This window comes from Squalius cephalus (genome assembly GCF_949319135.1).
Source record: "Squalius cephalus genome assembly, chromosome: 4".
Taxonomy (NCBI): domain Eukaryota; kingdom Metazoa; phylum Chordata; class Actinopteri; order Cypriniformes; family Leuciscidae; genus Squalius; species Squalius cephalus.
The window spans coordinates 49,747,959-49,880,710 of record NC_137125.1 but is presented as its reverse complement, the minus strand read 5'-3'; the positions used below and the strand labels follow the sequence as shown (position 1 = coordinate 49,880,710).

General features: G+C 38.3%; 3 protein-coding genes and 1 long non-coding RNA gene across 6 annotated transcripts in view; 2 read left to right on the top strand and 2 right to left on the bottom strand.

Annotated features, from left to right (window-relative positions):
- Positions 1-22,875: 22,875 nt before the first annotated feature.
- On the bottom strand, positions 22,876-58,069 carry mpped1 (metallophosphoesterase domain containing 1). Its single transcript, XM_079868645.1, has 7 exons — positions 57,750-58,069; positions 56,316-56,672; positions 55,402-55,583; positions 44,405-44,630; positions 26,653-26,768; positions 25,118-25,231; positions 22,876-24,518 (listed from the first exon to the last, which is right to left on the bottom strand). The coding sequence occupies exons 2-7, from the start codon at positions 56,480-56,482 to the stop codon at positions 24,400-24,402; spliced, it is 924 nt and encodes a 307-aa protein (XP_079724771.1). The 5' UTR covers positions 56,483-56,672; positions 57,750-58,069; the 3' UTR covers positions 22,876-24,399.
- Positions 37,504-48,976, top strand: LOC307156928. 2 transcript variants are annotated; one of them, XR_013820837.1, is made up of 3 exons: positions 37,504-37,687; positions 37,844-37,966; positions 48,500-48,976. It is a non-coding gene; the product is annotated as an uncharacterized lncRNA (long non-coding RNA). The 2 variants fall into 2 exon arrangements; XR_013820838.1 differs by having other exon boundaries at positions 37,504-37,725.
- Positions 58,070-58,890: 821 nt separating the features above from the next.
- scube1 (signal peptide, CUB domain, EGF-like 1) lies at positions 58,891-126,675 on the bottom strand. Of its 2 annotated transcripts, XM_079868624.1 has the most exons (23): positions 126,435-126,675; positions 124,556-124,678; positions 116,641-116,766; positions 107,066-107,200; positions 95,131-95,256; positions 93,655-93,771; positions 86,802-86,891; positions 82,241-82,357; positions 75,298-75,420; positions 72,093-72,209; positions 71,882-72,004; positions 71,678-71,797; positions 69,963-70,073; positions 65,491-65,607; positions 64,517-64,678; positions 64,193-64,396; positions 63,920-64,081; positions 62,653-62,820; positions 62,413-62,574; positions 62,132-62,329; positions 61,895-62,047; positions 61,321-61,400; positions 58,891-61,243 (listed from the first exon to the last, which is right to left on the bottom strand). In XM_079868624.1, exons 1-23 carry the CDS (start codon positions 126,640-126,642, stop codon positions 61,091-61,093), a joined length of 3,195 nt encoding a protein of 1,064 aa, XP_079724750.1. In that variant the 5' UTR covers positions 126,643-126,675; the 3' UTR covers positions 58,891-61,090. The 2 variants fall into 2 exon arrangements, with proteins under 2 accessions (XP_079724750.1, XP_079724751.1); XM_079868625.1 differs by lacking the exon at positions 86,802-86,891 and having other exon boundaries at positions 126,435-126,674.
- Positions 126,676-127,975: 1,300 nt separating this feature from the next.
- The window catches only part of samm50l (sorting and assembly machinery component 50 homolog, like), a 6,582-nt gene continuing 1,805 nt past the window's right edge, over positions 127,976-132,752 (top strand). Inside the window, exons 1-11 of the mRNA XM_079868623.1 lie at positions 127,976-128,145; positions 128,343-128,453; positions 128,784-128,885; positions 129,227-129,314; positions 129,694-129,800; positions 130,608-130,738; positions 130,870-130,957; positions 131,044-131,172; positions 131,252-131,323; positions 131,451-131,537; positions 131,683-131,753. Coding sequence (XP_079724749.1) covers positions 128,125-128,145; positions 128,343-128,453; positions 128,784-128,885; positions 129,227-129,314; positions 129,694-129,800; positions 130,608-130,738; positions 130,870-130,957; positions 131,044-131,172; positions 131,252-131,323; positions 131,451-131,537; positions 131,683-131,753 — 1,007 coding nt within the window. The 5' untranslated portion in view covers positions 127,976-128,124. The remainder of the gene's footprint in view (positions 128,146-128,342; positions 128,454-128,783; positions 128,886-129,226; positions 129,315-129,693; positions 129,801-130,607; positions 130,739-130,869; positions 130,958-131,043; positions 131,173-131,251; positions 131,324-131,450; positions 131,538-131,682; positions 131,754-132,752) is intronic.

Sequence of the window (132,752 nt, the reverse complement as noted above, 5' to 3'; positions counted from 1 at the left end):
TCTATAAAGATTGAGAGCTGGGCGCACTTCTCCACTGATCAATTATTTAACATGCAAGTCATTGCTATAGATGAGAAAAGAACACATATGTGCATAATCGGTGGAAGAAAAAGAGAGGGAGCAAGAGAGTTTATAGCAGACAGAGAGAAAAAGGGTGAATAAGTGTCCGAGGTAAAGGCACTTTGACTGTGGATCCAAAATCTGTTCTGGGCTGTGGACAGAAGGGGAAAGCAATGAACATACAATAATAAAATGCATTTAACAATACAGACGTGCATAGTTCAGACAGAAAATAAATAAGAGGAGAAAATGCTTCTCATTAGCCTGCTTTAAACGGCAAGGTCATGGGTTCGGTTCCCAGGGAACGTATGAACTGTACAATGTACAAATGTATAAAAGTAAATCTTTTCTTGTTGAGGTCAAATGTCCTTCAAGTAGTTTTTGCACAAATTATTTCAGTAGCTCAAACAGTAGAGCTAACAACGACAGAGTCATAGGTTCGATTCCCTGGGAATGCATGAATGGATAAAAACGTATGCCAAATGCATAAATGTAAATCTTTTGTTGTTGAGGTCATAGGTCGCACAAGTAGTTTGGCACAAATTATTCCTGTAGTTCCAACAGTAAGAGCTAACAACGTCAAAGTCAAGGGCTCGATTCCCAGGAAATGCATGAACTGATAAAGCTAATAAAAACATTTATGGCAAATGCATAAATGTAAATATTTTGTTGTTTAGGTTGTGCAAGTAGTTTGGCACAAATTTTTCCTGTAAACAGTGGAGTTAAACAGTCGAGTAGTACATGGGTTCGATTCCCAGGGAATGCATGAATTGCAAAAAATGTAAACCTTAAATGCAAGCTGACAGATGCCAATATAGACAGGATGCATGATGTCTGCATCCTTGAAGACTTCACATGGGAAAGAAAACATGACCCAAAATACAATACAGGTTCACTTGCACCAAGAACAAGGTTTGCGCAGTTTGTGCAATATTAAAACATTCAAATGTGTTATTTAAGCATAATTTTGTTTACTTTTGTACGCATTTTAGACCTATTTTGGCTTGTCACTTGATGTCCAATCTGGGTCCCGAAGCAAACCCAGTAGAGAAGCATCATACTAGAGTAAAATGAGTGTTAATGCATTGTCTTGTCAGTCCTGGTGCATCACTGAATGGAAGAGAGGCTTCAGTCAGTGCCAGAACTGCCATCTGCCGAAGTCCTCTGTGAATGCGCTAGTGTTAAGAGCCCAGCCCGGGCTCCATTAGCCACACACACACACACACACGCAGTAGATACGTGTTAATGAAAAACTATGCGCTCTATTATAGGACCCACTCTGACTGACTCTTCAGGGACTTTGTGCGGTGGATTAGAGCATTTTCAGGATGTAGAGCGCTTCATAGGAGACTGTGCTTTGATTATGCGTGACTGAAATAGGTGTCTGCTTGCGTGTGGCATGCTTTGCTTAATGTGCAGCGTGTGTGTTTTGAGGTTGAAAGTCCTGTCCCTGGAGCAACCCTGCAAAAACAAGAATTCCCATGTGAGGCCACTTTTAGTGTTAGCCAAACTTCCTACTTTTTACTTCCGCTCTAGGATCGCACAATATACACAGCTTTAAATCAAGACATGCTTTTAAAAAAGAAGTCAGTTAGGAAGTTAAATGTGCACTCAGTCATCTTAGGCATCTAGTGACGTGGATGAAGCATCAGGCAAAGACAAACAACATTGCAGAAAAGCGCTATTTGCAGTCAGCAGTGACTAATTTATTCTGTGAGCGAAAGTGTCCAATAATAAAGGGGTTATTGAGATAAAATATATTTAGATGGTCACATGATCATGTCAGCCCCCATGAGGAGACCTTTTTTAGGCTAGTGTCATGGCTGGAGTCTTCATCTCATGTCTTATTACTGATCAAAAGTACTATTCAAAACATTTAATGAGAAAAAACTGCAGCTTCCACCGTTTTATGATCAATATCAAATTCAAAAGAGACATAAAAAAATAATAATAATCTATACTTCATACTGACTGCTACTAGTCAAATAGGTTGACCTCTGATCTGTTTCTGGCCCCCAAAAAAACAGTTTATAAACATATAATTATGATTTTATGTGTCAATACAACCTCACTTTGAACCACACCGTTTAATCTCCATGGAACAAGTTCAATTGTTCAGTCGGTAAAATCATTTCCTGCAAATTACGAATTAATTTGGAATAAAAAAAGAGCGTGACTCGATTATCAAATAACATTTTTGTGTCTCGGTTATTTTTATTCAAGGGCTAAATGCATTAATCTGCATCAGGCAGAGTGAGCCAGGAAGCGTAGGTGGTTTAAAATAATGCATTCCTACTTTGTTTTTCTTTGTTCATGTTCCCGATATTAAGTAGGTTGTTTGTTCGCCGCATAATGAAATTGAGAAATTTACTAAATTAAATCAAAGTAGGCAAATTAGACCTACAGAGACACTCTTTCATTCTCCCTTTTACCACCTTCCACTCGTTCTGTCTCTGTTTATCCATTTTGCATTCTTTTTTCCCAATCCCTCTTTGAACCCCTTGTTCATTCTCTTTCTTTGTTCTTTTTCGTTTCTTTCCAAACAGCCTCCTCCCTCTTTTCAGAGTTTGTGTATCTGTAACACCACCTTCCTCTCCACCACCATCACATTTGCAGAATGAGCAATAAAACAGACATTTGCATTTATACACGTTTAGAAAGACATTCAGTAGATTTCCATTGTATTTATATAAAGCTATAGTTATATAAAAATCTAAATAAATACATTTTTATATATCAAAATCATACTATACAATACAATTTTATTTGATTAACTTTTATTACAAATTAAATTATGTTATATTATATTATATTACAGTAATTTTTAGTAAGCTTTGCGATCTTCCAAAAATCCCAAAGAATTCAAACCACAACAGATCTTTTCAGCATTTTCACTGGCCACAATTTTGACATTGATACCATGTGGAAAAACTGCAATATAGATATTTTAATATCATATCATAATTTGGCAGCAGGTCTATTAAGGCTGCTGTCACTTTAAGACCTGATGCACGGATTCATTACACTGTTTCACATGCATTTTCTTTCTCAACTGTTTACGTTCACTTAAAATAAAACTGACTGTGTTCAAGTGAATACTTGCCAAGACTGGCCTTTTGACGCATTATTTTGACTGTTTAAACACAATAAGCAGCGAAAAAGAACTCAATTTAATACAGAGAGGCGGCTTTATGTGCACGCACTTTGGGTGTGAGCACAAAATCTGTGGGAATGACTAAAATTCTGCGCAATACGTGAAATCCCACGCCGAAATTCATGCCCTCTAACACCAATAATATTCATCCAGACCAAATGAAACAAGTGAGTTTCATTTGGAAGAGGTTTGTTTGTATATGTCAACTTGCTGTCGGAGAGATGAGAGAGAGAGAAAGCGCAGCTGAAATCATGTATCTATTCTGCAGAAAATTAGTATTGGAAGCGTATCATATTTCTGACAACAGTTCATTGCACTTAGTTTATTGCCATCCGATGACTTTTTAAAAGACTACAATTGAAAAATGTATATATTAGGCCTATATATAAAATTCAACACGCCAAAGTGGCTAGTAGGAGTGACTGTGTGACACGCACTGCTGAAATCACCCGCATTTGGTGGGCTGACGGGTGTTAATATCAAGCCCTGCTTTCCAGTATATGTGGTGATTATTGTTAGAAGCAGTGGTGTGATGCTTAGAACAGCTGTTCAGGCTAATGACTGATGTGCTTAAACACATACACATACTCAAGTGATAAAGCACTTTGTCACAGATGCTTCCTCCTGCACGCTGGCGTCAGTTATCAATATTCTATTAGGACTGCAGTCCTCCACCTCAGAGACAGAGTAATGTCAGCACAGCACATTATAGTTGCTTGATACCAATATTGTGTCAAACACTCACTTTAGTCCCCTCTTTTTCATTTTCTGATTTCCCACCTCATATGGGCTTTAACACAAGTTAAAAGTCGAAATAAAATTGACCGTATTTACTTTCTGAACAAACTCTTGGTTTTATGGTGAAGAACTTTTTGTTTAAAATGTTTTCTTTTCATCTGATGTCTCAAAGTCCTTTTTTTAAACATCTTTTAACAACTTATTTTTTCACATCTCCCTTTCATATCAAGACTTTTCACTATCCAATCAAATTAAGAGTCATCATCAAGCCCCGCCCCTTTTCCCGCTCTCTCACTAAATATCCTGTTTCACTCAGGAAATTTTGAAGTAAAATTGGTTGTGAACGCAGTTTCATGGTCATGGTCATTCTTAACCCTGACTTAAATCTATGTTTAGGTTTCAAACTTTTCATATTTTCCCATGAGCAAGTGTGAAATATTGCTTCATATTGTTTAAAAAAGACACAAGGTTAGGGTTATGCATAGTGTAAAAAGCCAACAAAAAGAGTACAAGTGGCAATATGCTTAAAAGAACGCTGACTTCAATTCATCTGCTGTAACATAACATAAAACATATAAGATAAAACATAACAACATCTTAAGACAACATATATATAATAACATCATAAGACAAAAAATAACAAGATAACATAAGTTAATAACATAACATATATCATAGCAACATAACATAAAACATAACACAACATAACGTAAACACTTTAACTAACTGACCGATCAACCGTAATAAAACAACATAACAAATAACAAAACACAACATAATACATAACATAACACATAACATAACACAAAACATAACCTAAAACATACTATACTATAACATAAAAAATAACATAGTGACATAACACATAACAACATATAACAAACACTTCAACAAGCAGACCGATTAGCCGACATGAAACGTAACAAAACATAACACATAACACAAAACATAACACAACAAACAGACTGATCAGCCGAGCATCATTGCCTGTATAATTTATTGTGACAGTAGAGGTTATGTAGTTTCTCTTCAGCTCTCTGTTGCATTGTGGGACTCGGTGTTAACAGACAACACAACAAGTCTTTTCTTTTGTGTCTTTGATGCTCGTAGACAAAAAAAATAATTAAATCCATGGTGGATTTTAGAAGAGAAAAGACAAGGAAAAATAAAGTGAAGATCTATTAGAGGTTGCGTAAGCTGCAAATACACACATTTTGTCACAGATGCCCTGTACCCTTGTTCCTGTTTAATTATGGACGTCTAATTGGCACATGGTGACACTGGCGATAAAACTCATGAAAATGTTTTGAGGTCTGGTGGTCCTCTAGCCATTCACACACACACACACGCACACACACATGCTGTAAGTATGGCAGGACGCCAAGCTCAAAATAAAGCCAGTCAGCGGACGAACGCTTAATGGAAAGCTGGCTCTGCCGAGAGAGAACAAGAGAGAGGGAGAAAGCTAAAGGGAACACATGCAACGGGAACGACAAGGGGATAAAATAAGATAGATGAATAGAAATGAGATGAGGTCTCTATCTTTCAGCTCATTAATTGTTCAAGATATCCGTTCCTTTCTCCTTTGTGATTTTAACACACTTCTAATTAGCTCCTAATTCAGGAAGTTTAAGCCTCGTGAACTATATATATATATATATATATATATATATATATATATATATATAAATAAATTCCCCTTCATTTGATCTTTTTTTCTAAACCAACTGCCAATGTTTCCTCACCACAGACTGAATTGTAAAGATAAGTTAATGCAGCTGTAATTGTCCTGCTTGTAGGATATGCAAAAGTTTTCACCCCTTTCCATGTTGCTATGCTAAGAAATTTGTATTTGTATTTGTAAAAGACATAGTGAAAACAAAAGACAGACAAGACGATAAAAGAGATGATCTTCCTCGGGCAATGTCTGCGCAGAGGTGAAACCGAGTGATGACGCTGTCACTCGAGCGCACGATCTGAGAACGAGCGAGCCCTCATTTAGTCTCCTCTGAGCTGCTAACCAGAAGTTTGGGTGGCTAGTGGCAGCTGAAAGCACATCTGGGAGGAGACTCTCGTTTTCAGAGCTTGATTTGGCAGCGGACCTAATAAGAGTTCAATTAAAGCAGAAGTTCTTTGGGCGACAGCAGGATGTGATTACCCAGGAGTCAGTGGGGTATATATAGTAGCTGTTCCTCTTTCCGTTCTCGTGCCAGGACCTGAGGGATGATGAGGGAGGTCCATTTGCACGAGGCATTATGACTGACTCCTTTCCCTCTGTTATAAATCTGCCAGGAGGTTTCGCAGTCCAACTGCAGCTGCCTAGCTAATGCACATCCCTGCAGCAGAAAAGTATATCGCACAGTCATTATCTGAGGGAATTCACTAAGAATGAATGGTTAGCGTCACATTATTTACTTGTTTTAGAACCGTTCACTAGAGTTGGTGTTTTCAAACTGGTGACCTCTGGAGGGCTACAGAAAAACTATCTAGATACAAATCTAGATAGATTTTTTCATTTCAAAACGGTCTCTGTCCACACTAGCATTTTTGAGCGCATCTCAAAAGTTTCTGAAACATCGGAAGATGCTTAAATGATCTTACTGCACATGTGTAAAACATAAAAGCTCACTGAGATGATACAGAGAGACCAGACTAGAGACCAGGGGCCTCATTTATAAAACTTTGCGTAGGATTTGCGTCAGAAGTGGCGTACGGATGAAACATAGGACGTGCGTACGCACAGAAATATTTGGATTTATAAAACCGTGCGCACGCACATCCTACGCAGTTTTCCCTTAATAAATCACAATCAATTCCAAATGTAGCGCAGCTTTTGCGGCTTCATGTCACGCCCATAGTTGCCCATAAATAGTCCGTGAAACGCCCACAAGTTAATATTCATCGATGCGAAATCATGGCAAACACAGAGAGGAAAACCAAGAAACGTAACTTCACTCACGTCATTACGCATTGTGACGGCATCATGGCATTTTATTACCATCCATTTGATTACATCTGACAAGCTACTGATGTGTTATGAGGATGAATTGCATAACATGCCAATATTATTGCAGAACATATTTCAATTTGTTGTTAAATTGTTAATTTGCATTTCTGTTGTAATCTTCGTTTGATTTTGTTTGTTTTACACGGCAGATCGATCAAACGGGTGTTCGTGTAGGCTGTTAATTGTAAGACTTGCTTTGTGAATCTTCATGTTATTTATGAGAGGCAGTATTGCCATTTCTTTTACACAACGGTCTATAGTTTCACACACTTTCACGTGTTTCTTCCATCTGCCGACGGTGTCGCCATTTCTCATTTCACCCGTTTTTGTGCGTACGCCTGGGTCAGAGTTTGCGTGAAGGACCGCACATTTTCCCGTCAAGTTTGCTTTTTATAAATGCCAATTATTGCGTAGAGGGCGGCGTACGCCTTCTTTTGTGCGTACGCAACGTTTATAAATGAGGCCCCAGATGCTATTCTTCTAGCACAATCTCTTTTTTAGCAAAATATCTGGTCAATCGGCACTCCGTGTCTGGTTTAAAACAAAATTGCACTCATGTTTTGCCGCAGGACAGCAACTGAGAGTACATTTTCTGTCATCTTTGTGGGAATGTAATATGAAGATTGTACAAAGAAACATGTATGTTAAGAAACATGTACAATATGTCACATCACATGACTACAAACATGTGTCATAGTTTTCAAATACCTGTTTTCATTTTCCACACTACAATGCAAAAACTGCATTTTCAAATGTATTCGCTTGGAGAGCGTCTACAATTTGCAGGACAAAAACACCATCTCAGTGTGGACGAAAGGTAAAAATTACAGAAAAAGATGTGTTCAAATGTTTCTGGATTAATGCAGACGTAGCCTGAGAAAAAAAACTACAAATGTTTAATATAATCCTTTTTAACACATATTAAAAACATATAAAATACATAATTTAAGCAGCAAAATATATATTTTGGTCACAGAGGATCATGATATTTGGGAGTCCTTGGCATCATAATGTTTGAAAGCCTCTGTACTACAGGTATCATGTAAAAAGGTAATGGTGTCTTTTAAAATAACAAAAATCTGTGCGTCTGTATATATATATAGTCACTTATAATGCTCTTCTCCTTTAGATGATCTTTTAGATTAATTACTGCTGGCACAATCACTAGAAAACACATCTAAACAACTCTTTCAAAAACATTCAGTTTACCACCTGCGTATCTTCCCTGTATGCTCTCCACCCTAGCAAGTATTTCTCTGATAGAGTTGTACTGATGACTGTGATTATCCCTGCTCGTCCACGCTTTAGGGAGCAGACTCCACGCAGTAAGATCAAGGCGTACACATCAATTCCAGCATATATTTGTGAGATGAAAGGGATGGTAAGGGTGCAGAAGTTCAGCAGGCCCGAGGCAGTTTCACGAGCTCCCACCCATTTGGCTTTTTAACTTTGCAGATTGAAGCTAACCTAAAGGCAGTGACCGGGGCTCTCTTCCTGCTCACCTAGAACAAATATGGACACGTCCTTCAGCTCGAGTTGCTGAGGAGAATCAGGAATCGCTGTTTAACGAGAACAGCGGCAGAAAGAGAAAGAGATGGAGTGGGAAATGTGAGGATTTAGGCTAATGAATCCAACAGCTCTTACATTTCGGTTCTGCGGGTCCAGGCATTAGGACTCGATCTCATCTGGATTGTAACCAATCAGAGATCAGGCACCAGGGTGATTATGACAGAAAATGGGAAGTGACAGAAAAACCCTCCTTTCCATCAAGGACTTTTCCCCATAAACTTTGTGCCTGGCAGTCAAATTTCCTCATCAGGATTTTGATGAGACTCATGGGCATACGCAGTGACAGGTTCATTTCTACAGCGTCTAATTGCTTTCAGCTTTCACTCAGCCAGGTCCCTTATTAGTCTGCATTTAGCACACATACAGTAAACCCGGGCAGCCAGCTTCACACCCTATCCGACTCGTAAAAATGGTACTGTGCCAATCACATTTTGAAATCTTTTAGCTCAAATACTGAGATTTACTGCAAAACAACATATTGTGTAAGAGCTGCAGAAAAGTATGTTAAAGCTATACCAGTGCTTGCGATTGCATTATAGTCTATGATTAGTTGCTTAAGGGATGGTTTACACAAAAACGGCAATTCTGTCATCATTTACTCACACTCATGTCATTCCAAACCCTCATGACTTTTGTTCTTCTGTGGAAGACGAAAGGAGACATTTTGAACGATGTACTGGTCATTCTTCCCTGTGCAATTACTATGAATGTATCTCAGACTTCAGACTGAAGTAAATTTGAGACAGTGGGAGGTTATGCAGCAGTGAAATAAAAAGATATGTCAGCGATAAGAGCAGAAAGAAGGCAGAGCTTTTGCTTGAGTGACGGTTGATATAATGCAGCGAGATGAACCTGAACATGACTATCAGAGAGGAAAGAGTCCAAGATGGGAAGTCAGATAATGTCTTCACCCAGACACAGACTAAAACGCACACACACACACACACACACACACACACACACACACACACACACACACTGTTTTCATGTTTTATGGGGACTTTCCATAGACATAATGATTTTTATACTGTACAAACTTTATATCTTATCCCCTTACACTAAACCTACCCCTAAAACTACCCATCCCACAATTTAAAAATGTTCAAAAAACATCACTTAGTATGATTTATAAGCCGTTTTCCTCATGGGGACCAACAAATGTTCCCACAAGGAAAAGGATTTCGGATATTGGCGAGTAAAAGGGACATTTTACCCAAAATTGATCCTATTTAAACACTTCTGGTCTCATTATGAGCAATTATTTTTGTCTAACATCCCAAATAGTTCTTATTTTTCATCCCTTCCCCCCTACAACCACCTGTCATACAGAGACCAATATTCACAATCCAATCAATTCCTAACGAATAAAACACTGAATATTCTGTTTTCACCAGAAATGTCAGTTTATGTAATAAAACAGGTTGCGAATGAAGTTTAAACCATCATAATTGTCTGTTTGTGCATGTGCACTCTTAAACAGGCTTGTTTTTTATTTCAAGTATTTATCCCCTTAAATGTCATCAAATTCTTTTTCTTTCTTCTGTCTTTCTTTTTCCTCAACAACAACAAGTTGTTTTAAAATCCTAGCACAATGCCTTCAGGTGCTCACTCCAACTCCAACTCCGCATACATTATCCAGGGAGGGGGGCAGACCGCTTTGGGGAACTTGCTGTTGTCCGAGGGCAATTGAGTTGATTGTTTGGGCCAGGAGAGAATCTCATTAGAACAAACACACTGTTTATTCATTTCTCTTTTTTTACCCCACTCGATCACCCTGTCCCCGCTGTTAGCCACCATCTGGGGGCCCCCCTCGCCGCGGTCCCTGCTTTTAGAGGACAGAGGGGTGGAAATTGGCACTAAGTGAAGAGATGGCATGCGCGCAACAGAGGGAACAATTTTAATTAAAATGTTTGCCCAGAAAATAATCTCTCGAGTAGCCTTGTTAATTATGACTAATGCCTGCAAAGGTAGCACACGCAAAACGCACGGCGTGTGGGGGTGTTCACCATGGAAACGCGCACGGACGGTGTTTTATCCCCCCTCAAACGGAAGTGGGACGGCTCTCCTCCTCCTTTTGTTCCTCACTGAAGCAGCTTGTTTGGCCACCCGGTGATGTGACTTTGTTGTTAATTGGGTCATTGCCTTTACTGCAGCGTGCTGACTCTTCAACCCTGATGTGAAATCCCAGGTGGGCTGTAGCGCAACACAAACATGCACTCATATGCACACAGTCCATATGTACACATCGGCGCATTATCGGAGGAGACACTAACTGAGGAGAATTAGAGGAGTTAAATGCTGATTAGAAGCTGAAATATGAATTCACGCTTGCTGAACTGAGACGTCTGCGGGTGAATTTGTTATGTGGTTTATGGAGTCTTGTGTCGCATCCCGCAGTGATGTGTGGAGAACACCTTGGACCTTTGATGGCTGGAGTTTATGCGGAAGGCACACAATCTAGTTAAACAAACTTCATTTTTCCTCATGAACCTCTAGAGGACAGTTGAACTCGTACTCTAATGCACCTTTTGAGTGTGTGTGTCACAAGGTGAATGTTTGTGAAGTAACGGGCCAACGATTTATAAGAAAGAAACTGAAAGTCATCATTATCAATCTGGCTGAATAGAGCTGGCATCGCCTGATATATAACCGGATACAGATATAGTTTAGTATAACATCCACCATCATTCAAAAGAACAATGACTTTCAATTTAATTGCATTCTGTGTGAACGCTCATTAAGTTTGAGGCCAAATTCAGTGTGTCTTAGTCAAGTTAGTGTCATAATAAAACCTGAATTTTAATAAGTCATGCAGAATAATCATAATTTACCTCATAATTTGACTCTCCTTTACATTTCTTTGGATGGGAGCGATAGGTAATTGTGAAATAAAAATTTCAATAAATAAAATCACATTTTATTAGATATAAAGTTACTAGATAAAGAGCTTCAACTAAAACATTCTGTAAAGTTGCAATAATGAAAGGTATTGAAAAAGTCACAGTGTAAAAAATAAAAATTGCAATTGTGAGAAATAAAGTCACAGTTACAAGAAAGTTGAATGACTTTAGATAAGAAATCTAAGGGGTAAGATAAAAGTCAAATTTGTTAGAATAAAGTGCAATTGTAAAATGCAAAACAAGTTACAAGACAAAGTCAGAATGACCTTCATTTTTTCACTCTCAGGTGTATACACGAGTATCTGATGAGAGAGATGATGAGTGTAGATGACAGATCTTATTAAATTTCTGTGCCACACAAACAAGAAAAAAACAACCAAAAATGTGAGACTTTCCATCTTCTTCTACATGAGTGACATTTAGAGGTCAAATTTCTCGCAAAACATGACTAGAAGCCATTTCACTGAAAATTAAAGCATCTAAAAAGTCTAAAGTGATAAATCTACGACATCTGTTTGTCTGTAATCTTTAATCTCACTGTCTCAAAAGCACAAATCCTAATGGAAATCCACAACCCCTTTCTCCAAAGCACCTCAAATATTTATTCAACGGATTGATGTTCCTTCGCTTTTATGAAATAATCAAAAATGTTTAAAAAGCATGCGCTGCCTTTCTCAGAGACGGCGCTCAATAGTGGGCAGGTGCTCCTTCTGTCTTTATGGTCTGTAAAGAGGGGGGGGGGGGGGGGGGGTCTGGTATCTTGTCTTAATAATAAAGCCAGTGAGCCGCAGATCAAACAGCGGTTTGGTGTTACAGAAGATCATAATGAACCTCGGCAGCAGGTCTGGAGTCAGACAGAGCCGCATGCAAACACCGGGGAGGAGAGCGCAGGGCGCTGGGACGTGCTTCGATTCCTGATATTCCTGCCTCTGTCTGTGTGTGTGTGTGAACGGTGGTGCATGAGAGATCTGCATAGTTATGAGTTAAAGACAGAGCGCTTTACCTTATTCATCATATAGATACAAAGGGGTCATCAGAGCAACACAGGAGATCTCAGGGATATTTAGGTGTCAGCCTCTTTCTGGCATCATTTTTCTCCTTAAAATATTGCATATACGGCTTGTTTGATGTCACTTCCTTCTCTACTGAAAAGACCAGCATATACACTATACAAATACTTCAAACAACTGCAAATTTCCTGTTTGATTTAATGTGTTACTTGCTGTTTCTTTGTAATTGTTTGTGAAATGTACTAGCAATTTAGTTTTTTCAAAATTGTTTTTACACCAAATTGCTTTTGTGTCCCAGCACAAATTCACATGAAACGTTCAAAATAAAGTAACACTGCCACAAGGACACATTGTTTGATTTAAAATCATTTTGTGAGATACAAAGACGTGTTTCTGAAAAATAAAGTGGCAAATATGAGATCGATTGTCACTGTTGTCGATATAAATCATATGGTCACATGCCGGTTTGGTAAAGTTGGTAAATCAGCAAAGCCATAAAGCAGGAGCTTGAAAGCTGGTCAAACAACATGTTTTTTTTTCTGATTAAGCTGGTTGACCGAGTTGGTCTTGTTGGGCTGGTTAAGTTTTATATCATATGTCAAACATCTCTCCTTATGTACTCACATCAACTACATGCTCACCAATAAGTTTTCTTCACTTGGCAAGATGGAAAAGGTCAGTGACAAAAATGAAGGGTGGAGTGAATGGAGTCCTCTGGAGAGGTTTGTCCTCAATCACCATCTGAAAGGAGCTTTAAACAGGTGAAGCAAAGTGTGTGTTAGGATTTATTGGCAGAATTATTTTCTTTTTAAGTGCTAATACCGCACAGAAAATGTCAGGATTTTGACATGCCTGTTATTAGCTTTTATAGGCTGTGTCTCTGGGAAATCATAAACGCAAGGGAATGTGTGGCTAATGGATACTTTTGATTTCTAAAGTTTACATTTTTGGCCTATAAGCATTTTGCCATTTGCGAAACTTCTAGACTACACTGGGGAGAAAAACTTTCCTTTTATCAGGAATATCTAAACATCCTTAAATCTAGATAAATATACATAAAAAGCAAAACTTCGAAAAGATATTTCAACTAAAACTTTCATTTTGCCATCATTTATCAATGCCATCTATCCAAACCTGTATGGTTTCCGCCAAAAACAAAACCAGATATTTTGAAAAATGTTCATGCTTCTCTTTTCCATAAAAGCATTGGATATCAAGCTTGAGAGGAACTGATTAGGATATTGGGTGAATTCCTTTGAGACAGAAAATGCATCTTAAATATATTGTTCAAACCATGTACAAAAGTGTATTTTGAGAGTACACCAAGTGTTCAACGGTTAGGGTTTGGGGAAGGTGTAGTGGAAGGCTTTATAGAGATATAGAATAAAGCAGCACTCATTTATGATTTTAACAAATATAATCATATGCACCGAATATGTTATCATTGCATGTTTTATAATATACTACAATACACTGAGGTGCAAATAGTATCTGCCACTATTTGCACTAAATATAAATAGCATTTAACGCTATTTGCACTTATTTGAATGTGAAGCATAAACTGCTGCAAATGTATTATTTCATTTCCAGCTATCTTTTCTACTTTGCACATTTGCCAAAAATTGGAAAGAGATGCTGCTAAAAATCCAACAACAATGATACCATCAATGCTACTTCCACAGAAAAAGCTAAGTGCAAAGTTAAAGCTGCATAATACGCACAACACCCAGTCAGATGCAGTTTAGATGAACGTACAAGTCCACATTTACATACGGTCAATTGCAGGATCAGTAACTATCAGACTAACTTGTGCACTGGAATTCAGAGGTGGCTAAGCCTCCCGCAGATCTGCAGGTGTGAATAGCCTGATATCAACATTCAGGGCACTCATTTTGCCTCTATAATGTGCAAGGCTCTCTGGAGAGCGCACACACACTTCCTGAAAAGCATCCCATTTCTTGCTTCATGAGTCATTGGAGAAATTATTCGCTGCACAAATATAGCTTACATGTTCTTCGTATCTCATTAGAGCAAACAAAAGAACAGAAACACTGAATAATTTTGATTTCTCGATGTTCCAGCTAATTATATTCTTTGGAGGCTGCCTGCAAGCAGCAGGACATCGTTTTAATTTGTATCCTCTAAAAACCCTATTAAAAGGAAGCCAGCCAAAAAGTTCACTATGTTCACAGCACTTGTTTTTTTGTTTTCCAGATTGGAAAAGTGAAGCAAGGTAATTAAATGTAAAGTGGGCAGCAGTAAACAGTAAATCAAAAGGCAAACACAAACAGAACTCCCCTTTACAAGTACATCCTTAAATTTGCCGCTCTTGCTTTGTAAACAAACAAATTGCAGCAATACGCAAAGTAAATATTGGTTATATTTTAAATGTAATATGCGATATATTCAGAGATAATATATTCATAAGAATCACTGTAGGCATTACTGTGCGTGGGCTACAGTACTGACTTACAAACATGAATTCTTGGAGCAATTCATTAAAGGCTTTTTAAGCTTTCGATTAACAAAAATATTCGAACGGTATAGGCCATGACCCAAACATGAAACTTGGGTCTGTTCTGACATGCCCTCGTCACTGAAAACCAAAACAAAACATGGATGGATGGATGGACGGACGGACTGACAATAAGATTCTTAACTTTTGTACAATAGCAAATGCCAATTTTGGTATTTGATGTTCAAAGTAACATCTGGGTCCTGAAGCAATATCAGTTAACCAATTATCTAAATGCTAAAAATTATTCCAAGTTCATATATTTAAAATGAATATTTCTTTCATCTTTTAAAACAGGGCTTATCAGCCTTTTAAAATCACCATGGAATTCAGTGTAACATTTTTGACAGAGCTGGAGATATCTTTGATATGCAGAGATATAAAAATATGCAAAGAAATGCATCTTCCATGCAAATATTCATATTAATGTTCATCTGTGCAACTGGAAGCTGTGTTTCTGGTGATGCTGGGAGATCAGTTCTCTCATTCAAAGTGAAGAGTCAAATTAAAGACAAAGACCGAGCACTCACACACTCACAGAGACACACACACACACACACACACACACACACACACACACACACACACACACAAACAGGTTTAGAGTCATGCATTTTGTCAATCTCTCTGCATGCTAATCTGATGATGGATTACATGTTGGAGGATGTGATGAGTTTTGGCAGACCGTCTTCACTGCTTTCCACTTCACGGACAGAGAATCCGAACAAGACTTGTAAGACAGTTTGAAGTTTGTCGCCAAGGAAACCAATGCGCAGCACCTGCTGGAATTCAAACCTGGCACCAGCCCCAACAACTCAACAAATCAATAGCATCGGCCAATCCTATGGCATGGAAGGAATATATATTGCATCTAAAATATACATGCGTGAACGTGTTTAGAAGAGCAACAGAGAATAAGTGTGAGAATAAAGTGTAAATGTCAAATACTCATTCAGATTTGATTCAATAAGTTTTCCCTGAGCACGCATCAAACCTGTTACATCAATATCTCATTTCAGAATCTCAGAACAGATGGCTTGACATGTCCAAGGTCTGTCTGCTGCTTTCCTTCATATTCTGTCATCAGCACGCCTGTAGTAGCACTCACAATATGTGAATTTGCAAATGACTCTATAACTGTCCTTTCATTGCTATTTAGACTCTCTGACTCTGACTATATTTATTACATCATAATCATGACATCATACTGCAGAGTTGATGCCATTATTGATCATCACCAGATGCATCATGTACATTAAATCTTCAAGTGGATTTTAAGTGCAACATACAAAAAAGTATTTGCATCTTTGAAAATTAAGTTGCATGATTATTCTAAGTAAAAAAAATGTATGTTTTAGCTTAGCTCAAGGGAATCCAAGATGTAGGTGTCTTTGTTTCCGCAGTAGTTTCAATTTTTATATTTTTAAGTCAAACCGTTCTTGTCTGTCAGTCATATAATGCAGGTCTATGGTCACTATCTGAAAGAGCATGCACAGAGAAGTCCAAATTAAACAATTCCCCATCGTAAGTACACATTGATGGCCTAAGACACGAAACGAGCGGTTTGTGTGAGAAAACGAACAGTATTTATATAATTTTTACCTCTTGTACACTTTCCGGCGCTTGCGCAGACTAAGCCAGAACGCGCGAACACGTCACACACCAGGAAGCGCGCGCGCCCTCAGATCACTTGGACGTGGTTGTGTACAAGAGGTAAAAACGATATAAATACTGTTCGTTTTCTCACACAAACCGCTCGTTTCGGGTCTTAGGCCATCAACGTGTGCTTACGATGGGGAATTGTTTAATTTGGACTTCTCTGTGCATGCTCTTTCAGATAGTGACCATAGACCTGCATTATAGGACTGACAGACAAGAACGGTTTGACCTAAAAATATCAAAATTGAAACTACTGCGGAAAAAAAGACACCTACATCTTGGATGCCCTTGAGGTAAGCTAAAACATACCAAAATCTAATTTCAGAGTGAACTATCCCTTTAACACTTTATTTCGATGGTCCACTTTAGACATTTTACTAACTATAAGTAACTTTGCAACTACTTGTCAACTTATTCTACTAACCTGAACCCAAACACCTAATACTCTAGTTACTCAGTGTTAGTCTAATGACTGTTAGTTGACATGTAGTTGCAAAATGACTTATAGTTAGTAGAAAAGTAGACTATTGAAGTAAAGTGTACCCAAATGTTTTTGTCTGAAATACTACAGCAACATGTCTACATTTGTCTGACCAATCAAGCCTAGCTCAAAGCTCACAACGATTATCTTAATCTAAAGAGTAGATCAGTTGATAGGACCAGATTTTCTCCTTTATGACTAGAAAGCATAAACCTTAGTGGAATCTTCAACAGGAGCCATGTGTTCATTTTAGTAACATCACAGAGCTGTAATTAAATTATATTGGCCATTGCTGTTTCGTGAGCGATAGAAGTCGGATCAAGTTAATTATTAGTGCATATGTTTGAGAAGAATTATCACTCACAGCATTATTTGTGCATATTGCAGAGCACTTCCAGATGTTGAGAATGAATTTATCTATAAAGTTTTGGTTGTGCTACATGAAATGAGATGGAGAGAAAGTCCATTTACCTGCACTTTAGAGAGACAGATACAGTTTTAGAAAGTAAATAATGCAGTGAAATTTTTACTTAGGCATCAGTTTTCAAGGTGTTTTTAACACAGGAATTGAATTATATAATCAACGTTGTAAGATGTCGAACTGACTTATCATTATTATTACCTTATCCCACAAGCATGATGTCATTGGTTGCTCTGTAACCACGAAGCACACGACTTAGCAAACCAGGGCACAGAATATGATTCATTAATTATGAACAATTCATATTGTCAGTAAGTAGTTGAAGGACCCCAGAGCTGCAAAAAGGATAGTATTTTGAAGAGTCCATATATATATATATTCATTATTTTCAGAGACTTTGAAGAGAAAGCCAAATTGTCTCCTACTTTGCATCCATTGCCAAAAACATTATAAAGAGACAGCGAGTCAGTGAAAACAAAGTTTGAGAAGAGGAATGAACCCTCACTTTATAGGCAGAGTTTGAGTCTGACCAGCAAAAACTGTCAGTAAATGCATGCAGAGAATATGAAATTTGTTGGATTCATCTCGTGGGTTGAGTATTTAAAAGAAAGTATTTAAACATTTAGCTATCCATTTTCATTATATTCTGCTTTGTTTCATATTGGGGTCCACCTAACATAAAGAGAATGTAATGCTAAAAAAAAAATAATGTAATGCCACAGACTCAAACAGAGGACATGATAGGACAAGCATCCAACATCAAGAGGTGGAGATGGCTTTGGTACAGGACACTTTGGACATCATCAAAACAGCATTAGTTTAATGGTAAAAATGCCCTGCATGCTGGTAAGAAAAGAGCGGGCACCAGATTGGCTAAGAACTCAGCAGGGACCTCCCACCCCGAGGCTCTGTTCCGACACTTTGCTGATGACAGAATTGGGAGTTTTCGTCATTTTTGGCATGGAGAAAGAACCATCGCAGAACAAAAGAGTGAGGGGGTGTGCTGGTTTTGCATGACTCCCTACGGAGTGAGTCCTAGACGCCCTAAGCCATGCTAAAAGTGGGAGGGAGAGGCTAAACCTGGCAACCCAACCTAAATCTGGCATCTTAACAATTCTTAGACTATTTGTGCTGCATTATGAGACTTAACACTGTTGTAAATTACAAAAGATAAATAAGGCTTATCTATATCAAGAACTAGGCCATTTGTATTCTGCATGCACTAAGATGGCTACTATTGTTCTTTGCCTGTATCAATGCCCCCTGAGGCGTTTGCACTGATGATGTTTCATATGTTAATGAAGCCAGCAATAGGACAATGCGTCTTGACCTTGCAAATAATACATTCTACTTCTTGACTTGAAGTTCTTTATATAGGTTATAAAAGTTTTTAATATACGGCAACATTCAAAAGTTTGGGGTCGGTAAGATTTTTGAAAGAAATGTGTTTTGCTCACCAAGGCTGCAATTATTTGATCAAAAATAGTAAAGAACAGTAATATTGTTAAAAAAAAAATCTAATTTAATACATTTTAAAATGCAATTTATTGTTTATGGGTCATTGACGAATAAGGTTTTTAAAAGTGTAAAAAATTGAATGGAGACATAACTATATTTGAAACCATTTTTTTTACTTTACCTATAGGTGTTAACAATAAGATTTTGTGTCTGTTTTTTGTCATTTTTTACAAGATGGACAAAATGTCACCAAAAAAAGGCATTCGGTTTAACCACTGATTTGAAAGTTAAAAACTGATTTGACATTGATGTTGAGATAGTATATAGTGTGTACCACAGAAGAAATATTTAAACAAATTATCACTGATCTCATAAATGTAATCATTTATTGGACTACTCTAAACACTCCAACATATTCAAGTAAAACATTGCACAGGGAAAGGAGAAAAGGGGAAATGTAAAAAAAGAGCCTTATCTGCTTTATATTTGTATTATTGTAGTTCCTTTAGTTATTAAAAACAATATTATTCCATTTAAATATTTACTATATCGGTTTTACCGAATGACCTTTTGACACTTCAAAATCTTTAAAATACCTTTATATGTAGTAAAATATAATTAAAACCTTTTGGATTCAGTAAAAGATATCAAGTTGTACTACCTTACATACTTTGGATGTTATATATTTGTTTTTTTATTATTATTAAGGCCTTTGGACAAAAAAAATGACCCGTCACGTCATTGACCCTTATAAAGTTATAATAATCATTTCACATTATTATCAACAGTTATGCTGCGTCATATTTTTGTGGAATCTGTGATAACACCCCCCACCCCCCCTCCCTCCGTCCCCTCACAAAAGTTCAAAACAACAGAATTTAATTGAAATAGAAATCTTTTCTGACTTGATAAGTAAAAGTATTAACTCCTTTCAGAAGAAGAAAATCGTACTCAATGAAGCCTTAAAATTATGGTCATATATAGATAAAAATGTTTTAAGCCCGTGCTGAGATTTTTTTTAATGTTTAACCCAATGCAGCGGAGATCAAAGCAGTAGTTTTTCATCTCTCTCACTTTGGAAAGAGTGTGATTCAAGTGTAATGAAACTAATGGAATCCATAACTTCAGAAAGGTGCTGCATACTTCATTTTCAATTACATTTATGATCCATCGTATTGCTGGATCTAAATATTAAACATACATATATAAATATTCATTACACAACGGATAGTCTCCAACAGTCAGTCTTACTTCAAGGGAAAGATGGAAGCATTTGTTTGAAGCAATAAGAATATGTAGTGTTGATTGATAAAGAATTATATAGCCTAAAAAATTACGCATAATGCGTCCATGAACTTTTAGATATTCATATGAATGCATAAGGACAAAAAGTATACATTTTAGCCCATGTAACATCTAATGTGTTTGACCATTTGCAGTAAACAGTATATACAATCCCATTTAAAGCACATTCTCCAGCAACTACTTAACTTTAATGAGTAGATACAATTATTCAGGGCTAAAGATATTCCCCCCGGAGGACATTTGTAGTCATTAAGGGTGACACTGTAGCAAATAACAGCATTCAGTTTCCAAATTTTAAAAGGTTTCTTCATAGAATAAGTCAGCTTCTGCTTCAGGATATGGGTAATTCAAAGGCGATGAAAATTAAACATCTTTGTCACAACAAACATTGTTCATAAATAAGCAGCATATGACAGTAATCAGCATGCATTGTTGCGGCTAATTGTTTTGTGTTTTCTTTTCTCCAGCGGCAGTTGCATACGCATTTGTTCCACCCGTATTCCTTCGTAGTTTCAGAGTGAGCCAGACGGCACACCCCGGGACGTTTAACAGCGCTAAAATGCAGTACACCAGGCCTTTTATTCAGCTTTAAGAGCTTGAAACGGCTGACAAGAAGATGCCGAAGATGCATTTGTGAGTTTATCAGAGACACAGAGAGAGTGGACATTGCTGTGTAAAGCACACAAGTCGACAGAGAGACAGATGTTGATGGTGCGTACTAAAGAGGATTCACTCAATGGCACATGAGTAGATGGCACAAAAAGATCTAAGAAAATGGAGGTGGACACATAAGGAGAGTAATAGGGAACATATAGGTAAAAAGTGGCCAGAGATGGGAAGGATAACAGAGAACAGTCTTTAATGGCATAGTAAAAGCCGGCTCGGAATAAATTACCTTCCATCCCGCAGGATTACTCATGTAATTATTTGAATGAGGGATTTCATTAGGATGTGCAGAGGTGTGGAAGAAGGAAGGCCGAAATGATACAAGAGTGAGGACAATTTTTTCCTATATGAATTAAGTTTTAGACACGTGCAGATAATTGATATGAAATTCAGAGTCCTTTGATTAGGACAAAAACATTAATAATGGGAATCTACTCGTCTGAAACGCAGCTAGAGAAAAAGACAGAGATGAAACAAAAGAGAGATTGAAGAAGAATGAGGGCATAACCAATTGATGGGGGTGAGTTTTAATTTAAGAGGCACAACGAGAGATTGATGGAGAAAATGGGATATATCTTGGTGGTAGTGACGCGTCTGAATTTCATTTGTGTAAATGATCTTTGAAGAAAGTACAGAAAAAAGTGTGCACCTCCAATCACAATTCAGAAAACTGAAAAAAATAGCATTATATATGTATGGAATATATATATATACATTAACACTCCAACTTAAAACACTGTGAATTGAAGTGAACCTCTAGATCATCATCAGGAAAAGAAAGGTCTATATACCAACAGGAAATGATGACATCATCAGATTACCTGCCCACAGGAAGTCACATGACTTTTGTGTACACTTATTTTTAATTTTGTGTAGTTATGTACCATATTGATTAACAACTGATATTAGAGATCGTGTCATTTATCTGTACCAGTTGATATTGGATTATTTAATTGTGGATGGTGTTTTCTCATATTTTGACATTTTTATTAAGTGTCAGATGTCAGCGAAGGTAAAGTTAATCTTAAAAAAAAAACAATTTAATAACACAGTTCTATAGTAAATCTTAATATTAACTTATATTTATCATACTGTACATTACAATATTGTGGTGCCTAAATTCACTTTTTAAAATGATTGTAAGTGTTTTATTTTCATTTATATAGACAAAAGAGTACAGAATTGTAATATTTGCCATTTATAAGTTATTAGCCATTGGTCAAAATTTGACCTTAAATTTGTTTCTCTCTGACTATGTGACATAATATGATGATTTTTAAGGTATGAAATAATGTTAATGTAAATAAACTAGGGCTGTCAAAAGATTAATCGCGATTAATCGCATCCAAAATAAAAGTTTGTTTTTAATAATATATGTGTGTATACTGTGTATAATTAAATTTGTATATATAAATACACACACATGCATGTATATATTTAAGAAAAATGTGTTATTTATATATAAAAAAATAATATTTATATATAATATAAACTATATAAATATATATACAGTATATGTATGCAAATATTTCTTAAATATATACATGCATGTGTGTGTATTTATATATACAAAATAATTATACACAGTACACACACATATATTATGTAAACACAAACTTTTATTTTGGATGCGATTAATCGCGATTAATCTTTTGACAGCCCTAAAATAAACCCATTCTCTTTATATACATTTATGAATAATGTCACTTCCTGTGGAGCTACTCTGATGACGTCATTATGTCTTCAATGTGAAATGAAGCGATAGAGACAGGTTGAGTTCGAAACGTTGAGGTTGATGATCTTTTCCAGAACAAAAAGCAGTTTCGACAGTGAAATTCCTCTCTGCTAGAATTTATTCAACACCGTAACTCTTTAGATGGCATAAGATTAACTGAACAAAAAAAAAAAAAAATCTCTCAAATAAAGACATTTTTTATCTTTAGCACTGAAATTTCACTACACAAGTAATTAAACAATCCACAAAATCTGTTAGGAAATTCAGATCAGCATGCTGGGAAAGAAATGACTGGAGCACAGTGGTAAACCTGATGACAACGTCTTCAAAGGAAAGGCCCACATACGGGCACGAATGAATGGAGAGAAAAAACAAGAGGAAAGCCACATGACAGTGTGAGCCACCTCTGACCGAGTGCAAACAAGTGTACAAACAGTAAGAAGCCCTTAAAAATAAATAAAGATGAGAATCCATCTCCCAGGCATCAGCTCATCCTTCCTTTCCTAGTCCAATATTTTTCTTTTTATCTCTTCGATCTCTTCGTCCTCTGATGCTTTCTTTTCCTTGGGCTATGAAAGAGGAGCAATTGATCATGTATCAATGCACAGGAGCCCACAGACGCACGCACACACACGCAGAGTGACAATTCGTTCGATTTGTTCATTTTTATTCATCCAAATATGGAAGAGATGAAAACCCTCTGGACATCTAACAGAACCGTCATATTAGGCCTAATGCCACACACAGTTAATGCTGAAGAGCTGTAAAAACACATGGGAATAAATTATCGCCAGGAGGAATGTTAATAAATTATAGTGGGGAACATGTGGATCAAAGTGCAACGTATTCTTGTTATGCAAAAGCGAACTTTGCGCGCACGACAAGTCTTTGATATTCGGAGGAGGGACATTAACGGCACGCTTTAGAAGAACTTTTAAATATTTGACCTTAAACACTTCAAACTACTGTAAAAGTCCACACTGCTTTAGTAAAGGACCGTTTGCTTGAAAACACACTCACAGTTTTACACGTTTACAGTAAATCGAACAATAAAGAAGATGTAAAAAAGTGGAGAACACAGGAAAATATTCTGACTTTTTTTTGTTAGTCCCCCCCCCCCATCACTATTTTTTAACATCACATTCCTGTTTAGGGCAAATTAATTTCTTCCAGTGTATGGCCCCAGGTTCAAAAGAGCAACATATAACAACAGAGCAGTTAGGAAAAAAGTAGGATGAGAGACAGACTCGGATAAAGAGAGAGAAAAAAGTGGTAAAGACCCTGAACAAACTTGTTTGCACCATAGCACTGTTTCCTCTGTAACTTTCAGGAGTGGATCCAGAGCAAAAGAAAAAAAATATTCTCCCCCCCCCCCCCATTGAGGTCCATTGAGGCTACAAGGTTACAATGTTCCTTAAATAAGTGCCAGCCAAATGAGGAGAAAGCTTAGCTTCCATGACCAAAAGTACATGCGATTGTCACGCCGATTCAAGTGCAACACAAGAGTCAAGTTCAGAAAAAGAGTTCAAACGTCTGTGAGGCAGAATGCCACTTTTTTATGTCTGAGGGTGGCACACGGCACAAAAATGGGTGAAAATATCCTTGGGAATATCCAAATTAGCGTCTCTCGCTCGCTCTATATACACTACGCAGCATCTGTATACGCTCAAGAAAGGGACCCTGAATGAAAGAAGGTGGCGATGGGCGGGGTCTCGGTTCAATCATGAGCTCCTGGGATTGGGCAAGTCGAAAACGATGGGTGCGTTCATAGGCTGGAAGTTCACCGTGCACGCAGAGGCGTTAACAAACGTGGTCGTTCCATCTGTCATCATACCGTAACCTAGCTCACACAAACATAAAGGACAGAGAATATTACCATTGCTTAAGTTGAAAAACGTCATGTATGTGATGCTGTAGCGAAAATATAATACAGGTAAAAGGTGAAAACCGGTTATAATAAAATCAAAAACCAGGATGAAAGTGTTAAAAGCTTAATGGTAAGTACAAATAACCATGCAGTGTGTGTGAGGGATGAATACTTTTAAGATTTTTAACCACTAAGACATTGCAAACAGAAAAAAAATTACACATAACAGTAAGTAAACAGCTAATATTTTATGTTATGTCACAGAAATTATGCAAAAATATGTCAGAGCCAAACACAGACATGCAAAGCACAACACACAAGCTTACACAAATTTATAATGCAATCGCATTGCCCTCTATGAGATTATTTCCTCTGTCTATTATGAATATGAATGTGAACTAGTTCTTGCTATAGTGCTGTCAGAAGGCAAAGCAGCATGGGACAGACTCTGCCTTGCTAACCCCAAAACAGGGCGGATTGACGTGGCAGCGTGAACAAGATCACAGGGCTGTGTGGATTTTCATGCATGTGATTTATAGACAGTTGGGAACATCATCATCTGATATGATTACCTTCATGAATGTGTCCAAATACGTGTAGTTTGGGCTGAACTCTCCTCTGGACGGTGTTCAATAGCTCCATACAGCCAACACGTTGCATCTTCCTGGGCACCCAGTCCAAGAAACCTACAAAAAAGGAGTTTAATTACTAATATGAAGATCACAAGTCAAAGAAAATCACAGATGACAGAAATATATGATGTTTGTTTAATTTGTTACAGTTATGCTTTTGGAGTTAAAGCAGGACAAATGCCAGACATATCTTGTTGTAAGTTAGGGAAGGGAATCATATCGAACTTAACAACTGTGGTTCTGATTCAACTTAGTGGTTTGGGTTGCTTAAGGAAGTTTTATTAATTTTGAAGAAGAAATTTGATGTCAGAGGTGCTAATTTAAGAACTCTACCAGGGTAAAGTCTTGACTCACTGAATGTTAATTAGATGATGTGACTGGATGCTCTAGAAAGGTTACAGAACTGATTAATATTCATGAGCTAAGCCTTAGCCATAGTAGGATTAATAAACACACATCCTGGATTTTAATTTTCCTTTCACAATTAATTGGTTGAGTCCAAAAATGTTACACATCCAGAACCAATAACAAAAACAAACATGAAGTTTGGGTCCAGATTGCGAACTGGTTCTTGATTCCCAACAAGTATAGAGCGAGTACAATGATTTCTTTAAGTTTTTGACTTCAATAAAGGCATTTGACATTCTTATGTCCATCTGTATTGTTTTTATATGCAAACAAAAATTCATTTTTGTGAAGAGACTTAAGCTGCATCTGAAATTTAATACATTCCTACTATGTGAAAAACAGCACGCCAACATAGTAGTATGTCCGAATTATAGTATTCAAAAAACAGTAGGCGAAAAAGTATGACCTACAACTTCAGCCGAGACTCTGAAGTACGCATTTGATGGACACTTTACTATCCCATGAGGCCTCGGGAGAGGATTTGTGTATCGTGGTGAAGCGATGAAACTGGTCGTGAAGTAAGTTTCAAACTATGTAGTATCTACTATACAGTTTGTGATTTCGGATGTAGCGTTACTGTATACGAATTGATCCAAGGTGATCATTAAAGACTATAAACTTGATTTTACACATGTAGTCTGATGTCTCTACATACATAATGCACAGAGTTACCGTGAATCTTTAGAGACCTCATTTGAGGCTAATGATAAACACCCACATCTGCACGAATGTATAGTGAGACACGTCTTTACCATGAGAATTACACATTGTCACATTCTCAAAGCCCAAAAGCTTAGTGTTTTAAACCGCAGCTGTCTTTATGCACAAACTTCCATTCTCCGTACATATGACTGTGTGTGTGAGGGTTTTATTATGTGCGAAGGGATTTGCTGCACTGCGAACAGCGTCTCAGCGTTTGCATGCTTTAGCAGCCTGCTGTAGCAACTCCATCTGCCAAAGCCTCAAAGCAAAAGACTGTGTGTGCGCAAGGATGAAGACAACATAATGGGAAATAACCATCAACGCATGCTTTGTGTGTGTGTATTTGTGTGTGATTTAGGCCTTACCCAGAGGAGGGCAGTGTGTGAGAAGAATATCCGTGGAATCTGGGATCTGATTCCACTTCTCCAGCAGAGCTTGTCCTCGTGGAAGATTAAAACCCCAGCCGTAGTACCATGGCTGCCTGAAAACATAAAGAAAGAAAGAAAAAAAACACACAGTTAAAGCCTGCTGATGTGACCATGACCATTACTTCCAATATCTTCACTTGTGCTTCACTGATCTTTTACCCAGACTGCCCAACCACTGATGAAAGATGTAAGATGACATTTCCATGTATGGTGAATTAATCTGTGAGATATCTTAGGTTTATGATGGAAAATCCCCAAATCTCAAATAGCAATCACTTTGAAATGACTGTCACATCTTTTACTAAATGTTATAGAGAAAAATAGTTTAAACAGAAGTGAAAAAGAAAACAAAACAGGAGACAAATTTAGCTGTGGTGGGAGTTACAGGTATGAGGCCGGATAAGATTATGTCCTCATCTTTTCTTCCCCCCACCTCCCATCACTTCCTGTCATCTCTCTGCTGTTGACTGTCCAAAAAAGCAGGGGCGTGAGGACGATTTGAAAAGCTTGGCTCATGAATATTAATTAGGTGATGTAACGCTCGCCTAGTAGTCCAAAATGATCGAAAAGGCTGGTAAGTGGGCGCTTCACATAGAGGATTACCATTTGTGCATTTGATCAGTCCACTGCCAATGCACTTGATTAGCAGAGGCTTCTCCTTGGTCTTTAAGTCATTTAAACAAAACAAAGAAAACACTTAAAATTAGGGCTGTCAAAAACAATGTTTTAATTTAGATTAATTCAATGAACTAATACATTTAATATAAATGTATTAATTATTAAACAGCTCATTTAAGATATTAAATTCATTAAAATAATTTAATATTGAATAGTGATGAATATTTTTATGCCTGTATGCATATATATATATATATACACACACACATACATATATATATATACACAGGTCACACACACACATGAACTAACTATTAACTACGTCTTTTGCATCAATAAACTCCTAATTACTAATAGTTAGTAAGGTAATTGTTAAGTTTAGGTATTGTGTAGGATTAAGGGATGTAGAATATGGTCATGCAGAAAAAGGCATTAATATGTGCTTAATAGGTAATAAACAGCCAATATCCTACTGTAGTAATAGGCATTCTCATAAGCAACCAGTTAATAGTGACAATTGGACCCTAAACTAAAGTGTTACCATTTATATTTGTGTGTGTGTGAGAGAGAGAGAGAGAGAGAGAGAGAGAGAGAGAGAGAGAGAGAGAGAGAGAGAGAGAGAGAGAGAGAGAGAGAGAGAGAGAGAGAGAGAGAGAGAGAGAGAGAGAGAGAGAGAGAAATGGGGAAAGATCAGAGAGACAGGAAGAGAGAGAGAGAGAGGTAGAGAACAGGTAGAGAGAGAGACTGTGTGTAAGGACAGAGAGGGGGGTTGATGGTTTTGCCTATGCCCCATCACTTTGATTGCAGATGCACCAAGCTTGAGTGACGGTATAGAAATTAACATGTCACTAACAATCTGTCCCCAGATCCATCTTCCTCTGCTGTGGCGGATTTGCACAGTATGTGAGTATGTTGAAAGACTCAGAGAGTGTGTGTGTGTGTGAGAGAGAGAGAGAGAGTTTACACATGAAGCTTCCCTTGCCTCTACGTGGATTTTGTAATTTATAGAGAGCAGTCACTTGAAACATTTACTTTTATAGCTGGCTGACGCATCGGTGTCCTGCGCTGCAAACAAACACACACACATATGCACACACAGACCCTTTGAGGAGCTATCTAGATCAGCTCTGGGTTCCATCATCTTAAGAAGGTCAAGAGGAAAGAAGGGGCTCATGGGAAAGCAAATGCTATTTTCATTTGATTTCAACTGATTAATATTCAAATCACTTCTATCATCAGAGTCTAAACATTTATGATCAAACATCCGAAGGCACATGGATGCAGTCTGATTAATTCACATCTCTAATCTTAAAACATTTAAAATGGCCTTTGCATATTGATGGTGCTATTTAAATATTCATTTCCATCTTTACACGGACGTCTCAATTACACTGGATCGAGAAAGTACTCATTATTGGTGTCCCAAACAGCTTTTCTAACTAAGTAGAGGGAGATTAATAAACAGAAAGAACATGAGAGAGAGAGAGAGAGAGAGAGAGAGAGAGAGAGAGGGTTGCATGTGAACACAGAAAGGGAAAGAGAAAAGGAAACGCTTTGAAAACTGCTTTAAAATACAAGCATGATTCAATCATGAAATTCAAAAACTCTGGCTCAGTTTAATGAAGATTATTTCAAGCCAGAAGATCAGACGTACACGTGTAATTCCTTAAAACGTGACACGGCAGAGCCAGTGATGTACTAAACCATCAGGGTATTTATCAGTTATTATCGGATGTTTTTTCATTTGTCAAGATGAGTAAGAAGCAGAGACAGCTGTTTGCTTTCATGCCTTTACTCCCATGATGCCACACCAGCACAAAAGTGAAAAAAATAAAATAAAATACTCTGCAAACTAGGTTTTAGGATTTTATAAAGCTAATTTAAAGGGATAGTTCACCCAAAAATGAAAATTCTGTCATCATTTACTCTCCCTAAAGTTGTTCCAAACCCGTATGAATTTCTTTCTTCTGCTGAACACAAAAGAAGATATTTTAAAGAAGGTTGGTAACCAAACGACTGATGGACCCCATTGACTTCCATAGTAGGAAAAAAAATTACTATGGATGTCAATGGGGACCAGCAACTGTTTAATTACCAACCTTCTTTAAAATATCTTCTTTTGTGTTCAGCAGAAGAAAGGAAATCATACAGGTTTGGAACAACTTGAGGGTGAGTAAATGATGACAGAATTTTAATTTTTGGGTGAACTATCCCTTTAAGGGGTGTTTTTCCACGTAAAACATCACCACAATGCAAAGGTGTTGCTATTTGGTTGCTATAAGGTGTTCTGAGTGCTGCTAGTGTATGTCGATAGGTTGTTGCCAAGTCAAAAGGGGCTTTTGCACCGGGTAGATACAGGAACTCGGTTATAGGAACTAGCCACCAGGACAGTCCACTCCACTGAGAGCTATTTGAGATTTTCCTGGTTGCATTCGCACTGGCAGTAGTAACTCTGAAGTGACGTAAGCCGACCGTGAGCGACGTCATTTAAACACGACATTTAACAACGTCAGCAACTGGAGGATGGAGGACGGCATGATAGGTTGAGAAGTGCCCGGGTGTCGATCCATCTATCGCTGTTTTCCATGTTTGTGGAGTAAATATATGTAAACTGTGTTTAAAAAAAAGGCGGGTGACGGTGTTTTGTATGGCACGTGTATTGGCCAATCAACATACACGTATGTCACTAGTAGTTCCTGTTCCTGTTCCCCCCAAAAAGGCATTCCTAAAACTAAAATCGATCCCAGTTCCTGCAGTGTGAACACTAAAAAAAACTTGTATTTTCGGCCACAGGCATAGGAACAATGAAAACGTTCCTCTGCTGAGAAAGCCCGTCGTAGATTAATCACTCACCAATCAGAACTAATCAAATAGTTGGACTAGAACTGCCATGTTGTTAATGTCTTTTTAAAGTAAGTCTATTTAAAGTAAGAGAAAGGTCTGGGTCAAATCAGTGAGTGTGTCTGCATGCAAAACCTCTCTTGGCCAAATGATATCAGTGCAGTTTTGCCATAAATCTTTAAACGCAAGGCTGGGGGGAAAAGGCTGTTAGGCCTTTTTTGCTGCTAGTAAGGTGACGCACTTTGAGTAGAAAGATAAAATGGGTGCGAAAATTGGGGAGAAAGCAGAAATATGAAGTGTCATTCACAGGTCAGTAAAGTTCGTCCTAACAGCCCTTTTTACATCAAGCGCATACACAAGCGCTCTATTCCAAAACCTTTCTGACTAGAGGCTACAAGACAGCTAGCTTCTAAGGGTACAAATACACATCAACAATGTACTAAAAACAGAAATGTTCTTCCTTTGGTTTTTCACAAAAAGACGACAACGTTGTCAAAATGATCCCCGTTCACGCGGATTCACAAAAACGACAAAAAATGCTGTATTCTGATGCCAGGCCAGTAGATGGCGATGTCACTTTGTAAAGAAACACCTATAGACTGAACAACATTGTATTCTCTGATTGTATTATGCATGCGCAAGACGTCACAGTTTTCACACATTTGAATGTTTGTAGTTTAAATGGAGATGATAGTGGTATCGTTTTCAGAAACGTGCATTCTGAAACCAATTATCAAAAATGTGCATTTTCAGGGCCGCAATACGCTGTTTTCGTGTAAATGAACAGTCAAAATACATAAAAAGTTTTCCGTTTTTTTTTAAAATAGAGTTGTGTAAAGGTGACATCCTGACTATCATGGTGGAACCCTCATAAGTGAACGCTTTGAAACACTCTCCTGTGTTCTCACACTTTCTGAATAATGAATTTTCACTTTTCCAGTCTTTTTGAAAATATTTTTAGAGCTTTCTTTTAGCTAAAGAAATACAACTAAAGTAAAAAATATACCACAGAACTTTTCCATGTTTTTATCAATTTCCATGTCTTTTCCAGGCATGGAAAACACACTTTTGAAAGCTTTTCTAGGATGGTGGGAACTCTGTTTCTCCATAAGCAGCAACTCAGCAAGCTGTACAAAGAGCACTTTGCATGGGAGTTTAAAGCTTCATTCACTTAGCTTGTAGCAATGCATTCTGGGATTGTCCTATGCACAAAGAATACACATGATTCTGCCTTAGTATTTGGCTAAAATAAGGTATATCTTAGGAAGCGGCTTAATTTCAAACTTCAAGATGAAAGCGCTCCTACAGTATGTACCTCCATAGGCAGCTCACTAGATTTTGGAACATAGCAATGCATAACTAGACATGTGTGCTCATTTACGCAGACACATACAAGCTATCTGCAAATGAGGAGAGCTTCTGTTCAGCATCCTCACCTGTGGCTGCTGTAATTACAGATGCTGGTGGTTGCCTGATGCTAATTACAGAAGAGATGTACACATTCTCTGTGTGTGTTTAAGATACTGTATGGGCATGGCACAGAAGCAGGAATGAAAGTGAATAATTAGTAATGCGATGTTTCTGACAATGACCCAATTGTGTGTACGAAGGAGAAGAGGTTAGGAATCTACAGGGATAAGCTGTTACATCTCTGAAGAGTTAAGAGGCAATATCAGACAGCCTCTTGACAGTGCACACACACACACACACGCATACATAACCTCATTAAGAGAACGCGTTTCAATTAATAGCTTGCAGGTCACAACAGTCCACTGAGATATACTAGCACATAAGAAGTGCTGTTAACATCACACATGTGCTCACTTACACACTTGCACTATGAATGAACAATAATACAACTTTTCTAATTTTCCCGAAATGGCTTATCGAACAAGAAATGAAATTAAAATAAAAAGGTGAAATAAAAACAAACAAACAAACAAACAAACATTAATCTATAATATCTCAAATGATTTTATCAGTGAAATAAAAAAACAAAGAAATATAAAATTCACACACAAAAGAAAAGCAATGTAGGTCGGGACTTGATTTTATCGATTGGTTGTTAAATAAATAAAATAAAATAATACGGATGAATGTGTTTTTATTTGATTTTATCATAGAGAATAAAAAACTAAGAAACATAAATCCACACATATATGAAAAACAATGTAGGTTGGCTATTGAAAATAAAATAAAATAAAATAAAATAAAATAAAATAAAATAAAATAAAATAAAATAAAATAAAATAAAATAAAATAAAATAAAATAAAATAAAATAAAATAAAATAAAATAAAATAAAATAAAATAAAATAAAATAAAATAAAATAAATAAAATAAAATAAAATAAAATAAAAAGTAATACAATAAAATAAATAATAATAATAATAAAATTTGTCCATAAGATAAGTCACATGCAACATAAAATAAGCTGTGAATTTTCCATTTCATGTCGACTTTAAAAATTCAACGAGAGGGTTTTACTGAAAAGCTAAAGCATAGCATGCCGTGGAAGCGTATAAAAAAAAATAAAAAATAAATCTGAACTAACTAGTTGACCTCACGAATCAACTAAAGCACTAGTTGATCACTGTGACCCATCTCTAAGTTTTGAGCCAGTGTTGTATATTTAGTACAGGTTGCTGTGTTGTGTAGTTGTATTTCAGGCAGTGTTGCATATTTAGAACAGTGTTGCTGCATTTTTCAAGCCGTGTTGTATATTTAGCACAATGTGCTGTGTTGTTTTGTTCTGAACTACAGGGCCGGCTGGACTTTGATGTTTAATCTGAGAGAAGCAAGCGGTCCATTCACGCGGGGCTCCAGTCCGAGCGGCACAGCAGGAGAGACACACACTCCACAGAGCGACAGAAAGGGAGAAAAACCCTGGAAGGCAGAGTATATCAGTCTCTGACAATAAAGGGATTAGCCCAGGCTTGAGCTGATATGAGTGTGTATCTGTTTATGTTTCTGTCAGACATCGCTGCACACATGCTCTGCACAACTTCCCTGTTTGCCTGATTCCCCCACTCGGTCTCTGGGTTAACATGTGATAAATATGAGACATTTGGTCCCCAGCATGACTAATGCAACACTCAGCATGCAAAAGTGAAACCAAGACTGCTGGCCATGACATATACACACATTCATAAACACACAAACACACACACACACACACAGTGATTAGCATGTTTCAATTCAGTACCTGAAAATGTGGAATTTATTAAAAAGAAAATTTTTATTAAGATAAATGAAAATGAAAATGAAATTAAAATAAAATATATAGCTGGTGGAGAAATTGGAAATTCAAACTGACATCAATCGAATGAACACCACAGCTCAATGTGAGCATGTGTGTTAACCACTAGGCCACGGTTTACACCAACAATTAAGCACTAATGATAGTCTTAAGTATAAATTGAGGGGTGGATAATGAATTTGGACCCTGGGAGAACGTTTCTGGTCCATTGCATCCGATCCGGACAGTCCGAGAACCAGCAGTAACAAACCCATCTGTGCAATGAGACATCTGCCCACACAGCTCGACACCTCTCTCAAACTTACACACACACACACACTCGCACTGGCCTGGGCACACGGCAGACTTCAGAACAGCTGTGTGGACTCACACTCATCAACAGGAACATTCACAGCACTGATTAACATAACGAGCCAAGAGCAGGGACACACACAGAAGTGTTTGATAGCCGATGCAGTGCTTTAAAGGAATGGATTGAGCATGAAAATGAAAATTCTTCCATCATTTACTCACCCTCATGTTGTTCCAAACCCGTATGACTTTCTTACAGTATGTGGAATACAAAAGGAGAATCTCATTAGCACATTAGCATATTCAGATTTGTCGCATGACATGTACATGCCAAATTTGAATATGCTCGAAATCCTTTTGTGTCCCACAGAAAAAAGTAAGTCGTATAGTTTTGATTGATATGGATGTGAGTAAATGATGGGCAGACTTTTCCTTTAAAGTCTGCCCATATTTCTTAAAAGCAGTTCTTAAACGTCAAACGTTGCATGAATAAGGACCTCTGCGTCTGCAAAGCTACATTCGGCATTCCTTTTGAAAAATCAGGCTTAATAAATGCTTACTGAAAGAAAAAAATCCTCAATGGACAACATCTGCAGAGAAGCTCTCATCTTGCAATGGTGTGTATGTGTGTCCGCATAGAAGACGAAGATGCTCGATTGCAAGAAATACCCAATTAAACTTCTCATTTATATTATAAAAGACAAGTAAACTTAAACTTTCCAAAACAATCCCCATGGCCCTTCACAAAGAAGAGTAGAATAGGAATGAGAGACACACAAAAAAAGGAGATGTAGAGTAGAGTAGAAGAGATGACAAAATTAATCGAGAGAAAGAAAAGCAGTCTTAGTTCTTGCAATAATACACACAAAAGCACCCTGCGTTTTTTGCATTGTCATTTTTATTACAAATACTCATCTCTGGACATCGTGGACAGAGAAAACAGTCTGAAATATACCTGCATCAAAACCTGCACAAACACTACTGGAATTTTTAGCTAATCTAATCTTAGCTGATCTTAAAATACTCTGCTGCAACTGACCAATCAGAATCAAGAATTCCAGAGAGCCTACCACACTCAAATATTTGTGCATAAGCACTGCTAAACTGTACAACTGACCATATTCATCCTACAAAGCTCTGCCAGTTTCATGTTTCTGGTATCACTCTGTGCGTCTGTGGTCAATATCTGCTTACATAATTTAACCTGAATCAATACATGCATGTACATTTGTTTATTTGGCAAGTAGCTGTGTAATAAGTGGGATAATGTGTAATTCAGCCAATCATTACAGCAAAATAAAGCCAAAATAAATAAATAGGAAAATAATTTGAAGACTTTAAGACCCTCTAGTGGTACCCGCTACTACTGATTTAGGGTGATATGTGGTTACGTGGGTCATACCCCTGCTGATCACCATTTTGTAACAACTCTACAATACATATACAATTACTATACTGTATGAGTGCTATTACATTGCCATCAACATTTTTGCTCCAATTATAAGAGGGTATTAATAAGCGGGTTTTGTTCGTTCTAAATGCTGTGGAATTATCATCAAAATTAGAGGTAATATTTAACATGTAACAGATGCATTGACATTAGCTTGAAAATAACCTAGAATATTTCTTTAATAATGATTTTTAATCACAACCTTTTTATAAAGCATTGTAAACATCTTTACTGAATCTTTTGATAAAACTAAAGACATACTGAACAGTATGAGCAAATCTGAATGTTTGCGCAATAGGCCTTTAAACTACAAAGCACACGGCGTCTGGAGATACTTCACTGAACGATTACTTCTGTTTCTTGCGTCGGGTCCCTTGGCTTTGTCTCTCGTCCTTCTTCCGGGAGGATTTTAGGAGCGCTGAGAGATATGTGTGACTCAAACACACACGTGCATGCAGCACTAATGAGCTCCCTCTGGAAGCCCTCAAACACGCTGTCATACGTTAGAATTGCGTTGGCAATACGTTAGGTTGTGTGTTAGCAGTTTGTATATGGTGTTGGAACGGTGGAGAGGACGAAGGGAGAGGAGAGAGTGGAATAGAAATGGAGAGAGTTTAAAAAAGGATGAATGAGTTGATAGGGGAAATATCAAGGCTGTTTGTGTGTGTTTGTTTGAGTGAGAGAGATGAGCCGTCGCCAGGCCCCTCTAGTCTGAACTGTGAGGAGCAGGTGCAGGACAGCAGCATCAGTGTGTGTGTGTGTGTGTGTCTATGCAAATGTGTGTCAGTGACCACGTGTGTGTGTGAGATGAGGCTGTCATATGGATTGGCATGGAGCGATGCAAAGCTATAGCCTACTGGACAATGAACACACACACATACTGTAAACACACATGCAAGGTGAGCCTGTCAGGTCATAGAAACTTGCTCCTGCTGTGTTAATGCGCTTTGTGTTGGCTTACCAGCAAAGCCTTCAGCGTTTACACATCGATACAGTTTCAGCTTGACTTTCTGCTTCAGCTTGCCCATCTGAAACTTTAGCTCCATGAGGAGCCATTTAAATATTGTTTCAATGAAAATGCAATGCATTTTTTAAAAGCAGAGGCTATTTACACTGACTCCGCCCACTGACGTCTGGTTGGGCCAGACAATCTTACCGAAGACGCTGGATTGTCGACAGTAACAATAATGTAGGGGTAAGGCGCATGGCAGAAAGTTTTTATTTTTTTTTTATTTTTGCCAAACTCGCTCTACTACCTTTTCCCATCACATATCAGATCAGAAAGGACTATTTTTACATAGTGTAAATACTATCTATCACTACAATCTAGTGTAAATAGCCACTGCCTTTTTTAAATGTTATTTACAAAAAAAATTGGTCACCTAATATAAGGTGTCTTTAACTATGTACATTTACATCATTTGATACAATGCACTTATTCTGCACATACATGTTTTTACATTGTACTTATAATTAAAAAAAAAATACCTGTATATAATTACATCCATAATTACACTGTTAACCCTTCCCTTACCCCTTAACCCACCATTAAACCTGCCCATACAACCAAACTTGCCCCTAAACGTACCCGTATCCCTCCTCAATAGCAGAAAAAGTGATTTGCAATACAATATGAACACAATAAGTACATTACACTTATTTTTTGATGTAACTACATAGTAGTTAAAGACACCTTATATAAAAGTATGACCAAAAATATAATACAATTCCATTGCTTTTTTATTTTAAATGAGGATGATAAAATTTGTTAATACAGCTGTGATGCAGTTTTTAAAGTTTTGTAGGTACCCCTCATACCCCAGATGATCATATTTGTGTGAATGTGCATCTGTGTAAGGGAATAAAATTTCTCCATCTCTAATTGGTGACAGAAATACTCGCAAAGTTTTGCCACATGATACCACATTTCCTTCCTCCACAGCTGTGCGAAGGAAATAAATAGCCAGTACAGCATAGAGAGCAAAAAGGTGTAATGAACAGGAAAGGGAGTTAAAATGTAGAAACTGAGGTAGAGTAGCAGAGGAAACGCAGAAGTGGTTGTCTGGGATTGTGGCGGTGTTTCTAAAAATCAGCATCTAATTCCGCCTGTGAAACTGCTGGACATTTTTTTTTCCTCCCTCTTCCCTCTCTTTCCCACAGAGTGATAGTTGCCTTAGCAACCGTGGCAAATCTTCCTTTTCTCAAACAGATGTCCCATTTAGTTGGAAATTAGAATGTGTAAAAACCCAGGAGACTCAAATTATTTCCAAGTTCTCCGGGAGGAGGGAGACGGAGAAGAAAAGAGGAGCGTAGAAAAGAAAGAAAGTGGCGAGGGATGGAGAGAAAAAGAGGAAAAGGGAGGGAGAGGGTTACATATCCTCCTCCTCAGGAAGTGTGAAAGTGTGTTGATTAGCCATCGCTGTGGGGCAGCTAATTCTGACGCCCGACCAACACTGAAGAGGCAGCAGACGGAAAAAGACACAAGAAAGGGAGGACAAGATGAATACAGGATGGGTATGAACCATTGTATGGTCCGTCTTTCGCTTAATACAGTGTATAATTTATTCTCCGAATCATTTTTTTTTCAATTTACTTCTGATACGACTGATAAAGCGGGTGAAGTCATGGAGAAGGACGGAGATAAAGTGTAGCATCTCGCCTGTTTTGCAGGTAAACAGATTCAGCGTTTATGAGAATGTAAAGAAATTCCCCAGAGCCGTGCGTGCTCACATATGTGCGAAGACACAAGCCCGGTGTGAGCGAGGAGTTTTCGCCTTGGAGACCAATTTACAGGTAACATCCAGCCAAGACATGAAGCCCCACATTCTGCTTTTAATAAAAAAAGCTTTCTTTTCTATCGCTTTCCCAGACAGAATGATTGACACATAGATAACAGGCTGAAAAGACCGGCGCGTTGGAATATCTGGCCCTTGATTCGTGTCAACGTTCCCCATGCAATGCTTTCAAGTCTATGGAGCATTAAGCTACAGCTTTCCTATTGGAGCAATGCCATTTTTTTATATTTTGCTTTTTTTTTTTTTTTTGCAAAAAGGGTAATCGCTGACATTTCAAAGCACTGTCAATGATTATGCACATAATTTGGTGGTATCAGGGTCAAAAATTGCTCTAGATATTTAAAATGTGAAAAAAAAAAAAAAAAAAAATTTTTTTTTAACTGTGATCTATATACATATCAATATATCATAATTTGATATATTGTTATAGCCATAATATATTACGATATTTTATTACTGACCGATATACCATTATGTTGGTGACCATTTAATTAATGAATTCAATTGAATTACTTGCACAACAAATGGACAACAAACTGGGCATTTCGTGTAAGAATAAAAAACTACATAATGAATGTAGTAAGTAAAAAAAAAAAAAAAAAACCTTCCAGTGGCAAATTCCGCTTACTTAAAAAAAAAAAAAAATCCCCGGATAAACAATTTCTTAATCCTACCAGTACCATTCAATTTCCAATTCTGCTCTTTTTCTGTCCGAAGCTGAAATATATTTGATCTTTTTCCTACTCTTTCACTATTACTACTGTCACACTTCCCGCTTTCTTGCTATCTGGCAGCCTCACAAAAGCCCATAACGCCCAAGTTTGGAAGTTGAAGCACAAGACATGAGCCATGTGAAAAGGCCTTTAAGAAGAAAAAAATAATAATCCAAAGCAGATGGAAACAGACAAGGTCGAACAACTTCTCTGAGTTAAGAGCGGTTAACTCAAGTGTGTGAGCGTGCGTGAGGGGTCTATGACAGGACTGGGCCGTTCAGACACCCCCTCTCCCTCAGGCATCTCAGATGTTAATTGAGGAGGTCCTCCAGTGGCCAGCCCTACATAGCCGAAGCGGTGAGCTCTTTTCCCCGTAGGGAGACACGACTGATACTGTACTAATCTCTCCTCTCTTCTCAAATCATTCTCCACATCAGCCGCCACTTTAATTAATTCACACAGACGTGCTGACAAGGTCAAGCAGTTAAACGCACTGTTTTATATATATATATATCCACCACCACATCGTCCTCTCGATCATTAGGCTCAGTTCCTCCTCTCCTCCTTTTTAATCTTTCGCTTCGTCCAAATGAAGGGCTGTTCATTAGCGGCTTGTGCCATGTCCCCTTCATCAGTGAAGAGTCGTCATCAAAACAGGGGAGGCAGGTACACCAGAAGAGAAAACACGCATCCTCTCTGTCTTTCACTTTACTTTCTTTCTCTTCTTTCTTTTTTTTGTTTTTTGTTTTGATGAGCTTCTTTAATTGGGCCACTACAGAGGAGAAGCAAATCCTCAATAATTAAAAAATCTAATTACGGAGTCTTTTGCATCTCTGGCAATAATTATTCCTTGTGGAGTCACTGGATAGTGAACATTTCTTCTATTTTCATTTCAGTTTTACAGGGGGAAAAGTCTGCTCGCTCCTTTATGCTTTATCCCCTCCTCTTTTCAGTCTCTTTTCCTCCCCCCTTGCATCTTTCTCAGGACAAACTTTTTGATTGCTGTCACTGATCTTAATAAAAACGCTTAAACACCCACAAACAGTACATACACACATACTGTATGAGGTGAGCAGTAGGAGTAAAAAATAAATAAATAAAATCAAAGAATGAGTAACTTTCTATCATGTTAACAGTAAATGGTATTCCATAATCTTTGATAGAAATTCATAAATAATTTTTAAAATTAAAATAAAACTATAAACTTATGTATACATACTATTACATTCTACATAACCCAATATATTACACTACTTTTGTTTAATCCAGTGAATTAAATACTTAAATACCTGTTAATGACCAGTTCTCCCGTTTTGACTTTGTAATTTTGCATTACTCCACGTTACTCCATAAAATATAGCATGGCACTGGGCACATGCCGTCATGCAAACCTATACTGTATATATGTTGGCAGCCAGGTGTTCAAGAACATTGCCGTTGATTATCATCTGTCTTTGCTTATGAACGCCCTGCTGTGCTGTGCTGCCTCTTAGAGCAGGAGAACAAGACTGACTGAAAGTGATTGACAAAAATCTGTTACAATTAATCTCCTTTGTGGTGCTCTTGTAGGAGATGGAAGTTTTAGACCAGCTTGAGTCGTTTGCTGATCCTGTTCCACACCTTTACATCATTTTATATTTTCACTACTACACTAACACTAATTAGAAGAATTAAAATAAAATAAAATCCTCTAGACCTTACTAGAGTTTCAAGAGACTTTTTTTCCCAGTAGAAAAATAAACAAGTTTTACTTTCATGATTTTAAGAGATGCAATTTGCACTTTTTCTCTCCCAAGTAGCCCTGCAGTGTAACAAATTAATTTTACAGAACAAATACAGATCCAGTATTTCATTTTTCAATTATGCGTCAAAAAAAACCCTGCACGAATACATAAATGTTGTTCAAAATAGCTTTAGATAAAGTATAGCATGACATACTGCAGGACACTGCTGCCACTGCTTATAAACTATTCAAATAAAAGAGCAAAAAGGCCAAAAATGTCACTTTTCACTTTGTACAGTTTGTGCATTCAAAGGCAAAGCCAAAACCTTTAAATCTCCTGAGTTTAAATGCACTTTTCCGGATTATCTTCTACCTGCTCTTACTGCCGGTGCATAAACATTCAGCTATAAGCTTTCCACCCCCCCGCAGGGCACACAGGATGTGTTTGTGTTCACCAAGCATCACTGTATGCATAACTGTCCATATGAGCGCATATACATGGGAAAGTTTAAGCTGCGTGTGTGCGAGTGTGTTTAGCTGAGAGCGATATGTGCAGCGGGTCCTACACAATTGTTTGTGCTTCACGCTCTTCTGAAAGGGACAGCCATCCTTAATACTTCATCCACCCACACCAGCTCACACACACGCACACAAATAGGCACAAACGCACCACGCGTCTCTGCATTTGCAGATCTGCGGATGACAAATGACTTGTAAACTTGCATTAGCGTCAGCAGAACAGAAAAACACGCCACATGTTTCCCCCATGCAGGTCTTTTCATTCCAGAATCACCGTATGACAAATAGTCAGGATTTAGGAAAGAATGCAGCGTGCCAAGATCTCATTTAGCCCGGTAGAGGAGAGAGAGCATGTGTGTGAAAGCACGCAGATTACGAGTAGGGATGTGCAACAGCGACTAGTCAATTATAGAGATCGACTACTCTCTCATGTTTTCTTATTTATTATCATTTCTATTGAGGAATTTGAGTGATTTGAAGTATTAAATTAGGGTTATTGTCATTCTAAACCTCGATTTTAACCCTGGGTAAAGGAATGCTTCACACTTGTAATTTAGAAGCGGAGTTAGCACCACCTTTTACCTGAGGTTAGTTGCACTTTTGCGGTGTTAACCCAGCATTGCGGTGCCAAACGTGTGCAGTGTGAAATGATCTTGTGTTAGAATGTTACAACTAAACCAGTCGCGTGTCTCATATTCACATGCTTTGAACAGTCATGGAAACACAACGCATTGTATAAATAGTAGTGTCAGCATTTGAGGCGAAAACTGTTAAAATGGTGGCAGAAAACATGACAATTGCAATTAAGAAGAGACCGTTTCGTTCTTCCATTCAGGAAAAACTAGAAAGCAGTCGAATGTGCAAAGCTAGAACCTTTATTCAAACAGGTTGCATGCCTAGTTTGTCCAATCAGTGACACTGACACAACAAATATGCAAATAACAACGTTAACCCAGGATTTAGTGTGAGACGATAGCCAGGAGTAATTTTTAACCCCAGATTATGAGCATTCTTGTGAAATGTGAAGCAAGATAACCCAGGATACCATTTACCCAGGGTTTGGAATGATCCAGGGTTAACTAAGTGAGAAAAGCCCTTAGGAGAGATACATGATTAAAATAACCTTTTTTTTTTTACTACATAGTAGTTATTTATACAAATGTAAGGCAGGATAGTCTATTGTAAGTATTTTTAAATCAACTTTACACTAAAAAAAAAAAGAGCAGGTACAATTGAGCATGATGCTCCTGCTGAAGATCTCTACGTTTGTTTCATTCTGTTGTGCTGCAGTTGTTTTGGTAACTTTCTCAGAAAAAGGTACACTTTTGCACCATATCTAAGGGTGTATATAGTTCCAATATGCACCTGTTAAGGGTAGATAAGGTACTAAAGGTGTACCTTTACAGGTACTGCCCCAGTGACAAGCTTTTGTTCCCCTAAAGGTCCAAATTTTGCACATTTTACCTGACAGTGCAGGTAAACTTAAAAGGCAAAAAAGAGAACTGGAGCCAGAAGAGAAAAGAGAGACAGAGAGATGAACAGGATGTGATCTGATGGACAACATAAGCTCTTTTCCAAACTATAGCCTTCTTCTGCCTACATAGACATCTGCCTTCTAAGCTTCTTCACTGAAACAGAACCTCAAAAGTGACTGATTTAGAATTAATTTGGAATAATTTGTTTTTGGTTTTCATTTTTTGTTGTAATTCTCTCTGGGGTTGTCTTTTCTGTGAAGAAGAATACATACTATAATGAGAATCTGGCCAAAAACGAGGTATCGTAGAAGGCAGCCCAAACACATAACCTACAATTTAAAACAGCCTTGACACTTTATATGTCTTTAAATAGACAGCTTTGGGAACAGAGCAGTAGATGAAGAAGCAGAACAAGTAGACTCTACTGAGCAATGCAGTGCTGCACAGATCACAGACAGCCTTCGCCCGCAGCAACACAGGACTCGGCCCATAAATCCAGGAGACTTCACCAGAACAAAATCTCCATGGAGATGAGAGTTTTGCAACTGTGACCCAGTACGGCAGAGTGTCTTCAACTCTACAGTGACAGGAGGAGACAAATGGATGTAGGACTAGATGGAATGACAGAGAGAGAGAGAGAGAGAGAGAGAGAGAGAGAGAGAGAGAGAGAGAGAGAGAGAGAGAGAGAGAGAGAGAGAGAGAGAGAGAGAGAGAGAGAGAGAGAGAGAGAGAGAGAGAGAGAGAGGGGCTCAGAGACGCACTTTCTGTCCACCTTCCCCTATGCTGGAATGCTATTACCAGATCTCAGCAGTGCTTATGTTTCTGTAAGTCTGCATGGTGTAAACAAACACACATACACACAAGCACACTGGCATAAGATGAGGATTTCTGTCGCGACATATCGGAGTGGATTAATACTTGAAGGTTTTAATCTAGCTCATGAGTTCATGACTGTTGTAAACACCATCAACTTGACAAGCCACAAACACATGAATGAATGCTTATTTATCAACTTTGATGTAAGGGCTTACTGTGATATTTGCAGAAGCCATCTGTCAGTGAACACACCTTAGATGGGCCACACACACACACACACACACACACAGCTATAAAAATGAGAGCATATCATAGACCTCTATTGTTGTACCAAACCAAACCCGTATCACAAAAATAAACCATAAATAAATAAATAAAATAGCTATTATAATAATAATGATGATAACAACAGCAACTACAACTATTATTATTATAACCTTATCTCTTAAAGAAAATGCTTTGCAATGAATAAATTACTATTATAATTTATTTTTATATGATAAATTATGTTAAACTTTACAAATTATTTATATTTATATATTATAAATTATTTATTGTAATTTAATTATTATAACGAACTATAATAATAAATTATTATTTGTAAATGTATTAATATTATCAGACTTCATAATTACCATTAAAATGCGTCTTATTTATTCACATTTATTGCTTTTAATATAAACAAATTAAAATTACTAGAGACAAACCCTACATCACTTTTACTTTTATTTACAGAAAACATAATTTAGCTCCTATATGAATCTGTTTTTCATTTTAGCGACACCTCCATGTGGTGTCATTGTGTTTACTATTCTTGTAAGGACATTTTTGCTCCTGCAAGTTTAGAAAATACACCCACACACACTATTGTACAGGCCAAATTCATAAAAATAAAAAATAAATTGCCTGGCATGCATTTACAATACATCTGCGTTTATACTTAGAATTCAGTGCTTGCAAGTAACAAACACACATAGTTATTCACACACACTGGCACAGAGGTAAATCGCAGGACAATAAGGGGTGGCAAAAGAAGTGTTAACAAGAGAGATAGACAGAAAGAGGGAAGAAGGAGCAAAAAATGAGGAAGACTTGAGGGGGAAGGGACAACACAACAACATATGGTGACAAACACGGTGACAGAAAGACTTGAGAAAGCGTGCGCAAGAGAGAGAGAGAGAGACACTCACCACGGTGAGCCGTAGATGCGGAAACCCCTGACGGTAACATCAGAGTCCTGCAGGTAGATGCAGTTGGTGAGCAGGGACTGCACGTTCTCGTAGTTCTCCGGCTTGAGTTTGGAAGCCGAAGGAAAGTAGTAGAAATCCTGCTTTATCAGGTCTGCCATAAACTCCTGATCGAACGTCAGCTCGTGGTTCCCGGCTATAACGATTTTTATCTCGTAGGGCAGAGTGCCTGAGGAAAGAGAAAACAGCTGTCAGGATACAGTGCCTTCGTTAGGGTTATGATATTCTTTTTATTATTTATCATCCTTCATGCAATGTTGCCATGATTAGCAACTGTGGGGATTCTGCCCACGCTTTTTTTACTAACAAATTTCCATAACTTTTCCAACTCATTTGTGGTTCGTAGATAAGGACTTTTTTGACTCATTTTGAAGACACTGCACTCAAAAGAAATTGTATAGATAAGAACAACTAGAAAATCAATTTTCACTACAGCAATTTCCATGGCTTTTTTAAGATTTTACTGAAGATTTTATTATTTTCCAGCACTTTTATTACCATTTTTAAATTCTCAATTAAATCCTTGTTTTAAAAAAAATATTTACCTGTCATTTTGTCCATCACTGTGGGGTTCCCAATTTTTTTAGCGACAATAATCTATCTGGAGCAAAGTGTCTTGATCAAGGATCAAGTGATTACCCCTTGTATGGTTCAAACCTGCAACCTTTCACTTACAAGCCTTGAACCAATCTTAAAGGGTTAGTTCACCCAAAAATGAAAATTCTGTCAGTAATTACTCACCCTCATGTTGTTCCAACCCCGTAAGACCTTCGTTCATCTTTGGAACACAAATTAAGATATTTTTGATTAAATCTGAGAGTTGTCTCACTCCTCCATAGACTTCTAAGGGACCGAAACTTGCTGGCCCAGAAAAGTTATTAAAGAGATTGTTAATATAGTCCAAGTGACTACAGTGGCTTAATCTTAAGTTTATCAAGCGACGAGAATACTTTTTGTGCGCAGCGCGTCAGTGTTGCACGTCACCAAGTAGGCTCACTATTGGCCGACGCTGGTCATGTGTGTGACGCGCTGCGCAAAAACACTACGTTAACTCACTCGAGGCCCAGAGAGAAGGAAATGAATAGTGGAATAAAGTCGTTATTTTTGTTTTTTTTTATAACTTTTCTGGGCCAGCAAGTTTCGGTCCCTTAGAAGTCTATGGAGGAGTGAGACAACTCTCAGATTTAATCAAAAATATCTTAATTTGTGTTCCGAAGATGAACGAAGGTCTTACGGGGTTGGAACAACATGAGGGTGAGTAATTACTGACAGAATTTTCATTTTTGGGTGAACTATCCCTTTAAACAAATCAGCAGATCCAGGCAAAATGTGCACTTTCTGCATTTTCTGCAAAATTTGCAGAAAACTTTCTAAATTGATTTAAACACAGTCTAATGTGTAGTCTTAGAGAGACTGCACTTTTATTGGTACCTAAAAGCATTGAATTAGCCAAAATATTTAATAAATGAGCACATAAGGGGAAGGGGGATGTGTAGCACTGTAAATGACAGTCGGACTAATACAGAGGAAATCTGCGCTGCTTTCTGTGGGCACAGATGCCACATGGGCCTGCCAATAAGGTGGGCTACATCATTCTCCTTGAGGTATTAAGTTGGTTGATATTGGGAATTTCGGCTAGCAGAATGCATTGCAGTAAATCAGAACATGATGCTGGACTAAAGAATTCGTTTTTGGTTCCTCTCTGGAACAATGCAAATTAATATAGCACTTCATAAATCTGACATCAATAAATGCACAAATATTATTACTCCTCGTTCCGTTCCATCTCCATTTTTTCACGGTTCTATAAAATTTTCACCACACCGGGGAGCGAACCTGTCCACGCCTGACAAACACAAAGACAGTCTGTCCCCACAAATCTCCTCTCTCCAAATCGCTCTCCCCGCACCCCTGCGGATCCGAGGCGAAATTACGACAAACATCTGGAAATGTTCCCTTTATTTGAAAAGTGTCATAAAAGAGATGAGATGCGTCAGAAAGTGTAAGGTTTGAGTCGTGACGGAGAGTTCAGTCAGCCTGTGTTTTGACAATTACGCAGCCAAGCGTGTCCCTGAAAAGCGGCAATTAAATTGTGGGCGGGAAGGATGTGGGGGGGTTCTGGTTTTGAGGACCTGCAAAAAAAAAAAAAAAAAAATTGACAGAGCACACACACACACACACACGCAGTCCCTCGCACATGCTTATGCTCAAAACGTGTGACTTAACAGCAATTTTCCTGACACTTAACACACACACACACAATACTCCATGGCACCTCTCAAAATCTGCATCCATAAGCACAATTTTACCATCGCTGGGAGATGATCGTAAAAGTAAGACATGGACAAAAATTAAAAGTCAGTTTTATGTGTCCGTGGCAGATGCTTTACAAGAATCAGCACAGGAGTCTTGCAGATTTAAAGCCTCCTTCCAGAGGCAAAGCTCTGATATCTTTCATGTTTGCTCAACAGTTTTGTAATACACGTAATAAAGAGCTATCTTCAAGCTCAGTCGTTTGCTTTACTGTGATCTGATTTGATTTCCAAGCAGATTTTAGAGAGTTCATATCTTCTAATGCATGTCAAACCCTTCATAATTCAACATACATTTTTCAGACACCTGTCAGGACACCCTCTATATAACAAGGAATACTAATTCTGATTGGTCTTAGCATTGTACTTTACTTTAGTGGTTCTCAACTGATTTTGCTTCAAGACCCAACCTTATATTCAAATTGGTTTAGCATGCAAAAGCAAGCAAATGTCTTTAAATAAATAAATAGGCAGATAAGCAATCAATTGGAATCAATCAATTGTTGGAATCAATGTAACTACCTTATACCTATAGTAGACACAGAACTTATGCTCAATTAGGGTGTCAACACTTGGCATATTTGGTTCGATTAAAACAAACCTTGGTGAGGTTGCTCTGTTAGTGTGGTTCATTTGAATACGTGTGAACGCTGCCATCTGAACCCTGGTGCACACCAAGCAAGCGGACCGAGACCCCTGAAAGCAGTAGATCTTCATTTGTGTGTGATGGAGGGATTCCTGCCGCTGTTTTGACTCCTTTTATTTTATAAGCTCTTCATGAGTTCTCAGCTGGTCAACATACCATATAGGCTACGCACATACAACGAGCGCATTTAGCTCAGCACACAGTATTGTTTTGGATGTTCGGTAAGTTCTGTGGTGAAAGATACGTAATAAAAGCAGACCTATCAGGTTGTGAACATGTCCGTATGCCTTTAGGTTCGGTATCTTTAGATTCAGTGTTAAAATGGCATTTAAAGTGAATGCTAAGCGGGCCAGGACTAAGGGTGTTGTTCACACTTGTAGTTCGGTTGGCTTGGTTCGTTAGGTCCAGACCATCATTTAGTCCTGGTCCGCTTAGCGTTCAGATTGGCATTTTTATCACCGAACCTAAAGGCATAGGGATATGTTCACAACCTGATTGGTCGGCTTTTATGACGTATTGCCTATTTTGAGACGGAACTTGCCGAACATCCAAAACAATACTGTGTATGTGCGTAGCCTACAGATGATGGTGTGTTGACCAGCTGAGAACTCATGAAGAGCTTATAAAATGTGTAAAGAAGGAATTCCCCCGTCACACACACAAAAGAAGATCTGCTATGAGGAGATGTAGTTCTGATGCCTGGACCGAGCTGTAATGGGCAACATTGCGACTATGACAAGTAAAAACAGGTATTCTTGAGCATTCTGTCCTTTTTAGTTGCATTGTATTATTTTCATTTTAGAATTGTTTTTCAATGCCATCCATAACCCTGTATTTTGGGATCATGTTCTCCTTCTATTCGTATATGTTCTCACAACATACAGCCATTTGTTTATGTGTGTCCTCGCATCAAAAAAAAAAAGATAAATTCCATGTCGTGTTTATGTTGTGCACCATCGGTTTCACGTACATGTGTAGGCACTGCAAAAGTGTGAAAATCTCCCGGTGCATATGTTCATCTACGTGTACTCATTGCCTTTCTTTTCTCTCCTTCTCGCGCTCCCTTTCTCTCTCATATAGATTCCACAAACGGCCAGACTCCTTCAAAGGCAGAATTACAGAGAGAATCACCATTTTACAATGGAGTCATTCTCTTAGAAACACAAAGCAAAAAAAAAAAAAAAAGTCTTTGGAAGCAATCAATCACACAAATACAAAACGCCAGCAAGAGGGAGGATGGAAAAGACGAGCCCAAAGCTTTTGTGATGAGGAGGAGCGGGAAATGGAAAAGAAAAAAGCATGCCGATTTCAGCCCAAAATGCCTAATCCGGACACACGGACGAGTGTGCGCTGCTTGTTGTTATTAGTTTCTATCTTCTTGGGCTCTTTGTCTTTGATTTCAAAAGCACTTTCAAGGCAGCAATAGCTTAAATTTCACTGTGAATCTGACAGACAGCTTCTGTTCTTTTCACTTCAAAAAGAGCGCAATTAAAGTGGATGAATGCAGGCCCGTGCGTGCTCACACAGAGGCAAACGTGCAGCGAGAATAGCATGTTCAACAACACACACACACAAGCAGTTGCCATATAAAACATCTCACTCTTAACATGTCTTGTGAGTGTGAGCTGCAGCATTGACGTGTGTGTGTGTGTGTGTGTGTGCTCTGGACCATTAAAATAAGGGCTTTAGAGGTGCATAAGCCCAGAGGAAGTGTCCGGATTTGAATGCTATTGTCATTTCTGTTCTGGTGGGTGGTCTTTGGACTTTGATGGAGCAAATCCTCCAACCTCCAAAATTCAGAGCTCATTCAAGAGGATTATGGAGCTGTCTCACATTGTGTGTGTGTGTGTGTGATGCTGCAGACGTTCTGCGAGACGTTTGCCACCTACGTGATACGTGCACTTTCTTGTAAGTTGGCTGACTGAGAAAGTATCTGCCAACGGCATAACTGTGCATTTTACACAAATTAAATTTAATCAGGGTGTATTGTGAAGTATAAATGGACAACCACAGATCTTTAGAGTACAGATTTTGACAATTTTCCGCAAAAGACAAAAACATTTCAGTTTCCATCTCATTCTTCAGGTAAAACTGTCAGGCTGTCATGTTGCGTTTTGCAGTGTATTCATTGGATAAATAATTCATGTCACTTTAATACATTAAAAAGAATATGAAAATGCCTGCCTCTCTTTACAAAGTTTCTGGTTATATACATCTTTTAATGGGTTTTAACAGATTTTTTTTCTGACTTTCTTACACAATGATGCTGATTAATCGTTTGTTTAGTTCGTTTTTCATAAAAAAAATTCTGTAAGAACAAACTGTAGATGGGATCAAAATCAAAGACCCTGACTGTGGTGATGCTGATTGGTTGATTTTACAGGTGGCCAAATTGTAAAGAAATTCCCTTTATATTTAAAGGGTAGAAATTGCCTATTTGACCCAATAAAAAATCATTTTTCTTTAAACAGAATTTAGTTTTTCCCCATTTAAAGCTTTTTTGGCCTCCAAATATTTCATGGCCAACAGTAAATTACATTGAAAAAAGATTCAGAAAACAATCTGTGTGGAAACGTGCCACTCAAATTGTGAATATCAGATGTAGGAGACCATGCATTCGTCTGATGTTAAAGTTAAGGAAGCACAGACCAAGTTTTTTTTTCCAGCTTAGTTTCCATAGACGGTCTTTTTGGACTGCGTTCTGAAAAACAGCTAGAGTTCATGTTTTCATAGTGCATCGAATGCTTTTATTTCAAAAGATCAAGGAAGATTTGATTTCTCATGATATGACCCCTTTTAAAGCATATTTGTGACATTTGATTTATTTAGTTCAAGCTTCTCACTTGTTTCAACCCTTCGGTTCACCCTTCTTTTTAGATCTTTTTTAGTCCATAATCCCGGCTCAACAGAAAACAGTGACGCTTTGAAGAAGTGAAGTGAAGAATCTTTCTGCGAACATGCACAAACACACAACCGGTGTAGGTGTTCTTTGTGTTTCTTCATGTGCCCATGTGAAATGTAAACACACAGTATTATAACAAGCACACACACAGACACACACAACATCCACTCATGCATAAGTAATCAGTTTTTCTCTCTCTCTCTCACACACACACACACACACACACACACACACACACACACACACACACACACACACACACACACACACACAGGTAGGAACATAAACTGAATCTGTATATAAAACTGGCAGTTTGTATAGAATTGTACATAAAACAATGATACAGTAATTCATTTTGCTATTTTCTTGCTTCTTGAAAATGAACATTTTCTCATATTTACTCTATTGTACACAGTAATTTTTTTCTGTGGAGAAATCCATAAACAATTTTTTTTTTTTTTTTAAGAAAATCTTTGGTCTGCTCCAAATCATACTTCAAAATACCTGAAGCATTATAGTGCTTTTATTCCATGTTGAATCTTGACAGGTCATGGACACTACTGTCATGGCATGGAAAAGAGAAATACATTCTTCAAAATGAGAAAAAAAAAAAATAATCATACAGGTAAATAATGAATAATTTTAAAGAAATTTGCAAAAAAGTCTTTTAAATCACCATGAAATCAAAATGATCAATTCTCATTTATTTTTTTATGGAATATTGCAGTATTTATTATAAATTATTTACCCGTGAACATCATTATTATTATTATTATTTTTAATCATGTGCCCCTGTACTCTTACATCAAAATAACTCATCAGCAACATCTCTTTTCTTCTCTGATGACAGTTTCGAAGAGTGAGGGCGGAACAACCTGTCACTCACATGAGATCGACCAATAGAAAAATCATAATGGTCCGACGATCCAATCAATTGAAACCGATGGACAAAATCATGTCACAGCAAACATTTTTTCTTGTTCAAGAAGCTGCCTAACTCAGATATATGTCACAATACAAAATAAAAGATTAATCATAACTTCTGTTTCATGCCGACTTTAAGAAAGCAATAAGATGAAAAAGATATTAAGATTAGTTACAGTAGTAAACAAATGATATGCCATACACATTGATCCATAGACACACTGTATTCCGCCACAAAACTACACAAAGATTTAATCTATGCCTGAGATTGTGTTTTACACTTTAAGTGAAAAACCGTAAAGCAGTGTCAAGCTTCCTTGTTAATAATCCACAGCTAAACCTTCAGCTGACTAAACCCATGCCAGGGTGAAAAAAAAAAAGCAGAAAAAAAGAGCCGTAGAGCTTGAAGCAAGAAAAAGGGAGAGCACATTAAAGTTTCATGACGGTTTTCTCTCCAGATACAGACCAGAGAGAGAGAGAATGGAGGGAAAATTCCAAAGTTGAGAGGAGAGAGAGGGGGGGGAAAAAGGAGTGAGAAAGGTATAAACTTTTCTCCCAAGATTCTTCCACCCCACACACTCGAACACACATCTCACACAGCCCACGCAACTGTCACATCACCATTGGGCTAATCTATTATTCATTATGTGGACAGGACAGAACAAGACGGGGAGCTACCAAACCTTCCTGACCTGAGAGAAAGAAAGTATAATATCTACTTCAGACACGCTTCTCTGCACATAATGACTTACAGTGAGAAGCAATGCAACAACAGATTCATCCTTAAAATTCAGCCTCACCTATGCGCACATTATCTTAATAAACTCTCGGAAAACTCCTGTGAATCCTTAGCAAGCAAACTTCTTAAATTGGACTGGACTACTACTGTCCGCACAGACATAACTTACTAAAGCTATTGATTTATTCTTCAGCAAAACACACGCTGCCACTACAGCAGATATCAGTCATGACTATGACCGCCAGAAAGGTTGTACTACCACTTGTGATTACTGGGAATTTCTTTTATGCAGTTCTTGCAAGAAATGATCCTCAAGCATGTTCTCCGGCCAGTGTAAGCCTGAGGGATAGGGATACAAGCTAGGTTTCTCATGCTAGTACAGTTGTTCAGCAAGCAAATATAAATGATTCAAGACCAATAAACACACAGAGACCAGTAAAGATACAGATTTGCTTAAAATCACACATTTGAAACTACGCTCCTACACTTCTGCTACGCATTCATACAACAGCATCTGTACTTCCGAACAACGACTTCTGTTAGTTCACATGACCTGTTTGGGCAGATGAGACAATGCTGAAATCATTTAGTATTTAAAATGAATGAAAGATTAACATTTTTGTCAAATGACAAAAAAGCTCTCTTCACATATAGATTTATAGATACATGATAAAAAAGGTACTGAATGGCCATTAACATTTCAGAATGGGTCACAACAGTGGTCGATCTCTGGTCAAATGACGAATAACGAAAATATAATTATGAAGGATGTGAACTGTTTGTTTTCCTAATACTTTTAATCCGCAAGGACATATTAAATATGACAGTACACATGTTAAATAATGTACATTTCTATTTCAAATAAATGCTGTTCTATTGAATTCATCAAAGAATCCTGAAAAAAACCAAAATGTATAACAGTTTCCCTAAAAGCATCAGCAAATTAGCTTATTATATATGATTTCTGAAGGATCATGTGACACTGAAAACTGCAGTAATGGCTGCTGAAAATTCAGCTTTGCATCACAGGAATAAATTATCATAAATTAAAATACAAATGTTATTTTAAATTGTAACAATATTTCACCATATTACAGTTTTTCCTGTATTGATTTATCAACAAAAAAAATCAATACATTATACCAACCTCAAACTTTTGAATGGTAGTGTGTGTGTGTGTATATATATATATATATATATACACATATATATATATATATATATATATATATATATATATATATATATATATACACATACATATATATATATATATATATATATATATATATATATATATATATACATATTTATATATGTATCAGAATAAGAAAGATGACTGGTGTATATGAGATAGAAAAGATAAAAATCATTAAATAGACATTGATTGAATAGACCAAAAGTGTCTTTAAAAGACTTATTTCCGTATCAGTGAAAGCAAGTCTATCACTCACCTACAGTCCACGGCAATCCATTTCGCAATATTTTTGTCTATATAAACACACACAAGAGTCGAGACAGATCTCTTCAATCGCTATGACACATCACTGTTCTTTCCCCATTCCAGCAGTGCTAAAACACACAATACAGAAACAACTAGGGCACATAACACCAGTTTACCAAGCTACTATGTAAACCTCTGTTGCAGGTTAATATACATGATAACTAGGTTTTGGAATCCATGTTATCCACTAAATAAATAAACCATTTTTCATGCACTTCCACACCTCCTTCGAGTTGCATTAATGCTGTATTGCATTACCACACCTACTTTGAGGTCTAAGGTGATGCTCCATTATTGAAGAACCCAAACTGGCTAAAATATTAAGGCTGAAATGACAAGCAGTCTCAAAATCCCAGACGACAAGAGAGGGAACAGATTTCGCAAACATCAGAGTGTCAAAGTGAAAAGAGTGTCAAAGAGAGAAATATAAAACTGACAAGGAGGCCTTGAGACTAGGTTAGAGTTAAGAGCATCACCATATGAGGAAGTCCATGCTATAGTGTGTGTGTGAGTGTGTGTTGGCACACACTTTAAAGTATTGTGAGGTAAAAAGTAAATCATATCTCTGAGGATTGTTGCTGGATAAAGGAAGCATGTGCGCAGCGAGTTCTCTCAGACACAGGTGCAAAGACTCAGAGATGAGAAAAAGAATCACGTTATAAATATTTATACAGAGACAAACGCGAGAACAAACACGCGAACTTCCTTTTTGGCACAGGGACGGCGTGCCAGAAAGAAAGAGAGAGGCAGGACAGCAGAGAATCAATAGCGGGAAAGAGGATGAGACACACGAGCGACAGTCTTAATCTGACTGGTGTCTTCTGCACCCCGCTGACTAACCTCCATCCATCCATCTATCCAGATCTCCTGCTTTCTATTCCCTCTCCTCAAACAACACCAGTCATCTTTACTATTCTGTTTATTACTGAGCCTCTCTCATAGCTTTTGGACAAGCACATGTGTACAATAAGTTATAAATAAAAAAAGCATGCAAAACATCATGACTATGACCTCTAGATATTCTGCTTGTGATTTCCATTCAAATTCACTGCAATATTCTGAAATTATTTTATCAAAGCTTGTTACTTCAAAAAGGTATCTTTTCAAGATTTCTCATAACGTTTAGGCTATGTTGAAAGATCTCCATGCTTTATTTCCTATAGTGATATTAATAATAAAATGATAATAATCTGTATAAAATTCTATAACATTTTATTTATAAAATGTTACATAAAATATAAAATTTAAATAAATAAAATAGAAATATGAAATCTTGAATGGTGATAGATTAAATATTCCTTTTAAATATAATATTTTATACATAAAATATCAAATTTAAATAAATAAAATAGAAATATGAAATCTTGAATGGTGATAGATTAAATATTTGAATGTTGTGTCCCTTTTCTCAATTTTATTTCTGCCTTATTACATGGTGTGAACTGGGCAGGTCAAGTTGATATCATGAGTTTATGAAACAGGCTTTATAAACATTACTGTTGAAAAAATCTATAGATTACATGTTTAGAATGAACTGTTTCCAATAAGTCTATTTGGACTGGTACTGTATGTTTTCATAGTGCATGAACTCCTTTTTCAAAAGATCTAGGCTTCTGTAGAATTTGAACATGCATCATTCACAAAGCTACACACATCCCACATATCTTGCATGTTCTTAATTTAATTTTTATTTCTTTTTTGCTAAGAGTAAGACTGCAGTTCTCTTAGCTCTGCTTAACATATTGTATCATTTAAATCCACAAAATCAGTGCAGAAAATGGCTTAAAGATATGCAGAATTAGTCAAATGATGCAGTGATCCATAAAAGTATTGCAAAAAAAGAATTATCCAATTTTGAGTCAAACAGCTGGCAAAGGTTTTTAAGGAAGAGAACAAATAAAAAAACCTCTCACCGAGCCAGTCGTTAAACTTCTTGACTTCGCTGGGCAGGCCGAGCTCTGTGAAGTCTCCAGTGTGCAGTAAGACGTCACCGTACGGCATCTGAATAGTGTCAGTGCGCGAGTGTGTGTCGGAGATGCAGACAAACCGAGTGTAGCCCGGGGGCTTGGGGGAGTCATGGGGTAACGGATCTACCCTGTGGATAGACAGAGGGAGAGAGAGAGAGAGGAGTGGGAATAAATAAGGTTATATATCGTTCTCTCGCGACTTAAACAGTTGCGTTGGCAGAAACGGGTCTCTGAGGGACACGGCAGAGTTTTGAATAAGAATGGCCCACTTTAGAGCATCTCCTACTGGGTCGACCACACAGACTCTACCGACAACACACACACACACACAGGTACACACGCACAGATATTCATAAACATAATAATAGCTGTGACCTGTTTTCCTTTGTAAAATGGCATGAATAAATAAATAAAAAAGAGAAACAATGAAATATGGCCCATCTGAAAAAAAAAAAAATCATGGATAAAAACATGCAAAATCACATATTTTCAAAAGCAACTAGTTAGTTGTTTCTCTGAACAATTAGACAAAGTAGTCTCTTTTAAGGAATCCCTGAATAACTCATATTCTCAATATTCACATGCACCCAACTTGAAGCATTTCATAGGAAACATTTGGTATCTTAACAACACAACGCTCATGGCGTAAGCTGCTTAAAAAACAGCATGCATTTTGACTTGACACCCAAACATGTCCGTCTAACTGCGCATGGCTGTAGGTGAGTTTTAACATGCAAACATGCTCTCATCATGCAAACTAAAGAGCTGATGCTAAAAATCTTATTTAAAAACGAATCGGTTGTCGAACAACTAGTCAACCATAGTGACCCATACCAAATGTGCACATGCGGGTTTCTTACATGTGGACGTGGGGCGGCTGGAAGCGACCCTGGTTGATGTTGTAGAAGGTGAAGGCTTGAGTTGGGTTGGAGCTGTATTCGTCCACCTCTACCACTCCTCTTCCTCCTCTCTGAGACTGTTGCTGCTGTCGTCGGGCAGCCATGATTTCCGAAAGTGTGAAAGCCATGGCAACACACACACACACACACTATCTCTTCCTCTCTTACACACACGCGCTTGTCCGGTGGTGTGTGCTTAATAGGCTTGCACTTTAGCAAGTCTTGGGGATGTCCAGGACCGTATTCAGTGGCTGGCCCACCGTACGCCTCTGCTGCTGGGATAGAGAGCCTGCATGCTTCCCCTCAATCACAATACACCTGAGGGAAGAAAGGTACGAGATACAAGATAAAGGGAGATGTGAGTGGTGACAGAGGCATATTATCAAAACCCACAATCAGACGCCCGGTTGGCGGCGGTATGTCCCACTCTCCTGTGTGTTAGCACCGAGATCTTACACAAAGCCATGGTAACCATTCTGTCACGATTTCTATATCTAACAATAGAGTTCCCTGCACTTTCAAGACGGGAGAAAAAAAAAAAAAGATGCGATGCAACAGAGACAATTGTTAGGGAGGAAAGAGGACACAAAAGCCCCGTGAAAGAAAGGGGAGCTAAAATGTTATTTTTGAACTGAAATAACAAGTAGGGAAAAAGCTGAAAGCTTACTCCATTCCTTGAGAAATGCATAAGTGCTCAAACCATGCACAAACACAAAAAAAATGTGTGTGTGAAAAGAATAATGATAACAATTAATACAAGATGGATGATGACTAAAGCACACTAAGTAAAACTATGTGGGACAAAAGCTTTGAATAATAGTCCAGTAGATGGTGGCATAATTCTTTTTTTAAACAAAACAATAATATATTACTCTTGTAAAAAAAAAATGGTACCATATAGTAAAGTGATGGAATCACGAGGCACTTATATCATGGTACTGAATGATTTCCATATTGATAAACTGAATATCTACCATGTTACATGTCAAAAAACATGTTATTAACATGGTATCATGTCCAAAAATTAATACCCACATACTTGTTGGCACTTTTACTGTTAGTGTAACAATGGTTCACAAAAAGAGCCAAAACGAACTAACAGTACCAGTTTGATTGGCTAGATTGCATGATAATTTGCTTTTCATTGAGTTTAATTTTGCAAGGTGTTCTTTGCCAGATAAACATTATAAGGTATAGGTAACAAGGAATAAAACCAGCACATAATATAATATCAGTGCCAAAAATCAATCACAAGAATTGACTGTATCTATGGTAACTGTCTCTTCTTTCCAAACAGACGAGCATCATTAATAACAGCGCACTCTCTTCTACATATTAATTCATGCATATTCAAAATATATGCGGTGCTGATTTACATACCAGAAATATACTTACCTTTTCAAACTCAAGAGTCTAACGCCAATGTGTTTTCGGAGATGTGCAGGTAAAGACTAATACATAACCGGCAAGAGCGTGAAAACGCAGCGGCTCCTGTTTGCAGAGGCTCGCGCTGGTTTGTTTGAACTGGAGTCGCGTGGTGCCCCGGTATGCGAGCGTGTGTGTGTGTGTGTGTGTGTGTGTGTGTGTGTGTGTGTGTGTGTGTGTGACACTCCCCCTCGCGCTGCTCTGGATCTTTCTCCCCTCCTCTTGGCGAATCATACTATGGCTTGGAGCTTCAGTCATGTAACTTCATTAATAATCATAAGCCAACCTTTTACTATTGCTAACAGAGTAGACCCGTTTGTTGTTGATGAATTGTATCCACAGACCCCCCCGCCATTCGGGAGGAAAGCATTATAATATTCAAGTCGATATTCCTTTCAACATAATAACGCTAATCAATGTTACAACCTTGTTGGGCACTTTTGTATACACTTAAAATTACTTTTGGACGTTTCATTGTTGTATACACTTGAGTCAATGTCTCCCTTTCATCCAATCAGTTAGGAGTCTACTCTGGTAAACGTCACGTAATTAATATTCACGTAACAAGCCCCATCCGTCAGGTCAGTTATTTCAGTCAGAGGATGGCTTATTTTTTTATATATATATTATATATATGCCAGTGCTATCTATATCTGTGCTGTCTAATCAAAGGTTGTATTTTTGTCTGACCTTGATCTGCATGCCATATTAAAGTAAGTAGTAGTGCCATTTTAAACCATAATCATACAGATATACTAAAACGTAGGCTATATCATAGACCTGTGTGGTAGTTAAAATTTGAATTCTGAAACATGAATAACAACCTTTTTAGTTTTCAAATTAGTTCAAATATTTTGAAAAGCAAAAATCTTGGTCCACACTGCCCCTTTGTGGGGAGAAAACGGCATGATTTTTGATGATAGGCCTATATTAATATGAACACAAGAGGACGACAAATCATTCAAAATGGCGTTAGTTGACATAAGGGTGTTTTTTTCTAATTTTGCAAATTTTTAATTAAAAAAAAAAGCATTTAACTAATAGGCTACATAAATAATTAGAATAAGCAACAATTGTTTTAAATGAAAGACAACAGCACAACAAACAGCGTGAGATTTGAATGATTTATTAATAATGTGAGGTCTTAACAATAGTTCCCATTCTCTTCTACACACCTTCTGGGGTTGATTTCACACTGCTGAATTGTTTATTCTTCTGAAATGTGGTCATTCACCATGGTGGATGTCAGACTGTGACCTTCCCCAGCATATTGTCTCCTTCTACTGTAAATATTAACTTAAAAACAAAAACAAAAAAAAAAACAAAAAAAAAACACAACACTAACATTTGAACATCATTTACACATCTGTATTCATAAAGCTTACAAATCACACCAGCAGCAGTCTTGAGTCACTCTCTCCATCTGAGGGGAAAAGTACTTAAATCTGTGTGTGAAGCCATCGAGGTGTGTGTTTGTGTGTGTATTCTGTGAAAATTGTGTGATTCTTCTTCTTTGCTAATGGCAACAGTTCCTCAAACAGTCACATGCCTTTGTTTTAGTAATCAAATGAGACAACAATATGTGATTAACACACACACACACCCCCCCACACACACACACACGCACACACACAAAAGATCAACTACAACCTGCGGTTATCTCACAAATCATAAATTACTGTGCTAGCATAATATGTATTACAGCATTTGTGTGTACATGCATGAATGTATGATTATTTATGCTCGATGCATGAGCGAATGTGTTTCCCTGTCCATATGTGGATATTACAACATATGTGGATATTACAAATACAAGCATTAATAAGTGCTCATATAACAAAGCAGCTTTAGAATGATCACTCCGCCCCTCCCTCCCAAACTGGAATATATGCAATACAACGCAGAACACTGTAAAATGACAGGTAATATGATCTGTATTTCAGTGACTTTATGGCTCATCTAGATGTATGTGGTTGTGTGATTTGATTTAATTGCGATGGGTATTTTTCACATACTTCAGGCATGACATCAGTTCAACAAACAGCCTCTAGTCTTCATCCACAGTTCAACAACAAGAGCAAAATATGTGTCTTTGTGCACAGCACAAAGGTGATATGCAATTATTATGTAATAGATATGATATAACTATGTAATAAGTCTCTAAATCCAAAATGGAGTTCTTTGTTGTTCTGAATAAACTCTCCACCATTTCCATGAGTTTTATGACACAACAAGCTCAAAAAAAAAAAAAAAAAAAAAAAAAAAAATGATCACCATATTTACAATTTCTCAAAATGTTCTCAACATCTAAATCGCAGGTTAATGACAAACTCATTGCATCATGTAATCTTATAGAAATTAATCTTATACTTGTCAAGCTGACAAAGAGGTACAAACCCAATAAAACCAGATGGCACTTCAACATTAATACTTTTCTGATATTAAACTGAGATTATTATGAAGTGTGTTTTGTTTTCAGGAGAGGGAGAGGTGAGAATATCTTTCTGTATCCCTGTAGAGGGGCAGTACGGACATTTCTTGTTTCTACAACCAAGGTAAAACATCTCTATACAACAAAAACAACAACGAAAAAGCAACTTATATTTCCTTATTCTCTACAATATAAAATTCAAGTGCAGTTGAAGCTCCAAATACTAGTTAAACAACGTACACGTAACTCTAACTCTCATACTGACAGGTAGTTTTTGTCTTTTATCCTGTTTATCTTTCACTTGTCTGGCTTTGTATTAAATTTTTTCTGTGGTCAGAACAGAAAGTGATTACTTTCTCATTATGTAACCACTTACTTTAAGTGCACTAGGATATTAAAACCCCTTGTGCACATCAGGGGCATGAAAATAACCTTTTCCAAACAAGAATATATATATCTGTGTTGGTCTGTATGTGTCCTAATAAGCCATAAGCTTGCACATCATTTTGTTTACACACACACACACACACACACACACACACACACACACACACACACACACACACACACACACACACACACACACACACACACACACACACACACACACACACACACACACACACACACACACACACTTACAAATATATACTGTAGATATCAAACATCCAAAGAGGGCTTTTGCAAAATCAAGCACATAAATATTAGCAAACAAAAAACATACAAAGACGAAAAGGGACAAATGGACAAATCTCAGACAGGAAGAAGGCCAAACGTCTTTATCTTCTTGCAGTAGTTAGGCCTTCTGGGAAGCTAGTGGAGAAAAGACAGGAAGAGAGATGGGGATAGAGCCGGGGTCGTGGAAGAAATGTTCGGGTTTCTATTTATACGGCCGTAGAAACCTGGAGACTTTGGAGCGTAGCAGCTTGATAAAGGAACGTGGAAACATCTCCTTTGATTCCTGCACGGTGTATTTAAAGTAGTTATGAGGGTGGGCCAGCACATCAAACAGAGCTTTAATCAGCTTCTTATCCTGAAAACAGAGAAACGTGCCATTAAAAGAGGAATATAAAGTTATGTCTGATGACAGCTACTTAAATAAATGCTCACTTTTAATATCTCTTGGTGGTTTTCTGAGGCGTAAAGTCGACCGTCTCGAACAATATCCTCTATAAGTTGCTGGTAGTCTTCTATAATGGCAAAAACACAAACACAAACTGATATTAATAAATGTAGTACACGAATAAATGTAGTACATTTATGTACACGAATAACTTTTACCAATTTATAGAATGTTTAAAGTTGCTGTCTAAATGCCTGGCCACTTTATTAGGTACACTTGTTCAACTTCTTGTTAACGCAAATGTCTAATCAGCCAATCACATGGCTCAATGCATTTAGGCACACATGGTCAAGACGATCTGCTGAAGTTCAAACTGAGCATCAGAATGGGGAATAAAGGCCTTTGAACGTGGCAGGGTTGTTGGTGCGAGACGGGCTGGTCTGATTACTTCAGAAACTGCTGATCTACTAGGATTTTCATGCACAAGCATCTCTAGGGTTTATAGAGAATGGTCCGAAAATATCCAGTGAGCAAAAATGAGATTTCATGGGCTACATCGAATGTAGTCTGTGAATGTGTGTGGCTACATGTGGTTGTGTTTGGACTGTATCTGTAACTTACCATCGTAAGTGACATACGGAACCTGAAATCCCTTTCCACTGTTACCCTCATTCGATTTGAACTGGATCCACAGCTTGCGTGAACGGGAGGTGAAGGCGATTGGTCGCTCATAGGTTTGGCATGTCTCATAAGTTGTAATGGAAGTGGGCAGGGCTAAAAAGAGAGAAGAGGAGCTCAATAATTTGCATGCCTGCTTGCAATAATTAACTAGCATCCAAAATGACAGGTATACCATACCACTCTTCCTCATGACCAGAACATCCCCGCACTCATCCTCAATGGGCAGGAAGATCTCTGGTACAACAATAAGGATGCGCCTCTTGTTCGGAGGGTTAATGGTCCAAACACAGTCCACATTAGATGGATAGTCACCGGGATAGTTGGGAGATTCGATGTAGCCCATGAAATCTCCCAGCTCACCGCCACATAGCTGATCTGCAAGGGATGAGAACAGACAAACCCGTGAATTCACTGCTTATCATGGGATCTGTGAATGGATTTGCATATATCTGCCTTACTTTTGCAGTGAGATACATTGTTAGCTCCGTCAAAATCTGTAGTGGTGTTTCCAGGGCAGGTGATGCAGTAGTTCTGTCCGGACTCAGACTGGTAAGTTCCAGCCGGACAACGGATGCACCGGTGCGTGCTGGCATTATAATGATGCCCAAGAGCACAGTGAACTAGAAATATGGGGAAGTGGAAATACAAAGTAAATATGGACATAAGAAATGTGCCTATTTTGCAGTGTTGCATCATACCTTTGGCTTCACAGTCTCTAAAGGACGTGCTGGCCGTGTGTTTAGTCAAGAGTCCTCCTCCACAGGGGAAGCACAGCACACGGCCCGGCTCAGGCTGGAAGGTGCCCAGCGGGCACGGCTGGCACGGGCGGAAACCATCAGCAGAGAACTGACCGGCAGGGCACTGGCCTACAACCAGAGAATGACATTTTCAGTATTTGGAGCATTTAACAAATAAAACAAGATTATTTTGATTATGCACTACCATTCAAGATGAAATAACTGCTTTCTAAGTTAATATATTTTAAATGTAAATTATTCCTGTGATGCAAAGCTGAATATTCAGCATCATTACTCCCGTCTTCAGTGTCACATGATCCTTCAGAACTCATTCTAATAAGCTGATTCGCTTTGATGAACAAGGTTCAAAAGAACAGAATTAAAAACAGAAATAAAATGTTATGCATTCATGCTGAATAAAAGTATTAATTTCTTTTAAAGAAAAATTATTTTGAACAGTAGTGTATTTGTGTTATTGTTATTTTAAATGAAAATAGGGGATAGTTCAACCAAAGAGAAAAACAATGTAACTTCCAGTCTGGAATTTATAAAGATTATCAAGATAGCTTTATAAGACTTATTGAGAATAGAAAACAAGTTGTCTAGACTACTTTAATGGTGCTTTTGTCATTTCTGGAGCTTCATAGCCCCTGTTTCCACTCACTACCAATGTATTTAAATGCACAACCTGAGCATTTGGCAAAATAACTTTCTCATGATTCTCAGTTTCTCATGATGTTCATCAGTTATGTCTCATGAGATTGTTTGAATATATATATATTTTTAAATGCCACAAAGGGGGCTAAAACCAAAGTGACCAATCACTTCAATCACAAAGTCAATTGAACAAGCATCATGACACTGCGACACAGATATTTGTGAACATTTCGTCTTGACATTTTACCATGAATATAATAGAATCACCTAATAAAGGTTTTAGTATTGAGGTGTGTTTGTATGCTGTCAGTCAAATACTTTTTAGCTGCTCAAATAGTTAAAACGAGCTGCTACCAATTGATCCAGACTTTGCTAAGTCCTTCATAAGAAATCTTGCATTTGCATGATAATGAGCAATTCTGGGATGTTTTGACCCTGAATTTCAAAATCTATTGATTAATTTGAAAAAACGTGGTCTTGCATTAATCAGCTCCAATAATCAATAGGTGTGTCATTACCATCACAAAGCTATTCATTGATTGAGTGTTTGATAATGTGTATCCACACACACCTCCGCACTCAGAGACGTTCTTGGCCCCCGCGATGCCCTGTCCCTCGGTGCTGGGGCAGGGCTCGCAGGACAGCTGGCCCTCCCTGTCCTGATAGGTTCCTGGCGGACAGATGATGCATTGTTCCAGTTCTCCACTGTAGAATGTTCCCACACCGCAGCTGACTGGGAGACACCCGAACACACAGAAACACACCCAAACACACAGATACAAGATTTATGAAAGAGTCTTCAACCCCAGATCAGAAAACAAAACCCTTATCCCAAAATACTCACCGCACTTCCCGTCAGTGAGGACCTGTCCTATACTGCAGGTCTCATCTCCTTCTGTCTGTCGCACGGCACGCTGGGCCACCTCGTACGCCGTGCCGGAGAACTGAATGTAGAACTGCTGTTTACTGATGGACTTCCTTAGTGTGCGCATGGCATTCTGAAGCCTCTGTTTGGTCTTCTCACGCACACAGTCCACGTTACATGATTCTGACGCATAAATAAAGACAAAAGACATCACATTTACACTCTGAAGTCACAGATGGCTTGACATGGGAACGCAACAGTTAACAAGAGAGAACTACTGTACACACATGCAGGCAATGTTACCTGAGGCTTCCTCTTCTTTCATTTCCATCTCGAACTCTGCTGTGATGTGGGAGACTTCCTTTGATGGAGACTTCCGTCCACGACGGCGCTTTTTGGAAGAGTCGCACTTCAGATTCACAAAAGTCACCTGACAGTCGTCTGTGCAAGGTAACTGACCAGCTCCTGAAAGGACAGGTAAAAGTGGAAGAAAAATTAAAGGGAATAAGGAAAAGGATAATAGTAAATGAAACAGGAAATCAGAAAGAAAGGATAAGGGAAAGAAGAAACAGGAGAGAGGAAAAATAGGTAAAAAGAAAATGGGAACGAGGAAGAAATGGGAAATGGGAAATGGAAAAGAAAAGAGTTGAGAAAGAAAAGGTCAAAAAAGAGAAAAAGTAAACAAAACAGGAAAAAGGAAAAGAAGGCAAAATGATAGGGAGAAGGAAAAGGAAATAGGAAAAAAAGATAAAAAACAGAAGAGTAAAGGGAAATGGGAAATAAAAAACATGAGAAAAGGAAAAGAGAAACAAGGAAAGGAGAAAGAAAAAATGGAAATGAGAAGGAAAAGGTAGAGGAAGAAACGGGACAAAGGAGAAAAAAAGGAGCAGTAAACAAAAGGAACAAATATTTAAAAAAAATTAGAAGAGAAAAGAACAAATTTGAAAAGTAAAAGAAAAAAGATAAAAAAAGAAGAAGAGAAAGGAAAATGTAAATGAAACAGGAACGGGAAAAGGAAAGGAAAGGAAACAAGAAGAGAGAAAAGAAAAAGAAATAAATCAAGAAATGAAAAGGGAAAATTGAAAAGAATAAAGAAGAGGAGTAGAAGAAAATGTGAAAGAAGTTAGAAACAGAAGAAGATGAAAAAGGGAAAAAAAAAACAGGAAACAGGAAAGGGAACAGGAAACAGGGCAAATGAGAAGGAAAAAGGTCAAGGAAATGAGAATCCTTCAATGAAAACATATTTTTAAATGTGGTGAGTTTGGTGTGTGTCTCACCCTGCAGGCTCTGCTTCCCCGTGTCCCGGTGTTTCTCCTTGTTGCGGGGTCTCAGGTGGCACTTGGCGTCTTTGATCTTAAACCGTGCTTTCTGCTTCACAGGCTGGGCCAGCATCTCTGATGGACGGGAAATCGGCAAAGTCTCACTTTCACTTGCACAGTTTGGATAATAATCATGGAAAACACCAAAATATGAGGCCTTTTTGAAATCCAACATTCAAGCACACTAAATCTGTCCTGTGGGCTTAGCGGCCCATTCCAAAGTATTAAAAATATGAGTGTCTAGTTTAACACAACAAGTCCAAAGTCAGTGAGGGAATGAAGGGAGACGAAGGGTCAGGAGTTGAAATGAGAACACACTGCGGTTGAGGACTTCAGCTGGTCTTGTAAAAGCATATCGAGCGTGTGGCGGTATTGGACCCGACAGCAGGGGGTTTGGTAGTGAACCGTTTAGCGATGTTTTTTTTTTCAGAATGTGTGAATCAAGCAAACTGTCTGTTTGCTCGTTCTCCCCGGGCCCCGTGTGTAGAGGCCCTCAGGAGCCACTGTGGTAGAATCCCGTCTGTGTATTTCAAATCTGTCAGCATAGATGTGCAGCCAGCACAGACTCATTTACTCAGGTTCACAGCATTCCTATGTACGCCGTCCAAAACAAGAAGCAGCGCGTGTGTATGCGAGAGTATTTCTAAGCAGTCTGTCTGTCTGTCTGAGTCTTGCTTAGCTGTCCAAAATCTACACAAGGAACCACATGGGGAATGTCGAATTCTGAGAGCCGGGAAAGAGAGACTACTGGGGATAATAGTAGCGTGTCTGTGACCTCGGCAGGGTTGAATGATAGGACCGGTCCTAATTCTCCTCACAGATCTCTGTATTTGAGCCCTTGCAGTGATCCAGTGTCTGTCATGCGATGTAATGGAGTGGAACATGTCACGCTAGATGACTCGTTTACAGCTGTCCTGTCTGAAGTCTGCTGAAGGGGCCAAAAAACCAGAGGCGTCCTTGCTCTGAGCCAACCCAAAGGAGATGTGGGACATACTAGACTCATGCTGAAAGGAAAGTAAAGGTCCGTGTACGTTCTGGTAATTCGATTTTCCTTAAAGGCACACTATGCAAGATTTGTACCTTAATTTAACAGCTTCGAAGTCATTTCGATGGTAAACGAACTCGTAGTAGGGCGAATCATCCCGATAGCAAAGTGGGGGGGTTGGGGCATACCTGTCAACACTCCCGTTTTTCCCGGGTTTCTCCCGTTTTTTTAGCTCTATCTCCCGGACCCCTCCCGGTTTGTTATTTCTCCCGTAATTTGCATTGCCCAAACTCCTTTATGAATAATCGGACCAATATGTTTGTCTAATGTTGACCAGTTGCCAGATCTTGTATTAAAGGGATAGTTCACTTTGAAATAAAATTTTGGTATGTTTTAGCTTACCTAAAGGGCATCCAAGATGTAGGTGTCTTTTTTTCCGCAGTAGTTTCAATTTTGATATTTTTAGGTCAAACCGTTCTTGTCTGTCAGTCATATCATGCAGGTCTATGGTCACGGTCTCAAAGAGCAGAGAGAGTCCAAATTAAAACAATTCCCCATCGTCCAAATTAAACAATTCCCCATCATAAGTACACATTGATGGCCTAAGACACGAAACGAGCGGTTTGTGTGAGAAAACGAACAGTATTTATATCGTTTTGACCTCTTATAACACCTCTTGACCTCTTATAACACGTTTCGTGTCTTAGGCCATCAATGTGTACTTACGATGGGGAATTGTTTAATTTGGACACTGTGCATGCTCTTTGAGATAGTGACCATAGACCTGCATTATAGGACTGACAGACAAGAACGGTTTGACCTAAAAATATCAAAATTTAAACTACTGCGGAAAAAAAGACACCTACATCTTGGATGCCCTTCAGGTAAGCTAAAACATACCAAAATTTAATTTCAAAGTGAACTATCCCTTTAAATGCATTATATTCACACAATCCACACACCTTATACAATTTCAACCCGTTTGTCACCTCAACCTGGCAACCTATAACCCAGTTGCGCAGTTGCGAAAGCGAGCCGATAGACATGGCAGGTGAAGGCGGTGTCCCCGCAGTATACTTAACAGCATGAGCCTACCTCTTGCTCCCGCCAAATGGTCCCCGCACAAATCTCCCGGATTTTGAAAACCAAATGTTGACAGGTATGGTTGGGGGGCTGACGCCACTGGCAAAACCAGCAATGCAGGTTTGAGAGGTGGCGCCCCGACGAATCTCGCGAGAATCACGACTAGCTTTACGTCACAATGTCACATACATCAACAACATATGAAGCAGCCTCTATGGAAGACAGTAGCTCGCATTTCAGACGTGAATCTTGGCAGAGTCGACGAAGAAAACGAAGAAAGCGCGGTCGGAAGAGTCAAGGAAAAGAAAACAACGGCTCTGCGTGAGTGGTATTTACGACAGTAACGTTCAATACAAGCACTCCACAGCGACTCCAGGGGGCGCTGTTTGACAAAAACGGAAACTGCATAGTGTGCCTTTAAAGGGATACTCCACTTTTTTTGGAAATAGGCTCATTTTACAACTCCCCCAGAGTTAAACAGTTGAGTTTTACCGTTTTCGAATCCATTCAGCCGATCTCCGGGTCTGGGGGTCCCACTTTAAGCACAGCTTAGCATAATGAATTGAATGTCCCCAGCTCGGTAGACTATAGGGTCGACTATTTTCAGGCGCTGCGTCATATCATTACGCCTGCTGCACCCATGGTACGGCAGCAAAGTTTCTTGATTATTATGCAGTAATGAGAGTATAGTTCCTAGCCATATCAGCCTAGAAAATCGCAACTTTTCATTTTCCGTCGGTCTTAGTACACGATGTAACTACAGAAGAGTCAAGTTTTAAATAGGAAAAATATCGAAACTCTTTGGTCATTTTTTTGAGAGAGATGCTAATGGTCTTGTCCGGTTCAATTCATTATGCTAAGCTATGCTAAAAGTGGGACCCGGAGATCGGCTGAATGGATTCGAAAACGGTAAAACTCAACTGTTTAACACTGGGGGAGTTGTAAAATGAGCCTATTTCCAAAAAAAGTGGAGTATCCCTTTAAAGAGAATAAAGAGAAATAAAAAAAAGGTTTGATTTTTTTTTTTTTTTTTTTTTTTTTTATGAAACGGAAAAATTAAGCTATTTTTTTAAAACATTTTTGTTCACGGGTAAAAAATTTGATTATGCTTTAATATTTGTTTCGCATGCGTGGGCGGCCCTGAAACACCCCTTTTCAACACATCCTGTCTTCAACAGCCTGTATCATCATGCAGAATAAGTTCATCTGATGCACTGCTTTGCAAATTAGTTACAATAACGTTTCTTCACATTGTTTGGCTGTTGCATATATTTCTTGCCAATATACATCTCGTTTAAAGCACAATAGCACCTTCTCGGGTCGGCGGAGGTGCTGGTGCGATCCCTTGTATTGTTTCCTGACTTAAAATGCTCTGTCAGATAAGAGTAAGACATCATTCAAAACATCACTGTAAATGGCCTATTTTTATTTGTATACACTCACAATACCCATGAACCAAATACACTAAAAAACTCTTAAGTCTCGTTTTGTGTGTTTTTTAAAAACGAAAAATCAAAAATGAACTGTTTTTTATTTCTAATTTCTAAAATTAAATTACCAGAAGGTACACAGACCAGGAAAAGGAAAGGACAAAGGAGAAAACAGATAAAGAAAAGAAAGGAGAAAACAAAAAGTAGAAACAGGAAACAAGGAAAGGAAAAAATGAAAATAAAAAGAGAAAGGAAACAGAAAATCTGGAAAGGAAGGGAAAAACAGAAAAGGGAGAACAGAAAAAGTAAAGGGAACAAAAAAGAAAGAAAAGAAACAAGAAGTAGAAGAAGAGGAAAAGGAGAGTACAGAGCACATTAAGGGACATGGTGATAAAATATATTTCAATGCTTTTTGAGTTCGCTCGCAAAACTTTTGCGTGTTTTTTTGCGACCGAACGCAAAGTTTCTCAGGTGAACACAAAACATTTTGTAAGCGAACACAAAGTTTCTTGGGGGAACGCAAAACTTTTCGTATGAGGCTCCGTATGAGAGGAATGAGAAGAGAAATTGGAAAGAATGGGAAAGAAACAAGAAAATGGAAAAAGAAAGGAAACAATCAAAAGAAAAAAAAGAGAGAAAGAAAAGTAAAGAAGAGAAAATGGATGGTATGGGAAGGAAACAGGAAAAGGCAAGTGTTCGATCTACTGAAGACTGAGAGGAGATGAAGTACATACTAGATTTATGCACTAGATTTTGTAGTGAATACTTATTTTTTTGTACTGCATACTATATTTTACAGTGCATGTTAGCTGTTTTAATACATATTATAGACTACTGTTAGTAGTGCATACTTGACTGTAGGACATACATGTTTATGAGAGTCTCAGTGCAGATAAACCACAATTCAGTTATTGAGAGAAAAGATGCAGTACCTGTGCAGGTTTGCAGGGAGCTACTGCTGGATGTAGTGACGTTCTTCTTCAGTGGAACTTTACCTGGCTGGACAGGCACCCCGCAGCTCAGAGTGTAACTGTTCTCAGAGTCTAAATCACACACACACACACACACACACACACACACACACACACACACACACACACACACACACACACACACACACACACACACACACACACAGAGAGAGAGAGAAAGCTTTTAAACAGATGTTCCAGGTGCTGCATGCACCTGAGTATTGTCTCGTAGTGTGTGTGTATGATGTACTGTATGTGAGTTGAGAGGGTTGGCTGTCAGGATGACAGAGCACTGTGAAGTTGTCTAGAGAGTCATTGGCCTGACTTCGGCCTTGCCACAAATCGTCCAATGGCAGGCTGAGTATTTCTGTTGGCGTGCGGCTACAGACCGCGGGTGAACAGGATTAAAAGAGGTTTTATACAGCTTTAGTGCTCGAACCCGGGGAGACCATTAACACACACGTACAGAGAATCCAAGAGTCATAAACACACACACACACACACTCATATACTCAGATTCGCATTGATCTAACTTACAGATGAAATTTTGATTTTATTCATTTGACTTATTCTACTATATACTACTAGGTCACATTTCTGATTAGTGCATACTTATTATTGTAGTGCATACTAGACTTTATAGTGCATATTAGCTTTTATAACGTGTACTTCTTTGTGTAGTACAACCACTGCATTGCCAAATTGTTCACAAAATTCACTATATTTAATATTTATAATGCATACTACTTTCTGTTGTACATGCACTGCAAGTTTTCTATAAAAAAAGTTTCTATAATAAAAACTTCAAAGTTTCTAAAGAATGTAATTTAATAAAATTTTTTGATTTTGATTTTTTTTAATACTTAAAAAATTACTTATAGTGCATACTAGACTGTATATATGATTTTTAGATCGTAGTGAGTCAGAATGTGGCCGTTGTGTTAGAGCTGTGGGAATGGACCAAAGTTTAGTGAATCAGGACTTGTTTGAAAGTTACTTCTGGGTATTAATATGTTTACGCACATTCCTCTAAACCGATGGTCCTTGCATAAAATTTGTCAGAGACAAGTTTTGGGCGTCTAACACCTTAATACCTTTACCAAATCAGTCCGCAGAGATGATAGATGTACTTATGAAATATCGTCGCAACATTCTTTTCTAGTCACTTTCTCACAGAATGTCAAATATCACATTCACGTGATTCCTCTGGTCAGGCCAATTGAACGTATCTTGCCCTTTATTGTTTGTTTGGTTATCTAACAGATATGACAATTCTAGCATGTTCAACGTCATTATAGCAGTATTAATATGACTGTGAGTTGTTGAAAGCTTAATTTTCATGCGTTTTCTCATTTCTGGCCAGTTTTTCCTCATTCCATCAGCCTCTTCATCATCAAGCTTCTTGATTTGATTGAACAAAGCATTGTGATGTAAGGTTTGAGCCACTAGAGGGTAGCAGAGGGCAAAGACTGTTTGAGCCAATAACCACAGAGTGCTGCTTGATCTAAATAAATATATTCCTTTCAGATGTATAAGAAAGTGAACAGATTTACAATTTATATTGTACATTACTGAATTTAAACAAATCAAACTGCACTGAATGTATCCAAACAACACAGAATACAACATGCTGTTCAATGTCTTCCACAGAAATCCCAAAAAGTAAGGTAACTAACCCGCCAGGAAAAGGGCGTTTGATGGACAGGACAGTGAACACGTCTCTCCTCCACCTGTCTTAGTGCAGCTGAGCTGAGCACGAGGTGCCGGCTTCCCATTCGCTTGGCATTTTACCGCCTCTGAGGGACAAACGAGGTACGGTTACCATGGAAACGACTAACATTATGGGATATTTCGGGACGGGGAATGAAACGAGGACTTACCAACACAGTCTTTCTTGTTCCAGTGGAGCTTTTGTCCAGGAGGACACACACACTCGTAACTGCCCGGTGTGTTCACACAGCCATATTCACAGCTCCCGTTACTAATGCTGCACTCGTCAATATCTGTTACACACAGATGTCAGTTTGTCCATCAAATTATGAATTTTTTTTTTTTTTTAACCATTGGCTGGTATTGAGATTGTGAACTCACCGCCACAGTGTGTGAGGCCATAGAGGCTGTAACCTTTGTGACACACACACTCAAAGCTTCCCGGGTAGTTGATGCAGGTGTGGTCACATGTCCTCTCAAAGGAACACTCGTCAATATCTGCAGAGGACAAACACACACATTTACACACGCACAACACCATCAACGCAAATCAATTGTGTATAATCATTTCCTGGCTTGCAGTAAAAAGGACCCCACAATAGTGATTTCACCAGAAACTTGGATACTCATCATGAGCATCCTAAAAGACAAAAAAAAAACAGCATGTTTGACTCATGGTTACACTTTATTTTAAGGTGTCCATGTGCAGTGTCATTATAAGTACTACTGAGTAATAATAATTAACTACATGTAGGCCCTACTTACTATAGGGTTAGGGTTTGGATTAGGGTGCGGTTTGGGGTTAGTTAAATCAAATTATGCACAATTTATAGTAATTACTATAGTAACTATATGTAACATGTCTAGCAAGGACACTGTAAAGGGTTACAGACTCATTTTTGGTTACGTTTTTCAAAGCCACAATTGCAACCAGAGTAATTAGTGGTGCTTTCTACGACAAGCATACAATTGATCCTACTTTAGGTTTATAGGTCTTTAGTATGTTTGTTAAAATCCCAAACCGTAAAAAGCACATTTTGTGCTACAGACATGAGTGATACCTCAATCATGCATCATGTTGAGGAGACTTTTACTTTTCTAAGTGACTTTTGTCATCTAAAAATAGGTGACAGAGATACCATAGAGAGAGATCCATGTCATGCAGCATCATGGCAGTCAAAACATACTTAAGTTAAAGGTAGGGTAGGCAATTTCAGGGAGGCTAGCAATAGCAAGCTAGCTTTGAAAGCATGAGATCCCACCCTCCTTTCAGAGCGTCTCCAAAGCCACGCCTCCTCCAAAACACATGAACGCACACAGCCAGAGCAGAGTCTGCAAAGCGTTAAACTACCTCACGTCTCAAAGCACATAGCATAACAAATAATGAACGTAAACAACTTAAAGACATAGACATAGAAACGCATAAATTGTCTGTCTACAAGGAAGTAAAGAGAGTTTCAACCAATATAACCAAAAGTATTTCTAAAACAAATTGCCTACCCTACCTTTAATATTATTGTTACACCCACTTTGCCACACCCATAGAATTGACAGGCAGCTATTTTCTGGTATGAAGGGAATAGAAAAGTAAATAATTAAAAATTAAAGATGTACCTAAACATAGCGGGGAAAAGAGACAAGAATGACAGAAAGACTGATGGATCATCTTAGCACAGCTGGCACATCCACAACATCGCGCTTCAACAACACACCCTTCAATAAAAACACATACACACCCCACACACTGATTAGCAGGAATAAGGTGGTGTGGTGTTTTGGTTTAGCTTAATAAAATAATTTCTGTTTGTACTCCCACTCGTGCTCCGACATGCTTATAGGAATCCGCCACCATTCACCTCCAGTAAACTCAACTAAACACACACACACCTCATACGACGCCAAATGCTTGCCAGCATCCCAACCAAACAACAGCCTGTGCATGAGGTGCTTTTAATGAAGAGGTGTGGGACGGTGTGTGTGTGTGTGTAGATAGCTTCTACATCCACATCTCGCCCAAATGGCTTTAAAATAGTTCACCCCAAAATTGATGGGGTCTTCCAGAAAGTTTTGGCTCTTTTTCATTGAAAAACAAGTCAAGAGGTTTTTAAGCCGTACAATAGCTTTGTGCGATAAACAGTTCGTTATTCAAAGAAAATTTCAAACTGTAGCTGGCAAGCATGAATAAAAATGTACAGCTGAGAGTGGAGAGGAAGATTTTCACTAAATAAAAACCTATATTTACAGTCATAATAAACATTTACAGTTCAGTCATAAATTTTTACTCATTTATGGTACTTGATATTTTATGGTTATTTTTGGAGCTTGAAGTGGTTGTTGTACGTATCAGTGCAGCCTGAACATTTTCCTAAACATATCCTTTTGTGTAAAACAAACCCTAGTTAACTAAAACAAGGGAACAGGGAAACAAATTATTACAACGTGACTCTGATTTAGTAAAACGAGGGAACAAACTCTTAATTAATGGCCATTATAGCCTCCTGAGACCCAGAGAAAAAAAAAAGTTTTGTGAATTTAGTTTTTTTCCATGTCATCACACTGTTTAGAGCACAATAAACAAATGGTAAAAAAACATTTTTGAAAAATAATATTTTATTCATACGTTATGCTATGTCCTCTGTAGTGGACGCCAGACTAAGTTGTTTAAAAAATAAAATGACATGAAATTATATGTATAGGCAAAAACAATGTGATTTTTTTTTCAATCACCAATAAATTTTGGGGTTTCAGGATTTTTTCAACCAAAATTTGTATAAAGATTATTCTCAACTATGTTATGAAAGAAATAACAGAATGAATTGATACACCATTTTACTTTATGCAATATGTGGGTAAAATGACCATAAATTAATATTCCCATTCAATGCAATGTATCTATACACTGTATCTAATTTGCACATTAATGTGTTCTTGGAGCAACATTTAATGAAAAAAGAAGTGTAATAATTGGAGTAATAATTGGCATTAATTGGAGTAATAATATCTAATATTTCATAGGAATATTGATGTATAATTTATTTCCATATTCACTTGTTGTGTCTCACAAAATGCCTGATAAACATGATTTAAGTCCTGATGTCCTCTACAGTGGACACGTTTGAAATCAACACCCTGTTCTGTAACAGAAAGTCATTTTTTTATTTGAAACCCCTTAACATTTTCCTGAGATGTTGTTTTATGAAATACAATTTGAAAAGTAGTCCAATTTAAATTATAATTACAATATATTATCATATTTCCATAAGAATGCTACATTTGATCACTAAATTAATGTCAGACATTTTTAAAGACCAAGGACTAGTTGTTTTCATGGTGAAACCTCCAAACATTTGGTATCTCTGAAAAGTCCTGAATGTGCTCTTTACAGGACACCCAGATTGTGTCATGTGACATGTATGATGTCAGAGAAATTCACTAAAATATAATGTCCACTACAGTGGACAAAAGTCTATTCTTGGGTCCCAGGAGGATATATTTTCTCCTGGATGTCATGTGCAGCCGGGGCTCCGTACCCATGTAGATCTAAAATGTTCATTTGTATTTCCACCCAGTGTGAAAAGTGACTCACCTTGACAGGTGCGCTCGTTGGTCAGGAGTTTGTGTCCTTTCTGACAGCTGCACTCAAAACTGCCCACCGTGTTCCGGCAGAAATGATCACAACCTCCATTGTTCTCCAAACACTCATCAATGTCTGCAGAGAAGAGAGAGAGATGATGAGGATGATAATGGTGAAAAACACTGATACGGGGTAGTAAAACCAGTACCACTATTCTCATAAACAGCTTTTTGGATATATAAACAATTTTCCTAAACAGGCAGCCACATACACAGCTCCACAACATCATCTTAAATATATCAGCCAACCCTGGCACGCCGTCCACAAACCCAATAAAAGCTAATCCCATCAACAAATGTGTAGGAAAACTGTGTATGTGTGGAGTTTGGGGTTTCCTCTGCAGTTATTTCAGTAGCTGTAGCAAACACACACTGGCTCAGGTTTGCTCTAATATTAACTGAACTGTGGGACAGAAAGTTTCCACTAAGCTTAAGACCACAGATACACATGCTAACTGAACACAGGGCACTAACGATGCTTTTGGGAAACGCACTCCAGATAAAAAAATTCAGATTATAAATTTTAGACTTTTGGATCCCACTGTATGAAATAGTTTACCACTTTAGAAAATGCAATTGTAAAATGTTCTAAACATATTGAATGAATCTCATTGTAAAGCTAGGATGAGCAATATGGCCTTCAATTAGGGCTATATGAAGCCTAAACATCATTTAATTGATTTGATTAACAAGACAAGGCAATTTATTTATAAAGCACAATTAAAAACAACGAGTAGTTGACCAATGTTCTGTACAATTCGTAAACATATGCAAAGAGCAAACACAAAACACACCAATATTATACAGCACATCCATCTTACTACTCACATTATATCAACAAGCTTCTAACAACTCAGCAAGTAGGGTTAGAGTTAACAGACAAACTCTTCCTGAGAGCCAATTTCCAAACTGAAGCTGTGAAAATCAAACTGTTTATCAGTTTTCTGCTGGATTTCAAATATACATAATGTTTCCCATCTCAAAATCATTTATCTCTGCTGCTCCATTTCTCCAAAAAAGATAATAAAGAGAAAGAGATCAAACGGATCGGAGAATAAGCTCTCTAGAATCTTTTGACTGATGTGCTAAATCATAATATCTACTTTTCTTGTCTCAATCTGTGTGTTTTAACATCAAACCTCTCCGTAGAGTTCAATGGTTCAGATGTCTCCAGAATCAGAAGACCTATCCTGTCTAATAAAAGCAAGTGTGAGCCTGAGCCGTGAGGTCAGTCGGTCTCCATGACCTAAAGGAAGTGCTTTATCATCTCTGACGGTTTATTTCCTGTCTACCTGTCAGATATGTGTTCAGGTCAAGATGTTCTACAGTACATAAAGCGCACATATATCATCAGAACCTTTGCATTGAAAAGATGCTTTCAGGGAGCTGGTGTATGCAGCTTGATAACCAATTTAACATCATGCGGATTCATTAACAGAATAAAAACTAATTATAGTGCAAATGACATAATGGAATGTTTAACAGTGATTTAGCATTCGCACTTCCCTAAAACACACTCTCACACACATGCACTTTTTTCCAATGGCTCCTTAGCGCAGGCAGGGGGCTAATGATATTCCACATAATGAAGTTTAATGGGACTAAATAAGCTTTGAGTTTAAGCAAACATTGGACATTTTTCACATCTGTAAATGATAAACAACTGCAGGGGCGAAGACTGAGAGGCTGAGAGGATTCATCTACATCGATTCTCGATCGGAAACCGGGAGAGTAAACACTCACACAGCAGTCAGAGACGCGCTTATAAAACAAGTGCTGCGCTAACTTGATCTGATTAGAAAGAAAGAAAGAAAGAAAGCTTGCAAGAAGAATGTGGGATCCCCATGAGCTCTGGAGCGAAGGTCTGTACTCAGAGATGTGTGTAGCCTTACCAAATATTTAGAGAAAAAAGCAATTAAAATTAATACATTTGTGGAAACATGAACCTCTACAAATAAGTCAGGACAGAGTTTTCAACAAAAGGAGCGTTTTTGCAGATTGTTTTCAGGCTGCTCACCTCAGGCTAGCTAATCTCTGAGAAATGCGCCGTTGAGCGCGCCAGTGTATTTTTTGGAGATTTAAATGGCCTGTTTTATTTGCTTTGTTCATAAAGGGATTTTGCCATGTAATAACACAGGCACTGCTTGTCCAGAGCCGCCAGGAAAAACCAGCGTGATTTCGCCCCCGACACTAAAACTCTTCGGAGCGCGTGGGGGTCCGTCGGGCCCGGTGTCATCCGAGGTGATGCCGCCTGGCTGCTATTGTGAGGATTACTGGGCTCTGTGTGTATTAATACAAATAGAGCTCGGTGTCCCGACAGAGAGAGAGAGAGAAAAAAAAGGAGAACTGATGGAGAAAACAGGCCTGCTGTATGACAGCTTGGTCTTTTCACAGTGCTGTTTGGTGACTGTGAGGACAGGTGAGCTTGCTGAAAAGACCCTAGAACATCATAAGATCCTCACTTGCATAAACATAGCCACTAGTTAAGACTGTGTCTGATCAAACAGTCTGATCAGCTAGCAATTAGTAAGGGATATCAAATTTGACCATTCTACCTATGTAACTCACATAAAAAAAAAAATGTATGCAACCAGCCGCTGGTCCACTTATCTATTTTTGCTCAAGAATCACCTGCTTAGACAAGAAGAGATTGTCTGACTAATAAAAGCAATCCATCACAGATCATATAATAGACCGTCATCTTTGTAAAATCTTGTACAGAAAACGCAGGAAAATAGTGAAAAATGTGCATAGATTTTCAGCAATCCAAAATTCAAAGACCTAACTCAAAAAAACAAAGGAGAATTTACAGTTCTTCTAACAAGCATCTAGTTGTTTTGCTCAACCAAAACTGAATGCCTTTTACATTTAAATTATACTTGCCTGGAAAACTAAAAGAAAAAAAATATCCTAATCCTATTAATTTACATAAAATAAAATAAATTGTTATTCATTTATTAGTTTACACACACATGCACGCACACACACACACACATATATATATATATATATATACACACACACAGTATATAGGCTATATGTAGACACACATAATATATATATATATTTTTTATGTGTGTCTATACTGTGTGTGTGTGTATATATATATATATATATATATATATATATATATATAATGTTATTTTTATTTTTGTTCTTATTATTATTATTATTATTAGGATAATGTAATAATAATATATAGTGTGTTCATAAATTGATATTTTAATGAATTAATTTCACACTCATTCAAATCAGTATATATTATTCCAAAGCAAAAAATAAATAAATAAAAATAATGTAGAAATAAGGCAATTCATTCCACATCTGAAACAAGTCACAGACTATGTGTGTTTATGTATGCATGTATGTCTGTATATATTTATATATAATAAAAGATATTGTCAAAACCAGACAGACTAGCACGGTTATTGCTAGTCCATCAGCTACTAGTACTAGAACTGTAACCTGGAAGACCAAATCTAAACTCCTTTCAAGCTATTTGAGTCCCAAACACAAAAGTATGCAGGCCAGCAGAGACGTGCCTGGGGTCCCATCAGCCGGACCGAGGAAACATACACACACAGACACAGATATGAGCACACGAACACAAGACAAACTGTTCACTCCCATAATTCATTTCCACCGATGACACCGTACACACACACCTTCTAATCAAACATCTGGAAACTGTTCGCAGTCATTTCAATCACTCTCTATATCCTCCCTCGCTCGCAATCTTCCCGCGTGCGACTGAGCGAGCGTCTGTCAGCGTACTGGCCAAGCTCTCCTGTCTGTCATCGCAGATGAAGGGCCTTTTATAAAATTCAGGCATTTAAACATGCCCTAAATAGTTTTTATTGAAATGATTATGTCACAGAGGCAAGATTGGGCAGCTCCCTGCAAGACCACTCACTGAGGAGGGGAAAGAAAGTGTGAGAGAAGTAAAGCGAAGATGACAGTGGAAAAATTAGGAAAGGTCACTTGTAGACATCTACACCCACATACACTTATCATAGCAGCGTGATCTCTGTGTGATGCACTTTTTTGTTTAGTCTGTGGTTAACGTTGGTATAAGCGCAGAGTCGCCTGGGTTATTACATAAGTGGCACTTGTGCCTTTTCTGTTATGCGCAACATTTACATCCCAATTACATATGAGGGCTGAACACCTATCATTATTGTGCTTTCATCTGTCCTTGCTTCCACAGGCTTAAAACTAACCGACTTAGCATCAGATAGCCTGTTAAAGATGTAAAGTTAAAGGGATAGTTTCTGTCAGCATTTACTCACCCTCATGTTGTTCCAAACCTGTATGAATTTCTTTATTCTGAACACAAAAGAATATATTTTGAAGAATGTTGGTAACCAAACAGTTGATGGACCCCATTTCACTTCCATAATATTTTTATCTCCCCATTACATTTTACATTTTTAGTGAATTTATTTTCACTAAATAAAAACCTACATTTACAGTCAGTTCAGTCATACATTTTTTGTCATTTATGGTACTTGGTATTTTATGGTTATTTTTGGAGCTTGAAGTGGTTGTTGTATGTATCCCTGGGAATCGAACCCAGGACCCTGGGGTTGCAAGCGCCAACGCTCTACTGTTTGAGCTACAGGAAAACTGTGGAAGTCAATGGGGCCCATAAACGGTTTGGTTGCCCATATTCTTTAAAATATCTTCTTTTGTGTTCAGAATAAAGAAATTCATACAGGTTTGGAACAACTTGAGGGTGAGTAACTGATGACACAGTTATCATTTTTGGGTGAACTATCCCTTTAAGTCATTTGCTTTATATTTCCATTATAATATTGCTGGAGATCACAATTATTGATGGAAATGGAAATGCATGGGATATTACATATGTGACACATGTTTGTATATTTCTGTATAAATTAGTATTACCATATAAATACCTTGATTCACTGTAAATAAAATAATAAATTGTATACATTTATTTTAATTAAAAATATATTTTTTAAAAATGAAATTTATATCTTCAATTATTTAACAAATTAAATAAAAAAAATATATAAATACAAATACTGGCCCATAATGCTGTGAGGGAGCGCCGTATCAAATTAGATGGTCACTACTGAGCTCTATTAAGCCTGTTAGGGGCGTGTCCTATATCTCCAGCCAATCAGCTTTAAGTCAGAGGCTTCAGACCATCCTCTCATATGTTGATACCGATGATCAAAAGAAGCTCTATAATCACTGCTTACTTACACTTGCTCCCTAACTGAACAGAGACGTCTAGAGATCTAGCATTCACAGCTAGAGTCTAATGTAACATCCTTGTTCTTATTTACTAAAGAGCTTGATTACAAGCTATTTTTACAGAGTTCACTAACAGGCAGTAATAAGTGGTCACTGGCACAGCACACCTGTGATAATTGACCCAAAAGTATGTGTGTGAGTGCATGAGTGCGTGCGTGATAAATGGCGTGTCAGTGAGCAGATCTAAGACCTTGTGCTGGATTTATGAAGGCAGACCCTGAGGCGGGCCTAATTATTTGGGCGGGTCACAGCCAAACCAGACCAACATCCATCTTATCATACGAACACAGAGGTACCCAAAACACCCCTTTAAAGCCATCCCACTAAAACTCATCAAAAAGTACACTTTGTTGAATGTTGACAAAGTTTCCCTGGTTTAAACCAGCTTAAAATGGTTTGCTGGTCTTACCTGGTCTCCCAGTTGGTTTTAAAGAGGTTTCAGCCACTTATCAGCGGGTCAGGTAAAGACAAGCTTGACCATGTTGGGACACCATCATAAACCAGCTTAAAAACATGCAAACCAGCTCAGGCAGATTTCACCAGAGTTTTTTTCTTTCAAGCAAGTATAGCAGATTTTTTTTGCATAATTGCATAAATTAACATTTCTACTAAACAGTATTGATGACTCTTATTGCACAGAGGGGTGTATGCATATTTTTGTCCAATCAAATGCTTGCTTTCAGTAGCAGATCATGCTCTCGGCTGTGATGCAAACTAAAGCATATTTATTAACAACAACAATAAAAAAGCCCTTCAATATGTCCTGTTTCAACAGGAAACACATCTCTAAAAGAAGAAAAGAAAGGTCTTTAGAGGTCTTCAAACCTCAGGATGGCGCTCTGCATGTGTGTTTATATGTGTGTGTGGTTTTGTATGACATCCTCACTAATCAAACAGTGGTTGGTTTGTGGAGGCGTCTCGCTGTACAGCGCAGATGGGGCTGTTTTAGGCACATACGTGCTACATTCTCGTCCTTCTTGAAGAAACGGTCACATGACCACACCTCATCAGTATGGCAACCTCCCAGGGAAATGACAAGAAGAAAAAACTGCCAATTTCAGACACATTCTAGTGGAGTGACCCACAGGTGCCCATTCACACACTCGTTCATCAAATTAAGGAAGAACAGGAAGCGATTAATCTCTAAGTGTGCAGGTCTCCTGGACCGTAGTATGGTCAGTGAGTTCTTGAGTGTGTTTGTTTATAGAGAACCCACCATCATCCCATGCCAAGATCACTACGCGGCAGTTTTACTTTGAAACCCCTGGTCATTGACGTCAAAGCTGGAATTTCGGAAGGAGAAATGCTTCGCAGCCAAAGCAACAACAACACGGCCATCACCGACCCATTCCACACGACAGGACAAACGGACGTAAAGCCAGTTGGTCTTGGCTTGGGATCACACACCCCCACACATCCGCCGATACCTGACCATTTTGAGCAAAAGAATTCATCTAATAACGTGTCTCCAATTTAATCCGAGCCTTGCAGTCTAAATACAGGAAATCTCAAATTGTTCCCTGACATTCAGAAGCACACAGAGGGAGGAAATCAGGACATGCTCCTTGCAACTTTAAACAAGTCATATACAAACAACACGCATCTACACTGACCTTTGCAGGTCTTGCCGTCGGGTTGAAGGGTGAAGCCCACGGGACAACTGCAGCGCACCCCGGTGGCCGTGTCCTTGCAGGTGCGATCGCAACCTCCATTGTTCACCGCACAGGTCTCTGGGTAAATAAACACACGGGATGGGACAGACAGAGGAAGTAAGGGAGCATAAACACAATTAGAAATCAATTTTCAACAGTTTTTGAAAGTCACTAGACAGTGTTGACTAAGAACTAAGTGAGGATGTGCAGTCGTTTTGAGAGCTAGGCTTGACCGCAACTATTTTTGGGGAAAGGTGCATGTAAATAATGAATCCCAATGGATGCAGTTGGTAGGTTAAAAGGAATCACAAAACTAATACAGCACTTTGCCCTCGAACTTAGTAGGATGACAAGGTTCGTGACAGACATGAAACAAATACTTCATGAAAAAAGCTGGATTTTAAATTCTTTTTGATAACACCATCCCTCTGCCCTTCCTTAAGCCAAAGATAAAGACTTCCTTGGCTACTTAGTCAGTCAAAATGTGAGATAAAAAAGACAAACAAAAGGAAAGAGTTGTGATTTTTTTTCCCCTGGGGATAAAGTTAATAGAAGGGAAATCAGAAAACGGACAGCGTTTCTGAAGGTGGAGGGTGGAAAGCGGAGGGTTAGTCTTGTCACATGACTGTGGAGAGAAAGTCAAAATAAGCAGTTAAACTGGAAAACATTGTGTTTTACTTGCATTCAGATGCACATGGGCCAAAGACTGCTATGGAGGCATGAATATGAACATGTTTTGATTATTAAAACTTAAAATGAAATATTTTAAGACTTAATATTAAAACACTCAGAGAGTTCCATCTTATATGTGATGCCATCACACATTCATTGAGTTCAAATATGAAACATTGCTTTATTGATCATTTTATGCAACAATAAAAAAAAGTAACATATTTGGGTCTCACTTTATTTTAAGGTGACGTTGTTACACATTAGTACATGTACTTACTATAGTAATAACAGTAAATGATACATTACAAGTAACTAACCCTAAAACAAAACTCTTACCGTAACTCTACAGTGAGTGCATGTAGTTTGACTTATTTGAGTAAGTACAATGTAACTACGTCACCTTAAAATAAAGTGTAACAACAGTGTGACACTTTAAAGTTTTGTCAGTTGCTCCGCCCACTGTGAAATCTCATTGGTCCAAACTCTCATTCCACATAACTATATTAAACATCAGACATGTTCTGATTGGACCATACCCACATAATCACACCTGGTTAGTACACTGTGTCTGATTCTCCAGGTCACGTTGGAAGCCAAGATGTCCATTTGGGAACAGTTACGGGATCTTTGAGCCATCATGTTAGCCATCAAAGACAAAGACCCAAAGGCAATTTGGTTGAGGACACAAAAGAGTAAAGGCGTAGAAGATCTTCATCTTCAACAGCACGTTTTTTTCTTCTGTGGGATGGGGAGTGGGTGAAGTGGCTTTCAGTTAATGATTTATTAAGCATGTCAAAGTCCCTGTTATTAGAGTTTTATGCTATGGGCTTTTCAACTGCTCCAAGAACAGCTGGACCGTCTTTTGCCCAGGGACATGTACATGGGATGTGCGTACACACAAAATAGGGTTTGATTAAGTTAGCTGTGAATGACTACACCAAATACCGGCACCAAAAGTTCTCGAAAAGGGGTGTGGTAACTCTAAATGGCCGTGCCTTTCTGATTGATGGATCTGTATGTTTATATATACGTATATCACTCCACAACGAAAGATGAAGATTCCTCAGACATCATGATCGGGTTTCCCGGCTCCTTTTGGCGAATGGCCAGTTAAAACTAAAAGCCCACGGATGACTGGAGAGATTTTGACTGAACGTCCCAGTGCTGAAAAGAAGCCCTTCTTTGGGAGGTGAAGGAAACCACACAGACCTTCCACACATCTAGAGCTTTGGTGCCTACAACAACTTTCAGATGAAGTCTAGACTTGAGCCGAGAGACAGCTGCCCAGAGGTGTGTGACATTTATTTGGATCACGCTCCAGAGGTCAACGAATCAGAGATCAGGCCCTTTTCCACATGTGCCCAACACATGGCAGTTTTCTTTAGATCAAATTCCTTCAATTCCCCCCTTTCTGCTAAGTGACCACCTTTTTAAAACACCTATTTGTGTTCTGTGTCTTGCTTTCTCTTCTTCTTCTTCTCCAGTCTCTGGGTTTCCCATCATGCCTAGGTACAATAGCAGCTTTCTTTCTGACACCGACTTTCCAGTTTAATATGTCAGGATCGGTCACATCCTGGTGCTGTTGGCCTCAGCTGTGACAGGAGGGCAGGATGAAGCGGGAACACCGAGTGTCAAATCTAGCGTTCTCCTGTGGCTCCTGTGTGATAGAACACACACACTTGCACAAACACTCACATGCAAAGCCAAGCTACTTGTGTGAATCTGTCATAATAACGGGCCCATTTGTGCATTATGAAACTTGGAATATGATCTTAGACGGGTGAAATAATGAGGTCAGTGAGTAAGATGGTGATGACATCACATGTGACTCTCAAAACCCTTCACAATCTCTCCATACAGTTCATGGTTTGATCTAGTGTGCATACACGTCAAAAAGTGCTACAGTTTGTGAATATGTGTATCGGGAAAAAATTGAATGAAATCTCAACTCACGGGGGGAAGCAAACTCAAACTGAAATGAGGTAGAAACAGAGGAGGGTTAACATTGGGTCTTTCTTCAATGCAGCTACTACAGGGAGGAGAAAGTAATTCATAAACCAAAGACACTATTTCAGAAATGATCAAAGAATCAAGAAGGTGATAAAGGGTGAAAAATCTCTGTGTCGTCAGGTTCCTGGGTGTACCTAAAATTGTCAAAAGCAATCAGTAGTGAGAGATGTATGAACTGAAAACTGGACTGAGTATACTTTGGCTAAATCGTTTTTAACCTGATAGAATTAAATGTAATTCACATTGATAAGTTTTAAATGGAGTTGGGTTTTTTGTCACAAACATAACTTATTTTTAAGTTATAATAATAATTTGAAAACATACTTATATTCTTTAGCCACAACCAAAAAACAACCAAAAAAAAACTTCAATAAAGGTGTCTGGTCTGTCCTCACAAATATTTTACAGTATACTTTACAGTTGTTTTTTTTGCCATACAAAGGCAGATCTGTTGTCTGTCTGACAACATCTTGGACTTGGTTCATGAATTCAAGGATAAATATTTAAATGGCTGATATATTTCTGAAGTTCGAGTCTGTGTGAGTTATCTTCTCTCTCTTAGGAGAGCTAACTGAAGCAGATGGACTGGAAACTAAAACTTTATTCTGCATTTCTTTTCCGCACCTTGAAACTATCATTCCCCCATTAAAGACACATTAAAGTCAACACAAAATCAAAAACGACCCTATTTACTTTCAGAATCTGGTCTTATGTGAACGATTCATCAATGCACACTATCGTTAAAATAAAAAGATTATTTCAGATTATTCCAATAGAAACACTTGCTTTGCCTCTACAACTTTCTTTTCAGTCAAATGGTCAAGAAATTCACCCATATATGGGCAAAAGTCTAATTTTTTCATTGACAATCATTCGGAAGTAACAAGGTATTACATTTTTGCAAATATTTCTCATTTATATGTTGCTTGCAAAAAAAACTTCCGAATGATTGTGTATATTTCTTTCTTTTTGTGTCCATTTTGGTATGTAACACCCATTTTCTCATGACCAGTCAAAATCAAACCCTACATTTTTCTCATTGAATCTTGCTCAATTGGAAACAACGTTGCATTACGAAAGTAAAACAGGTTTGGCATTTCATGTTGACTTTAAAAGAGGGGGAGCATTGAAAATAAAAACATTTCTAATGGTGAGAAAATTTACAGACACTACGTTTATGGAGAACAGATGACAGAAGATAAATGAGGGCAGATGATAAATGCCGATATTTAATTTTTAAGAACACATACTATTAATAGAGCGCAAAAATGATGTCAGGCATCTTCAGCGGTGGTTCACCACAGCCCACAGCCTCCTATGATGTGGAAACCCTCTGGACCAACTCTCATGTCATTCTTCCTCCATAAAATTATCTGGCCATTATTTGTTCAGTATTCAGCCCACAAATGTTCCTCCAGTTCAACTAATCACTGTCTAAAATTACAACTAACGTTGAAGTCATACAGTGAAATGTTCGACTGGAAAAGCGGGGATTGGTTTATCATCCAGTGTAGAGCAATCCAGTGTTGTTTTTTGTTTCCGTCTTTGGAAATGGGAGTGGATGGAAGCGGTCAGTTGTTAGTTGTGTTGTTTTTGTCAAAGAGAAGAGGCGGCGGCGTTGAAGACAGTTTAAGGAGAGTGCAAAAGGAACCTTGTCATGTTTGAAGGGACATTTCTCTAATTTGTAGGAGGGTCAGACACAGAAATATCGAACGAGTGACCTCAGGGGGAAGGGCAAAGGAAAGGAAAGCAACTCAAACAAACTAAAGGACAGAAAGAAACGAGGGGGTAGAAGCACAAGCGCCATGGCAACACATAGAAAGAGGAAGAAAAGAGTTACCCATAAGTAGACGACGTTTCACCCGCTTGTCCACATCAGCTACTGACGTGGTATTGAATTCAGAGCTCTCAATTGCAGCCTCATCTTTCTCTAAAACACAAGTGACAGGGGACAAACAGGGAGGAGTAGGTTAATGTGCAGCCCAATGTCCATCGCCCGCACAGACAGCCCCGCTACAGGCCGACCCGCCTCTGGCGACACGTGGACGCCTGGACGCGGGCTGCCTGACCACCTTGGCGTTTGAGCCCAAACCAAAGCCAAGAGGCGTAAAGCCATGAAGAAGCGCAAATAACCCTGTTAGAGTGTTAATCACATGAACAAACAGATAAATAAAAGAATATCAAGATCTCCCGAAATAGGGGGGAAACGAACATGGGGACGTGGGAGGAGCTTAACAAAAGGGGGACAGGGATTGGACGGGAGGGGCAGAGATTGACAATAAGACGCTGTTTCCGTTGTAGTTCGTCTTCCATATCAAACAGCCACTTGTTTACCGCAGTAATAGAGAGGACGAGCAGTGGAGGAGGGAGAGAGAGAGAGAGACAAGGGATACAGAGAAAGAAGAAGGGGAAGGATGGATACAAGTCAAAAGACAAACTGCATGATAATGAGATGATGACAAAACAGGACACAAAAAAAAAACACTCCGTGACAAAGATAGAGCTGAAAGGAAGATGACAAGAGAAGGATGGAGGTCTCATGGTGGGGTCCATGAGAGGAAGGTGGGACATGCCGAGAGGTGGATGAATGACAGAGTCTGGGGCAGCGCTGGTTGCCTGTTTGTCTATGGAACACATTACAACTGGCTTGGACAGTCGAGTAAATGCAGAAAACCACTTTCCGAGCGTAGGGAATTGCCAGGCGAGTGTTGTGAGGAGGGTAATGGCTTCTGAGCATGCAGATACAAGCACAGAATTGGTGTTAGAGAGGAAGGGGCAGGGTTCTGGGACAAAAGGAGCCAATCCTGAATGGGTGGAGGGCCAATCAGGGTGTGGATGCTTGCCTTAAAGGGACAGTTCACCTAAAAATTACAGTTCTGTCATCATTTGCTTAACCTCAATGCATTTGTGTTCAAATATGGTGTGTCAAAATGCCATATTTGATGATGTGCCGTATTTTAATGTACAAAGTAAAAATTTAGACTGGCAACTAGTTTTATGGAGCTTGTTAGTCATTTTTGGAGCTTGACTGCATTTATCCCCATTTACTTTCATTGGAATAAAAAATCAGCATGAACGTTCTTCATAACATCTCCTTTTGTGTTACACACAAGAAAGACATACAGGTTTTGAATGACATGAGGCTAAGTAAATGATTTTTTATATTTGGGTGAACACTCCCTTTAACATCAGGCACTGAAAGTATGTTTGTCCTCCCCTCTTTAGTCACTGGAGGACACTAGAAAAACATTGAATGTGCGTGTTTACATAAATCTGTCTATTTCTGTGTTTATGATTTGCATGTATACAGACTTGGCTCTGACTGGCCTCTTTAGAGGACTCCACCAATCAGAGGTTGGAGTGAGTGCGATGTCACAGAGAAATTAAATAAATAAATAAATAAGCAAAGGAGAAAATAATCAATAATCCACTACCTCTAATGTGACTACAGTAACCATAAAAAGCACAGGGGTTACTATTAATGTTTTTAACCAATAAAGAAGGAAAAACAATGAAAAAGAACGATATTTCACACGGACAAAATCATGCAGGCGAATGACAGCGCGTGCGTTAGTGTGAGAGGACAGGAAGTGAGCTGATAAGAGTAAAAGAAGAAAGCGATAGTGCAGGGCAACAGGAAAACATGCAACTGGCATGAGGAGGAGAGAAGGACGCTCTAAATGAAAAAAGAGTGACAGATGAGAGTGGAGAGGAGGCCAGTTAGGCATTGTTTAGTGACTCTTTTTATTCAGGGTTGCAGACAGGGTTGGTTCATGCTTGTTGTGGGGGACAAGAACGAGAAGATGCCATTGGCTGGCTGATTTCAGAGAGGTCAGGCAGGGGGCGGGACTGGTGTACAGATTGGCTGGTCAGAGGGGATGTTGTTTTCTGATTGGTGGGGGCTCTCCCGTTGATCAGGCTGCAATTGAGAGGTGTGTTTAACCCGTTTTACACTTTCTTTCTTGCATTCGTTAGTAGATTTGCTTATAAACCACTTTATTCCAGTCAGAATCACTCTTTAAATTGCAGACAAGACAGGCAATCAGTAACTTTCACCAGAGAAGCAGGAGGAAGAGCAGGGACACGCCACACACAGGAGCGAAAGGGGGATCCTAAAGGAGCGCTAAACACAGTGAAAGACCAGACCCACACAGCACAGCTAGACACACAGACCACAGCGAGGGTCCAGAGAGACAGACAGAGAGAAGAGGAAGAAAGGAGGAGGGAGACAGGGATGAGGTGGGAGCAGTCTCTACACTCCTCGTCTGGTCCCCGCGGCCGTTTGGTGTAGCTCCGTGGAGGCTGGAAAGGAAGAGTTGATTGAGTTTGATGGGATAGAGTTTGGCTCCGGGCTCTAAGCTGCCAGAGAGAGGCGAACCAATCCAGTGTACGGCAATCAGCAGGTACAACAAAACAAACTTTTGCGTTTATGTTTCTGTGGTCAGGGGAAATGTGTGTGTACTGTGTCAGTTGACAGTGTAACGCAAAACATGATCGGTCAGGACACAATCATACAAAATAAAGCTGCTTAACAGTTTCATATTCATTTAAATGATGGTAAATGATAACATTTAAAGGGATAGTTCGCCAAAAAATCTATATTGTGTCATTTACTCACACTCTTGTCATTTCTTAATGACATTCTTCAGAAAAGAAGAAATGACTTTCTTCAGAAAACTAAAGAAGACATATATTTTTTAAAGTATATTTTCTTCTCATACAATAAAAGCCAATGGGGTCTAAAACAAAAACATTCTTCAAAATATCTTATAGGTTTGTAATGACATGATGGTAAGTAAAGGAGAACTAAATTTTGGGGTGAACTACCCCTATAAATGTGTACTTCATTAAAACATTTTGCACAAAATCTACAGTAGCATAAGAAAAAATTGTTTCAACTGAATGATTTGAGTTCATCTTATGTAGTTGTACATTAAAGACAAAAGTTTCTGTTTTCTACACAAAGTGGGTCACCTCATGAGCACCGCCATTTTGAGATCACAATGACAAGCCGAAAAGTATTTATTTTACCTTGGTAAACTACCTGTTATTGGACATTTTAGATTGCAAACAAATCAACCATGTATGACTATAAATGATAAGCTTATGCATCCATGCCACGATTCCAAAACGACTTTCCAAACGAGATTGGCACAACATTAGAAAATTGCCCCTTTAAAGGCACAATATGAACGATTTTTGCATTAAAATATCCGAAAACCACTAGCAGTGTTATATATTTTGTTCACTTGTGTAAATACATTATCCCAAATGTTTCCAACAATGTTTAAATCTAGAGAAATTCGCAAGTTTAACGTCCCGTGTCATTGTGTCGCCTGCCAATGGCGCCATGTCCGCGTTATCCCCGGTTTCTGCTTTTACTGCCGTAGAAAACATGGAAACACAGTGATTCTCATAAATAAATGCGGAAGTAGTTGCTGTAGCGTCTACTCGTTTAGCACGCCACTCTGTTGTTGTTTCGCACAGTCGATTATTCATTATCATTTGCAGCAGGTTCTGTCGCCAAAGAAAACTCCAAGAAACGTGAACACATGGGTGAATCAAATGACCCAAGAAGAGTTTGGGACAAGAGGAGAAATAAAACAAGGATCAGTATCGGCGTGGCATTTCCTAGATGGAGAGAGCTTCGCGATAAACTTCGACTGGACAGAGATGCTGATCTTTCATGTGTTTTATTAGGTGAGCAACTGTTTGGATAACTTTTACCAACAGAAAACATCGGCAGTGGAGGTGAAGACGACAACTCCCATCATTCCACGCTACTTCACTTTCCCGTCATAGAGACAGAGCGCATTTAGGCCACGCCCACACCCAGGGGGAAAACAAACCAACTGTCCCCATTGACTTTGCATTGCGAGAGGCTGCCTCCTTGTCATTTCTTGCTTCTAACAAAAGACAGAAAAATGCCTAAAAGCTGCTGTGTGACAAGGTGTACAGCAAACAAGCTAAAAAAACCCAGAAATAAGTTTTTATAAGCTCTCGACCCCAAAAAACGAGTGTTTAGGACATAAAAGTGGATACAGGCAGTTGAGACAGAGCGTCACGTGTCTCATTCCTCTGAGAACTAACGTACGCCCGCTGGAGGAGACCGTAATCGGCAAAACAGGATAGTTTATCTTACAGAAATATAATATATAAAGCTGACATTTGGATATTTGACTCACCAGTGACCAAATGTTTAACTTACTGCACACGTAGTGTATTTTTAGTGCATACTGAGTGTCAGGATCCCACAATTTACCCATTCGTTCCAGCCTGTATCCACTTTTATGTCCTCAAACGCTCGTTTTTTGGGGTCGAGAGCTTATGAAAACTTATTTCTGGGTTCCTTAGCTTGTTTGCTGTACACCTTGTCACACAGCAGCTTTTAGGCATTATTCTGTCTTTTCTTAGAAGCAAGAAATGACAAGGAGGCAGCCTCTCGCAATGCAAAGTCAATGGGGACAGTTGGTTTGTTTTCCCCCTGGGTGGGCGTGGTCTTCAGATTATGACGCGTTGCGCTCTGTCTCTATTCCACGCTACTACAGCATTATTAAGCTACGCCTTTGTTATTGTTTTGAATATGCGACCTCTAGCTGCAAAAAATTACATACCGTGCCTTTAAATGTGCCTGTGCCTGACGTCACTACAGCCACTGGAATTTCTTGGCCTGGGTGTGAGGATCTGATTGGCCACACCGCAGTGCGGTAAAACTCATGTAACATGGAGTGTAAATGTGTTTCCTGTGCGCTTCACATGACTGATGACCCTTCACTGGCTCACAAGCCCATGTGAGCCCACTAAACCCACCTGCCAACTACAAAGTCTCTATCCCCACATTTACAACGTTTCAGTCCCAGTTCATGTGCATACACCCTGTCTGGAAGGTTTTACGCTTACGCACACCTTGAGTAATGATACCAACGGATCTAAATGTTAAATTTAGGGTATATGTACTCTCGTAACTGAAAGAAACTTTGTATCGGCTAATGCTGTGGTAGCTGGCCTTCAGTTGGAGGAGTTTGAGGAGACAGCAAAGACTCTTGAGAGCCAAATGACATAAAAAAAAAGATGCTCTTTGGAAGGTTTTCCTTAACTCAAGCACACATGCTGGCATAACAGATTGTAAAAGCCGGTCAAACATTGCAGAGGCCATGAGGTTCACCCTAAGAAAACAAGCATAAAAATGAAACTTACCTGCAGCGGTTCATTTGTCTTCCCGAATTTCAAAAAGAAAGAGTGAGTTGAGAAAGAAAGAAAAACCTTTTTCTTCTTCATTTCTGAAGTATTGCCCCTGGATGCAGCCATACCCGCATGGCGTATAAAGTTTTCCCTTTCGGCAAATATGGCAGAACTCCATGTGCCGACTGGTTGGCTTTTCCACCATTATCAGAATGATGAATGTGTTTTGCACACGGAGAGTTCAGCGATGAAATTTCCATCATCAAGCACATCTTCCCAAACCGACACAAGCACACACATCTCTCTCTCACCCAACCCACCCTTTTCTCTGACTTATGCACGTTTGCTAGAGCAAGATACATCAGAAGTCTCATTTTCTGCCCTAATAGTCACACAGAGCTGCGTGTGTGTGAGAGAATGAGAGCATGAAAGCCAGAAGAGAAGATGAATGACCAAATTAGCTGTGTCACTCCCCGAGTGTCACAGCTAATGGGCTTTTCCATCATTGAATTAGCCACTAACTGCTAAAGCAAGCACTGGAAATTACCGCCATTCCTGTACCACAAGGATTTAATGCTTTCATGGGCTGAGGTTTGCAGATGAGAAACATGAGTTTTCTTTTCCTGTCGTTATCACTGACGTCAAACCAATAAATGCATTATTGTAGCCCTTAATTGTTTTGGCCAAATATACACTTCTATTTTCCACATAATGAAAGTGTCTGTCAAGCTACAAAATATGCAAAAAAGTAGGGATGCACAGCTAACAAAATACTGGCTGATTACACTTCACTTCACTTTCAAATATGGAGCATTAACCCCACACCAAGATCACATCAGATTCATTTGTGAACACAAATGTGATTTGAGACTATTGTGCAAATAGCACTATGGTGCTTCTCTGTTTGTAGCTCAACAGCTTCCAATTATTTTCATTGTATGGAAAAGAGACGTGCAAATCTCCTTTTGTGTTCCACGGAAGACAGAAAGTCATACGGGTTTGGCACAATATGAGGGTGAGTAAATGATGACAGAATTTTCATCTTTGAGCAAACAATCCCTTTAAAGTTTTGCTTCATGAGGGGAGGACGCTACAATTGACATGCATACGTTTATAGATCCCTGAACCGCAAGGAAGCAGTTCGTTCCTGGATGCCACATGGGCAGGAGTGTGGGGTGTTCGTCTCTGAGACGTGAGGCCAATCTTTGGGGTTCGCCGTGCCAGAACCCAATGCACTCTCTGACCGCAGTGTACCGGGACCCTCAAAGCGGAAACCGAGATATGGACCATTCAACCGGCCTACAAAAACATCTTCAACAAACATTCTGTCCAATCTGTCAGACACAGCCCTGCACTTATAACCCTGGTAAAGCTCACTCACCTCGCGCTCATTGTGTAAATACGACAAGGCTGAGGTTTCCATGAAGAATTTTGCTAGAAAAGCTAAACGTATATAAAAGACCAGGCAGTGTGTGTGTGTGTGTGTGTGTATGAGAGAGAGTCTGACTTACCAATGCAGGTCTTGCTGTCCGAATGCAGGGCATATTTCTGATGACATCCACACACAGGCCCCACGTCGGTGTCATCGCACGAGTGTTGGCAACCACCATTTCCATAGTTACATGTCACTGGCAACACACAAGAACTGTGAGGAGGGCTAAAAAGAAAAGTGTTCCGCCATGGACACCCCTTAATCAAGGTACACATACACTGTAAAAAATTATATGATCAATAAGTTATGACAACATGTTTTACAAACTTAACAAACTCAAGTTAAGCAAAATAAGTTCAGCTTATTTAAGGTTAGCTTATGCTATAGAAGGTTCCCTAATGAACCCTTCAGCGAACAGTTATTTTTTATGAACATCATTTAAGAACCTTTTTCCACTATAAAGAACCTTTTGTGTTCTATGGATGTTAGAGGTTTTTTATGGAACCATTAATGCCAATAAAGAACCGTGTAGTGTAGCAAAATAAATAGGCTTCACATCCGATTTCTTTTGTGGATGTCAAAGGACTTTGGTTGGACAAAGAGACTGTCCAGATATTCCACATCTAATACACTGTACAATACTTGGACGAATAGGAGTTTGAAGGACTTTGGTCCACGATTTTCCCACTAGTATTAAAAATAGAAGACTGACGAATCGTAGATGAAAGTTCTCCAGATGTTCAGGCCAGAGCCACAGCACTATAACTTATAAGTCCTTGACAGATCAGTGGCCAAGGTGGTTTGTTTAAGGAGAGATCAGTATTAGAGGACAGACTAAAATCAATCTGTAAACCTGTTGTTTAGCTTTGATGCCACCAGCCGTTTTTCTTTGAGATGGATATTCAGAAGCCACTTGTGGTCATAAGGAAAAACTAAGGGATTTTTCATACCACTTGAAAAGAATCTAAACAAGTGTTGTTAACTTGAATGAGATCAATACATACATGATGACATTATAATTTGTAGCTACATTAATTTTAATGTTGCCATTTTAAATGTACATCAAGTAGAATTTTTTACTTCACTAAAAAGTTTGGGATCACTTTAGTGTAGGGTCCATTTCTCACTATTAACTAGTTGCTTATTAGCATGCATAATACTAGGATATTGGCTGTTTATAAAGCACATATTAATGCCTTATTCTGCATGATCATATTCTACATCCTGTAACCCTACACAATTCCTAAACTTAACAACTACCTTACTAACTATCAATAAACAGTAATTATGAGTGTATTGAGGCAAAAGTCGTAGTTAATAGTTGGTTAATATTGAGAATTGGACCCTAATCTAAAGTGTGACCAAAAGTTTTACACCTGAAGAAATGAGTAGTATTTTTGACAAATGTTTTAAAATGATGTACACTCACATCCAGTCGTGTCGTGTCATATTCTGGTTAGGGGTTACATAACTAACAAAGCACATTTTTTTAATTTTAGGAGTCTGAGAGATAGAGGGAGCAATGATATTAATATTTTGCTAAGTTGGTACATACATTTGCAGTCACGTTGATTTTCCTCCAGCTCAAATCCTGGACGGCACTCACACGCCACACCACCTTTGGGAGTCTCTCTGCAGATATGGGCACAGCCATGTTCCTTATTCATACAGTTCATCCCATCTAGCAAAAGAAAGACAGAGAGAAAGAGAGAAACCTGAGTTACAGTCATGTAATCTTCCATTACAAACACTCCTCTGGCAGGCTCCTGGAGATGAGCGTGTGATTTTTATGAGTGGTGTAAATTAGTTTAATGTTTCTGCCACAGGACCTTTTTTTCACACAGAGAACAACACTGACACCGGCTGACCCGTGGAAGCGCACACAAAGACTCTCTCCACGGACAACATGCTCAGCAAACATCTACAATCCTATTTTCTTCTGAGATTGCAAAATCTCTCCTCCTGTTTCACCCACAGGAATAATTCACCCACGAATGAAAATTCTGTCATCGTTTACTCACCCTCATGTCGTTCTAAACCCGTATGACTTTCTTTCTTCCAGGGAAGAAAAAAAGTGAAATTATGAAGTACATATAGATTTTTTCCAATGCAATTATAATTATTATTCAAATTATTATTTATTATAAAATTATACGGCTTTGACTGTTCCAATATGGCGGGCGGCTTAAATGCGTCCTAAAAGTATCGTTAAAAAGAGGTCCATTCAACCTGTGCACTGTATTCCAAATCTTCTGACAGCATATGTCGACTATGTGTGAAAATAGACCATTTAAGTCATTACTCTTATAAATAGAGCAATGTATCATGAAAGAACAGTTCTAATTCCTGTTCATGAATCAGAATGATTTGGTTCTTCAGTTCAGCTCAAGGCTCAACAATTTAATCATGTTTTTCTGTCTCAACGGGTCAGCCGGTGTCAGTGTTGTTCAAAACTCTGTTTGAATGTAATTGCAAGGAAATATGAGCAGTATATATATATACACACACACATATTTTATGTACTATATTACTAGTATATCTATCTATCTATCTGTATACAAACTATATATATAAATCTGCGTTTTACGGCAGAAAATCATGCAGGTTTTTGGAACGACATGACATTGCATAAAATGACAGAATGTTCAATTCAGCAATTGACAAATTTCAGTTTGCTCTTTCCTTTTTCTCTGATCTCATAAGTAGAGTATAACGGTTATCTAACACAGCATCTCTCACCGTCCTGAGTGAATCCTCCAAGTTTCCTAAACAAAATGATAACATAAAAGCCCGGAAAAAAAAAAGAGCCAGACAAGGAATGACAGAAAGGAACTGTTGGGCTTCTCTAATGGACATCCTCCTCATCTTCAGGCCAAACAATGAGCAAAGAATGTGTATGTACACAAAAGCAAGTCTCCGTGGAAACATGGCGGGTTCTTGCATCTCTGCCCCCTCTGTAGCCTCTTCAGAAGCGCTAAGTGCTCTCAGGACAGAGCCTAAAGTAGGCTGCTTTTCTGTCGGCGTCCCAGAGGACACCTTGATGTGCCTAATTAACGTGGACTCTGGAGAGGTCATCAAACCTTTAAACGACAAAGAGATCTGCCACAATTCTCACCCAACGGTGTGAGAGTGTGAAGTACTCTGAAACATTTTAAACACCATTACTCTATGTCAGTGATTGGCAGACTAATATAGTGAGAGACTTGATTGGGCTGCACAGGGTTTGATAGGGTTTTAACTGGAAGTGCTGGAGATAAAATAAGACCTTTTGCCCGGCTAAAGTTTTAAATATGCCATCCAGCTGTCACAAGAACACAGACAGGAAAGGAAACAAAATATTGACCTCTTTCACCTCAGACTGTCATTCCTCCATTTGTGTACATCCACAGCAGCACTTAGGAAATATGCGAGAGAAAATGGCAATTATGGGAAATTTTAAGTGAGTGCTTGTGAGAGAAAAAGACAGCAGGCTCATGCACATACGTGTGTTTAATATCAGTATACACTCTGTGTGTGCATGCGCTCTGTTACTCATAAACCCACCACTTAAAATAAGTGCTCTAAAACCCCAAATGCAATGTCAAAAGAGAAGCCACCTTTTAAAATCTAAGGTATAATAATTTATGCACCAATTACAGTACAGCTTAACCCGGCGTTTCTTCTGGCCCGACAAAACGGTCTCATATGTCCATAGATGGAGAGAATAGGATGGAATCTGTCTTTGTAGCTCTGAACGTCAACATAATGTGGATAAATTTGAAATAAAGACCTCTTAAGATGGTCCAACAACTCTTTATAAGGGTGGAAAAGTTTTGTTTTAGCCCAGTGGCTCCAAATATGATTTAGCTTGCTTCTGATGTGTAAAATTGTCCAGCATGTTAACTGTTAGCATGTTAACTGTATTCAAGGGGTCAATGTTAATTCAAAATTCCTCGATCTTTAGAAATTAACAGTTCAGAACATGAGCAACTTGTGCAGAAAAAACAACAGTAAAAACCTGCTAAAATTTGTACAACTGTGACTAATATTATTAATTATGAAAATGATTACAATATGACACCTGTAATAGTCTTGCTAACAGAAAGAGATGTAGCTGTTCTCCAAGGTTACATTAAAATCTTGGCACATTTGGCAAAGTTTGACAAGTCTGTCATTTTATGTAACAAATGAATTTGAGTAAAAACCAGTTAACTATATATGAGTGCATACACAAACACGGCCTCAGGCCCCCTTTTTTCCCATCTCTTGTAAATGCCATTTTAATTGAAATCTGTCAGACTTTCAATCTCTCTCCAAATGCACAATGCTATAGGTACTAAGCCATGAATTTCAATGAGGCTCTTTTTTCACCAGCAACCATTGATGTCCTTCAACTGAAAACAGCCTTTTCCAAAAAACCCTCCCCAATCTCTTCTTCAAACACAAGCTTTCTTAACAGCTCGTCACAAGTTCTCTCTCTCTCTCTCTCTCTCTCTCTCTCTCTCTCACACACACACACACACACACACACACACACACACACACACACACACACACACACACACACACACACACACACACACACACACAAGCTTATTAATTACGGTTAACATTAAAGTGGGCCTTTTTCTGGAACCTTCCCCGGCTAACCCAGTGACCCTTATTGATGTCACTGTGACTGGAGAAAGAGACAGTATCCCGGTGTCTATGTGCGTTTCTATTCTCTCTCTACTTCTGTCTCTCCCTCAACATAAAGGTTTACAAATAGCTGGTGATCATACACTGAGGCAAGCATACACACTTTAGCCTTTACGCCTCTATTCTGACATAACGCAGCTGTTTTCTTCAGTGAGGAAAGAGTCAGATAGCAAAAGTGGGAGAAAGAGAATCTGAAAAAAAGAAAGAAAAGAAGAAAAAAAAAAACAGAGCTGGACATGTATCAGGACACCTCTAATCTTGCACACTTCTACCAACCAGGGATGGACTGGAACAAAAAATACAGCCTATCATCTGCTCCAGTTCATAGCCAGCTGTAATACTTTTTTAGACAATTTTTAAATATGTTATATATTTATACATTAGATATGTTTTAGCTATACAACATACTACCATATCAATTATATTTTGAATGACTGGTTTTTGAATGAACGGTATGTTAAGGAGTCAGGTGATCAAAAAGTAAACTTTATAAGGATTTTATAAATGATTCTTCAATTAATATACAATATTATATGACACACAAACTAAACTGATCCAGTTCACAAACTCAATGCTACAGTTGCAGCAGATTCTCAGTGAAAAGTGACTTAAATTTGAGTCTGTACACAAAGCTGTATGACTTTAGAAGACTTAGAAATGTGCTACATGAGTCATATGGATAATTTTTTTATCCTTTTATGGTGCTTTTCCCACTTTTTAGAAGGCATAATGACAGAATCCAAAAAAATATGATCCACGCTTTTGGGGGGAGAAGTCTCTTTAAATGAGTCGGCTTCAAAACGTTTGCTTTGTATATTTAAACAAGTTTTGACAGCTGGCCCGCAAGTCAAGGGAAAAGTTCCGGTTCTCCTTATAGCCAGTCCATCCCTCTTCCCAACATGACTCCACCTGCCACAGTCAAACTACATCTTGAACTGTAAGGGAAAAGGCATAAAAAACTATAAAAACAGAGCAAAAGAGGAAATGCAGCAGCTCACTTCAGCTGAAAAGCTAATATTTAATCACAGTATTTATAACCAGCGGAAGACGGTGGGCAAGACCTTCAGTGCCCACTTGCTGTCAGCACCTCTGCAGTATATGTGCATGTGTTTGTAAGCGAGTGTGTGTGTTTTGTACAGTTCAATCAAAGTTCTTCCACCCTAAAACTGGCCCAGAGAAAGTTTCGGACTGAAATAGTTTTCCAACATGCTACTCAAAACTCTTTATTTAAAGAGTACTAAGTCGTCACTCATCACCATTTTTATGTAAAAAAACCCCATCATCTCTAGGACTACAAGCAAAAATACGCACATGCTAATGCCCTTTGACCTCTGCCGTGACCCTGCAGGATTCCACCATCTGAGCAGGATGTTTGCTGGGGACTCGGGACAGGAGCGGGTGGCCGTGTGTGCGAGTGAAAGGTCTAAGACACTTTACTTACACTTACACGTGTGTGTGTGTGTGTGCGTGTGTACAGTGGATTCGTTTTGCTCACTTCCTTTCCTCACACAATCCAAATAAACACATTTGCCACCTAATGGTCAATCAGCAGTGTTTATCCTTACTGTTTTTTCTCTCTAAATGCTGTCATCCTTCACAGGACAGAAAGTGAGAGAATAAAAGAAGGTGAAGAGAGATTTTGAAAATGTTGAGTTCGGTAAGATTTTTCAATGTTCTTGAAAGAAAATCTCATTACGCTCACCAAACGGCTCACCACCATTTATTTGATCAAAAATGAAGTAAACCAGTAATATTGTGAAATACAACTGTTTTCTATTTTAATGTACTTTGAAATGTAATATATTCCTGTAATGCAAGCAGCCATTACTCAAGTCTTCAATGTAACCTTCAGAAATGCTCCTTCAGAAATCATTCTAATATGCTGAATCGGTGTTCAAATGTTGAACTGTCAATGTTGAAAAAGGCTGTATTGCTTAATATTTCTGTGGAAACTATGACACATTTTTTTTCAGGACTCTTTGATGAATAAAAAGTTCAAAATGATGAAGATGTCTCTATCAATGTGTACAGAATGTGTAAAAAGGACTGTAGTGTGTGTGTGTGTGTGTGTGTGTGTGTGTGTGTGTATGTGTGCATTTGTGTGTGTGCGTGTGTGTGTGTTCATGTGAGTTTGGGTCGTATTCCTCTCATGTGCTCATAAATCATCAGCCTGCATTTCTCCACCAGCGTCTGAACTGTAGGGGTGGCGCCGGGGTGAGCCAATGCATTAATGATTTTCTCCCGACAGAAAGAGAGAGAGAGAGAACGAGACAGAGAGACAGGTAGGTAGACCTGAAGACCGTCATGTCACACAGAATAGGCGGGAATCACTTACATACATGCATGTTATTTTATAGGACTTTTTTGTCCTTTTGTGAGCTTGACAGATGTGGTCACTATGTACAGTTCAATTTCAAAATTTCTCCTCTTGTTTTATGGGAAAAATAACAGCATGCAGATTTGGAACGACAAAGGGAGTAAATAACGACAGGATTTTCAGTTTTGGGTGAATTATTCCTTTAAATATTTAGGAAAGGTTCTGATTCATTCACACTACACTGCCAAACCCACTGGTTACTTCTACCTTTCCGAGTCCAGAGAAGCCGATGGGCTGTTGGCCGGGCAGAAAAAAAAGTAAAGTCCTAATTTACAACCCACCAACAATCGCCAGTATATCAGCGGTTGAAAAAGAATTTACAAGGTTATTATTTTCACAACATGAGGTGACATTTTGTGCCATATTTAAAATCCCATCAGGCGCCAAGTCTTCATTTTCAAACTGGACAGCTCGGGCCAGAAGAACACGGGGACGGAACGTTCCAGAGAAAAAAATAAAAAATAAACTAAATAAAATGCAAGCAAATGAGGGGGATTGATATTGTAATAATCCAGATTTAATTTCCATCCAGAGTGGGAACAGAGATGACAGAAAGTGAAGGGTTTACGTCCACTAGGTTAGGCTGCTCTGACTCTATCAGTGGCACTGGGCCATTTGGAGCAGAAACTCAGTTTATAACTGTGTAAACTAAACAGGGTTCCAAAGAAACAATAGTCAATCTTTCCCAGGAATGTTTGAGACACAACTATAAAAAAAGAATAGTGAAGAAAAAATAACGATAATGGAAACACATCTCTGACGACTCATAGCCATCAGGCTTTATTGTTTCCTTCTGTGTGTGCACTTACTATTTCAACTCTCACTGAGACAGACAGACCGATGGATGGACAGATAGAGGGATAGACAGATTGATGGATGGAAAGATAGGCATACGGACAGACAGACTAAGGGGTGGGTAGACAGACAGGTAGATAAATAGATTTACGGATGGATAGACAGACAGATAGATTCACTGGCAGATTGACAGATTGATGGATGGATAGACACAAGGAAGGATAGACAGATGGATAGACAGATTGATGGATGGATAGACATAAGGATGGATAGACAGATGGATAGACAGATTGATGGATGGATAGACATAAGGATGGATAGACAGATGGATAGACAGATTGAGGCATGGATGGATTCAGGCAGGCAGACGGATATACAGATTGACTGATGGATAGACAGAAGGATAGAGAGATAGACAGACAGACATATAGACAGACTGACTGACTGATAGATAGACGGACTGATGGATGGATAGACACAAGGATGGATAGACAAGGATAGATAGGTAGATGGATGGATAGACAGAAGCATAGAGAGATAGACAGACAGACAGACAGACAGACTGACTGACTGACTGATAGATAGACAAACAGAGAGACGGACAGACAGACAGAGGGATAGACATATTGAGGTATGGACAGACAAATAGACAGATTGCTTTTAGATTTTATGCAGATGCTTATTGCATATGATTATTCATGCATATGTATAAATAGACCTAACAACTGGCGTAAAACTTTCATTAACTATATGAACTGTTATGGACATTACAGTAACAGTGACCCACACAGGTCAATAGAACTGACAGAAGCCTTAGTCAAAGGAACATGGCCTCTTATAGAGCTCTAGTTTTCCACAGCAGACAGACGGCGCCAATGTCTCACACACACACACACACACACACACACACACAACTGCGCTAGACTCAGGCCAGTAGGACGTACTGGTGAGTGAAGAATTGTAAACACACAACACCACACATCTCTCTCTCTCTCTCTCTCTCTCTCTCTCTCTCTCTCTCTCTCTCTCTCTCTCTCTCTCTCTCTCTCTCTCTCTCTCTCTCTCTCTCTTTCTCACACACACACACACACACACACACACACACACATACACACTCACACACACACGTATACATAAGCCTTAGGCATGAGCCAATGGGCCATACTGGTGACAGACTAACTGTAAACAAGAAACATACACACATTCACACACACAGATACCCAAACACACACTATTGATGAGTGAGGGTGATGAAGGAAGGTGAGAGGTTCATTTAGGGTGAGATTAAACGTGTGAAAGCTTGCCTGTTTGTAATCAGTGTGTCTGTGAGACTAAGGCAGATGAGGAAAACTATACGCGGGCTTAAAGGTACAGCGTGTCATTTCTGCACCATTAATGGCACCAATTGAAATCGCAAGTAAATTTCTTACTTAATTCAAATTATTATGTTATAAATGTATTTTTATTAATTATACAATTTAATTATACCATTTTTATATCATTTAAAAAATAATTTAAAATAATACATTAATAATAATAATTTAATAATACATAATAAAAATTGTAAAATAATAGTAAATATTACATAATATAAAAAAATAAAAATGATAAGCAAAAGATAAAATGTATTATTATTTTTATTATTATTATCATCTTGCCATATCCATTCAGCATTTTTACGTGAAAATATGTGGGTGGAAACCCAGCTACTGTCTGCATATTTTCTTGATCTGATTTTACTTTACGCCAAACTGTTAACAGCCTTTTGTAATTGCGTACAAGTATAATTTTTTTTTAACTATTGTAGGATTATTTTGTCTTATGTAAAGTATGTAAATATCTGTATGTCAGATAGCTTCATTTAAATAGTACAAAATAAACAATATAAATAAATAAACTATAAATAGTCAAATAAAACACTAAATAAAACATACTAAAAGCTAGCTGACGACTTTGAGCAGAACAGTATTCCTCATAAAATTCATAATTGAAAAAGATACCCAGACTTTCCAGTGGCAAGTATCCAATTCATCTTTCTGTTTACAGTGGGTATATAGAGCAGTGTGTGTGTGTGTGTGTGTGTGTGTGTGTGTGTGTGTGTGTGTGTGTGTGTGTGTGTGTGTGTAGCGTGCGGAGCCATCCAGGACTGCCACAGCACATCAGTTAGCTATCCACAAAAACAACCATTTAGATTGTTTACAGACAAGTACACAAATGCACCACACACTCACTCACATAAAAACATACACTACTAGAGTATTTACTGAAGTTTTGCTTTTGAAGTAAAAATACTACATGCAGGAGCAAAGATTCACCAAAAGCAAATATGGAGCATTTCTGTACCCCTCCTCTCAAATTCTATATTTTTCTGTCCAGCTCCTGACTGGCTCTATCATTTTCCTCTCTCTCTCTCTGATCTTCTCCCAGTCAAATGTAAATAGGGAAAGTGAGTAATTATGAAAAAAGATCAGTCAAGACTAGACAATTCTTGAAAATACTTTTGGGATTGGCATTTATTCTCTTTAGCATGCAGTGTGAAGTAATTCACTCAGTTCCCTGATCATTCCGATTCAATTTCAGCGAGGGAAGAACAAATTTATACTCATGCGTTATGTATTTGTATGTTATGGTCTCTGACAGACAGCATGTTGAAGCCGATCAATTCGTCATTTTCTCCCTCTTCTCGGAAAGCGATGACATATTCAAAACATCCGGTTGTGTGGGTTTCCCAGGAAATGCATGACTCTCTTCTCGTATATACTACCGCGTATTGTGCACGTTATTTTTTGACAGACATTGATGTTGTGATATTCAAATGATGTGGATTTAAAAACAGATCGTAAGGTAATAATGATTTATTCAGTGAAGTGACTGATGTCCATGAGTGTGTTATGTCCATGTTTTTAGCTCTAATATTCCAACCGTCAGCCAGCCTAAGTTTTTGACAGACACGATAAAATGCGTGAGGGGTGAATGTTTGATTTTGGGTAATTATAAAATGTGCTGGAGACGTTTGAAATGCTTTTTGTGGATTTCATTATACTTATTTTATGGAATTAAGTTTATTTTGTGGCTTAAATAAATTACATGTTACATGTAACAAATTACACGAGACTGACATGTTTGGCTTGTCAAAAATGTTATAACAGCTGTCGCAAATTCGTTGACTTTTGAAAATCAAGTTCATTTTTTGCAATGCAAGAAGTGGTATTGATGAATAAAGTTGTTTTTATTGTCTCTTATAACAAAAAACTTTTATTTAAACCCACGAAAATGCAAATCCTGTTGTAAATAATAGTGAAAAATCACTTTTTAAAACAGTTATCCATTATAACAGTCCATTTATATGAACATACTACTCAGTACATCATCCATCAAGTCACTAGATGGAATTTGTATCCAGTCTGTAGATAATTACAAATATCTGGGATTTTGGATGGATAAAAACCTAAATTTTAAATATCATGTTGATTTTCTTGCAAAGAAATTAAAATTCACATTGGGTTTTCTGTATAGACTAAAGTCATGTTTTTCCTTGGCTTCAAGAAAACGTTTAGTTGTTAGCCTTTTTCTGTCACAGATTGATTATGGGGATACTATTTACAGATTTGCTTCTCTGTCCACCTTGTCCAAACTTGACCCCCTTTATCATTCTGCTCTCAGATATATCACAAATTCTAGTTTCAGGACACATCATTGTTTACTTTACAGTTTGGTAGGATGGTCATCTCTGCATTTGCGCAGGCTTGAACATTGGTATATTTTAATTTATAAAGTTATTTTAGGAAAACTTCCAAAATATTTATATAGGAAATTTTTATCATTTCAAAGTTCCTACAATCTCAGGTCACACAACTGGTTACAGTTTAAAGTGCCGGCTATTAGAACAGAGGCTGGAAAGCTAAGCCTGTTCTATTATGGCCCCTGGTCCTGGAATGACGTGCAGACTAAACTTAAACTACAATCCCTCATCTCTTTAAATGATTTTAAACATAGAATAAAAGAATTGGTCATTGCTAAGTGCAGATGTTTTGATGATTCCACTTCCACTTAAATTCATTATCAATATGATTAATGTCGTTTCTGTGAACAGTATTATATAGGGTATTAGGTAATACCTAAATGTTTATGCTGCTGTATTCTTTGTTGTATTTATTGATGATGTTGGTTTTGTCTGTGGTTTGTTATCTGTTTAATCCTGCTATCTGACCCTGTCTTGACTAGGTCTCACTTGTAAAAGAGGTTTTAACCTCAATGTGACTTTCCTAGTTAAATAAAGGTTTAAAAAAAAAAAGAAAAAAAAGTACATACTCATTTATATATACACTGCGTACACACACACATTCATATGAACACATCCTAAAGATCAGAGAGCCTATGAAAAAATAGGCTAAAAAAGTAGGAGAGGATGAAAAGGAGGGGGCCGTACACTCCTCTCCACATTCCACACATGATTGTGAGGGACATCAAAGATGCGATTACGAAGCAACCCACTCTCATTCATGACTTTGTGTGCAAATTGCTCAGATTTGCGTAGTGTGTGGGAATGTGTCCGCCTCGACATGGAGAAGCATCATTAGTTAATTCTGACAGGCGGAATGAGAAAGCACAAGAGGGTCGCATGATCTACACACACACATACGTCATGACTGACTTTACCATGCATTTGAACTGCATGCATGCACCATCCACACACAAAGACATGCCCACTGGCCGCCTGCGCGTTCAAGCCTTCAACTTCCACCTCTGACCCTCAGCTCTGTCCAGGGTCAAGACTGTCAGAAGTCAGTCAGAAGTGAGATGCTGTTCTGAACCCACAGTGAGAATGACAGAGTACACATGGACACAGAATAAGAAAATGGCCTAACAGGACATGACAAGCTTCCAGCAGTTATTCTTCTGTCATCAATAACAGCAAAAGTGACAAAATGACAGACGTAAATCACAACTTTTAGTATGGGACTGGATCACTTTTCATAAAGTGAAACTCAACACAACTCAAAATGCATATGATATAAGGATATACCTAGGAAAAGCTATATTATGCATTAATACATTTTGCAGCTTAAATAATAAAAAATAACTTAATATCTTAATTTAGTGACCAAACATAAGTTACTGTAAGTTTTAACTTTAATGTGTTTTTTCTCTTTTTCTTTTAAATAAAAAAGTCCTAAAAGTTAATATCAAGTTATATTTTTATCTATTTATGTATTAACTTGCAGCTCCTTTATATATAATATAATATAACATAACATAACATAACATAACATAACATAACATAACATAATATAATATAATATAATATAATATAATATAACATAACATAATATAATATAATATAATATAATATAATATAATATAATATAATATAATATAATAAATTAATTAGCTTTAAAGTAATTTTTTCTCCCTTTTTTAAAGTTTTTTTATTCCCTAACATTTTATATTTTATTCAGTACTTCAAAATTTTTTTGGCACAAATTTATTCACAAACCGGCCGTGATTTTAGACCAATGAGATTTGACTGCAGGCGAAGCAACAATAAAACTTCAAACACAAGCTAAAAAAACGAAATGTCTGGTTTGTGTCGGTCACAGCTGGCCAGGACAGTGCGCAGTATTAGCAGGACGAGACTCACCGTCCGAGCGGTGGATGCAGGTGTGCTGGTTGTCACTCAGGAAGAACCCGTTTTTGCACTGGCACTCATAACTGCCCATAGTGTTGACGCAGATTTGCTGACAGCCGCCGTTGTTGTCCATACATTCGTCCACATCTAGAGAGAAACAAACACACACGGTCATTACAAGGCACACAAACACTGGCATTCAAGCACAAGGATCTGGGCAAAACCATCATTCTCCGTCTCTCTCTGCGTAACCAAAGCCGGCTCAGCTCAGGTATTTGCAACAGTGTTTGTTTATCCGGAGATGATTTTCCTTGATTTCCTCTCTGTGGCTACTGAAGAATGTTTATTAAATGAGTAGTTTGATATTCCAGTTTTCAAACACATCTACCAGACAAATAAACCAGTAAACAGATGCACATAATACATTGAAATAAGAACATGAAAACAATATCTGTCATCCAAACCATCAGTAGTATTGGATAAATTGTTAAAAGCATGAAGGATAAACTTTTTAAAGCTGTTTGGATGCGAGTATCATAAATCAATGTCCAATCTGAATGTGTGTTTGCCCATTGCTGTGTCTTTGATAGCTCTATAAATGGCATTGTGGGTGTGTTGGTTTGAGTAACAGCGTGACACTGGAGACCAGTAACACACATGAGTGAGTTTTATGCAGCCCTAACACAGCAACCTGCCTCTGTGGAGTCGGCAGCCCATAACTCTCTCTCTCTCAGGGGTGCTATTATGTACTACCACTGCCACTCTTCTGTCACACGTCACTTTTCCAGCTATGTGTCCTGTCATTCTCATTGGCCAGTCTATCATTTAAATTAAAAAAGGTTTCTGCTGAATGTTTGCTAACAGTTTCCCACCTCAGGCTAAAGTTAACAGGGCCATAACCACCATAGACACTGGAGGACCATTAAAGGAGATCACGTCTGGAATTCATACAGCGATCATTTGAATAGACGACATAAACAAACAAAACAAAATGAAGAAAGAAAACAAAAGAAAACAAAACATGTTTGGAATTTACATTATAGTTTGAATAGACAACATAAGTGAATTCTTGTAGTGTTAAACGAAACCTTAAACGAAACCAAACACAACTAAATGACACTAAACAAAAATGTTGGAATTCATATACATATAACTTTAATAGACCAGTGAATTCTGGTAGTATTACTCAAACCTTAAACGAAACTAAACGAAACGAAGCTAAACTAAACTAAACTAAACTAAACTAAACTAAACTAAACTAAACTAAACTAAACTAAACTAAACTAAACTAAACTAAACTAAACTTTTGTAATTATTCACCTATAATTTAAATAGACAGCATAAGTCAATTATGGTAGTATTAGGCCTACTCAAACATTGAAATAAAATAAAGTAAAATTTAAAAATAAATTAAATAACTAGCAGCAAGACAGAAAAAAATGTTTAACAAATGTATAACTGTGATTTTAAAATGATTTATCAAATCATGCTTTAATATGGGAAATGTCAAAGCTAGACTGAACAAAAAGTGAGGAACGAAAGACATTTTTTGCATGTCCTCATAAAAATGATTGTACTAGACAGACATTGTAAGCAATATAGTAGGGTAATTTAAAAAAGATCATGTAATGTTTATGAATGGGCTGATGGCCATTACATTTTTATAATTAAAAACTTATGAACCTTTTTGTTCATTCTTCAATATACCATTGGCTCTACGCATCTGTACAAGGACCTGCAGTACCAGGACTCTTTTCCTGTTTGGAGTGCTACATATTTTTTCTAGTTTCATATAATTAAAAACTTGCCATGTTATTATAATTAATAAAGTTTAAGATCACATAGATTTTTTCTCCTCTGGCATTTGATTCTCTGAATCGCGTCACTACAGCCTGATCGCAGCCTATATTCAACAAAAGTAGCTGAATCTGTGTCGCCTGACTTCCCTGCATGATCGAGTGTAAGAGTATGCGTTGTCAGCCTGTTTAGTATAATCTGGTTCTGTTGTTTACAAGCCACTTATAAAACTATTGAATGTTGTACACTGGAAGGCTGAATGAGCATCAAAGCTTTGGTAAATGAGGCGTTGGTTTCCTCAACTGTTATAGATGAATTACCAGCGCTGTATTCACAAACATGCTCAAAGTGACTGTTGTGTATGGAGAGAGATTGCAGTGTCTGTTTCCACACCGTGCCACATTTACATGTTGTGTGACACCTAATGTGGACGTGTGTTTGTGTTTACAGCCCTGTCTTTCTGGAGTGTGTTGAGAGGCGGCAAGTTTTACGAGCTCTTTATTTGTGTATGTAAAGACCTCTACAGCTGTTAGCGGCACAAAAGCACACTCATCTGCCCACTGACTTCAACAACATCCCATGTAGCGTACAAGCTAAATCAGCTGTGCTAATGCAGACTAACTGACTTACGAACTCTGGCTTTGGTGTCTCATTGTTTTGTACACTTTATTTGGGCTAACATTATAGCTAAAGTCTGGACATTCTATCCATTTTCTATTTCTTCCTCGTGACGTCCTAATAAGTAACGATGATACCAAAATGCATCAGCCGAAAGACATGCATGAATGTAGGACATGCATTCATACACTCATCCACAACATGCAAACACAACCACTTTTCATGGTTTAATTTGGTCACAGTGGTTTATTATGTGGCTCTACCTGGCGACATAACTCTTATTTTAGCATCGGCAGGGGCATCTCGTAACACATCCAGGACAGCAAGGCCTTTACTGTCCTACTGTACCCGTCGAGAGAGGGGGTCTTTATGCCCTCGTCCACAGAGGAATCCCTGTCTTCCCCAGGAACCGAAAGCTTTTTGTACCACATAGTCGGGTTTAAAAATATGAGATTTCTAGTGAAAACGTTTCTATTTCACATTGATTTATTTAATTTAATTATGAATGACATTACCAGCATAATATAATTTGAGTTAAATCAAACAGATTTTGCTTTAATAACCGCATAAACGGAGCTCAAGATACTTAAAGCAAACTTTTAGGAAAGAACAATCCCAATTGAGATCTCATTAATGTCTCAATTGTTTGTCCAAGACAGAAGGGATTAAGAGTGCAAATAAATACTTTAAGTTTCCCGATTCCCAGATATGATTTGCTGCTAAAGACAAAGAATTTAATATGTCCTTACTGAATAAAAGTATTAATTTCTTTAAAAAAAAATGAAACATGTTGACAACGGTGTCATTTTGCAATCTTAATTTACAGTGTTTACCAGTATTTAAAGAATTAATGCAACATTGTGGTTGATATCTCACCTCGACCCTTCTAATAAAATTACATGTTGCTATTTTGTAGGTTGCCGGGATAGATGCAGGGAAATATCGCATATAAGGCCACCCAGATCACAAGCTTTTATCTCTTTATTGCCGCATGTTACAATCCAGTCGTTGTGGCTTGCTTCTTATTTACGGACAAGAGTAATATTTGATAGGAGGGCCTCTGTCTCGAGTGACTCTATAGCTGCGAGCGTGTTGTGTGCCGTGTTTAATGTGGAAATGGAAACAGATATCATCAGTGTGACAGCACTCTCTTGCTTTAAAAGGAGGGGAAAAAATAACATTTCAGCTGTCATCTCTCAATTAAGGCACTCTCTGCCAAAATTTAAACAAGAGCCCTGGCATCCCGGCCTGCGAGTTTAAACTAGAATGCTTTTGTTTTGTTTGATTGCTCTTGTGTAAACTTTAATTTGGAAAAGATCTAAGATGACATGACACAACAGGAGAGAGAGAGAGAGAGAGAGAGAGAGAGAGAGAGAGAGAGAGAGAGAGAGAGAGAGAGAGAGAGAGAGAGAGAGAGAGAGAGAGAGAGAGAGAGAGAGAGAGATGAGGGGATGAGGGAGGAGGAAATTAAGAGTGGACTAGAGGACAGAATAAAAGTGAAAGAACAAAACAATCTAAGAGTAAGAGGTGAGAATAAGACTGAACAGAAAAGAACAGAAGTGAAGAGAAAGTGAAGTGAAGAAAACTAAATGGAACATAAGTAAACAGAACACAAAAGAACTGAATAGAAGTGAAGTGACATTAACTTAACAGAAGTTAACAGAACAGAAGCGAACAGAAGAGGACAGAACTGAGCAAAATAGAAGTGAAATGAACTCATCAGAATTATGAACAACAAAACAGAAGTGAACTGAACAGAAGCAAAGTTAAGCGACAAACCAAACAAGACAAAATAGAAGTGAAGTGAAATTAACTCAACAAAAGTTAACAGAACAGAAGAGGACAGAACAGAACAAAATTGAAGTGAAATGAAATTAACTTAAAAAGAATTGAGAACAACAGAACACGAGTGAAGTAAACAGAAAAGAAGTAAAGCGAAGTGAAGTAAACTGAACAGAAGTAAAGCGAAGTGAAGTAAACTGAACAGAAGTAAAGTAAAGCGAAGTGAAGTGACAAATAGAAAAGGACAAAATGGAAGTGAAGAGAAACTAACTCAACAGAAGTGAACAGAACACAAGCAAACAGAAGAGGACAGAACAGAACAAAATAGAAGTGAAATGAAGAAATAAACTGAACAGAAGCAAAGTTAAGCGACAAACCAAACAAGACAAAATAGAAGTAAAGTGAAATTAACTCAACAAAAGTTAACAGAACAGAAGAGGAGAGAACAGAACAAAATTTAAGTGAAATGAATTCAAAAGAATTGAGAACAACAGAACACGAGTGAAGTGAAGTGAAGTGAAGTAAACTGAACAGAAGTAAAGTAAAGCAAAGTGAAGTGACAAGCAGAAAAGGACAAAATGGAAGTGAAGAGAAATTAACTCAACAAAAGTTAACAGAACAGAAGAGGAGAGAACAGAACAAAATTTAAGTGAAATGAACTCAAAAGAATTGAGAACAACAGAACACAAGTGAAGTGAAGTGAAGTGAAGTGAAGTAAACTGAACAGAAGTAAAGCGAAATGAAGTGACAAACAGAAAAGGACAAAATGGAAGTGAAGAGAAATTAACTCAACAGAAGTGAACAGAACACAAGTGAAGCGAAGCCAAGAGAACAGAACAGTAGTGACATGAAGAAGTGAAGCGAATCAACACAAACATAACAAAATAAAATAAAATAGAAATGAAGTGAAATTAATTCAACAGAAGAGAAGAGAACAGAAGAGACCTGAATTGAACTGAAGTGAAGTGAATCGAAGTGAAGTGAACACAACTCAACAGAAAAGTATACTGAGAATTCTCTTGTTTAAAGTGACCTCAGTTACAACATCACCCGAGTTGTAATTCTAACTATATGAGTTCTCTTCTCCCATTCTGATGTTGGAACGAGAGGGGAAAAGCAGCCAAAAGATAAATAAACAGCAGCGGCAACGCAGGCATTCATAAAAAAAGGGCCAAATGATCAACACATTGAGTCCAGCTGCCTGCACATAGAGCGAAAACAAATAAGAATGGAAATGAAAAAGACAGAGGAACTGCAGTAAAACGCTCTTTAATCAGCTCCCCATTAGCCAATCTTAAATCAATTAAAGCTTTAACTTGTTAACATGTGGAGATCTAAAACGACTTCCTACACAAGATCAGCCAGGCAGACAAGCCACAGCACTGATTTCCGTCCCATTTCAAAGAGCTTGCGGTTTGGTTAGCGCTCAGTAGGTTTGTTTGAACACACTCTGTGAATGTGTGTGTGTGTGTGTTTATGCAGAGCGTAATCAGTGGCACAAGCCACATTAAGGCAAGTATCACTATTGCTATTGCTCATCCTATGTGCTATTACTTTTGGTTGGGTATATGTGGAATGGTTTTAAACAAAACTACTTTTAGAGTACTATTATTGGTGGCTGAAAAGAATCTAACTATAGCCCAAGTACAGTGAATACAAGTCATACACTTTCTGGCCATTTGTCTCTGAAGTTGCTTTAAAATGTTATGCCAAATGGCTTAGCCCCTCACATAATGTCCTTTTAAATAGGTAAGATCTATGGAAGCCCATTTCAAAACTTCTTGTAACTGCAGCTTACACAATTACAACTTTTACGATTTATGATATTATACTTTTAAACTAACACCCTAGCAAGCACTTAAAACACTTTAATAACTACATAGCAACCATCCTCAACATCCTTGTGATGCTAAGTTTTGTATGAGCAGACACCAATCGCATTTTCATCAGAAAATGTAAAAATGTAGTTAAAAGAAGCCATTAATTATCTAGAAGTGAGTTGGAAAAGGTTAAGCAATACATACTTGGAGAAAATTAAATAGAAAGAGAATGTCAAATAGACAAAAAAGAGATTAGAGGAAAAGGTCGTCATAAACATGATTCATTTAACCTTTCGAGAAGGTCAGTAGTTTGTAGGTTTCACTTCCATCTGAACTTGATATAATGCACACACATGCTAGTGAGAAACATGAGGGGTGCTATGACAACACTTCATATGACGGTAAAGCGCCAATGAGAATGAATGAGGTTTTGAAAGAGCAAACAAACACACAGATGATGTGTGAATGAGAAACATCAGCATTAAGCAGACATAAGAGAGTGCATGAGGAGGAAACATTACAAAGCGCCATATGACGACATCTCTGTGTGTGAAAGTGTTTCGAGTTCAGCACAAGTTAAAATCAAAAGACAATTTTAGCCCTTTTTAAAAAACTGAGGGACAAGTTGGAATAATTTTTTGCAAGCCACAAATCTTTCATTTAACCTCTCAAACAAAGATTAAAGTGACTGATACTGCATGCAAGTCAAAGAAGAGGACAAGGAGAGTAAAATCTCTAAATGATTCACTTTTTCTGTGTCAATCTATTTCTAGGTAGAGGTGGAGGACAGGGGCTGAGACAAAGACAGACAGAAACAGATTAAATCCGAGAGAGAGGACAAGACAGAAAAAAGGGGAATAGAAAAGTAGCGAGTCAGACAGAAAACTGGAAGCGGAGGGAAAGGCATAACAAGAGAAGAAGAAGGGGGGGGGGGGGGGCTCGGACAGGAGAGCCCCCGCAATGCCGCTGATGGCCCTCTACGGCCTTGTCTTAGTTCCCAGAGCCATCATTTAGGCTTGTATTTGAGACATTCCACAATAAAGATGTCAAATAGAAGGCAAGTCTATCGCCTCTAGGGAAACAGCCTGGAGTTACTCCAAAGAGACCCACAGCCAAGATAACCAAGAAAATGCGGAGAGAGAGGGAGAGTGTGTGCAAAGACATAATGGAAGAAAAAGAGAGATTTTAAGGAGAAGAAGGATAAAAAGAAAAGTTAGAGAAAGTAAAGAATGGTTTGATTATGAAGGAAAGAGTCATAGAGATAGAGTAACATATAGCATTATCACAGTTTAAGACAATGTATTATGGTAATACCTTGTTTTTTTGGACATAGTACCATAGTATTCTAAGAAATAACTGGGAGTACAATGTAAATACTATGGTACATGAATTTGGTAGTCATTAAATGTGTGTTGTGTAATCCCCACGTCACTAGAATCACCTTGCTTGTTTAAGGCCAATCTGTTCAAGTGTATACCTATGAAGTCAGAAAGCATAGAAGACATGCATTCAAGTGATTTTGTTCAGATTAACATGAACTGCATTGAACTGCCTGACTTTGTTCGCACAATTGCAACAAATTGAAGAGCAAATGTTCGCAATAGTGGCTCAACCAATTGTGTGATTTGGAGGCGGGACTATTTTTTGGCCTAAGAATAGAAATCGAAGGGACTGTTTGCAAACACTCATTGCTTTTCATATGTTCTCTTAGGTGCTTCTAGTGGCACAGAAATGATGACAGTTTGTAAGTATTTTAGTAAATTGGTTTCGATTTCTTATGAATTCGTACAATCTCATTCATACGTTTTTTTTGTGTGCAATCTGCTTATGTTCCACAAGTCACACGTAGCCAGACCTTCAGACTGACAGCAGAAGGTCTGGACTCCATCACAGCTTTCATTGGCCAATATTCATACAATATTGTCAACTGGGGTGTGATTAGAGGTGGACCTTAATGGTCATGTTTTACTTACAAATCACTCAGATCATACGAAGTTTTTAGTCAGCTGAAAACACCAGCGCTCTTCTGAAAACGTCTTGATGTGGGCGCTTGAGAGTATTTTATTCTATATGTGCTATATACGAAATATCTGTGGAAGTGTTACAATCTGATTTCCCAGTTTGTTTCTGAATATAAAAATTCAGCATTTGCTCTTGTTTTCAATGATTTTGTTCCGCTGTTGTGCCTCTTGTTGTCGTCTGTTGCTCTAGTCCCAGCAGGATGTGGCGGTTGGTCACTGTGGTATTTGTCCCGTCCCTCCTTCACTGTGATTGGACGACTAGGTAAAAAGTGACATTGATGCTGTGTTTTACTCAAAGTTTAATATTCTTCAACTCTCGACCGTAAAAAAAAAACACAAGACCTCGTCAAGTTGCTGGCGTTGTAAAAGACACGGCACTCCCATTGAAACCAATTGGAAAAATACACTAGCCTCAGGTAAAGTCTGTGTCCATGAATGCTTTTTTCCCCTGAGGCTAGTGTATTTTTACATATGAATTGTACATACGAAATCGCCAACTAGTACAATACTTACGAAGATCGTGTTGGAAATTACCTACTTCACCTTTAAGTAGTACATAATATCAAAAACCATGGTATTACTATCTGATGTTATCACTGTACACCACAGTTCTGTTTTGAAATGGAAAAATATTAGGAAAAAACATCTGATGAAATTGTGCAAGCTGTTGTTGCAAGGCACATGAGGCGCTAAAGGTCTCTGAAGGTCTGAGCCCTGATGTCCTGCTCTGGGATCCATCATCATTACAACGTCTAATGAAAAATGATGACCTCAGCATCCTGAAACTCCGCTCGGCAGACATATTTGCTTTGGATTATGAGAGCAGAGAGGAGATGAGATGAGAGCGGTTCAAGTTCTTCATCCAGCTGCTAAGACGAACACCATCGCTGTCTTCTCTCTCTTTATCTCTCGCGACACTGAAACACGTGGTCACAGTGACACTATAGAGCCACCACACTTCAGGTTGATAATCGCTTTCGACCAAAGACACATCTGCACTCACTTAGAGCAGTAACGCAGACGGACTCGCTACAAAAAACACACTTTTTAACGAATTCCTGAATCCCCACAGCAATCCAGCAAAAACCATGAGACCAGGACCTAACTCTCCGGGTCATGGAATTTCATCTTTGAACTATTTCAATAAATATGAGATGCCAAGTTATTAATTTTCTCTCAGCCTTTTCTTCCCCTACTTCCATTTTTAACCGCTAACATAAACATCGGACCTGACTGCCGATTTCTGGGAATTGGAGGCGATTGCGCCACTGGTGACATTTGGGTGACATTTTTAAGAGATGAAAATAATCGCAAGGTTCCTGTTGGCGTGCTCCTGTCAGAACGGGGATGGAATACTGGCGCTAGACGCACTCGGCTGGCCTTTTCCGAGGCGCTGCACGGAAAGATCGCCGAGGCTGATTTGTTTACGTATGCGGAGGGGGTCATTACAGAGGTCGTTAGCCGGGCAAAGAGATGACAAGGGAGAAGCTCATCTGTAAATCCGTCAAGAGAGGCAACCGAGTGTGTATTTTTCTCTCTAGCGTCTTACCAAGACAGTTGTGCCCGTCGTCTGCCAGCATGAATCCATCGTAGCATGTGCACCTGTAGTTCCCGGGGATATTGATGCAGTCGTGAACACATCCGCCATTGTAGTCGTTTTCACACTCGTCCATATCTGAAAAAGACAACAATTGAGTCAGTACAGATCAGACAAATGTCCATAGCACAAACAGTATGGATGAGTTACACGCTGAAGTTTAATACTTAGGTTAGGGGTTGTTCAAATCACTAACTCTTAAGACTACTAAAAAGTCAAATCCTGTTAGTGATACTAAGCAGAGGTTAGATAGGAAGTTTTAGGAACAGTTGGCTTATGAAACAAGCCTCCATTAGGGCTATGAGTCTGTACAGCAGACAGACGTAAGTGGGGACACTAAAATAAACACAATATTTCTTTCTCTTTCACTCACACACTTGAATACATTGAAATCAGATAGACAGAACGTGTCTGTTCTCTGCCAGACAATGATAGCGGGTATCTGTGTTCTGTATACCTCGGAGTGTGTGATTTAATAAACCTGGCTTGTGCACTTGGAGACATACGGCACAAACTAAAAATATCCACATTATTTCCCACAAATAACACTCACGTTGTGCAACTGTGGCTTTGAGGACAGTGAGAACTGCGTTTAAGAATGTTTTGTTTTTCTTTGCAAAAACATCTAGGCCTTCTCCTAACTGAAAATCTATTTAGACGAGTTCACAGTAACACACATTCAAGCGCACATGCTCATGCCACAAACACAAATCACACACACACAGATATTCACTAAAATTATGGAGGCATAAATACTTCACTAGTATTTTACTTCTTGTTTATTTCTTTTGTCTATCAAAGAGTGTCGGTTTTGGCTTATTCTGAGGAAAAGGGCCATCACAGTAGACAAACCCTGAGCCAACTCATCATGAAAACATCCATAAACACTCTGGAGCAAACAAAAGGTTCATGTTTCATTACCGTTTTGTCTAGTGAACATGCTCCTGAAGAGCGCTACATGACCCACAAGAAGGAAGGAAAAAATTTGAGAAAAGAGAGACGTCCCCTGAAGGTAAATGAGATGGAGGAATGACAGATCTCACCATAATAAAGGCAACTTTAAAACAACACATTGAGTCTCATTTAATAAGGGTGTGTGAACGTTAATAATAAAAAATCATGATACACTTTCATAAAGAACTTTCCTCTAAATTTAGGATGCAATTTATGCAAAAATCACATACTCTAGGTGGCCTTATAAATCATTTTATACATAGATATTCAATCTATATTTCATAATTTAGGCTATAGAGTAAGAAAAGGTGCATAGTAGCTTGAGCTGCAAGGTTCCTCTGTGTAAAAAACGCAGATATGTGTTGCTAATGAGAGGTCTATAATATCTGGGTCTGTATTAAAGGTGTTTATTGTGTTTAAAGTGGTTTTGAGGATGGCACACTTAGTATTGCTTGAGGTTGTTTCTGCGTGTGCTCTCAGGCGAGCGTGTCTTTATAGAGTGTCATATGTTTGCTGTGAGTGACTAAATGCAAGATGGAGATGGTTTGGGCGTATTCTATGCAAATGACCTAACCTCAAGCGGTCGCTTATTTAAAATACTCCAAATTCATAAACATTATAACATGGTAAAGCACAAATTCATGTGTGTATCGCATGTGTTATGAACTGGGTGGATTTTTTTTGTGAGAAGTTCAACTTAATCCACATAATTGAACTGAATGAGACACAATATGTCCGTCAGTGGCATTACACTAATGCATTATAAAGGCAATCCATCCCGAGAACTGTAAGAAAACGAGTTAGAGTCGAGGTGACAGTGTTTTTAGGTGTCCGTGCGTGTTGTGGCCGTTAGGAAGGGTAACAAGCTGTATATAAGCTGCCAGTGAAGGTGTGAGGGGGACGGGGATGTTAAAGAGCGGGACGGCTAGTTCGCTTCCAGCTGACAGACTTCCTGTCCCGGAGCTGTTGTTGATACGGGCCGGCAGCGAGCTGACAGGTCGGGCTGCTAACAGGTCGCCATTTCCGCCGTTGACACGAGCTGATCTCTAATTGAAGGAGAAGTGTTTACGCTCAACATCCCATCAGGCAGATTAAGCACCTCCGCTAACACCTCAGCAGGGGTGGAGCCCGCGGGAGGCAACACCTCAACACCCCTATGGCCCAACATAACACATGCCCAAATCCTAACTGCTGAAAAACGTGCCATGCAGGGAGCAAAGGAAGGAGGAGTACTGCAAAAAGCCATTTTCATAACTGAGGAAAGGGACAAACAATGACACCTTGCTAATGTGTGTTTTTGTAAAGTTTCCCACTCCTGTTATTTAGTAATGGTAAGCTAGCAGATAACAGTAAAGAAGTGTAATGCCCATATAAACTGAAATCTGTGCCTCCTTACATTTTTGGAGGCAAGTAAATTTTGAATGCAACTTTTAAACAAAATGTTAGTCCTACCTTCATAATTAATTTGCACGTTATTATAAATAAAACTCATACATTCACAGTCAGGTTGAACCTTCGACATAAAGATTTTAGGTTTAGCTCTATATATGTACTGAATAAGGGGCAATTTTTCTCTCAGCTATTCTGTAAAGGATCATTTTGTAATCTTTTCCGAAGTTCCTGTGAAACAAAACAAAAATTATTTTGTAAAAGTGAAAAAAAGTGCAAATATTGCATACAGTCTCAATTAATATGATGCCATAAAAAGTGTATCTACATTATCGGTAGGATTTTAAAAAAATGTCCCTTAAGGCCCATTCACACAAACAACAATAATTATAAAGATAACAATATTAGATTCCATATCCGCGGACGATATCATTCTGTTTATCATGCAGTTTTGTCATCTGCCACTTTAAATGCTCGAGCTGTCATTGTTTTTCTCATCCATCAGCTGGAAAAAATCATTCTGAAAGTGATTTCAGTGATATCGTGTAGAATGCTATTCTTTTATATTCAGAATGATTTTTTAGAACTATATCTTATTTTAGAATTCCATTATCATTATAGTTTTCGTCCTTAGTATGAACAGGCCTTTATGCTCATCAAGGCTGCATTTATTTGATCAAAAATACAATGTGAAAATTACAACAACAAAAAAAAACATATTTCAAAATTTAATTTACTCCTGAGATAGCAAAGCTGAATTTTCAACAATCATTAGTCCAATTGTCAGTGTCACATGATCCTTCAGAATTCATTCTAATATGCTGATTTGTTTATCAATGTTAAAAACAATTGTGTAATGTATTGTGTAATTCCGGATTTTTGATGAATAGAAAGTTCAAGAGAACAGCATATGTTTGAAATATAAATCTTTGTAACATTACAAATATGTTTACTGACTCTTGATTAATTGAATTGAACATTTTTACTGATCCCAAACTTCTGAATGATAACAACTATATAAGAATTTAAAATGCTGTTTAAAAAAAGTTTTAGATTAATAATATGTTCACTCCACATGACACTGCAGGAATTTTCATTTTGTAACTGTCCTGTAATGATTTTATGATTTTAAGATTTTCAGTGTGTGTGTGTGTGTGTATGTGTGCGCGTGTGGTGGCACATAAAGCAGTAAAGAGACTGAAGTGTCCTGTGAGGGGAGGGTCAGGGATGAATGGTGGGCACACTCAGCCAATCAGAGCACTGACAGCTCTGTGATGAGTCCGCAGACACCAGGCAGACAATGGCCTAGTAATGGGCCGACACCTCCATCTCTCATTCCATTTATCTGTCTCTTCCTCACCACCCCCCATGCCCTTTTCTATCATTTTCTCATCGAAACATACAAACACACACTCAGAAACACAACTACACACACAATCCATCTCAGTCTACACACAAGCAGAGACTAGGGCACTTCTTTAGTAAAGCAGCGACAATTACCTGACCTCTTTCACAGGTAGAGATAAAAAGGGAATGGAGGGAATGAGAGAAAGAATGAATAAAAAGGCAGACAAGACCATTTTCTCCAAGTTAAACTGACTGACCCATAGTCCCGATGCTGAGTCATCTTTACAAGCTTTGTTTAATCTCTTTCTCTACCCTGCAAATAAACCCAGCAGTGAAATCCCCACACTAGCCTCTGGGGATTTAAGATCTGTGGGGATTCCCTTCTGAGCTTCCCAACTGAGAAAGCTCATCAATTAATCAATTTGCATAATCAATAAAACCCAAAAGGGTCAGGAAGGAAGTGCTATGTCATGACTAGGTCATCTCATGCCATAATTTGTATATATAATTATAATCTTTTGTCTTTAAAGCATATAAACTGTGTCATTACTGTGTCATTTCAAAGTCACCAAATGAAAATGAGTTTCCCTTTCATTAGTCAAACAAACCAATAGTCCCGCCCCCAACTCACGGCATTGGTTGGGCCAATGTTGCTGTGTCATGCCGGTCGGGATGCTCAAACAAACAGAGCAATGTTTTGATACTGGCACAAAGCCACTGTGTTTACGTTTTTAGGGGAATCAACCTACAAAATGCATTTTAATTGCATAGTGCCGTCTACTGTAGGAAAAACCATTAGATGCATTTTACAGTGTTTAAATGAAGTCTACCAGCCCTAAAAAAAACTTCAAATACATAACGCAAAGCAGGTTTACAAATCACAGACAACATATCCCTTGACTTTACAATGACAGAAACATGCAAAACACAATTTTCAGAATCACCCATGATAGTAGAGAAGCAGCACTTTTCAAATGTCACAGTTACAAGCAGATGCACCTCAAAAACCTGTTTTGTTGTGTCTGTATATCTACTCACCAGTTAAAGTGAGGTTTATCTGCAATAACTTGAAAACCATGTTAAAGATTCAAATAATAGCAAATATATTCAATAATTATGAGCACAAAGCTAAAAAGGCAATAATGAATTGCAGTGGGCTTGGGGACCAGCTGACTGAATTTACTGAGCAGTCACCACAAAAATTGAAACTAATATTTATTTAGAAAACCCAAAAGAGGCAGATGTTTCTCCTGAAACTCCTTAGGAGAAATAGTCGACATATAGGAAGGGTGTAGAGCTATAAATTCAAATTAATGTGAATAGCATAGCTCAGATTATATGATCTTAAAGAAATTAGACGAGAAACATTTGAGATCTTTTGCAGACTTTGGTATGTTGGCAAATCTGAGCACATGACACTGTTGAGATATCTTCCGAAACTTCAGATGAGACACATTTGAGATTACTGGGGTCTTTTTCTTAGGAGAAACACCTGAGAAATCAGGAGACTCCATCTGACCTCCATTTCATCTCATTTGTGTATAGAAGAAACAACTGAGACGTTCAGGAGATCTTATTTATGATTATTCTTTTCTAATGAATGGTCTGCAATTATGAGAAACTGCTGAGACAGAGGCCCTGTTTACACCTGTATGCGTTTGATCGATCAGATCACAAGTCGACGACGCTAAATACAGGTGTAAACGGGGTCTAAAACGTTTTGAGCATGTCCACTTTCAACTACTTCCAGAGGTAGTCGAAAACACATTCGACCGGATTGCTTTGGTAGTGTAAACGCTCATGTGGTCGAATGTGTTCGAACAGCCGCAAAAGATCTGAAAAAGCCCATAAATGTACCCGCCAGTAGACCCTCCTCTCGAAGAAATCAGAACAGAAGTGGTTGAAAGTGGACAAAAGAGACAGATTCAAACACCAGGAAAATGTCTCCCACATCTACTTGTGATCCGATCGACCAAAACGCATCTTAATACCAGGTGTAAACAGGGCCAAAGGTCTACATTTCTGAAACAGCTAAGCTTTCAAAGACCAATCTCCGAGCAAAATAAATGTACTTTGGATTGGCATCTTGGTTAATAAGAGCACAGGTTAAGACACACCTGGATTGCTAGGATCTTTTCAGAGGAGAAACATCTAAAAAGCAGCTAAAAGTCTCCATTTAGCCTATTTGTTGTCTGCAAGAAACAATTGAGATATTAAAGAGATGGGTTCTTCTGAATGTCCTCATGCTCAACAGACTTCATGTAACACTAATGTGCAGACAGACACAATGACTGCATTAGAGTGTTAGCAAGCATTTTCTTAATTTTCTTCAAAGCCAAACACGCAGGGCTTTAATTAAAGGGTGGGTATTGGGGGTGTTAATGGGATTTTTTTGCTTCAGACAAAACAGCCCCCCCACTCCCCACAATACACCACATTACACTGTGGACGGAATGTCCGCTCAGACAAAATAAGAGCAAAAAGAAAAGAAGAAAAAAAAAGAGAAGAGACGCAAGCATAGACCAAAGCAAACCGGTCGGATTCAACATAACTGACAGCCTCATTGCCCCGCGACCGTAGACTGCGGTTTGAAGGTGGGAGGAAAAGGCTTCTGTAAAGTCCAGAACATTCCCCGTGTTTCCTTAGAGAAATAAAAAGATGTTGTTCTAGCCCACGCTGTCTGGCCTCAGACAGGAGTATCAAGCGCTAACTGAAGAGCAGTCTGGTGCAATGCCGTTCCACATCCACCTAATTCATTAATGCAACTGAGAATGGGTTTCGGGTTTCATAATAGGTAGAGAGCTCATTTCACCCTTTTCCTGAAACACAAGCTCCACACATGTGGGTGAAACAGGGAGAGAGTGCGGCAAAACGAACAATCTAGAATCCACAGATGAAGAACACAGCGTACAATAACAGGAAACAGCAGAGAGAGAGTATAACCCGACTGTTTGTCAGCTCTAAAAGTGTCCATCATGCTCGGTGCACCTCAGTGATACTCTGACACACACAAACTCAATTACGCACATGGAGCTCGCAGTCTTTAATCGCACCAGCTAGAAGTCAGAGAAGTGTGTGTGTGTGTGTGTGTGTGCGTGCGTGAGAGAGTGCGTTTGCACAAATGGATAAATTCAAGATCCTTGAATACGATTTCATCCTGGGTTAACTTAACCTGGACCTAAAAATCATCACTTGATTTATCAATAACTGCACCCTGCACCTGCTCAGCCATGAAACGAAAGTGTGAAATTGAGAGTATAAAATAAGAAATAGAGCATAAACTTTGAGTATTTAATGATATACAATATTAGAGGATAACCAAAGAAAATATACATTTTTTAAATAATGTATAAAATATTTTCTCGCAGATTTTTCAATTCTACTTTTCACTTAAAGTGTTATGCTGATAATATATTTTGTAAAGAAAAAACATTGATTTAGAAAAATGCATACCGTATATAGTATTTTTAATATTATGCAAATATATAATTTAATGAAAGAAATGTATGAGAAAAAATGCATATTTTATATACATTTTTGTAATATAATGCCAATCTATAATTCTGAAAGAAAAAATATTAAATTTGAAAAATACATATTGTAGATGATTTTTTGTAATATAATGCCAATATATAATTTCAATAATTGTTTTAATTAAATTAGACAATCACTGTTTTGTTCTCCAGTCACTCTGTTCTCCAAAAATCAGATTAGCTATTAGATAACCTATAACGGTCAACAACTAAACACATTCAGAACTTTCTTCCAACATATGTATTTATGCACAAAAGCATGTCCATAACCTGCTCAATAGATGTATGTGAGTGCACAGAGATGTGGCGTGATGTTAATGTGTGTCTATGAGTGTTTCAGTGAATGTGTGAGTGTGATCCACTCTGATCGTGTGTGTGTGTGTGTGTGTGTGTTGGCTCCAGCTGTGCTGTGCTCTCGAGCAGAACAGGAGAGGGAGGTGTAAAGACTGGAGCAGGTTTTGGCCTCCCAGCACCTCTCACCCTCACACTGCACTTCCTCCTCACTAATTAAGACCCACAGCAGGATCTAGAGAACAGCTGGATGACCTGACTGAGTGTGTGTGTGTGTGTGTGTGAGAGAGCGAGAGACGGGCGGACAGGGACGGAACGAGCGAAACAGAAGGAGAGAGATCTGTCTGGCCCACCTTCGCAGTGCTTGCCATCTCCCTTGTAACCAGTCTTGCAGATGCACTTGAAGGACTTCGGAGTGTTCTGGCAGAGAGCGTCGATGTGACAGTCATCTGTGGCTTCGGAGCACTCGTCGGCATCTGTGGAGTAATCACATGGGATAAGATTAGGCTGAATGCTTGTTACACATCGATCTGAAAGGATAATAGTGTCAACAAATAATAGAAAAGTCACTAGATGAAGATGCTTTATAAAGTGCCTATTTTGGTTTAAGGCAGCCGAAAATCTAATGCTTCAATAGTAGGTCAGTTTCTCTATTTAAATCAGTGCAATACAAATAATAAAACAGAGAAGGGTCATTACATTAATCTTTCAGTTTCATTCTTATTGGTTACAAAACCGAATAACATTCAAACAGAAGAGCAAGAATGAGTTCCAGAAACAACTAATCCTTCTCAGTGCAGCACATACCCATCTAACAAAAGACAGTCTCGTCAAACTGAATTAGATAAACATTGACTTTAATGAAAAATCTATGTTTTATGTGTTTCTTTTGACAGGAGATTCAGGGTGTGGTAAATGTTACTCTTTGTCTGTTCTGAGAACAGGTTACTTTCTCTTATGCTGATGATATTATTGCTGGTTTAGACAGGTGAAACTGAACAGAACAGAATAAAAATGACAAAATCTTATTGAGACAGGACAAGGGCAGTCAGGAAGGAAGAAGTTTAGCCTTTTTAGCCAAAAAAAACGGTCCAATAAAGTGATATATTGATAAACCTAAAAAGCAGAAATTATGCTCATTCATGCGCCAGATACAGAGGTGAATGGATAAATGAATGAATGAATGAATGAATGAATGAATGAATGAATGAATGAGGGAGAATGTTGGAAAGCTAATTTAGGACATGTTGTCTTTTTGAAGAGGTTAAGGAGGGGGTTTGGTTGGTTATTGATGTGTAGACTCAATCCTGTCACCCCAACAGTGACACACCACTGACACCCCCCCCCCCCCCCCCCCCAACTCTTCTTTGTCTCTTCATGAAATCATGTGAATTCTTTAAACTTTACGCAAACGTAAAAAGTCGCAGAATCCAACTGATCACCTTTTGCGCAACGGTGCGCTCTTTACATCCAAGCCATAAATACACATGAAGTGTGTGTGTGAGAGAGAGAAAAACAGAGAATCCTTTCTAAAGTTTGGTTTGTGCATTCCATAACTTAATCTGTTAAAGTGCTGTCTATTTAAAAAGACTGAAAACCGGGAAAACCAAAAGTCCGTTATGCGCAATAGTCAGACTCGTTTGGAGATGAGTCATTCATCTCGGTTTATTTGCAAAATCATTGTGTCTGACCTAAAATACACAAACGAAAATGTAAAATAGCACAAATCCTTCAGTCGTGTCGTGGTTAAAAAGAACCAACAGACAGTTTTTATTGTTTGTATCATTATTGACTTTTTCCAGGCATTCATTATGGAGAGACACAATGCGTATTGATGGTGGTGGAGGAGTGAGGGGTCGATAAGCCCCCCGGACAGACCCCATCAGGGCGGCTCATGTTCCTATAGACCCTATGGGAGTTCGAGGAGCTCTCCTTAAGAAATATCAAGAGCATAAAACTGCGCGTTTAAACGCGTTCAAATGCCTTATTCCGTAAGTTTTTCCAGCTCTTATGTCAATAACGAGAGCGCAATATTTTAAATATTATGACTAATTTTTTTTCTAGATGAATGCAAGAATAATTAATAATACAGATTTTTTTTGCAATTACACTGAAATAATTTGCATACAAACATGCAATTACTGAATTATAGCCAATATCAGGTGTTAAAAGTTTTACCAAAAAATTATGTGAAAGATACAGAAAAAATAATGAATAGAATGGAACACTTACCTGCGACTGCAACATTTCCCATGACATCCAAAGTATTTATGAGGAGGAAAAACAAACAGACGTCCCAGGAGAAGCAGACAGGACCCATGGTTAGAGGCTGTGAGTGAATGGACTTCTCCAGTTGTGCGTTTCTTTGATAAGAAGGATTTCTGCTGCTGGCAAAGAGAGCACGAGAGCTCCAGCCGCCTGCTGATTGGCTTGCGCACATTTGAGGAGGAGATGGGAGGTGGAAGAAAGGGGGACAGAGAAAGAGAGAGAGAGAGAGAGAGAGAGAGAGAGAGAGAGAGAGAGAGAGAGAGAGAGAGAGAGAGAGAGAGAGAGAGCCTCTCTCTCTCTCTCTCTCTGTGCGCGCGCCTAAATCTAGATAGATAGATAGATAGATAGATAGATAGATAGATAGATAGATAGATAGATAGATAGATAGATAGATAGATGGGTCATTATATGTCATATAAAAAAGTACAAAAAGCAATAACAGTCTGAATTATGGCAATAAATATAACAAATGTAACTGATAGCATATCTATAGCATTTCCCAGTAGGCAATTGTTAAATGACATTTAAACATTGCCTACTGAAAGGGTTTCTCAGTTTGTATTAATCTAATCATCTCAGAATGTTAAAAGTTGAACTTTATAGTTAAACAAAAAGAAAAATCGCTTTTGAGTTTTGGTTGTGTGAGAGTAGCTGCTTATTTAAAGCCAGTTAATCAATAAAATACCAATCGCAGGAGAGGTCACACTGCCCCCTGCCGACGGAATGGCAGTACACACATTGTCAAACGCACTGTTTGTGCCAATATACAGTGACACATTCATTTGAACGCCTTTTCTAGTTGCGTGTAATTACTGGATATGATTTTTGAATCTAATTAGATAAATATTGCATTTTACATTCACAAAAATTCTAAATGACAAAAATATTCTAAAAAAAAGAAAGAATCCAGGCTACTACTTTATGACTGTTAAATATTATATTAGGATTATATTATATTAGCCTAATAATATTATTTTTTTCCAGGCCTGAAAATCACGAATTCCCTGATATTTCCAGGTTTTATATGACCATAAAAACCATGTATACCAAGGTAACGTTAGGCTACTTAAACAAAAAAATAGAAGTAGACTACCATAAAACTTTTTTTTTTTAAAAGGGGGAAAAAGTGAGAAGCCTTTTAAAGTGAGAAATAACAGTTTTTACGTGAGCTCATGCAGAAACGAAATCTTTGACGCATTATCAGCAAGACTTGAAACATGTCTACGATATAGGGTTTACAACACAAACAGACACAGACATACTAAACAACAAAGAGACAGACAGACAGACAGACAGAGTCCTCCTAGCTGTGAAGTAATTGTCTCTCTGAGGGTCTGAAAGACGCGCTCCATGTATAGTTCTTAACTTTTACAACTGCCCTTTTCACAAGTAAGTCATGTGTCTGAAACGCGCTGCACAAGTTGAGTGAACGCGCGCGACGCAAAGGAACGCGCCGTCCGCGACACAGCGGACCCGCCTGTGTGTGACGTCACATAATTCTAGCCAATCGCAGTGCAGGTACGCCAAGCGGGTGCGTGTCATGGCGTCCTCCTTGAAGGGGGTTGGGTTCGCTGATTCATAATAACTGCGATATTTTACATTCCCACGATCAGCGGAGCGGCTCTAACGCGTTTAGGATATTATTGCACTAACAATGGGGACTGTGCACGCACGGGTAAGTGTTTTCTTAAAAACGCAGGGTGAAATATTCTTGTTTTGCCTGTGACCTCTTGTGCTCAGAATTATTGTGCTGGTTTATTGCTTGTTGTTGTATTGTTAAATAAAGCTGCTCGTCTTTATGTACATGACATTGGACATTAGCTATGCATATGTGCAGAATATTTGCAATGTTTCTTTGTTTTTTTTTTGTAGAGTATGGATTCTTACCCCATGTATGGGCGAGATCTGGGCGTCAACACAGATGACATGGAAATGATGGAGGCGGTGCAAGAAACTAAGCAAGAGGTTTTAGAAAATAAAAATGTAAGTTGTGTTAAACTGATACTGACTTCTTTTAAATCGTTTTAAACTTATAAAATGATACTACCATGTTTGTTTGTTTTGGATATGGTTATACCATGTATATGTCACGGTAGATGAATATAGTGAACATGAATATATCTTTTCTTTTCTGACTTTACCACCCTTACAAAAAAGTACCATAAAACTATGATGCTATTAGATGGCAATGCCATAGTTTTTACATTGTATTCCAAAGTACTTCCAAGAATACTATTGTGCATGTCCAAAAACACGGTATTACCGTTGCCAAAATCTGCAGTCACACACTATGACATCTCTGTTCTCTTCTAGGTTGTTGTACAGCATGTCAACATTGAAGGGTTGGGCAGAACTAAAGAGGATTACTTGGGCTATGAAATCTCTGATGTCTTCACTGCCAGAAACCTGGTTGAAGTAAGTGAGCTGTCAAGAAGGTCAAAGTGTTTATTAGGACTGGTTATTATGAGTAGCGATAGACCAAAATGGTCCAAGGCGGATCTGCAGATTAATGTGTTTTAGTGGACAGTGCACTTTTTTTCAATTTCAGATATATTTTTGCTTTGGATAAAAACGTCTGTAAATGCATAGATTATTAGATACATAGATACAGTTATTACTAGCTACGTCTTATGTGCTGACATTAATTGTATGCAATGTATCAGCATTAAATAGGCCATATATATCAGCCATTAAGAAACCATATTGGTCGATCACCAATTTAGTAGACAAGGTAACAAGCCCAGTCTTTTGTTCAGGTGATGAGAAAATCCCATGAGGCCAGACAGAGGTTGCTCCGTCTTGGCATATTCAAAGACGTGGAGGTGGTGATTGACATCTCAGAAGGTACAGCATCCATAACATCTTCATGCCCAATTTAGTTATGGACAGTTTAAAACGAACTAGACCTTAATGTCTACGGTCAGTAGATGTGTCCAGTTTTTCTATCCTGAGCTGTTGCGCTCTTCTATACTTCCAACATTTACAAATTGTACTTTAAGCAAACCGCTGTGCTGGAGAATATTAACTTACACCAGCTCATTTACATACTCATAAAGACAGAAAAAAACAGTGGGTCCAAAAGTCAGCCTTTTTATTATCAGTATTAAATGTGTGTATATAGGAGAATTGCAATGCGAATTTGATTTCATAGAGGAATCTACCGTGCATTACATTCAGTTACAGTGTTGTTCATAAGATGCTGTCTTTCTGATCTCCTCTTTAGGAGCCAATGCTCTGCCAAATGGACTTGATGTTACATTTGAGGTTACTGAGCTTAAACGACTTACAGGCAGTTATAATACCATGGTTGGAAACAATGAAGGCAGTATGGTAAGAACCATTAGGCTATACACACAGAAATTACTTTGCATCCTAACCAGGTGTGACGTCTGTCCACACTGAAAAATACTGCATGACCAACAGCCAATTATGTGATAAGGATGGGATTTTGGACCAATGAGATTTTACTGTGGCCGTGGCTACACATTGCAACACTGCAGGAATAGTACCTGAGTGATGTGTGAAATGTCCTGTCAATCATCTTTTTGACCATTGTTGTTATTGTTGTGTTTTCGGTATCTGAAGAAAAGCTAAAATAAAGTAAAATATAAATAGTGGATGAAAAACAAACTTCAAAAGTGAAATAAATTAATACGTTTAAGTGCTAAAATGACTAAAAATAAAACTGAAATTATTTATTTTCATATAAATGAAAGCCAAATTAAAAAAAATCAAGAAAATTAAAATGAAAACTGAAAATATATATTAAAAAAAGCTAATTCAAAATATGAATAAACTTGGTACATACATAGTATTAAAATGGCACTTTTACTCTCAAATAAGATTTTCTTTCATGCTATGAATATAATAATATTTAATACGAATATTTATAATAACATTTACAGTCAGTGTGAGTATTGTTATACTATCACTAGTGCTGTCAAATCGTTTTATCACGATTAATTGCATCTAACATAAAAGTTTGTAAATATATAGATACATACACACACACACACACACACAAACACACACATATATATATATATATATATATATATCGCAATTAATCAATTTGACAGCACTAATTATCACTCTTTCTTATTGTGTTACTGCATTTGTGTGTTTGTACCTCTAAAGGTCTTGGGTATTAAACTTCCAAATATGATTGGCCGAGGAGAGAAGCTCACCTTTCAGTTTTCCTATGGAACTAAGGAGACGTCCTACGGCCTGTCCTTCTTTAAACCACAGTCGGGATATTATGAACGCAAGTATGTTTTCTGCAAACAACGTAAAACTTTAAAGATGAAGTGTGTAACTTTTCTTCGATGTTACGATGTACATGCACGTTTTAGCTTTAAATGTAGCAGTAATATTAAATAGATATCTTTGCTTTGTGTAGCTTCACTCTAAACCTGTACAAAGTCACCGGCCAGTTCCCGTGGAGCTCTCTAAAAGAGACGGACAGGGGAGTTTCTACAGAGCTCAGTGTAAGATATTAATAAATGTGACTTGTGATTTTAAGGCATTGGTTGTAGTTAATAATGAAAGATATAATGCGATGTGTGTCTTGCAGTTCCCTCTGTGGATGACGGATCACACTCTGAAGTGGGAGGGTGTGTGGCGTGAGCTGGGATGCCTGGCCCGCAGCGCCTCCTTTGCCGTGAGAGAGGAGAGCGGACACACTCTTAAATCCGCCCTTTCTGTAAGCACTGCTCTGTTGCGTTAAAGTTTTGGCTCCGTCCTTTCAGACTGATTTCATGGATTTCTTGTCTCTTTACAAGCACACCATGGTAGTAGACACCAGGAACTCTGCCATCCTGCCCCGAAGAGGTGCCTTACTGCGGATCAACCAGGTGTGTGAACTTGAACATCAGCCCAGAACTTATCAGTAGCTGTTTTGTGTTTCTTCGCTCACCGTTAGTTTGCCTCACAATGTCCATCACTGATTAAAACTGTCTGGACAATGCTCTGTTGGTTTAGGAGCTGGCAGGATACACCGGCGGAGATGCCAGCTTTCTCAAAGAGGACGTTGAGCTGCAGCTTAACAAACCATTTATCTGGGGATCGGTGCGTGTGGTCTTCATTCACGTATATTGTTATAGATATTTCTGGTTTTGACATTGTTTATCATGCTTTAACTGCCTTAGAACATTGCTATTAAAGGACATTTGTGATATTTGGACATAGTAGCTCTAATGATTTTCTCTTATAGGTGTTATCCGCATCTTTATGGGGTGGGATGCTCTTTCCTCTTGGGCGTCAGCCTACCTCTATTGCTGACAGGTATGTGTTTGTTTGTTTGCTTGCTTTTAGGTGGTTGCTTCATTGTTCCTTGAAAGGTTTTATAGTTATAATTGATTATAAATTTATAATTATGTGGTAATACAAACCATCTTGTATTGTTTAAAGAAACATTTTTATAATGATAAAACCACACTGCTCAATTAAAAAGGCATTCAGAAAAGACATGTTAAGACTAATTTAGAGACTGCATTAAAGAGGCCATATTATGCCCTTTTTCAAAGTCTTGATTTTGTTTTTAGGATATACTAGAATAGGTTTTTATGCTTGAATGTTCAAAAACACATTATTCTTCACATATAAGGTTACAACACCTCTCTTCCCAATCAGTCGCGCAATTATTTCCCCACAAAACCAGTTCAGCGGAAACTCTGCCCAGAAGTCGATTCTTAAGATTTTATTGGTCATGTCAGTCACAGTTCTGATTGCCTACACAAAACACTGATCCCTAAACCTACCCGTCACTGTAACCTTAACCAATATCAGGGCGGGATTTCTGGTGAAGTGGTTTAAGGGAAAATATCGCACCAGTCAGTCAGTAACACTTCGACAGTCAGTCAATCACTTCCAGAGTGTTTCGGTCCGGAAATGTCACAACCCTTACTATAACCATGACTTTCAGCTTCTCACACTTGGGCCGCATCAAAAATCACATACTTAATTTGAATTATAGTTCATTATAGATGAGTAGGTAATTACTTCCCAACCGCTAAAAAAGTACGCTTTACATAGGATGAATGTAATTCGGACATTAGCCATGTTGTCATGTCACTGTTAGTTTCCCTGCTTCACTGACATTCACAAATCCTCTCCTCGTATGTGCACGTCAGAATCTCGATGGAAGTAGTATGTCATCTGGGAACTTTGTAAAGCATAATTGGTCCTCTTTAAGAGGTCAACCAGCCTGAACATGTCTAAGGCAGAGAGCCATCTCTCATTGGCTGATTTGTGCTTGCAGCAGCTTTAAAGCCAGAGGTCTTA

What these genes read in the sequence shown, in the direction of transcription:
- mpped1 (XM_079868645.1), bottom strand. Translation starts at nt 56,482, where the DNA reads ATGGCTTTCACACTTTCGGAAATCATGGCTGCCCGACGACAGCAGCAA. An exon ending in CACACACTGCCCTCCTCTGG is followed by an intron (nt 25,232 to 26,652) that starts GTAAGGCCTAAA and finishes CCTTTTTTGTAG; the next exon opens with GTTTCTTGGACTGGGTGCCC. An exon ending in ATTTGGACACATTCATGAAG is followed by an intron (nt 24,519 to 25,117) that starts GTAATCATATCA and finishes TGTGTGAGCTAG; the next exon opens with GTTACGGTATGATGACAGAT.
- scube1 (XM_079868624.1), bottom strand. Translation starts at nt 126,642, where the DNA reads ATGTGCGCAAGCCAATCAGCAGGCGGCTGGAGCTCTCGTGCTCTCTTT. An exon ending in CAACGAGCGCACCTGTCAAG is followed by an intron (nt 72,210 to 75,297) that starts GTGAGTCACTTT and finishes TGTCCTCTGCAG; the next exon opens with ATATTGACGAGTGTTCCTTT. An exon ending in TCCGTATGTCACTTACGATG is followed by an intron (nt 61,401 to 61,894) that starts GTAAGTTACAGA and finishes TTGCCATTATAG; the next exon opens with AAGACTACCAGCAACTTATA.